This window comes from Rhinopithecus roxellana, chromosome 12, assembly GCF_007565055.1.
Source record: "Rhinopithecus roxellana isolate Shanxi Qingling chromosome 12, ASM756505v1, whole genome shotgun sequence".
NCBI lineage: Eukaryota > Metazoa > Chordata > Mammalia > Primates > Cercopithecidae > Rhinopithecus > Rhinopithecus roxellana.
In genome coordinates this window covers 3,026,351-3,142,913 of record NC_044560.1, presented here as the reverse complement: position 1 = coordinate 3,142,913, position 116,563 = coordinate 3,026,351, and the positions used below count along the sequence as shown (strand labels likewise).

The window sequence follows — 116,563 nt, the reverse complement described above, 5'->3', positions numbered from 1 at the left end:
CTAATTTTTGTATTTTTAATAGAGGCAGGGTTTCACTATGTTGGCCAGGCTGGTCGCAAACTCCTGACCTCAGGTTATCCACCTGCCTTGGCCTCCCAAAGTGCTGGGATTAGAGGCGTGAGCCACCGTGCCCGGCCCACTATGAAGCCCTTTCATACTGTCTGCCACACAACAACTACGGTTGGGGCTTAGAAAATGTCACCCCAATATCTGGCACTTTGGCATACTAAGTACTATAAACTAAAGAAGACTGGAGGCCTCAAAAGCAAGGTCTCTGTGACCGCCTCCTGACCTCCTGTCTCCAGCCCCTCCTTCTCCCCTGAGGCAGTCACAGAACAATAATTCCTCCTTTGGCAGGGGGCTCAGTGGCTCAAGCCTTTAATCCCAGCACTTTGGGAGGCTGAGGCAGGTGGATCACTTGAGCCCAGGAGTTTGAGACCAGCCTGCGCAACATGGCAAACCCCGTCTGTATAAAAAATACAAAAATTAGCCAGTCACGGTGGTACGTGCCTCTAATCCCAGCTATTCAGGAGGCTGAAGTGGGAGGATCACCTGAGCCCAGGAGGTTGAGGCTGCAGTGAGCCATGATAACACCATTGCACTCCAGCCTGGGTAACAGAGCAAGACCATGTCTCAAGAAAAAAAAAAAAATCCTTCTTCTCCAAGGTGGGTCACAGAAACTAGAACCTGTGTCTCCAAAGTAGCCATAAAACCTAGAAAGGTGGCTCTCTCTCTTCTCTCCTTGAAGACCTCATTAGAGAGAGGTTCTACCCCGTAACCAGGAGGAAGGAATGCCGCACGGAGAGGCTAGGAAGAATCTGGACAAGCCTTGTTCATTCTCTTTTTACCCAACTGCATTGCTACAGGGCTGTTCATTCTTTTTATTTTTTTCTTTTAATTTTTTAATTTTTTTTTTTTTTTTTGAGACGGAGTCTTGCTCTGCCGCCCAGGCTGGAGTGCAGTGGCCGGCCCTCAGCTCACTGCAAGCTCCGCCTCCCGGGTTCACGCCATTCTCCTGTCTCAGCCTCCCGAGTAGCTGGGACTACAGGCGCCCGCCTCGTCGCCCGGCTAGTTTTTTGTATTTTTTAGTAGAGACGGGGTTTCACCGTATTAGCCAGGATGGTCTCGATCTCCTGACCTCATGATCCGCCCGTCTCGGCCTCCCAAAGTGCTGGGATTACAGGCTTGAGCCACCGCGCCCGGCCTAATTTTTTAATTTTAATTTTATTTATTTTTATTTTATTTTTTATTTTTTGAGACAGAATCTCACTCTGCCGCCCAGGCTGGAGTGCAGTGGCGTGATCTCAGCTCACTGCAAGCTCCACCTCCTGGGTTCACACCATTCTCCTGGCTCAGCCTCCCGAGTAGCTGGGACTACAGGTGCCCACCACCACGCCCGGTTATTTTTTTGTATTTTTAGTAGAGACGGGGTTTCACCATATTAGCCAGGATGGTCTCGATCTCCTGACCTCGTGATCCACCCGCCTGGGCCTCCCAAAGTGCTGGGATTACAGGCGTGAGCCACCGCGCCTGGCCTCAGAGCTGTTCATTTTTCCTTGAAACTAAACACAAAAACAGACAGATTTCCCTGGGACTTTGAGTCTTCATCTCTGAAGCCTCCCATGTCACATAAAGCTTTGCTTAACTAAACTTGGTATGCTTTTCTCTTGTTAAGCAGTTTTTTTTTTTTTTACAGGCATGTCAGCTGTGACCTTTATGATGGGTGAGGAAAGGTATCACACCCTTCCACCCCTACAGTACTTAGTAAATGTCAGCTCTAATTCTAGGAGTTGTTTTGCTTTTTTTTTTTTTTTTTTTTTTTTTTTGACATGGAATCTCACTCTGTTGCCCAGGTGAGAGTGCAGTGGCATGATCTCGGCTCACTCCAACTTCCACCTCCCAGGTTCAAGCAATTCTCCTGCCTCAGCCTTCCAAGTAGCTGGAACTACAGGTGCACACCCCCATGCCCAGCTAATTTTTGTGTTTTTAGTAGAGACAGGGTTTCATCATGTTGGCCAGGATGATCTCGAACTCCTGACCTTAAGTGATCCACTGGCCTCAGCCTCCCAAAGTGTTAGGATTACAGGCGTGAGCCACCGCGCCCTGCCTGTTTTTCATTTTCTCCTTACAAAGTGATCACAATTTTATTATATACCTAAAGGCTTGAACTAAATCCCTCTAGAATCTGGAGTGTATGAGAAATATTTTTTAGAAGGAAATTGATCAGGTCAGGCACTGTGGCTCACACCTGAAATCCCAGCACTTTGGGAGGCCGAGGCAGGCGGATCACCTGAAGTCAGAAGTTTGAGATCAGCCTGGCCAACATGGCAAAACCCCATCTCTACTAAAAATACAAAAATCAGCTGAGCATGGTGGCACTTGCCTGTAATCCCAGCTACTCAGGAGGCTGAGGCAGGAGAAAAGCTTGAACCTGGGAGACAGAGGTTGCAGTGAGCTGAGCTCACACCACTGCACTCCAGCCTGGGTGACACAGTGAGACTCCATCTCAAAAAAAAGATAAGTAATAATAACATAATATTCTAATATCAACCACTTACTGAGAAATTACTCTCTTCTAAGTACTTTACTGATAACAATAATTAATTACCAATAATGAACTAATAATAATAGCAAGCAGTCCTAAATCAAACTGGATGTAGCCATTTGGCTGGTCTCTAATTTACCCACTCATTACAACGGCAGATGTTGGATGGCCCTTCTCCCTAGACTGGGGGCATCTGTGCCTCCTAAGAGGGCATTAAGTTAGGCCTATGGGCCCTGCAGCCCTGCAAAACTCTCCTCATCCATCCAGAGAAACCCTTTCTTTGCATCTGGAGAGACTATGGGTCTTTATATTATCTAAGGACTCACCCAGGCAGTTTTGTAGGTTCCCACCTGGTTTCCCCCATCCTAGGAACAAGACTAAGTGCTCAGGTGTACCCTGAAGGTGTCCATACCTAGGTGACACTAAACAAAAGCTGGTGTTCTCTAAAGGAAAGTAGATGTTAGGAAGGGACCTGGAGGTACTGCGGATTAATGCTCTTGTTGGGGTGGGGGAATGCTGTGGTCAACAATCTTTAAGAGAGGTGCCAGGCGAAGCAGGAGACAACCCTTTCTTTCCTCATGCACAATTGGGGGAGGAATTTCTTTCTTTTTTTTTAATTTTTTTGAGACGGAGTCTCGCTCTGTCGCCCAGGCTTGAGTGCAGTGGCGCGACCTCGGCTCACTGCAAGTCCCCCCGGGTTCACGCCATTCTCCTGCCTCAGCCTCCCGTGTAGCTGGGACTACAGGCGCCCGCCACCACGCCCGGCTATTTTTTTTTTTTTTTTGTATTTTTAGTAGAGACGGGGTTTCACCGTGTTAGCCAGGATGGTCTCGATCTCCTGACTTCGTGATCCACCCGTCTCGGCCTCCCAAAGTGCTGGGATTACAGGCGTGAGCCACCACTCCCGGCCACTTACGGTTTTTCAACTAGAGTTTTCTAAAACTTTTGGTATGCTGATTAAAGTGGGCTCCCACTAATTTGGTTCCTCAGGTGTTTTTTTTTGTTTGTTTGTTTGTTTTTCCCAGACAAGGTCTCACCCTGTCGCCCAGGCTGGAGTGCAGTGGTGTGGTGATCTCAGCTCACTGCAGCCTCCCCGGTTCAAGTGATTCTTGTGGCTGAGCCTCCTGAGTAGCTGGGACTGCAGGTATGCACCCCCACACCCTGCTAATTTTGGTATTTTTAGTAGAGATGGGGTTTCACCGTGTTGGCCAGGCTGGTCTCGAACTCCCGAGTTCAGGTGATCCACCCGCCTCGGCCTCCCAAAGTGCTGGGATAACAGGGGTAAGCCACTGCGCCCAGCCTCCTCTTGTGTTGATAATAACAATAGCTCGTGTGTCCTGCCCATTTACTAAGTGCCAGGCACTGTTCTCTCCTAGACCAAACCGTAGTTAGGCTCCTCTGAGTCCTCAGCTTGACTAGGCCTTGACTTTGGACCTCTGTGTCTTCCTGTCCTTGCTGGGCCTGAGCCTGCATAAACCAGTTTCAGCAAGAGTCCTGCTAAGTTAGCAACAACTCCCCCTTCCTTCCTTCCTTGATGTCTCCTCCTAGGAATCTTCCATCCCTGGCTCCCTCACTCTGCACTTTGGCTATAAATCCCTCCTTGGTCCTTGTTGTATTCAGTGTTGAGCCCAAACTCTCACTCCACCGCAATAACCCTACAGCGAATCTTGAACAGTCCTGGTTTAACAACTGTCCCAATAACGTTTTCTTTCTTTTTTTTTTTTTTTTTTTTTTTGAGACTGAGTCTCGCTGTGTCGCCCAGGCTGGAGTGCAGTGGCCGGATCTCAGCTCACTGCAAGCTCCGCCTCCCGGGTTCCCGCCATTCTCCCGCCTCAGCCTCCGAGTAGCTGGGACTACAGGCGCCGCCACCATGCCCGGCTAGTTTTTTGTATTTTTAGTAGAGACGGGGTTTCACCGTGTTAGCGAGGAGGGTCTCGATCTCCTGACCTCGTGATCCGCCCGCCTCGGCCTCCCAAAGTGCTGGGATTACAGGCTTGAGCCACCGCGCCCGGCCTAACGTTTTCTTTAGCAACAGCGGTTAGCTCATTTACTCCTCACAAGGATCATATGAGGTAGGTATCCTAAATAGTTACCTACTATGTAAATAGTTACATAGGGAAATGGGAAGGAGAGAGGGTGCCCCCAAGGACCAGACACAAGCTGTTGTCACATCAGCACTTTGCGCTTGGACGGTCCCCCAGTTGTCCTGGCTGCAGGCAGCCCCAACAGCCCGCTTCCTGGAGTATTAGCCAGGCAGGATACGCCCTGGGCAACAGAAACTCCGACTTTTGCCAGAGGCCCCCAGGTACTGCCTGGGCGGTGGCGGGAGCCTGGAGCTTGGCGGAAGGCGCGCCTGCTGACGCCGTCTCCTAGCAACCGAGCGACGGTCACGTGACCCGCTCCAGCCCGCTTCACGTGGTCCGGATCGGCGCTGGGGTTGGAGTCCCCGCAAAGGGCGGGGCGGGGCGGGGCCGGGCAAGTTTGTTCCCCGAGTTCGGAGCCCAGGAGCCCCCGCGGCTGCCGCGCAGGTGCCCTCGGCCTGGGTCGGGATGGAGCTTCCTGCTGTGAACCTGAAGGTGGCAACGGGCTGGGGATGGGGGTCCCCTTTGCGGGAGGTGGTGGGACATTTGCATTTTCCAGGAAGGTGGGAGGACCGGGAGTTTGGGGGAAAGAGGGATGGGAGGGAGGAAGGGAAGGTACAGACCCCACGCAAGAAGGAGGTGGGCAGGCAGGCCACAGCAGGGAGAGTGACTCAGGCACAGGCCAGCAGGGCGACGCAGAGGGGCCGTTGGAGGTGGCAGGGGAGGGCAAGGGCCGCCCCTTCCCGGACTCAGACCCTCCAGCAGGCAGCGCTGGTGCCAGGATTGCTGTTGCCTGCACGCCCAGAATTCCCCTGGAGGAGGAGGAAGGCGCGCGGGAGGGGCTTGGAGGCGGCTCACCTCCCCCGCGCGGGATCAGGGACTGGGCCTGCCCCCGGGTCCCAGCACCGTCCCAGGAGCCTCCTTATTTGCTAAGTCGGGTTCAGGAAATCAGATGTTCCCAAGCAATTGGTTTTATAAAGTTTACACGTCCAGCGCCCTTATTTCATAATTAAGAAGCACAAACTCCCACAGAAAGTACTTAAAAGCAGAAAACCCCAACTTTGTGCACTGGGGAAAACCTTGCAGGGCTTCCTGTGGTGTCTTCACACAGGAACGGTGCCAGCGGGTCTGGGTGCCAGCTGCTGTTCTTCTTTTTTTCCCCACCCAGCCCCGCCGCCCACGTGTCTGGGCTCCGTTTGCATTAGAGGGGCTAGGGGCTTTAGCTTTGGTCAGGAAGGTGTGGACCTTGGACCAAACCGGCCATTTTGGGTCTTAGTGCAGCCTCCTTTGAGGCAATATCTAGGAATGTCCTCTTACTCATAAATGACAAAGCATTTAGCTCCCTGTTGGTGTCTGGCAGTAAAGGAACCTGAGAGATAGATGGTTACAAAACAATGGCTTAATACACTTTATTATTACACAACATCTGTGCTGACTTGCCATGGGCCCCTTTCCGTTCTTAGTCATACTTGCTTCAGCAAACCTTCCTGAAGCTTCCAGTCAACGGTAGTGGGGAGACATGGCTGGAGCAGGGGGAATGGGCTTGTGTGGAACGTTCAGCTGGAAAGAAATTTACGTGACAGCAACCGAAGTGTGTTGGTATCCGCACCTACTCTATTCCAGGCAATGTGGGGTTAACACCAACTGCCTTTTCTCTGATGAGGGATTTGCTTAAAATAATTGCTGAGAGAGGATCAGGTGAGGGCTGTGGGAGGGATAGAGCTCTCATTTATGGGCTTCTGTGGTGTGCCAGGTTATATAATCAAGGCAACCTTATGAGAAAGCTGATGTGGTCATCTTTTTACAGATAGCAAACTTCAGCTTAGACCAGGTAAGTTGCCAAGGTCCCACAGGGAGTAAGGGGCAGTATCACAATTTGAACCCATAGGGCTCAGACTCCAGGGCCAGGTCTTTTCTGGGGTACCAGCTTAGTTAGGGCTGACTTTAACCTTGGCTGTTTCTGTCTTTTGGGAAGGCTTAGTCTCTTAGGGGCTTTTTTGAGCAACTTTTTAGGCCTGACAGGCTAAGAGCATCCACAGGTATGAGCTATGCTGGGCAGCTCAGCCAGGATGAAAAGGCTGGTCCTCCCCTTGACTTGGCAAACAAGATCCGCCCTCTCCAAGGGTGTTAGCCGCTACCAGTCAGAGAAAACTAAGTGCTGGGTGGCCCTGAGGGGTCAGGGTTGCCAGGTCAGGTACAGGAGATCCAGGTGAATTTGAATTTCAGACAGTAAGTCTCAGGCAGTATGTGGAACATGTTAACAAATTATTCATGATCTCATATTGGAAATTAACTGGGTGTTCTGTATTTTTGTTTGCTGAATCTGGCCATCCTGTGGAGAGCAGCCGTTGACTCCTTGCTTGCAGGCACTTAGGGGATGTTCCGAGATCAAAGCCCTTCAGGAGGTGGGGAACTGCTCCCTGCGGCCTGCACTCCCTCATTTTGTATATTCCTTGGGCAAGGGCTGAGTGTCCGCTTCTGCCCAGCTCAACCAGAGTGGGCAGTGGTGCCAGGTGAGAAGAAACAGCTGCCCTAGGCCCTTTGCACAAAGGGCAGCCCCTGACTGAGCCTTGTCCATGTAAGAATGACATTGTGGGCCAGGTGTGGTGGCTCACTCCTGTAATCCCAGCACTTTGGGAGGCCGAGGTGGGCCGATCACGAGGTCAGGAGATCAAGACCATCCTGGCTAACACGGTGAAACCCCGTCTCTACTAAAAATACAAAAACAAAATGAGCCGGGCATGGTGGTGGGCACCTGTAGTCCCAGCTACTCAGGTGGCTGAGGCAGGAGAATGGCCTGAACCCGGAAGGCATAGCTTGCAGCAAGCTGAGATCGTGCCACTGCACTCCAGCCTGGGCGACAGAGCGAGACTCCGTCTCAAAAAAAAAAAAGAAAGAAAAAGAATGACATTGTGATGAGCTTAGAAAGGACTGGACTTGGGTTCAGAGGTCTCGTGGGAAGAGGACCTTGGGAGGAGGATCCATTGGTCTAGTAGGTAGTGTAGCATTAGGGTTAAAAACTCAATAATGAACTCAGTAATGAGGGATGCAGGGCTGACTTCCTGACAGGCACTGTGTGGAGCGCTTTCCACACCTCTCCACCTCCCTGTACCACTGGATCCACACAACAACACTGAATAAGGCATTATTGCCCTGCTTTACAGAAGAGCAAACAGCTGTTCTGAGAGGTCAGGTGACTTGCCCAAGGTCATTAGGTTCTAAAGTCATGGAGCCAGGATCAGATCCACCTGTTTGCCTCCAGCACCCACGAAGTTAACCGCTGCACGACTCTGCCTCCCATCTGTGGCAGCCCTGACTGGTGTCCTGGGGCCCCGGCCACCCTGGGGGATCTCACTAGCGCATGTAACGGGCCACCAAGTGTTTGCACAGGACTGGTAGGCGTATGTTCCATATCTGGAAAGTCCTACCCCGCCATGGGTCCTCTAGTGGCAAACAAAGGGTTGAAGTCTTGGTCTTCATGCCCAGTTGGTTTCTCTTCAACCTTTCCTTCTCCAGGTTAGACTTCCTCATTTCCATCCGCCCTCTACGGCTCTTCGAGATCCTGACGGTGTAGCACAGTGGACAGAACACAGACTTTGCGGGTAGGCAGGTCTGCATTCAAGGTCTTGAGTAGGTTTCTGTGTGACCTTAAGTAGGTTTCTGAACTCTCTCAATATCAATTTCTTCCTTGTAAAAAGAAGATAAATACAGTCCCTACCTCCTAGGATGATGGATCCCATGGTCCAGGAGGTAGTCTAGAATTAGGGCTACAAATTCAGGCTGGGCCAGGTGCGGTGGCTCACGCCTGTAATCCCAGCACTTTGAGAGACCCAGGCAGGTGGATCACTTGAGGTCAGGAGTTCGAGACCAGCCTGGCCAACATGATGTAACCCCACCTCTACTAAAAATACAAAAATTAGGCCGGGTGCGGTGGCTCAAGCCTGTAATCCCAGCACTTTGGGAGGCCGAGACGGGCGGATCACGAGGTCAGGAGATCGAGACCATCCTGGCTAACATGGTGAAACCCCGTCTCTACTAAAAAATACAAAAAACTAGCCGGGCGAGGTGGCGGGCGCCTGTAGTCCCAGCTACTTGGGAGGCTGAGGCAGGAGAATGGCGTAACCCGGGAGGCGGAGCTTGCAGTGAGCTGAGATCCGGCCACTGCACTCCAGCCCAGGCGACAGAGCGAGACTCCGTCTCAAAAAAAAAAAAAAAAAAAAATACAAAAATACAAAAATTAGCCAGGTGTGGTGGTGCTTGCCTGTAGTCCCAGCTACTCAGGAGCCTGAGGCCCGAGGATCACTTGAACCTGGGAGACAGAGGTTTATGTGAGTTGAGATCGCACCACTGCACTCCCAGCCTGGGCGACAGAGCAAGACTCTGTTTCATAAAACAGACAAACCTCCGGCTAGATAGATCGATTCTGACATTTGTGTCTGGGCTTTGTTGTTTGTAAGCTTTATGAATATGGGCCAATTTACTTAATCTCTCAGAGCCTCAGTTCTACCCCATACAGTTACACGGATGACATGAGTTAGGTGCAGCGCAGGTTAGACGCATGGCAGGCAGGTGCTTGTCAGTAGCAGGAGTTGCTGCTCTTGTTGACGATACAGGATCCCTGTCCCACAGAGGTATTTAACAGTTAGTAAACGGATACTTACAGTGACCGTCCAGATAGATGCTTGTCTCTGGCAGTTGAGGCACCCCATTGGACAAATGGGTACTGCCTCCATTTCGCAGAAGGGAGCCTGAGGCCTTGGTGCGTGGACCAGCACCCAGGTCTTCTGTTCCAACATAGCATCCTGGGACCCTCTGCTGCCTTGGCCCATGGACCCCTGTCTGGGAAAGCTGGGCGGCCTCCCCTGGGCTGAGCACTGTAGTGAGAGTCCAGGGGCTCAGGTCCGTCTTTCCTGCTCAACTGGGAAAGGTCCTGGCCCTGCCACCCATTTAGCTCAGGTCCCTCCCCTGCTTCCAGCTCCTCTTTCAGGCAGTACCTGAGAAACCTGTGTCTCTTTGGCTACCAGGAAGCTCCCCCAGGGCCAGTAGACAGTGCTTTTGTCCCGACAGTTACTGGCCCCTCTTTCCCTGGGCTGCCAGGAAGGGCAGGGCCCGTTTGGCTCAGTTTCTCCCTGGAGCCTTCCTGCACATGAAGGCCTCTCTGGGTGTCCTTGTGTTACAAAGATGAGGAAACTGAGGCAGGGGAGGCTTAGGCTTCTGGACATTTCTTTCCCCAGGGACTTAAGAGAAGCACATGGTGCTAACTTTCTTCATGTTTATCAAACCAAAGTGACGTCACACAGAGGGGACTGTGTGTGTTCCAAGGATCTGCAGTATTTCCAGGTTACATTGTTTTCTTCCCTAGCAGAGATGGCAGAGGTGTGGACCCAGCTGGGTGCCCACTGTGTACTACAGGTCCTTCCAGCGCTGGAAGGTCTTTATCTCACAGGTTGTAAGCATGACCCTTGGGGTGCCCTGCAGATCAGCGGCCCCCGTAGGACTCAGCCTTTCATGCTAACTGCATTCTCTCCAGAATAATCCAGGGCTCTGCAGGGCCCATTTATTAAAGACCTTTTGTGTGCACAGTCTAGGCATAGGAGCCAGAGCATTGAAAATGAAGATCATTCCAAAACAAGCCCAGAGTGGGAAGAGTTAGGTGTCGATTTTGGGGAGGAAAGGGGCGATGGGAGCTACCTCCCCTCTGTCTCTTTCCTCGGTGTCTTCTTTAAATCCAAAAGCTGGATGTTGGGACCACTGTGGCTGACTGTGTGGTGTGGCCCTGAGTGAGTTCCTTTCTGTCTATGGTCCAGGGTTTACTATCAGATAGAGGAGACAGCAGTTAGCTCTGAAGATAAGAATCATCCTCATGCCCAGCCCTGCCTGCCCCCAACTTCCCGTCCCTCCCTCCTCCACTCCCCTCACCTTCCACTCCAGCCACACTGGATTCTGTTCAGTTTCCAGAAAGTTCCATGCCCCCCTTCTGCCACAGAGCCTGTGTGGGTGCCGTCTCTCCTGCTCAAAATGCTCTTCTTCCCCTTCTGCCTCCTCCATCCCTTCCTCAGAGAAGCCCCTGACCTCCCCACCCTCCCAGCCTCCCTGCTGTTCAATCAGGTGCCCTTTAGTTTGCTATAGCTTTCCTTCAGGATGAGGGTTCACTGCACCTCCATTGCTAGGGCAGAGTACCTGGTTAGCAATGTCAGTCCTGAGAGTGCAGCTCCAAGTCTTCTCTGCACACCTCTGACTCCCCAGGGTGGATGAAAAGCAGGTGCCAGTGATGCTGGGTGACACTAAATGTTTAAGAAACTTAACACCATTTGATCACTTCAAGCCCCTGGGAATTGAAATCCATGGAAAACTATACCTTCCCGCCTCAGTTTCCCCATCTTTGTAATGGGGAGAGGCCTGATGGCTGGACAACACAGTGTGGGTCTGAGTCCTGGCTCTGCCATTGGCCTGCTCTGTGACCTTGGGCAAGTGACTTCCTTCTGAACCTCAGTTTTCTCAGCTGTAAAATGGGGATAATAAGACCTCAGAGGATTTAGTGCTTTTATATACAGAAAGCACTTAGAATGGCACCTAGCACGTAGGGAGTGCCCAATAGTAGACGAAGGTAGGTGAGGTGATGGCAAGGGTTCCTTCTAGAGCTCGCCTCCTGTAAACACACTACTCAGCCTGGTCAGAGTCTCGAGATCTTCTTAAAGTTCTGTGCATCGGTCCTTACAGAATTATTTTCCTAGTCTTTTGGAGCTGGGAGAGGAATTTCTTTTGGGCCACAGAGCCAGGCGCCTTGTGGTTCACTCTGGCCCCGGTCCTGGAGGTGAAGGTGAAGTAGCTCAGCCTCCAGCTCTGGCTTCCATCTGCCCCCATGTGTGAACCTTTCTCACAAGCCCACACCGTTCCCAGCTGAAGGCCCGCGCCCCCAGCGGGGAGGTTGAGTGCACTGGTTTTGGAGGCGAGTTTGAAATTTCATTCCAGTTTGCCACTTGCTACCTGTGGAGTCTTGTTCAACATAATTTATCTCTGAGTCTTGTTTTCTCATCTGTGAAATGGGAATAATAGTATCTGTTCCAGAGGCTGCTGTGAGGTCCAGATAAGGTCATGTGAGACGGTTGGCATAGGGCCTGGCACATAGTTGGTGTGTGGTCAAGAGTAACTCTTCTAGAAATGTTTTTTTCTCCTCTGCCAGAGTGAGTTTGTCTTACTTTCTTTTCTTTCTTTCCCTCTTTCCTTTCTTTCCCTTCTTTCCTTCCTTTCCCTTCCCCTTCCCTTTCCCTTCCCCTTCCCATTTTCCTTCCCCTCCCTCCCTCCCTCCCTCCCTCCCTTCCTTCCTTCCTTCCTTCCTTCCTCTGTCCCCCAGGCTGTAGAGCAGTGGCACGATCTTCACTCACTACTTACTCGACTTCACTGTCTCAAGTGATTCTCCCACCTCAGCCTCCCAAGTAGCTGGGACTATAGGCATACTCCACCATGCCTGGCTGGCTAATTTTTTGATTTTTTGTAGAGATGGGGTCTTACTTTGTTGGCCAGGTTGTTCTCAAACTCCTGGGCTCTAGCAGTCTTCCCCCTCAGCCTCCTAACGTGTTGGGATTACAGGCGTGAGCCACCGGAGCCGGCCCGGAGTCCTCCTAACGTGTTGGGATTACAGGCGTGAGCCACCAGAGCCGGCCTGGAGTTCTTTTTTGCAGGTGGTGAGGGCTCATTCTGCCTTTCCACCCAGGCCGGAAACCCCGGCCTTCTTCCAAACCTTGCCCATGTCTGGGCCAGCACGCTGCCTCTGCCCCAGGCAGGTGGCGTCTCTCCCAGCCTGACCCCTCGATCCCTTGAGTAAGCTTCTTCTAGGGCCCTCATTGACCACCAGGCCTGTTGAAGCTTCCAATTTGGGGCTTCCGGCCTCCCAAAAATCTCTGTGCCACCCCACCCCCACCTCAAACATCTCCACGCTCACCGCCACCCACGCAGGGCCTGGGGCTCGGCCCCACCTTTGCTTGGCTGAGCCCCGCTCATACTTTGTGCTCAACCCGGGTCCCTTCTCTTTGGAAGCTCTTGCTGCAGCTGCCTGCCCTCCCGAGGCATCTGCTTTTCTTTTTTTTTTTTTGAGATGGAGTCTCACTCTGTTGCCCAGGCTGGAATGCAGTGGCCTGATCTGGGCTCCCTGCAACCTCTGCCTCCCAGGTTCAAGCAATTTTCATGCCTCAACTTCTGGAGTAGCTGGGATTACAGGTGCCCACCACCATGCCTAGCTAATTTCTGTATTTTTAGTAGAGATGGGGTTTCACCATGTTGGCCAGGCTGGTCTCGAACTCCTGACCTCAAGTGATCTGCCTGCCTTGGCCTCCCAAAGTGCTGGGATTACAGGCATGAGCCACTAGCCCAGGCCCATCTGCCCTTTTTTTATTTGCTTTCCAGTCAGGGCCTTGTTGATATCCTGGAGTAGAGACCAGTTCCAAGAGAGGAGGCTGTTATTTTAAGGACATAGAGGGCATTAAAAAGGGTAAAATATTGGAGTCAAGTGCAGTGGCTCCTGCCTATAATCCCAGCACTTTGGGAGACCAAGGTGGGTGGATTGCTTGAGCCCAGGAATTTGAGACTAGCCTAGTTAACATAGGGAGACCTCGTCTCTACAAAAAAAAAAAAAATTGCTGGGCGTGGTGGTGCACACTTGTAGTCCAGCTACTGGGGAGGCTGAAGCAGGAAGATCACTTAAGCCCAGGAGTTCGAGGCTGCAGTGAGCTGTGATGGTGCCACTGAACTCCAGCCTGACCCACAGAGCAAGACCTTGTCTCAAAATTAAAAAAGAAAAAAAGTAGAATATTGCAGAAATCCAGAAAAATAGCCAGAGGGATTTTTGTTGTTGTTTTTCCTTACCATAGGGCATACTGAGCTATCTCCCTGTAGAAAAGTCTCAGTGGCGTCCCTCATTGCACTTGGCATGAAGCCCACGCTCCTTCCCAAGGCCCTCAGGCCCCCCTACCTGTCCCCAGCCACCCTCCCTTTGCTGGCTTTCTCCAGCCACAACAGCTGCTTTCCCCTCTGTCCCTGCACAATGCCCCAGCTCCAGTGTCCCAAGAAATCACCCTCATGTGAGCCCCCACCCCCACCACTCTGCCTCTTCTGATTTCAGAGCAGACTCCCTGCATTCCACAAAGGAGCCTCCCGCCCTTGTGTTACAGGAAAGGGGTCCTGATCCAGACCCCAAGAGAGGGTTCTTGGATCTCGCACAAGAAAGAATTCAGGGCGAGTCCATAGAGTAGAGTGAAAGCAAGTTTATTAAGAAAGTAAAAGAATAAAAGAATGGCTGCTCCATAGGCAGAGCATCCCTGAGGGCTGCTGCTTGCCCTTTTATTTTTTAATTAATTTGTTTGTTTGTTTGTTTATCTTTGAGATGGAGTTTCGCTCTTTTCCCCCAGGCTGGAGTGCAGTGGCACAATATCGGCTCACTGCAACCTCCATCTCCCAGGTTCAAGCAATTCTTCTGTCTCAGCCTCCTGAGTAGCTGGGATTATAGGCGCACACCACCATGCCTGGCTAATTTTTGTATTTTTTAGTAGAGACAGGGTTTCACCATGTTGGCCGGGCTGGTCCTGAACTCTTGACCTCAGGTGATCCACCCGCCTCAGCCTCCCAAAGTGCTGGGATTACAGGCGTGAGCCACCACGCCCAGCCCGGTTGCCCATTTTTATAGTTATTTCTTGATAATACGCTAACCTAGGGGTGGATTCTTCATGCCTCCCCTTTTTAGACCATAAAGGGTAACTTTGTGACGTTGCCATGGCAGTTGTAAACTGTCATGACGCTGGTGGAAGTGTAGCAGTGAGGACGACCAGAGTTTACTCTTGTGGCCATCTTGATTTGGGTGGGTTTTAGCCAGCTTCTTTACTGTAACCCGTTTTGTCAGCAAGGTCTTTATGACCCGCACCTTGTGCTGACCTCCTATCTCATCCTGTGACTTAGAATGCCTTCACCATCTGGGAATGCGGCCCACTAGGTCTCAGCCTTATTTTACCCAGCTCCTATTCAAGATGGAGTTGCTCTGGTTCACACGCCTCTGACTCTTGGAAGGGGCGTGGGTGTCAGTAAAGGCATGAAGCGGCCCTTCCCTGACCTGGCCTGCTTTCTTCCTCCTCCGTCACTCCTGGGCCACCTGCAGTTGCTGGTTTGTCTTTTCAACAGACATTTCTGAGGCCCTCAGAGGTGCCAGGTGCGGGGGCCTCCTGTGTTTTCTGCACCCGATGCTTTCCTGCCCCTGTGGTGGTCATGTTCACAGACCTTTTCTCCCCCCCTTGTCGTACCACAGGTGATTCTCCTAGGTCACTGGCTGCTGACAACCTGGTAAGTGACTCTGTGGGTATCTCCGTGTCTCCTGCGGTCTCAGGGTCTGTGTCAGCCGGGTCAGGTCCTGGTTCTGCCATGTTTTAGCCAGGTCACTTTGGGCCAAACAGCTCTGCCTCTCAGGTCATCTGCACAATAGACATAAGGATTGCACACCCTGCAGGAGCTGGGAGGGAGACGAGGAAGAGTGCTCATCAGAGCTCCCCAGGGCCTGCCCCGCAGTGAGGCCTCAGCATTGCAGCTTGATTTTCACCTTTACCATCTCTTTTAATCTGTTGAGCTTCTGGAGACATTTCTCTGCCAAACCAAGACTGGAAACCCCTGAGCTCACATGTGCACTTTGTAAACTTCGAAGTGCAGTGCACAGGGCAACGGCTGTGAGTAATATGAACAGTAGCCATCATGGTTCATGACCTTGAGAAGCAGGGCCAAAAATACAGATTTCTTAGTCACACTTCCCCAAGATTCTGAGTTGGTGATTCTGGGCTGGGACCCAGGCACCTGCTTTCTTAAAAGCAAAAGATAAGATGGTTTATTCAAAGACGTATTGAACCAAATGGCACTTCACACCTGCCTTGTAAATGTCTTCTGCATGTTACCCTTCAGTGAATGTCCTATAAATCTAGGAAGCATTGGTAATAAACGAGGTAGACTTGGTCCCTGTCCCCTGAGTCGTCTTTGCAGCACAGCAGGGTGAGCAAGAGCATGGCCTCTCCAGCCAGACTCCAAATCCCAGCCCCACTGCTCAGCAGCTGTGTGACCTTGGGCAAGTTACTTAACCTCTCTGTGCCTCCGTTTCCTTATCTCTAAGGATAACAGTAATACTGCCTTCCTAGGGTTGTTAATATAAATGCACATAAATTAGTTAATTTAAAGCAGTTAGAACCATGCCAGGTACTAGCAAGTGATCTGTGTTCACTATGATTTTGATTGGATTGACAAGCAAACAAGTAAGTCAACAATGTCAGTTAGTAGCAATACCCTAAAAAAGATAATAGGGCGGGGCTTGTGTTAGGAAAATGACAAGGTTGTACTTAGCACTGATGGGTGAGGGAAGGAGTCTCAGGGTGAACATTCAAGTTGCCACTGAATGACAAAAGGAGGGCCAGGTGTCAGGGTAGAGGGCGCCCGCCACACAGGGCAGTGGCTGGGAGGTCAGCAAGGGCGGGGCTGTGTCCGGGATCCCACAGGCCCCTTAGGTCCTGGTGAAGAGTCTGCATTTTATTCTAAATGGGATAGAAAACTGTTGGAGGATTTTTAGCAGATGAGTGACAGCATCTGACTACATTATGGGTTGCTGTCTAGAGAATAGAGTGGCAGTCAGGACACTGGCACAGGGTGGCTGCGGCTGTCATCTGGCAGGAGACGGAGGTGCTTTGGATCTACAGGGACACAGCCAGATCCAGGGTCTGAGTGGGAGGCAGAGCCCATAGGATTTGCTGGCACAGCCGAGTGGCCTCAAAGACTATGGTGTGTTCTGGGAGGAGGCCCTGAGACCCCGGAGCAGGAGGGAGGTGACCTGCGGGGTGGTGGCCGCCTGACAGGACTGAGCTACCTCTTCCTACAGGGGCTGCATTGTATTCTCGGGCTCCTATCCCTGGGCCAACTTCACTATCCTGGCCTTGGGTGTGTGGGCTGTGGCTCAGCGGGACTCCATCGACGCCATAAGCATGGTGAGCCAGGGTGGGGGAGAGGCGGCAGGGTAGGGGGCCGCAGCACAGGGTGAAACACAGCCTGGTTCTGCCACTCCATCCCGTCCCAATCTTCCCCCTCTTCCTTGGGCTGCCACTTCCCATTGTCTAAAGCCTTGTTCGTCAGCCTCCTGGGCTCCGGCCCATGCCTGTCTTCAGGAGCCCAGCCTGCTGCTCTTGTCTGGCTTGGAGAACCCCAAGTCTGCCATTATCTCCCCGAGGAAAGCCATGGGGTGGGTCCCACAGGTGCCTCAGATTAGCCACTTCGCCAAAGCAGCAGAACATCCCCTGTAACCTGCCTCTGGGGCTCTCTTTTAGGGGAGGGGCTATGGCTGGGAGACCCGGCCAAGGGGGCACTCCACATTTTAGGAAGTAGATGTGACCCTGCCCTACCAAAACCTCCCACAGGGGGAGCTTGTCAGCACGTGGGGCAGTGAGCGCTCCCACACGGGCTCTTCAAGCCAAGTCCAGGGCCTCAGGATGACTGAAAAGGGATTTTCTTTGTGTTGGAGACAGACTGGGTGCACTCCAAGGACCCTTCCTCTATGGCGGTTCTAGAGCCAAATCTTGTGCCCGTCATGGCCTTGGAGGTGACGGGAAATGGGTGGGGAGGGAGGCTCTGGTGGAACCGAGACCTGGACCCCCGGCGTCCCTGCCCCCAGACTGCAGTCTCAGCCAGCAGCTTCCCAACGGGGTCCTGCCTGCTTGCTTGATCTGTTTTCCAGCAAAACTCAAGGACACAGTAGGGCACGAAACAGCTTCCCATCCGGTATATGGTGGGGGAGCCACGGGGCCGGCGGGGGTGCTGTGCTCATCAGTGTGGTGTGTCTTGCAGTTTCTGGGTGGCTTGCTGGCCACCATCTTCCTGGATATCGTGCACATCAGCATCTTCTACCCGCGGACCAGCCTCACGGACACGGGCCGCTTTGGCGCGGGCATGGCCATCCTCAGCTTGCTGCTCAAGCCGCTCTCCTGCTGCTTCGTCTACCACATGTACCGGGAGCGCGGGGGTGAGCTCCTGGTCCACACTGGTGAGGCCACTACCTCCAGCCGGCTCCCCACTCTTGTCTCTCCCTTGCCTGGCCCCCAGCCTCTCCCTCAGTGAGCCAGCCTTGCCCCATGGGGCCAGGGCTCAAGGTGCAGGGAGAGCGTGGCATGGGCGCTCTGTACCAGGCTGGACGGGTCCAAGCTCCTAGTCTCTGCTGCAGGAGCCCAGGGGTCCTCTGGTTGTCCTGGTCTGCCGTGACCTTCTCCTGCTGTGAAGCTGAGGCTGGGCCCTTCTCTCAGCCCAGAGCACAGGCACAGCTTGGGGTATCATTTAGTTCCCGGGGCAGCCCTGGGCTGTCTCCATTCTGAGGGCCACAGGCACCTACAGGTCTCCTTTCTGTTCCCACCGGGGCCCATCACTGGAACCCCATTTCCTGCCATGTGGGGTCTTCCCTCTCTTGAGGCAGAGACTGTGCTAGGTGGCCAAGGGAGAGCCCGCGCCAGTGTAGGCTATGGGAGCCTCAGCGAAGACAGCCCTGAACAGGGAGTACTTTCCCTGCCCACTGGCCCCTCCCCACTCGCCCAGCCTTACACCTGCCCTCTCCCACGCCCTCTCTGAACTCCTGTACCCCTTCTGCTGGTGGCCGAGCCATTTGCCTGCTCTCTGACACCTCTCTCTCTTCCTTTCTCTCTCTCTTTGAGAGGAGTGGAGGGAGGTGGTGGGGTGTGGCCTTCTACCTTTCACTCCTGAGAAGAGATGCCCTAGGTGGCCTGTGACTGCCACCAGCTGGTCGAGGGTAGGAATGGCCTGGGGCTGCCCACAGTGGCTGACGTCAGCACTGCCTGGACCTGCCCCAGGTGAGGGGCGCCAGAATGTTTCTCCCATTAGACAGATGAGGAAACTGAGGCCCACATCCCTTGGGACTTGTTCAGGGTCTCAGGATGAATGTACAGAGTAGGGGTGGGAGTAAGGCATTGGGGTACTCGGAGCCCTGCCTTGGACCCAGCCCCAGCCTCTGAGGCCATCTGGATATGGTAATGTGGTATCCTTGTACCTGGGAGGGGAGCTGGAGAGGACTGCGTGGGCCCGGGGCTGGCGTCCCTCTGCCCAGGTTCCTGAGCACTCGCTGCCTGGGGAAGCCCATGGCACAGGGGCCAGGAGCCTGGCTTTGGATCGGCTGCCTAGGCGTGGATCCCAGCATCATCAGCTTCGAGCTGTGTGATCTTGGGCAAGTCAGTTCATCTCTTTGACCCACGGTTTCCCCATCTGTAAAGTGGGGACAATAAAAATTTGCATGATGTCAGGATGCCCAGCCCGAGGGTGGCGGGGGTGGGTCTTGGGTTGGACTCAGCCGAACATTCCGACTTCTCACCCTTCATTTTTCTTTCCCGCCATGTCCCCTGCCACGCAGGTTTCCTTGGACCTTCTCAGGACCGTAGTGCCTACCAGACGATTGACTCAGCCGAGGCGCCCGCAGATCCCTTTGCAGTCCCAGAGGGCAGGGGTCAAGATGCCCGAGGATACTGAAGCCAGCCACACTGTGCCCGGCCCCGCCCCAGGCCTTCCTTGTGCCTGGGAGGTCGTTCTAGGGATGCTTCTGACCTCCATCTCTTGGACCTAAGATGGAATGTATCTCCAGCTCAGGGGTTACCTGAACCAAGTGCCCTGAGAGGCCAGGAGCCCCTATGGGCCACCCAGTGCCTTGCACACTCCTGTCCCAAACTCCCTGAGGCCTCCCCTCCCTTCAGGGCACCCGCTGGTTCCCAGGCTGGAACCATGGTCTCTCTTCACCTCCTACCGCACCACAGAGGCCCCCAGCTGAGTCCTGCCTGAGTGTGGCAGGCTCAGGCCTTTAAGGACCACTGATGCCCCCTGAGGCCTCCCCCGAGTTTGTCAGGCTTCGGTGGAAGCCCTGAGAGCTTCAGGTCCTGCTCAGCTCCAGGAGCGGTCTGGCATGGGAGTGAGGCCCCGTGCTTCTCACTGCCTGGTTACATGGTGGCTAGGGATGCAGGGCTGGAGGTCAGAGGCGTCAGCAACACTGTGACCCACCACAGCCTCCAGCCTCCCTTTTCGGAGCCACAGCATTAAAGTTTGGGGAATTCTATAGATGGGCTGTGTTTTGAGCCACTTTCAATCTCCTGGCTGGGCTGGGGCCTGGCCTTGTTCCTGGGAAGATTTCTCCTGCCAGTTCCCAGGTGGAGCCTGCACTAGGCTGCCCCAATCTGTCATGGCGGGAGGAAACGGGCATGCGCGTTGGCTGAGCTGGGCTTGTGCCTGACTCTGGCCTAGCAGAGGCCACAGCAGAGAGAGAAACTGGTGGGTGTGGTGTGTGGGCATCCGTTTCTCTGAACCAGATGACGCAGGCACTGTTTAGAATCTTGCTCTGCCACTTACTAGCTGCATGCCTTCAGTGTCTTCTAGAAAGGGTTGGTGCCTGCTCCAGGTGTAAGGTGCCTGGCGTGAGGAGGGCTCCCTCAGTGATGGTGAAGTTGTTAGCAGTGGACTTGCTCCTCGGGCCAGTGACAATGCTAGGTTAGGAGGCAGGGGCGACCTCTTCCTGGCAGCCCCTGTGTCTGGTCACCGCTGACTTGGGCTGACACATCCAGAAGTTCCCCAGGGCCCGGGCCCACCCCACGGACAGGTCTGGCGGTTCACAGCTTGCTCTTCTGCCCCTGGCCCCGAAGTGCCAGGACTTTCCCAGGCCATCCTGGCTTGTCTCTGGCACAGGGTCGAGGCCTAGTGCACAACCGCCACCATTCTGGTGTCCATCTGTCAATCAAAAGAGGCTTAGTACCTGCCTGGTGCCGAGCAGACGGGGCTGCAGTGATGACCTTGGGAGCCTGCTCTCTCAACCTAGGAGTCTTCACACCTGAAGGATTACAGACAGAGGCAAGAGCTCTGAAAGAAGGGGACACAGGCCTCTGGGCCAGGGAGGAAGGCTGCTGTGAGGAAGGGGCTGTGCTCTGGGCAGAGGGCTGCGGAGCAGCTGCGGTTGTAAGAAACTGGAAACAGCCTTGCTGTCAGGAGACGGACTTCATTGTAGGGAGTATGGACCAGTAAGCCACGGTCCATTCATCGTATGGAGTACGGTGCAGTGAGCCACAGTCCATTCATTATAGGGAGTATTCATTACAGGGAGTGGACCAGTAAGCCACGGTCCGTTCATCGTATGGAGTACAGTGCAGTGAGCCACAGTCCATTCATTATAGGGAGTATTCATTATAGGGAGTGGACCAGTAAGCCATGGTCCTTTCATCGTATGGAGCACAGTGCAGCAGTTACAGCTGATAAAGCAGACCTCCTACTAACGTTGGTCCCCTGCAAATGTGAACAAAGCAGACTGCAGAATGACATTGGGATGAATTTTCAAACCTCACAGCAATGCCATATGTTGTTCCTGGGTTTATGTGTGGTCAAATAGTCCAGGTAAAAAGCCTGGACTAGAAGGACCTGTCAGGTTCGTGACTGTAGCCGCCCTGGGTGGAGGAGGGGCGTGACCCAGGGGGAATGCGACTAAGACCCAAGTCTATTTCTCTTGTGTATACGGTGTCCTGGCCCCGGGAGGGCTTGTGTGCCTGCATCATGAATGTGTCAGATTCCCAAAGGGAATGAAAAGCCAGGGCAGGGGCTTGGCCCAGGCAATGGGGGCAGATGATGGAACCTGGGCCACGCACAGGGGAGTGTATCCAGAAACCTCGGTTCCTCATCGTCCCAGACCCCCAGGTCGAACCGGCTCTGCAGGAGAGGACAGAGGAAAGCTCCTGTCTCGGGGTGTGCCGCAGAAGCAGAGTCTGCGATGAAAGCAAGGGAGCTGGGCTTTCCAGTCATTGGCCAGGAGCTGCTCAGGGAGTGGGAGAGGGTGGCTTAGATTTGCAGGCACTGTGCCCCCCTGACCGTGCAGGCAGTCAGAAGCCAGATGGCCATCAGAGGCAGACAGAAACAGTGGAGGAGGCACCCGTGTGGCTGCTCCTTCCACACAGCAGGCTCCACAGGGAGAGCTTCTAACAAAAAACAAGCACCCCAGAGCCCACTGTGCGTGAGGCTGTGTTCCAGAGGCAGGGGATGCCAGGGTGCAGGAAAAGTCACCCGGGGCATTCCATTTAGCATGAGAAGTTCTAGGCAGTGTGACAGCTAACAAGGCCGGAGGCAGAGAGTGGGTGAGCAGAGGGTGGAAGGGGGAGAGAAGAAGACAGTGAGGTCAGAAGGTGGCTGGGGTCAGATGTGCAGGCTTAGCAAGTCATTCTGAGGACTCCAGCTCTCACTGAATGAGATGGGAGCCCCTGGAGGGTGTTGGGCAGAGCCAGGCAAGGTCTGCCTTACATTCTATTTCTTTCTTTTTGAGTCGAAGTCTCCCTCTGTCGCCCAGGCTGGAGTGCAATGGTGCAATCTCGGCTCACTGCAAGCTCCACCTCCTGGGTTCACACCATTCTCCTGCCTCAGCCTCCCAAGTAGCTAGGACTACAGGCGCCCGCCACCACGCCTGGCAAATTTTTTGTATATTTGGTAGAGACGGGGTTTCACCGTGTTAGCCAGGAAGGTCTCCATCTCCTGACCTCATAATCCGCCCGCCTAGGCCTCCCAAAGTGCTGGGATTACAGGCGTGAGCCGCCGCACCCAGCTTTTTGTTTCGTTTTGTTTTGAGACAGAGTTACGCTCTTGTTGCCCAGGCTGGAGTGCAATGGTGCGATCTTGGCTTACTGCAGCCGGGTTCAAGCAATTCTGCCTCAACCTTCCAAATAGCTGGAATGATAGGTGCTGCCACCATGCCCGGCTAATTTTTGTATTTTTAGTAGAGACGGGGTTCACCATGTTGGCCAGGCTGCTCTCGAACTCCTGGCCTCAGATAATCCGCCCGCCTCAGCCTCCCAAAGTGCTGGGATTACAGTCATGAGCCACTGCGTCTGGCCTGCATTCTCAAAGGACCACCTTGGTGCCTTAGATGGGGATAGAGGTGGGGGTGGTGACAAGTGGTCAACTCTTGGGCACTCTCTGAAGGCAGAGCAACAGGACCTGTGATGGGCTGGATGGAAGAGGCAGAGACGAGCCTGGGACTGCGAGGTGTGGGCCTCACTGGCAGGCTGGAGCTTCCATTAGCCAGGAGGGAGGACGTGGGAGGGCAGGTCCAGGATAAGGCCAGGACTTCAGCCATGGATGGGCTGCACTGTGCTAACGAGGCTTCCCAACCAGACATTCTCACCACCGTACAACTTTTAAAAGGCCCGTGTCTGTAGGGACTTGGAAGTAGGGCACTCTGCAGGTTTATATAGTGTCTGACTTTCTAGAGACTGTCAACCACAGGAGGCAAATTCCTCTTGCCTCTGGTCTCCTGCTGGAGAGGGCTTGTATTAATCTGTTCTCATGCTGGTAATAAAGACATATCCTAGACTGGGTAATCTATAAAGGAAAGAGGTTTAATGGACTCAAAGTTCCACATGGCTGGGAGGCCTCACCATTACTAAGGTGGAAGGCAAATGAGCAAAGTCACGTCTTCCATGGCAGCAGGCAAGAGATAGAGCCCGTGCAGGGGAACTCCCATTTATAAAACCATCAGATCAGGCTGGGCGTGGTGGCTCACGCCTGTAATCCCAGCACTTTGGGAGGCTGAGGCGGGTGGATCACGAGGTCAGGAGATCGAGATCATCCTGGCTAACACGGTGAAACTCCGTCTCTACTAAAATTACAAAAAATTAGCTGGGCGTGGTGGCGGGCACCTGTAGTCCCAGCTACTCGGGAGGCTGAGGCAGGAGAATGGCGTGAACCTGGGAGGTGGAGCTTGCAGTGAGCGGAGATCATGCCACTGCACTCCAGTCTGGGAGACACAGCAAGACTCCATCTCAAAAAATAAAAAATAAAAATAAAACCATCAGATCTCATGAGACTTATTCACCATCACCAGAACATAATGGGGAACCACCCCCCTGATTTGAGTATCTCTACCTGGCCCCGGTCTTGACACGTGGGGATTATTACAATTCAAGGTGAGATTTGGGTGGGGACACAGCCAAACCATATCAGGACTGAAGTCACACTTGTCCAGTTTGCAAATCTATTTCTTGTTTTCACAAAGCTGAGCCTTCCACATGAAGAAGCCAGAGAAACTGCCCCACGGGAGGTCACTGCCTTCTCCAGTTGACCAGAACTGGACCAGAGCGGCAGTTCTGGACCAGACAGGGCCCCACCTCAGGCCGGTTCTGAGAGTCTCCAGAATGGCCTGGAAATGCCAACTCTCACACTGTGTCTCTAAACGGGCGCTGGAGTTAGTGAGCCTTGGTTTAAATCCCCTATGCACTCTGTAACTGGCTGTGTAAGAAACACTGTCTCTTAACCTCACTGTGCCTCTGCTTCCTTATCTGCAAATGGGGACAATAATAGTGCCTGACTCAGGTATTAGTGAGGACAGAAAATGGTGCCACATAAGTGTTTAATAAATGTTAGATCTCATTATCTGTACAACTGTATAATCATTTAGAGAGGGAAGGAGTCCAGGTGGCCTGTGACTGGTACCAGCTGGTTGAGGGCAGGAGTGGCTTGGGGCCTCCCACCCTGGCTGACCTCATCGCTGCCGGACCTGCCCCCAGGTGAGGGGCACCAGAATGTTTCTCCCATTGGACAGACAAGGAAGCTGAGGCCTGCAGCCCTTGGGACTTGGTCAAGGTCCCAGGATGAATGTACAGAGGAGGGGATGGGCGTAAGGAGTATGGGGTACTTGGGGCCCTACAGCCCTACCTCGGACCCAGCCCCAGCCTCCGAGGCTGTCTGGATAAAGTAATGTGGTGTCCTCGTGCGTGGGAGGGGAGCTGGAGAAGAGTGCGTGGGCCCGAGGCTGGTGTCCCTCTGCTCAGCTTCCACGGGGAAGCCCATGACACAATGGCCTGGAGCCTGGCTTTGGGCTCGGCTGCTTAGGCGTGGATCCCAGCATCATCAGCTTTGAGCTGTGTGATCTCGGGTAAGTCAATTCATCTCTTTGACCCAACTCTACGAACATTTCTTGAGTGCTTTCTACAAGTTCTCAAAAGATTGGAAAATTTTTCAGGAAGTAAAACAGATTTTCCTCACTAGCAACAGAACTCAGAACCCAGTTCTACGGGTGGTCAGGTGCTTTTGTACACACCTCTAAGTCCAGAAACTATCTACAGAGTCAACAGGTTGTCATAAAATATTGTCATATCTAAGATGACAATTCAGTATCACAAATTTGAACTTGAAGGAAAGTTAGACCTCCCCTAGCCCAGTGGTTTTAAAAATATTTTATTTCAAGGCCAGGCACAGTGGCTTACGCCTGTAATCCCAGCACTTTGGGAGGCAGGAGTTCGAGACCAGCCTGGTCAACATGGCAAAACCACGTCTCTACTAAAATACAAAGACTAGCCGGGTGTGGGGGCTCGTGCCTGTGATCCTAGCTACTTGGGAGGCTGAGGTAGGAGAATCACTTGAACATGAGAGGCAGAGGTTGCAGTGAGCTGATATTGCATCACTGCGCTCCCACCTGGGCGACAGAGTAAGACTGTCTCAAAAAAAAAAAAAAAATTATTTCAAATCCTTTGTTTAAAAGAAATATTCAGTATATAAGAGGCAGCAGGTCTGATCAAGTACCCTCTCATCACTACCAGGGAACCCAGGGATCCCCAGAGCGCAATGTGAAATCTGATCTCCTAGATCCTGAATCTCCTAGACACAGGTCCGGAAGGGGCAGCCTTAGACAAGGGCACACGGAGACTTGATTTCAGAACTGGAATGTGGCAATGCAGAGATCAGGATTGCCAGTGGAGTTTTAAAAGAATGAAACAAGTACAAATGAAAAATACAGCAATTGAAATCAGAAACTCGGTGGCTAGGTTAATTCATAGAATAGATACATCTGAAGAGAGAATTGGTAACCTGGAAGATAGATTTGAAGAAATCACCCAGAATGCAGTAGAAAGAGACAGAAAATACAAAAAAAAGAAGTTAAGACACAGGCAGGGTGTGGTGGCTCACGCCTGTAATCCCAGCACTTTGGGAGGCTGAGGTGAGCCGATCACGAGGTCAGGAGTTTGAGACCAGCCTGGCCAACGTGGTGAAACCCCGTCTCTACTAAAAATACAGAAATTAGCTGGGTGTGGTGGTGGTTGCCTGTAATCCCAGCTAGTCGGGAGGCTGAGGCAGGAGAATTGCTTGACCCTGTGGGGTGGAGGTTGCAGTGAGCCAAGATCACGCCACTGTACTCCAGCCTGGGTGACAGAGCAAGATTCCATCTTGAAAAAACAAAAAAGAAGACACAAAGGATAGAGTGAGAAGGAACGATATAAATATAGCCAGAGTTCCTGAAGGAGATGATGGGAGAGAAGCAACATTCAAAGAGATAAGTCAGAATATTTTCCAAAATGGAAAGACAACAAAGCTCAGGTTCAAGAAGCTAAACAATTCCCAAACAGGATAAATAAAAAGAGGCCGGACGCGGTGGCTCACACCTGTAATCCCAGCACTTTGGGAGGCCAAGGTGGGTGGATCACTTGAGCCCAGGAGTTGGAGACCAGCCTGGGCAACATGCCGAAACCCCATCTCTACAAAAGACACAAAAGTTAGCCTGGAGTGGTGCCTGTAGGCCCAGCTACTCAGGAGGCTGAGGTGGGAGGATCACCTGAGCCCAGGGAGTTCGAGACTGCAGTGAGCCATGATGGCGCCACTGCACCCCAGCCAGCCTGGATGACAGACAGTCATTCTAACAGAACATGGTTCAATCATTTCTATACCTTCACCACCTAGAACAGTGTTGGCACCCATGGCACCCAGTTAATGCTTTATCAAAGTTGTAGAATGAATGAATACTGCAGAACACCAAAGACAAACATTAAGCTCCCAAAAGCAGTCAGACAGAAAAGATATTGTCTCAAAAAGATTGACAATTACTGGCAGCTGATGTCTAAACAGCAAAATAGAAGTCAGAAGACAGTGGAATGATATATTCAAAGTGGTCAGAAAAATAACTGTCAACCTAAAATTATGCACCAGTGAGTTATCTTTCAGGGGTGAGGGTAAAATAAAGATACTGAGAAAAATGACAGTTGAGTTTATCACCCATAGATCTTTGATATAGAAACATCTGAAGAATCTTTTGATGGCACATGGAATTTTTTTCAGAAGGAAGATCTGAGCTGCACAAAGGAAAAAGTAAACATGGTTTAGTCTCCCAGACAATAATGTGTAATTCAGGACAATCTGACCAGAAACAGAGTGTGCTGAAGCCCTTTATTTTGACCTAAAAGGAGATTAAATACTGGCAACTTTAGATTTTGTTAAATATACATATTAAAATATCTTGAAGCCAGACGCGGTGGCTCATGCCTGTAATCCCAGCACTTTGGGAGACTGAGGTGGGCAGATCGCCTGAGGTCAGGAGTTCAAGACCAGCCTGAGCAATTTGGTAAAGCCTGGTTTCTACTAAAAGTACAAAAATTAGCCGGGCATGGTGGCAGGCACCTGTAATCCCAGTTACTAGGGAGGTTGAGGCATGAGAATTGCTTGAACCCAGGAGGTAGAAGTTGCGGTGAGACAAGATTGCACCACTGCACTCCAGCCTGGGGGATAGAGCAAGACTCTGTCTCTAAATATATACATATGTGTGTGTGTGTGTGTGTGTGTGTGTGTGTGTGTGTGTATGTGTGTGTGTGTAGGATAACCACAGAAAGAAAAGATATGAAACGTCCAGTTTCCAAGCCAGTGAGGAGCAGGGGAGGACCTGAAGAAAAAGAAAACCTTGATCAATTCTTACAACTGCAAGAAAGGAGAGAGATGAAACATTTGGCTACTAGCAAGCACAAAAATAAGATGGTTAAAATAAATATGTCAAAATCATACATTTGTAAGTGAATTAAACTCGAGATACAGGCTTGTCAGATCAGATTTTTTTAAGTACCAGCCATATTATGCTTACAAATGACAAACCTAAAATTATGGACATGGGAAGGCTGAAGGTAGAAGGATGAAAAAGTAATATCAGGCAAGTAGGGACCAAAGTGGAACTGGTGGAGCTAATTTGACTTTAAGGCAAAAGATATTACTAGAGATAAAAGACAGTCAAAACCTAAAGAACACGCTGGGTGCAGTGGCTCACGCCTGTAATCCCAGCACTCTGGGAGGCTGAGGTGGGTGGATCACCTGGGGTCAGGAGTTCAAGACCAGCCTGGCCAACATAGTGAAACCCCGTCTCTACTAAAAATACAAAAAATGTAGCTAGGGGTGGTGGCACATGCCTGTAAATCCAGCTACTCCAGAGGCTGAGGCAGGAGACTCTCTTGAACCCAGGAGGCGGAGGTTCCAGTGAACCAAGGTTGTACCACTGCACTCCAGCCTGGGTGGCAAGAGTGAAACTTCTTTTCAAAAAATAAACAAACAAACAAACAAATAAATAAACCTAAAGAACAAAAGCTTCCATCCACCAGGTTTAGGAGGAAAGACTAGACACATAGACCTAGGAAGGGAACAGTAATCACCTCTTCCTTCTTCAAGAGTTGCTTTAGCATTTAAAAAGTCCTTTGGCATTTGTTTGTTAAACATCTGACCCTCACATCAAGCCAGAGAGGTAGGGGAGGTAAGTGTTACCAGCTCCCCACCCTTTTTTTTTTTTTTTGAGATGGAGTTTTGCTCTTGTCACCCAGGCTGGAGTGCAGGGGCGCAATCTTGGCTCACTGCAACCTCTGCCTGCCGGGTTCAAGAGATTCTCCTACCTCAGCCTCCCCAGTAGCTGGGACTACAGGCACGCGCCACCACCACCCAGCTAATTTTTATATTTTTAGTAGAGACGGGGTTTTGCCACGTTGGCCAGGCTGGTCTAGAACTCCTGATCTCAAGTGATCCACTAACCTTGGCCTCCCAAAGTGCTGGGATTACAGGCATAAGTCACCACATTCAGCCTTTTCTTTTCTTTTCTTTTTTTTTTTTTTTTGAGATGGAGTCTTGATCTGTTGCTCAGGCTGGAGTGCAATGGCAGGATCTCGGCTCACTGCAACCCTTGCCTCCTGGATTCAAGCGATTCTCCTGCCTCAACCTCCTGAGTAGCTGAGATTACAGGTGCCCACCACCACGCCCAGCTAATTTTTGTATTTTTAGTAGAGACAGGGTTTCACCATGTTGGCCAGGCTGGTCTTGAACTTCTGACCTTGTGATCCGTCCACCTCAGCCTCCCAAAGTGCTGGGATTACAGGTGTGAGCCACTGTGCCTGGCCTGCCTTTCTTTCTTTCTTTCTTTCTTTCTTTCTTTCTTTCTTTCTTTCTTTCCTTTCTTTCCTTCCTTCCTTCCTTCCTTCCTTTCTTCCTTCCTTCCTTCCTTCCTTCCTTCCTTCCTTCCTTTCTTTCTTTCTTTTTTTTTTTTTTTTTTTTTTTTTTTTTGAGACGGAGTCTTGCTCTGTCACCCAGGCTGGAGTGCAGTGGCCGGATCTCAGCTCACTGCAAGCTCCGCCTCCCGGGTTTACGCCATTCTCCTGCCTCAGCCTCCCGAGTAGCTGGGACTACAGGCGCCCACCACCTCGCCCGGCTAGTTTTTTGTATTTTTTAGTAGAGACGGGGTTTCACAGTGTTAGCCAGGATGGTCTCGATCTCCTGACCTCGTGATCCGCCCGTCTCGGCCTCCCAAAGTGCTGGGATTACAGGTGTGAGCCACTGTGCCTGGCCTGCCTTTCTTTCTTTCTTTCTTTCTTTCTTTCTTTCTTTCTTTCTTTCTTTCTTTCTTTCTTTCTTTCTTTCTTTCTTTCTTTCTTTCTTTCTTTCTTTTCTTTCTTTCTCTCTCTCTCTTTCTCTCTCTCTCTCTTTCTCTCTTTCTCTCTTTCTCTCTCTTTCTTTCTTTTTTAACAAGGAATTTGTTATAGTTTTATTTTCCTCTGCATTTGCAAAATACTTAGACCAACATGAGAAGGAAATACCTTCTATGGGGAAAAAATGACATTAAAAAGGAGGATGGGAAGGCTGAAAAGGGTTAGTGCCTTAGTTGCAAGGAGCTGCAGCATCTCTGGTCCAAGAAATCAAAAAGATATTGGGAAGATATAACAGGAGGAAGAAGAATGTGAATTTACTGAGGGAGAGGGCCCCGAAGTGGGCCTTGAGGGGGAACTGGAGGCCAGGGAGTGGGCCTGGGTGGAGGGGAGAGGCCTGTACTGGAGGCCATAGGGTGGGGGTTGGGGAGGGCCAGTGTATCCATGAGGCGGCATCAGTGGAGGAGGTCCACGCATACCATGGAGGCATAGTACCTGGGTGACCCATGGGAGATCCAGACTGAGGCCCCCTGGGGCACATGCTCATTGGAGGAGGTCCAGGATGAGGCATTCCAGGTGGTGATCAGGGTGGTGGCTGCCTTCCAGATCCTTGGGACCCATCACGGGGGTGTCCTCAGCCATGAGGGCCATGGTGTGCCAGCCGCATCTGAGACATCCCTGGACGGGACATCGCACCTATTGGGAATGGGTGAGGATGTGAGTGTCCATGACCCGGATGTCCTGCCTCTGGGGTTCCTGCCAATGGGAGCCGGGGGCATGTCCTGCAGCCGGGGGCATGTCCTGCACTGGGCATATCCAAGTAGGGCATGGCTGGGGTATCCCAGGTGTGGGGTGGAGGCTCCAGGAGGCAGCTCTAGGTGTGGGAAGGAGCCAGGAGGAGGCACGCCTGGTGGAGGAAGCCCAGACCCCAACGATGCTGCCACAGGATTCGGGGCAGAGGGTGGAGGAAGTTCCCAGGGACCTGATAAGAGAAAGTCGCTTATCTTGCACGTGCAAAAGTTGCCCTGGGACCACGTTATTTGCCTGCGGAGGACCCAGCAAAACCTGTGCCGGACGTCGGTGGCCACGCCCACGGCTCAGGGCTGGGCGGGGCCAAGCGCGGGGCAGCACGCTCTGCTCTCCGACGTCCCCGCCCGCCCACGACCTGCGGGTGTCGTTAGCGGTCCCAGCCCGAGCCCCCTCTAGATTCAAATCCGACTGGGTGAAGGAGGACCCGAGGAGGACCCACGCACGTGAGGGCAGGTCCATGAGGGCAGGAAACTGACCTCAGGCTCTTTTGGTGGGAAGAAGAGGGAGGCTGTGAGCCCCCTTAAGTGGACAGGGGTCGGGGTGGAGTGGGAGAGGGGAATCTGAGGGAGGGGGACGAGGAGTGGAGAAATGGACAGAAGAGCCCGGAGTGAAGGGTGGGGGTGCAGGAAGGTCTCCTGTGGATTGAGCGGCCTCAAGTCAACTTGGGCAAGAGGGGATGGTGGGGTGGTCCTGGTTAGAGCCTGCGCTGTGGAGCCAGCCCTGGGTTGCCCCTCTGAGGCCCTGGGCGGGGCAGGCAGCCCTTCTAAGCTCACGTCCTCATTTCTAAAACAGGGAACCTAAGTCCCAGGGCTGCGGTGCAGATTAAATGGCAGGACGCCTGCTGAAGGCTGCACGGTGCCTAGCACGGTTGTCATTTACTCAGTGCGCACTTACAAGCCCCTGCTGGGAGTCAGGCATTGTTCTGTGAGCTGCAAATCCAGCAGGGAAAAAACAAAACCAGCCTGCCCTCTTGTGGCTCCTAGGTCAATGGAGGGAGAAATTCACTAATGTCTTCACTATATTAGGTGGCTGCAAGTGCAGGGCAAAGAGAGTGAGGAGAGGCCAGGTTGCTGCAGCTGGAGGGACAGTGGGCTGGGAGGGCTCACTGTGATGTAAGAGGCAAGACTTGAAGGCAGAGGGGACAGCAGCACAAAGGCCCTGCAGTGAGGGCATGTGTGCCATTTGGAGGAGCAGCCAGGGGGCTGGTGTGTGTGGAGGACAGTGGGCAAGGGGAAGAAGACTCCAGGAGGACTGTAACTGGGAGCCGGATTTTAAAGACTTTACGGGGCTGGGTGTGGTGGCTCACGCCTGTACTCCCAACACTTTGGGAGGCCGAGGCGGGCCTATCAGCTGAGGTCAGGAGTTCGAGATCAGCCGGGCCATCATGGCGAAACTCTGTCTCTACCAAAAAATACAAAAATTAGGCATGGTGGCATGCGCCTGTGGTTTCAGCTTCTTAGAGGCTGAGGCGGGAGGATCCCTTGAACCCAGGGAGGCAGGCGGAGGTTGCAGTGAGCCGGGATCACGCCATTGTACTAGTCTGGGCGACAAAGTGAGACTCTGTCTCAAAAAAAAAAAAAAAAGTTTTGCAGCCTAAGGTGTCTTGCAGCTGGAAAGCAAACAGTCTGTAAACAAATGGGCTTTGTTCCAATATAACTTTATTCACATAACGGACCACTAGCCCAGGAAGTAATTGCTAACCCCTCGCCTACAGCCTTGAAGGCTCGCAGGGGCATTGAGTGGGCTGGAGAGCCTCTGTGGCATTAGAGTTGAGGCAGGGCATGATCTGATTTCAGTGTTCACAGGATCACCCTGCTGCTGCGTGAAGAGGAGGCTGTCGGGCGTGAAGACGAGGGCAGAATAAGGGTGACCATTTGGGAGGTGGCAGGTGGCAGGTGAGGGCTCCTCGGTCCAGTGCTCCATGGTCAGATCCTCGATGTGTGTGGGAGGCAGAGACTGTCAGAGCAGCCGCTGGTGTGAGGGAGAAGGGGAGTCGAAGTGGCTCCAGGAATTTTGTTTGAGCCACCAGAAGGCCGGAGCTGCCATCCGTGGAGAAGGGGGGCACCGAGATGGGAGAGAGCTGGTTGTGGGGATGGGAGTTCAGTTTTGGACATATTAATGCTGAGATGCCTGTTAGACATCTGGGTAGGCGTGGAGGAGGTTGCTGGACCTGCATGGTGAGATCTGTGTGCAGATTAGCCGAGAGGTCTGGGGGGCAGGATGGGGCAGCATTTGACCTGGACACTTACCATGGAAAGAGGGGTGATAAGTAGGGCAGGGAGAGGAGCCCCTGAGAGACCAGAAAAGTGAGGCGCAAGCCCCAGGCAGCTGGGACCAGGCCAAGAACAGCCAGGAGTACTGCTAAAGGGAGGGGGTAGGGATCAGAACGGGGTGGGGTTGAATGAGAGCCAGGGCAACCTGTCCTCTCCCCGCAGGGCCCATCTTATTAAACAGACCAGGCCACTCACTGTGGGGTGGACCAAGGACACCCCTGTCCCTGAGCCCATGGAGCTGATGTCTGATGCCAGCCACAGGAAGAATGTGTCCCCAAAGCCTGCAGTGCTCCTGAAGCCAGGCAAGAGGCTTAGAGGGCCTGGATGGGAGGTTACAGGAGCAGGGCCCATCTAGGTATCGGCCCAGAGACCCCCTCCCAGGCAGGCCAGCCTATAGGGAATGGCTAATTCCACAGATCAGCCACCATGGTCGGCTGCACATAGAACAGTTTTCCCAGCCTGGGGCCTAAGGAGCAGGAGTCTTGGAAGAGTGAGGTCAGGAAGAGAGGGGACCAGGAGTAGGCCTGGTTGGTGCCCCTGGCTAAGATGGGGCCCCCACAGGTCAGTCAGTACCAGGGGCGGTGGGCTGGGGACATCCCTGCTCAGACTGCTGAGGCTTTAAGAAAGCCACAGAGGGCCGGGAGTGGTGGCTCATGCTTGTAATCCCAGAACTTGGGGAGGCTGAGGCGGGTGGATCACCTGAGGTCAAGGGTTCAAGACCAGCCTGGCCAACATGGTGAAACCCCATCTCTACAAAAATACAAAAGTTAGCCAGGCATGATGGCAGGTGCCTGTAATCCCAGCTACTTGGGAGGCTGAGGTGGGAGAATCACTTGAACCCGGGAGGCAGAGGTTGTACTGGGTGACAGAGCAAGACTCCCTCTCAAAAAAAAAAAAAAAAAGAAAGAAAGCCACACAGCTGGGCCAGCCAAGAAGGGGAGCAGCCCAAGAACAAATGTGGATTCTTGAATTCACATCCCAGTTTCTTCATGTTCCAGCTGTGTGACCATGAGGCAAGTTGCTTGATCTCTCTGAGCTTTAGTTCCAGTCCACAAATGCAGCAACTTTTATGGCCCACTCTACCTGCCAGGCCCTGCGCCCAGAGCCTCCCAGGACCTCATCCATCCCCACGAGGACTCTGTGCCTATGGAGTGGGCTTAGGGGCTGGGGAGGGGCTCCAAGGCCCCCTCCGTGTTCCCAGAGCAGTTCACCTTTAGCTGTTGCTCTGTGGGGTCTTGCTTTCACCCCAGACCACTGTCCCCACCACCTCTTTGCTTAAGCCAGAAATCAAGGAGTCCCCCTTGATTCTTTTTTTTCCCCCTTTACCTGACTCCCCCAAGCCTGCTGGCTGCACCTCTGAAGCTTGTCTGAATCCTCTTTTACCCACCTGCTACCCTGATCCCAGCCACCATCATCTCTCTCCTGGGACCCCCTCAACAACCTCCTAAATATCTCTCTGCTTCCCTCTGTCCAGCTCCAAGAACCCCCTACTCCAAGAGCCCCAGGGACTGCCCATCGCTTCACCCAGGGAGACAGAGCTGGCAGCAGACCCCGGAAGTCTTAGCTCCCTCCCGCTGCTGGGGCCCCGTCCCCTCCCTGGCTCTGAGGCCTGGACAGCTCCACCTGTCCCACCTGAGTGCCGGCCACCCAAGTCCTCCCCCAAGGCATGACTGTCTCTCCTTTCTTTAGAGCAACGAAGATTCCAGAGGAGCCTGGGGATCAGCCTGAGCAGTAGACATGACCAGTGGGTGCCCGGGTGCCAGGTGGAGAGGGGAGGGCGTGCTGCCACACCCTCCCCAGGGGCAGTGCTAGACCAGGAGCCCTGCCGAGTCCAGACCAACCTGGCCAGCCCTGGTCCCCGCCTGGGCCTAGCCCTAAAGGACACGACTGGCCGACTGGTAAATTCAAGCGTCTGGCAGCAGAGCAACCTGCAGCCTCCAGCCAGGAGGTGCCAAGGGAAGGCTCGAGAGTTTGCCATTCAGCAGAGCAACCTGAGCATCAGTGAGACCAGCAGCCCCCACCTCTGCCCAGAGCCTGGGGGCAGCTTTGGGCCCCACAAGCTGCCCTGGGGTCGTCTCCTATCCCAAGAGCCACTGGCTCGCCTATCTCCCTGTCTGAGGCGGTCCAGGCTGCCGGCCCCAGGCACCCCTAGCGGGGACTTCAGGCCCACTGAAGCCTTTGCCCCTCTTGATGGGCACACAGGGCCAGGCCTCAGATTTTGGGGTGGCCTGGGAAGCTGGAGGTCCAGGCTGGTGGGGGAGCCTCTCACCCTGGAGGACCTGGCTGTCCCCAGTCAGAACCAGACTCGAGCCCCATCCCATGCTGCCATCCAGCAGCTGCTGGCCTCTGTACGTTGCCTGGCACAAGAGGCAGCCAGACTCAGGTGCCAGGCACCCCAGGAACCCCCCGGTGCTGTGCAGCAGGACCTCTGGACCAGCGGTGGCCAGCCACTCTCCGCCCACCCCCAGCCCAGCCAGCCTGTCCTTGCTTCCTGGGGTGAGAGGCAGAGATGCCTTCGAGGCCAAAGGGAAACTGCAGCTTTCTTGAAGACCCCGGCTAGTCTCTCAGACTCTTGGGCACAAAGCAAGCTAATGTCACCTGAGATCACTCTGGGGACACTGACTGGGGATTCCCTTAATCCTGAGCAGGGGCTCCCTCCCGTCCACCCCCTAGGGTCAGGGGACAGCTGCTCCCCCGCGTCTCCAGATGGCAGGGCACAGAAGGGTGACCCCAGTCTCCCTCAAGGGGTGGGAAGCAGGGGGGCTGGCCCCTGTTCCTCAGCCTTCTCCAACACAGCCTGGGGAGTCCCACCCAAGCAGAAAGGAGAGGAGGGGGCCCCGAGGGAGCAGGTCCACAGGGAGGAGGAGAGGACAGCTTTCCATCTGCCAGACACAACATCAGCGAGCAATGCCTTGAAGGTAGAGGCTGGGGGAGGCTGGAGGTGGGGTGGGGGGCGGGGGATGTTGCTCCGGGGCAGGGAGGCTTGGCAGGGGGTGCCTGGTCCTGCCTGCTGCTTGGCCTGAGAACTGTGTTATGTACTCTTGCTTTCCCAGAACAAGGCACAAAACGTTGTAGCCCCAGAGTCTGAGGCAACCTGGTGAGGCCATGGCTGGGTGGGGACAGGGGTTGGAGCAGGGGTGACACATGCTCAGGACTCTGCTTCCATTTGCCTGTGCGAACGGAGATGAGGGCCTGATGGAGATGAGGCAGGGTTTCAAGGAAGAGGAACTTATTTCCCGTCCCTGCTGGGGAACGAAGGGAGCCTCCAGGGCCCCAGGGACGAGAATGAAGGGATGCTTGTGGGTTTGGGGCACTCAGTGTCCTGAACTTCCGAGGCCACCCTGGGTTTTTGGCAAAGAGGGCAATCTCTGGCTGGATGCGTGGCTCATGCCTGTAATCTTAACACTTTGGGAGACTGAGGCAGGCAGATTGCTTGAGCTCAGGAGTTCAAGACCAGCCTGAGCAACATGGCAAAACCCTGTCTCTACAAAAAAAAAAAAAAAAAATTACAAAAATCAGCCGGGTGTGGTGGTGCACATCTGTAGTCTCAGGTACGCGGGAGGCTGAGGTGGGAGGATCGCTTGAGCCCAGGAGGTCGAGGCTGCAGTGAGCCATTATCATGCCACTGCACTCCAGCCTGTGTAACAGAGCAAGACTCTGTCTCAAAATAATATATATAAATAAAAAAGAAATAGCTGGGCGCGGTGACTCAAGCCTGTAATCCCAGCACTTTGGGAGGCCGAGACAGGCGGATCACAAGGTCAGGAGATCGAGACCATCCTGGCTAACACGGTGAAACCCCGTCTCTACCAAAAATTACAAAAAAATCTAGCCGGGCGAGGTGGCGGGCGCCTGTAGTCCCAGCTACTCCGGAGGCTGAGGCAGGAGAATGGCGGGAACCCGGGAGGTGGAGCTTGCAGTGAGCTGAGATCCGGCCACTGCACTCCAGCCCAGGCGACAGAGCGAGACTCCGTCTCAAAAAAAAAAAGAAATAAAGAGGGCATTCTCCGACCCCCAGGGCCTTGCTTGTGTGGGGTTTCCAAGTGCAGCCATCAGTAAGAGGGAAGTTCTTCCAGTCGGCAGTGTGTTACTCCTGTTGTGGTGTGGGTCACCACCCTACCGATTGCAGGAAAGGCATCTCGGAGGGTATCCAGCCACTGAGCTCTCCCTGGAGATAGGAGGGCAGTCCACCCGCTGATCAGCCCTGGTCTGTCCCCAGCTGGCAGCTGTTGTCCAGATGTTTTCGATCCTGGAGGTACTTGGTGAAGAGGCAGCCGGATCCAGTGGTGGCGGCAGTGGCACTGGGCCACTGGCAGCTGTTGCGAAAGGACCTTCAGGCCCTGTGGCTCCGGGAGGCTCAGCTGGAGGCAGCATGGGGGTGGTACACAAAGGTTCTGCTGGCCTGGAGCTTCCGAGAGGTCAGGAGTCCCCGGGGTGGGCCAGGGGGCTGTGTGAAGCACTAGTGTGTCTGGGGAGGAGAGTCAGTCTGTGGAGAGGGCACCCACTGGGCATAGGTTGCACCTCATGAATGATCAGCAGTAGATCGTGTAGTTGTGAGTCCACACACCTGAATCAGCTCTGCCTGAGTTCAAATCCTGCCCCCTCTACCACTTTCTAGCTGTGTGACCTTGGGCAAGTTACCTAACCTCTCTGTGCCTCAGTCTCTTTCTCTCTAAAATGGGATGATGATGATAATAGTACATACCTCTCTCAGGGTCATTGTGAGATTAAATTAATAAGAGACTCAGAACACTGCCTAGCATACAGCAAGCTAGTAGATAAGTGGTTGCTATTGCTATTTTTTATTAGTGGTTTGCCAGCCAGGGCTAGGAGGGAGCATCTGTGTCCTTCCCTCCTTGGGAAAGGGGTGCTCTGAGAGGGTCCAGTCCCAGCTTTCGTCTTCTTTTTTTTTTTTTTTTTTTTTTTTTTGAGACGAAGTCTCGCTCTGTCTCCCGGGCTGGAGTGCAGTGGCCGGATCTCAGCTCACTGCAAGCTCCGCCTCCTGGGTTTACGCCATTCTCCTGCCTCAGCCTCCCGCGCGGTAGCTGGGACTACAGGCGCCCGCCACCTCACCCAGCTAGTTTTTTGTATTTTTTTTAAGTAGAGATGGGGTTTCACCGTTTCACCGTGTTAGCCAGGATGGTCTCGATCTCCTGACCTCGTGATCTGCCCGTCTCGGCCTCCCAAAGTGCTGGGATTACAGGCTTGAGCCACCGCGCCCGGCTCAGCTTTCGTCTTCTAAGGAAAGTGTTGCCTCTTGGGATGCATCTCTCTGTATTTGTTCATTCATTCATTCCTTCATTCCCAAAGAAGGAAGGAATAGGCAGAGTAATGGTTAAGACCACAGGCTGTGGAATCTGATAGGCGTGTGTTACTCCTGTCCCCTCCCCTGCCTGGTGTTTCCTTGGGAGGCAGATTCAAGACCAACATCTCCTTTCCCCTTCTCTCTTGAGCCAGTGGAGAAACCTGGCTTTACAGCAGAAACAAGTACAGCCCCACATGCAGGCTGGGCCAGGGTCCCCGCCCTCCAGGAGAGCGCAGGGCCAAGTGCCTTCCTTGAGAAGAAGCACAGTGGCGGACCTCTCCCAGAGAAGCAGGCTGGAACACATCAGGTTGGTCAGCGTGGCCTGGGAAGCTGGTGGCCTTCCTTCTCCCACTTCCTGCCTTGCCCCCACTACTTCCTCATCCCCACTAAAGAATGGGAATGAAATAAGCAGATGTGGGCAAAGATTGATGCAAAAAAGATGTCCATCACGGCATCATTTATAATTGTAAAAACTTCAAAACAGCCAGGTATGGTGGCTCACGCCTGTAATCCCAACACTCTGGGAGGCCTCGGCCAGGAGTTAGACAGCAGCCTGGGCAACATAGCGAGACCCTGTCTCTAGCAAAAAAATGTAAACATTTAGCCAGGTGTGGGGCTGTGCTTGTAGTCCCAGCCACTCTAGAGACTGAGGCAGGAGGATCTCTTGAGCCCCGGAAATCAAGGCTGCAGTGAGCTATGCTCATGCCACTGCACTCCAGCCTGGGCAACAGGGCAAGATCCTGTCTCGAAAAAACAAGCTGAAAAGGAGCCTGAATGCTCAACAGTGAGTGAGGAAATGATGGTTTGACCATGTAATGAATGATTAGCAACCATCCAATATGATGTTTAGGAAGATTTTTTATTGGTTTTGTTTCCAATCATAGCAGTAATGCATGCTCAATTTGAACAATATTCCAAATAGTTGGAAGTGTATTAATTAACTTGAAAGCTTCATCCTCTCACAGCCCCCTCCCTGGAATTATTTTTATGAATATTTGCATAGCATTTTTAAAAACAAGGGAAAATGGTGTGGCAATGTTAAATTTTTCTTAAAGGAGCATAAAAATGTATCAAAAATATTTTTCCCAACCACATAGTTGCATAGAAACCACACAGTGCATAGAAAAAGGACCAGAAGGAAAAAAAAAAAAACCCCAAAATATGCAATGTGAAAATCCCTAACACTGCTGAACCGTACACTTAAGGAGGCGGAGCTTGCAGTGAGCCAAGATCTCGCCACCACACTCTAGCCTGGGCGACACAGCGAGACTCTGTCTCAAAAAAAAAAAAAAAAAAAAGAGACTCTGTCTCAAAAAAAAAAAAATTGGTTACAGTGGTAAACTTTCTGACATGTATTTTACCACAATTAAGGAGTGAAAAATAAATATTTCATTGAAAAATACTAAAATGGAAACTATGCTTATCTCTGGAGCAGTGGGATTGAAGTCGGTTTTTTTTTTCTTTTCTTTTCTTTTTTTTGCCCAGGCTGGAGTGCAGTGGAACAATCTTGCTTACTGCAACTTCCGTTTGGGTTCAAGCAATTCTTCCGCCTCAGCCTCCTATGTAGCTGGGATTACAGGCACACACCACCACGCCCAGCTGATTTTTTTTCTTTTTTTTTTTTTTTTTTTGTATTTTTAGTAGAGATGGGGTTTCGCCATATTGGTCAGACTGGTCTCAAACTCCTGGCCTCAAGTGATCTGCCTGCCTCAGCCTCCCAAAGTGCTGGGATTACAGGCGTGAGCCACTGCGCCTGGCCTCTGGTTATTTTTTTCTTTATTTCCCCAATTTTCTACTACAGTTGGGTATTTTTTTTTTTTTTTTTTTTTTTTTTTTTTTGACATGGAGTCTCACTCTGTCGCCCGGGCTGGAGTGCAGTGGCCGGACCTCAGCTCACTGCAAGCTCCGTCTCCAGGGTTCATGCCATTCTCCCGCCTCAGCCTCCCGAGTAGCTGGGACTACAGGTGCCCGCCACCTCGCCCGGCTAGTTTTTTGTATTTTTTAGTAGAGACGGGGTTTCACCGTGTTAACCAGGATGGTCTCGATCTCCTGACCTCGTGATCCGCCCGTCTCGGCCTCCCAAAGTGCTGGGATTACAGGCTTGAGCCACTGCGCCCGGCCATTTTTTTTTTTTTTAAACAGAGCATTGCTCTGTCACCCAGGCTGGAGTACAGTAGTGCGATCTCTGCTTACTACCACCTGTGCCACCCAGGCTCAAGCAATTCTCATGCCTCAGCCTCCCGAGTAGCTGGGACTACGAGTGTGTGCCACTGCACTGGCTAATTTGTGTGTGTGCGTGTGTGTGTATATATATATATATATACACATATATATATATATATATATATTTTTTTTTTGTAGTAGAGATGGGTTTCGCTATGTTAGCCAGGCTGGTCTCAAACTCCTGGCTTCAAGTGATCTGCCTGCTTCAGCCTCCTAAAGTCCTGGGATTACAGGTGTGGGCCACCACACCTGGCCATGTTCTTATTTTTAAATTGAACAAATGTATTTAAATAATTATTTAAATTATATTTATTTTAATACATGTTTGTTGTTAAAAAAAAATCCAAATAGTATTAAAGAGAATAAATCAAGAGCAGAACCTCCCCCCAGCAATAGCTTTTAAGTCTGACATAAAATGAACTGTCCAGAAGAGGATAGGGGGACTCAGCGCCCCCTGCTCCCAAGGGCAGACCGCATCTGCCTGGGGTGGGGTGGACAGGTTGGGACCGTGTGCCCTCCCTCCCGCGTCATCGGCTTCTCTCTGGGCAACTTCACTTTTAGTCCAGGAAGTCTGAGGGAAGAGGAGAGAGCTCAGTGGCTTCTGTCATATCCTGGGCAGAGAACAGACAGCAGAGATGAGAGAGTCCAGATACTGGAGGCCCTGCAACTGTCGGGTGAGATGTGGGGTGCTGGGAAAGCAGGGAGGTGGAGCCTGGATGTGCAGGGCCTGAGCTCCGCACTGGGCAGGGGCAGGGGACCCTGGGTGAGTGAACGTTTATTGTGCATCTGCTTTGGCACATTCCCAGAGACAATCTCATTTGAGCCTCACAGTGACCCCCAAGAGGAATTGTGCCCATTTTACGGATGGGGAACTGAGGCACAGAGAAGTTAAGCGACTAGTTTGAGGACACACAGCATGAGAAGAGCACAGCCTGCATTTCCGGCTGATACGCCGATGCAGGCCCACACCAGAGGCTGGAGTATTGGAGCTAGACTTAACTTACTCAGAGATAGGGGAGACAGGCACCCCACGTGTCAGGGGCCCCTCCTGGCTCGGATCCTCCCGTCTGCTTACTCTCTCTTTTCTCTCCCTCCTCCCTGTCTCCTTAGTCTTCTTCCTGTGGTGCCAACAGAAGGAACGGACCAGACAGGAGAGGGAGACTCTGCAGAAGGCCACCAGGGCCACACAGACGACAGGAAGCTTCCCCCATGCCTGGCACTTTACTGCTGCAGGTGCAGCCTGGGTGGCCCCACTGAGCCCCCGGCACCAGAGAGCTTGGCTGTGCAGGTAGGGCGCCCTTCCCTTTTTTTTTGAGATGGGGTCTCAATCTGTCACCTAGGCTGGAGTACAGTGGCACCATCTTGCTCACTGCACCCTCCACCTCCCTGGCTCAAGCGATCCTCCCACCTCAGCCTCCCAAGTAGCTGGGACCATAGGCACGCACCACCATGCCCAGCTCATTTTTTGTATTTTTAGTAGAGACGGGGGTTCCACCATGTTGCCCAGGCTGGTCTCAAACTCCTGACCTCAAGTGATCTGCCCACCTTGGCCTCCCAAAGTGCTGGGATTACAGGCGTGAGCCAGCGTGCCTGGCCCCTACTTCCCTTTAAGTCAGCTCTTAACTCCTAGTATTGAGAGGCAAGGATGCAAATAGGAAGTGAAAGCAGCCATCGACTGAGCATGCCTAGAACATGCTAGCCAGCCCCACTGGCTGGGATTTGGTTATAAGCAAAGCTTAGTCCCAGCTTCCCACCTCTTCCCATCATCACAGTGGAACCCGTGGCTGGTGGGGGAACAGACAGGAAACTGGCAGTCCCAAGGGTGTATGTGAGTACCACCTGGCTTAAGTGTTGTGAAGAGAAGGAACACAGATCTATGAGTTTCTTTTTTTGCTTCCTGGTGGTTAACTTTTTAATATGGGGCATTATTGTAATTATTATTATTTGAGACAGAGTCTCGCTCTGTCACCCAGGCTGGAGTGCAGTGGCCGGACTTCAGCTCACTGCAAGCTCCGCCTCCCGGGTTTATGCCATTCTCCTGCCTCAACCTCCCGAGTAGCTGGGACTACAGGCACCCGCCACCTCACCCGGCTAGTTTTTTGTATTTTTTAGTAGAGACGGGGTTTCACTGCGTTAGCCAAGATGGTCTCAATTTCCTGACCTGGTGATCCGCCCGTCTCAGCCTCCCAAAGTGCTGGGATTACAGGCTTGAATCACAGCGCCCGGCCCTGTGGGGCATTTTTATCTTACTCAAAAGTAGAGCAGATAGGATAATAAACCCCAGCGCACCAATCACCCAGCTTCAACAAAATCAGCCTCTCTTGAAGCTTGTTTCATGTGTACTCCAAATACATCCCCCGCTCCAAATTATTTTGAGGCAAATCCCATGCATTATACCATTTCATCCATAAATACTTTTGCATGCCTCTCTAAAAGATAAGGACTCTTTAGAAACATAACCACTGGCTGGGCGCAGTGGCTCATGCCTGTAATCCCAGCACTTCTGGAGGCCGAGGCAAGTGGATCACTTGAGGTCAGGAGTTCGAAACCAGCCTGACTAACATGGTGAAACCCTCGTCTCTACTAAAAATACAAAAATTTGTTGAGCGTAATGGTGAACACCTGTAATCCCAGCTACTCGGGAAGCTGAGGCACGAGAATTGCTTGAACCCGGGAGGCAGAGGTTGCAGTGGGCCGAGATCGTGCCACTGCACTCCAGCCTAGGCGACAGAGTGAGACTCCATCTCAGAAATAAATAAATAAATACATAACCACAATACCACTCTCACACCTAAAAAGTAATGAAACAACTATTCCTTAACACTCACGAATATCTGGCCAGTATTCACATTTCTAATTGTTTTGCAAGTATATATTGTGTTAGAGTTTGCAATAAGGTCCATGTATGGCAGTTGGTTGCTAAGTCATTCAAGTCTTTTAATTTTTAATTAAAAAAAAAATTTTAGAGACAGGGTCTTACTCTGTCACCCAGGCTGGAGTACAGTGGTGCAATCATGGCTCACTGTAGCCTCAAATTCCTAGGCTCAAGGGATCCTCTCATTTCTGCTTCCAAGTAGCTGAGACTATAGGTGTGTACCACCACACCTGGCTAATTTTTAAATTTTTTGTAGAGATTTAATTTTTTGCCATGTTGCCCAGGCTGGCCTCGAACTCCTGGACTCAAGCGATTCACCCACCTTGGCCTCCCAAAGTGCTGAGATTACAGGTGTGAGCCTGTAATGTCTTACATGTAATCTCTTACATGCCTGCCGAATTTTTTAAATTTTTGGTAGAGACAGAGTCCCACTGGTGAGCCATGATCGCACCACTGCACTCCAGCCTGGGCTCAAGCAATCCTCCCACCTCGGCTTTCCTGAGGGATTACAGGTGTGAGCCACCACGCCTGGCCTGTTAAAATCTTTATATATAGGCTCCCTTTCTTTTTTTTTTTTTTTATTGCATGTTATTTGTTGAAGAAACCAACTTGCTTGCCTGCTAGTTTCTCACTATCTGCATTTTGCTGACTACATCCCCCAGTGTAGTTTTCCGTGAGAACTTTTAGCACAGGAAGCTGACCTAGACCAAGGTTTGGTGTCAATGTGAAGGATGAAGAGTTGCCTGGTGGAGGGAGATCAGAGAAGGGTAGAGTGTTCAGAGGCCTCTGGCCAGGAGGGTAAGATCCCAAGGTGTAGCAGAGCCAAATTGGAGCCTTGTTAGTACAGGGTAGGGGGGCTGAGGGTAGTTGAAGATGAGATTGGAAAAATCTGTGGGGGCCTTGTTGGCCATGGGGAGGGGTTGAAATTTGATGGTAGAGCAAGGAGGCTACCACTGGAGGATTAGCAGGCGACTATGATGATTTGATTTGAGATTGGAAAAACACCACTGGGTTACGGAATAGGAAATGATTGGAGGAGGCTGAGGTGGATGCAGGGAGGCCAGGTCAGAGGCTGCTGAGGCCACCACGCTGCCAGAGGTGATAGTGTCATGGCCTGAGCAGGTGACGTGCGATGCATCTTCAAAGCAGCCCCATTTTACAGATGAGAAAACAGAGGCTTGGCCGGGCACAGTGGCTCAAGCCTGTAATCGTAGCACTTTGGGAGGCCAAGGCACCTGGATCACTTGAGGTCAGGAGTTCGAGACCAGCCTGGCCAACACAGAGAAACCCCCATCTCTACTAAAAATACAAAATACAAAAAAACAAAAAAAAAAATTAGCCAGGCATGGTGGTGCATGCTTGTAATCCCAGCTACTCTGGAGGCTGATGCAGGAGAATCACTTGAACCCAGGAGACAGAGGTTGCAGTGACCAAAGATCACACCATTGCACTTCAGCCTGGGCAAAAGAGCGAAACTCTGTCTACAAACAACAACAACAACAAAATATGGAGGCGCAGAGCGATGAAGTGGCTTGCCCAAGGCCTGGGTAGTGTGTCTGGCAACAGCAGGCAGCTGGAACCGCAGTCATCAGACCTTGCAATTGACATGGGTATTTTCCCTCTGTTCTCCCAGGTGCTTTGGGGCCTGGCAGCAGTTCGTGCAAAGAGGGTCCCGGTACCGAGACCACCTGGCTGACCGCCGGACGGGGACCCTGAGGAAATGTCTGGAACAGTGGGTGCGGATGAAACAGCTCTGGGACTCAGATGGGGCAAAGGTGACCCAGCTGTCCCTCTGCCGACAGAAAGCAGGTGAGCTAGTGTTGGCTTCTGCCCCAGCAAACCATGTCACTTAATCCCCTTCTTCAGTGGGCCCTAGTTGAATATGTGAATTCTTGTGGCAGGTGGTAGAACTGGGGCTTTCTAGGAGGGCAGTCTGTAGTCCTGGGAGGGGGCAGGAGGGGTCCCAAAGTGGGCAGGCCCTGGCTGAGCTACATCCCTGTGTCCCATCGAGAGCTGCTGTGGGTGAGACACTTGGTTCTGCTCCTCCCACTGCAGGCTCCCTCCGTGCTGGTTATCCCAGATCCCGTCCCGGAAGGGATGTGGGCCCTGCTCTTGGGAAGCTCCTGGTGTGATGGGGGACACACAGCCCTAACCCCTATCCCAAAACTTAACTGGGGGCCCGGTGTAGTGGCTCGTGCCTATAATCCCAGCACTTTGGGAAGCCGAGGATAGTGGATCACCCGAGGTCACAAGTTCGAGACCAGCCTGGCCAACCTGGTGAAACCCTGTGTCTACTAAAAATACAAAACTTAGCCAGGTGTGGTAGCACACCTGTAATTCCAGCTACTCGGGAGGCTGAGGCACAAGGATCACTTGAACCCAGAAGGCGGAGGTTGCAGTGAGCTGAGATCACGCCATTGCACTCCAGCCTGGACAAGAGCAAAAAAAAAAAAAAAAAAGCACTTAACTGGGGAAGATGGGATCTTTGAGGCGACCTGGAGGGGAGGGCTTGGAAGCGGTGGGAGGGGACAAGAGACGAGAGCTCCCAAGAGGGGCCCGAGGCAGCAGCTATCAATGGCTGTGGGCAGAGTGAGGTCAGTGGGGGGGCAGCTGACTGGCCTCCTGACGGTTTTTCAGGACGTGAGGCTCTCCACACTGCAGGCCCTGCAGCCTGTGGCCTGGGTACAGTGGGCCAGACCCAAGGGCTGCAGGAGCAAGGCCGGGGCTCTCTGCAGGATGCTTGCCGGACACTGGCCCTCTGCCGGGCACTGCTGCTGTGGAAGACGCGGCTTTTCCAGTGCCAGTGGGCCAAGTAGGTGTCCCCAAGCTTGTGACCTGGGGTTGGGCCTGGGGACTGTGGTGTGGGCACATGAGCAGTGCTCAGCGCCAGGAGGAATGCGGGAGGAATGTCCCATAGGGCAGTAACTGCATCCCACTCCTCCCCGTGGCCCTGCACAGGCCCTGGCACACTGTGGTGCCCAGCTGATGTCAGGCCCTGGGAGGTGGCCTAGGGACACTGGAACAATGGTTGAGCAGAGGTCCACTGGGGGCCAGGGGGCTGCCAGAGACACAGATGTAGAGCTCTACAGGGGTGGCCGGAACCCTAGTGAATGCCCGTCTCCCTGCCAAGTGCAAGTCCCCTGGTGGCAGGGACCATGTCTGTCTGGCTGTCGTTGCTGGCTCCCAGCTCCCTGCAGGTGCCTGGCATGTTGCAGGCACGGAATAAATACTGTAAAGGAACAAGGGCAGGAGCCAGGGATCAAGCTCTTATCTCCTCCCCCATCGGCCTCATTACACAACTAGAGAAAGTGAGGCTCAGAGGGCTGGAGCAGGTTGCTGTAAATCCCAGTGGGAGTCAGGAGCAAGAAGGTCCTGTGGTGAGACCTTGTTGCTGCCCCCACATAAGATGGTCACTGCTGGGATTCAGAGCCCAGACAAAGGCTGTGGGTGAGGGGAGGGTGGCGATCAGGAGCAGCCAGCTTCCCTGAGGGGATGTCAGGAGGAATGGAGGCCAGCAGTTGCAGGGTTAAGAATTCTGCCCTTGGCTGGGCGCGGTGGCTCACGCCTGTAATCCCAGCACTTTAAGAGGCCAAGGCCAGGGGATCACCTGAGGTCAGGAGTTCGAGACCAGCCTGGCCAACATGGCGAAACCCCGTCTCTACTAAAAATACAAAAGTTAGCCAGGCGTGGTGGCAAGCACCTGTAATCCCAGCTACTTGGGAGGCTGAGACAGAAGAATGACTTGAACCCAGGAGGCAGAGATTGCAGTGAGCCAAGATCATGCCACTGCACTCTAGTCAGGTGACACAGTGAGACTCCGTCTCAAAAAAAAAAAAAAAAAAGAATTCTGTCCTTGAAAACCACATACTCACATGGTCCACTTGGACCCTCAGCCTCTTTCAGTGTATCCCTGCAAGTCCAGGAGAATTCAATTCACCGTGACCTTTCAGAATGTGAGGGCACTACTCATTACTCACATGCCTGCCCCACAGCCCCCAGGCCCTCCCTCTCCAGCCCATCCTCTGGCCTTTGGACCTCAGGGCACAGTTGATATCTCCTGGCAGCTCTCCCGGGGCACCCTCCAGGGCCTAGATGAATCCCAAGTCTGCTGCTATCTGGAGTTTGGGGAAATGACTTTTCCCCAGGCTCAGCTTTCTTATTTTTATAAGTGAGTGGAGGCAGAAGTACTGGTGTGGTTGTGGGCGTGGGCCCTGGCGTCTGGGGTCCCTGGGCCTGGAGCTCAGCTCCATCTCTGATCAGCTGCATGGGCTCCCAGCCCGCCCCCGGAGCATGATGAGGCCAGCCAGTAATGCAGGTGGAGCATTAGCTCGATTAGCCAGACGTGGTGGCACGCACCTGTAATCCCAGCTACTCGGGAGGCTGAGGCGGGAGGATCGCTTGAGCCCAGGAGGCAGAGGTTGCAGTAAGCTAAGATTGTGCCACTGCACTCCAGCCTGGGCCACAGAGTCAGACCCTGTCTAAAAAAAAAAAAGCATTAGCCCAGTCAGCCCAGTCTCAGCTGCTCACTGAAGTCACTCAGAGAACTCTAGAAAAGTCTGGAAGCCCAGGCTGTACCCTGACCCTTAAGTCAGAATCTAGCAGAATCTAGGGATGGGACCCTGATGGGCACTGGTATCTCTTGAAGCCCCCAGTAATCCCAGCATGCAGCCGCTGTGGGGGGCGGCAGTGTGGAGTGCTAGCCCAGTGTCTCGCACCCTTCCAGCCCATCTCTTTCACAGCGGCCAGGGTGGGGTAGCCCTTGCTTGGCCACCCTGCCCAGCCTGGGGGTGAGGCTGGGCTGGGCACTCACCTGCCCCTTCTCTAGCTCCTTCCTCCAGGGCCTGCAGCAGCGGATGCTGCAGCGCAGCCTGAGATGGTGGCGCGTGAGGGCATTGGGCCCAGATGCCACATCAAGCTGCACCAAGACCCCCTCGGCTCTGGAGCCAATGGGCAGCAGCACATCCCAAGGCTCCCTGGAGAAGGTGAGAGGTAGGTGGGTGGGGAGGGGCTGGGCAGGTGGAGGTGGGTGGTTGGAGATTGTGGGAAGGGGACAGGGCGGGGGACCCAGGACTCCACACCTCCTTCCCCAGGTTCCCAGGGCCCCCGCCCTCCTGGAGACTTTCCAGGGGAGCCTTCTGTGGGCAGCTGAGCAGCGGCAGCAGGGGCAGTGCCTTCTGCTCTGGTGGGCAGGGGCCCAGCAGTTCCAGGGCACGGCCAGGTGGTACCAGCATACCCTCCAGAGGCGGTAGGGACCCCTCCCCATCCGCCTGCCACTCTATGGACTTACTGTTTCCCAGCCCCTTCTCCCATCCACCCTTGGCCTTCACAGAAGCAGCCCCTTGGGGTCTGCACCTCAGGGGGCTTCAGTTACTCCTGTCTTCCCGCCCTGTCCTACTGAGAGGGTGTCAGGGAGCGGTGAGGCACTCTACAGAGTCACTGTTCCTCTTGGAGACTTCACAGCCGAGGTTTATTCATTTATAGCACAATGCGTAAGAGTTGGTCTCCCTGGGTTCTAATCCCAGCTTTGCCCCTCAGTGGCTGTGTGATCTTGGGCAAGTTGCATAACTTCTCTGTGCCTCTATTTGCCTATCTGTAAAATGGGGTTAATAGTACTCGCTCCAGTGGGGCAGTGGCGAGGCAGGGCACAAACATTCCCCAGTGCCGTGTGTGGCACGTTGTGAGTGCTCAGTCCATAGCAATGTTTATGGCTAGTGGTTGAGCACAGGACTTGGCAGTGTGGGTCTAGAGTCCCACCCTATCCCCCCAACTAGTCATCATGACCCTCGGAGAGGTGCTTGACCCCTCCAGTCCCCAGCAACCCACCCTCCCATAATGGAAACAGAAGAGTCACCCAGAGCCCCCCACTGCTGGAGAGAGGAAGAGAGAGGAGGGCGGGGCACGGCTGGCCTGGGATTTGGGGGACAGTGGCCATCCTCAGGGTGGACCCTCCCTTTCCCAGCATCTTCCTCAGCTGGAGCCGCTGGGCAACAGCCCAAGGGGCCTGGAGAGAGCTGGCTTCCCACTGGGCCTGGGATCGGAGCTGCAGGGTTGTGCTGGGCCTGTGGCGTCGGCGGCTGGTGCAATCACGGCTGGTGGAGAGGTGGGCCCAGGAGCGGGGCTGGCGACTGACACGAGATGCCCTATGCCACTGGCACTCCTCTTGGCAGGGTGAGTGGAGACTGGGTTGGGGGCACTGCAGGTGAGGGCAGGGCCAGGGTCTGTCTGAGACCCAGACTGCAGCCCTGGCCAACAACTTGACTGTAACCTCATGGGAGGCTTTGAGGCAGAGGCTAAGCTACATCTGGACTCCTGACCCATAGAAACTGTGAGATAACAAACATCTGTGGTTTAAAACTAATAAGTACTTGGGTAATTTGTTACACAGCCATAGATAACAAATGCCGTTGATCAGAGAGGTCCGCTGAGCTGTGACACTGACTTAGCTGGGTTCAAAGAAAACAGGCCGACCAACCCTTACACATGGTGCGATGTATGAGTAAATGAATGGACCTCAGCTATGAAATTTCCTAGAGGAACAGTGACTCTGCAGAGTGCCTCACCATCTCCCATCCCCTCCCATCCCCTAGCGAAGTCTGGTGATGAGATCCCCACAGGGTACACCCAGGAGGTGGGTGGCTGAGCAGGACCTGGGGGCTTGGACTCTGTAGTCTTGAGTTTGAATCCCTGCTCTTCCGTACCCTGGCTGTGTGAACCGTAAACAACCTACTTAACCTCTCTGAGTCTCAGCTTACACATCTGTAAAATGGGGATAATGTAGTCCCTACCTCATCACCTTAATCTTCATCCTTATCCTCACCTGGCCTCTAGGAGTCACTGGTCTGAGCCCTGAGCTGGGGGAGAAGTGGCCAGAGTCACGGTGCCCTTAGAGGCCGGTAGAGTTAGCCAGGGAGGGTCCCAGGTGGAGGTAAGGAGGGCTCAGCAGGCAGAGCAATGGAGAGAGAAGTTGAGGTGTGGGAAGGGGTCAGCAAAATAGGGCAGTGGGAAGGACTGGATTTGCAGAGCTGGCTGAGGGTGCAGTGTGTTAGAAGCCCTGAGGAATGTGGCCAGAGAAGGGAGGAGGGATAGTCCCAAGGCAGGCTTGCTGTCTGGGTCTTCGCCTCTGGGCAAAAAGAGCTGTTGCATGGCCCAACCAGTCTTTCTTTCTTTTTTTTTTTTGAGACGGTCTCGCTCTGTTGCCCAGGCATACAGTGGTACGATCTGGGCTCACTGCAACCTCCGCCCCCTGGGTTCAAGCAATTCTCCTGCCTCAGCTCCCCTAGTAGGTGGGATTACAGGTGCCTGCCACCATGCCTGGCTAATTTTTGTATTTTTAGTAGAGACGGGGTTTCACCATGTTGCCGGGCTGGTCTCGAATTCCTGCCCTCCAGTGATCAATCCACCTCCACCTTCCAAAGTGCTGGGATTACAAGCGTGAGCCACCACACCTGGCCCCAAGCAATCTTTTTATAACCTGATATCAGAAGTGACATCCCATTGCTTCTGCCAAATTCTGTCTCTTAGAAGCAAATTAATAAACCCAGTCCGTATTCAAGGCGGGGCATTGCCCAGGACGGGAACACAGGATGCTATCTTGGAGGCTGCCCACTACACCAACACATCGCATTAATGCTGGCAGGCAGGGCTGTGGTTGTTCTGGAAAGTCATGTCCTGTCTGCTGGGGACAGCTGCTTACGCAGCCCAGTCATTCCCCAGCGGGAACACTGAGCCAGTGTTTCCAGAACTTCCAGTTTTTAGAGAAAAATTGAAAATTAGATTTTTGGGCCGGGCACGGTGGCTCATGCCTGTAATCCCAGCACTTTGGGAGGCCGAAGCTGGCGGATCACGAGGTCAGGAGATCAAGACCATCCTGGCTAACACGGTGAAACCCAGTCTCTACTAAAAATACAAAAAACTAGCCAGGCGTGGCTGGCGGGCGCCTGTAGTCCCAGCTACTCCGGAGGCTGAGGCAGGAGAATGGCGTGAACCCGGGAGGCAGAGGTTGCAGTGAGCCTGAGATCCGGCCACTGCACTCCAGCCTGGGTGTCAGAGTGAGACTCTGTCTCAAAAAAAAGAAAAAAAGAAAATTAGATTTTCACCGGAATTCTCCAGATTCGAAAACCTTGTGGCAAAATTAACAAACAAAAACCCAACAACTCTATGAGCTGGGCTGGCCTGGTCACCAGCCGGACACCCGTAATAGAGGCTTTTTAACACAGTCAGGGCGGTCTTGTCTGTTCCCACCTGGTAGGGGCGAAGGTCTGGCTAAGCAGAGACCCATGGGGAGAGGCTGGGGTGAGCACCCAGTGGCTCTTCAGCATCTCTCTGGCCCCAGGACAGCACTTCCTGCATGAAAAGTGCCAGACATGGATGCAGGTCCACCTCCAGGGCCTGCAGAGGGCTGTGTTGCGGAGCTGGCAGCAGGCAGCAGCTCGTCAGAGACGCACAGTGACCCGGCCAGAGCAACTGCTACTGCAGAGGTGGGTGGGCCTGGGGGTGGGAAGGTGTTGGTCCTCCCCACCCAAGGAATAGCAGGAAGAGCACCCAGGGGGTGGGAAGCTCAGAGGGTGGCCCAGATCAGAGGCCTATGGCCTGGGAAAAAAGGGGCATGAAGGGAAACCCTAGGCCAGAGACAGAGGGCCATGATCACTGACACCTTATTATCTATTTTGGGAGTGGTGGCAAACCCCAACCCTAACCTGTGGCCCCAACAAGCCCTGGGAGTCCAGCTCCTGGCCAGGTCAGTTCTTTGGTTTTAGAGGATATGATTAAAATGGGAGAAATCAGCTGAGAACAGTAGCTCACGCCTATTATACAGCACTTCGGGAGGCCAAGGCAGGTGGATCACTTGAGGTCAGGAGTTTAAGACCAGCCTGGCCAACATGATGAAACCCCATCTCTACTAAAAATATGAAAAATAACCAGGTGTGGTGGCAGGTGCCTGTAGTCCCAGCTACTCAGGACAGTCAGGCAGGAGAATCACTTGAATCCAGGAGGTGGAGGTTGCGGTGAGCCGAGATTGTGCCACTGCACTCCAGCCTGGGTGACTAAACAAGGCTCCGTCTCAAAAAAAAAAAAAAAAGGAGAAATCCACTCCTCGGAAATCTACCATAATGCCCATTGTGAGGAGTTACAGCAAGGAGATGTCTGCTGTACACCATCGCTAAGAGAAGAGAGTGCAATCTTCATTTAAGTAAAGATGTTCTGGTGGAACATGTATACAGTTTATGAATGCACATTGTAAAACCAAGCAGAGGGATGCAGAATGGCTCCTCCCTCCTCCCACAGTTCAGTACAAATGCGAATGTTCAGTGTCCCCATAGCGGCAGTGAACTGTTGGCTACAGAATGGCTGACGTCTGTGCTTTTGCATCTGAGGGTGTAGATGGGTTTTTTTTTTTTTTTTTTTTTTTTGAGACGGAGTCTCGCTCTGTCGCCCAGGCTGGAGTGCAGTGGCCGGATCTCAGCTCACTGCAAGCTCCGTCTCCCGGGTTTACGCCATTCTCCTGCCTCAGCCTCCCGAGTAGCTGGGACTACAGGCGCCCGTAACCTCGCCCGGCTAGTTTTTTGTATTTTTTAGTAGAGACAGGGTTTCACCATGTTAGCCAGGATGGTCTCGATCTCCTGACCTCGTAATCCGCCCATCTCGGCCTCCCAAAGTGCTGGGATTACAGGCTTGAGCCACCGCACCCGGCTGGGGTTGTTTTTTTTGAGATGGAGTCTCGCTCTTGTTGCCCAGGCTGGAGTGCAATGGCGCCATCTTGGCTCACCGTAGCCTCTGCCTCCCAGGTTCAAGCAATTCTCCTGCCTCAGCCTCCTGAGTAGCTGGGATTACAGGCATGTGGCACCACGCCCAGCTAATTTTGTATTTTTAGTAGAGACAGGGTTTCTCCATGTTCATCAAGCTGGTCTCAAACTCCCAGCTTCAGGTGATCTGCCCCTCTTCTGCCTCCCAAAGTGCTAGGATTACTGGCGTGAGCCACTGCACCCAGTTGTAAATGTTTTTTTTCTTGGCTTCTCAGTGAGTGGGAGATGGTGTTCCTCTCCCTCACCAACCACCTGGGCATGTGATGGGAGGCAGGACATGGCTGGTGTGGGACTTGAACCCATACTGCTGGTTCCCATGCCTTTGCAGGGCAGGCCCTGCCCTCTGAGGCTGAGATTCCAAGATGGAAAGCCAGTGCTTTCACCCATTCCTAGTCGTTTACTGTTTTGTGGGAGCTTTGCAGGTGTAACATTGAATAAATGTGACTTTTGACTCTGAGAACGAGACAAGCCCTCCCATGCATCTGTTTTTGTTTTGTTTTGTTTTTTTGAGATGGAGTTTCACTCTTGTCACCCAGGCTGGAGTGCAGTGACGCGATCTCGGCTTACTGCAACCTCTGCCTCCCAGGTTCAAGCAATTCTTCTGCCTCAGCTTCTCAAGTAGCTGGGATTACAGGTGCCCGTCGCCATACATGGCTAATTTTTGTATTTTTAGTAGAGATGGGGTTTCACCATGTTGGTCAGGCCGGTCTCAAACTGACCTCAGGTGATCCACTTACCTTGGCCTCCCAAAGTGCTGAGATTACAAGCATGAGCCACCATACCCGGCCCCATGCATCTGTTTTGCAGCTACTTCCAGGCCTGGTGTGAGGTTGTAAGAGACACAGGGGTGCTCCGGGCCCAGCGTCAAGCCTTTCAGGATGACCTGAGGAGAAGGGCACTGGGGGCCGGGTTTGCCACATGGCGGGAAGCCCAGGCAGCGGTAGCCGGGGCACAGGAACAGCGTGTGGCCCAGGCCTCCCTTGCCCACTGGAGAAGCTGCGGGCAGCAAGGCCAGGAAGATGGGCAGCCGAAGAAGGCCCGGGCCCCGCAGGCCTTCCCAGCATGGCCAGTGGCCCCGGACATGCACCGTGAGGCCCAGCAGCAGGAAGGAGAGAGTGCTGGGGCCCAGGCAGCCCGGTGCTGGACTCGGTGCTGGGCACTGTGGGTGCGTGAGTCCTGTCGGGGCCAGGTCAGCTGAGCCCATGCTTCCTGGAAGCCACGAGCCTGTTGAGTGCCGTGGTCTAAGCGCAGCCCCACTTTGTGCTTCCAGCTCAGGCCTCGAGCCTGTTTTTGGCAGGGGTAGAGCGTAATTCGTGGCTGGGTGGCAGGGCGAAGGCTCAAGAGGGTGATTGGGGGTGACAGGGAGAGGCCGCCCTGGCCATCTAGTCCTGGACCACATCCTGGCACCACCTCTTGCTGTGTGTCCCCTCCTTGGAAAGTCTCTAATGGTCCTGCCAGCCACTCAGCAAGCGCCATAAACGCCAGGGAAGGGGAGGCAAAGTGGCACTGGCAGGACTGTCCCCTCTCTGCCCCTAAACAGGATGTTTGTCCCTGTCTGCAATTTTCTCCTTCCAGGCCGCTCTCCATCCTGTTTACCCAGACTTTCCCTCCAGAAGAGGGTGTGGGAGGTGGCTGGGGCTTGGCCTGGAGGGGCCCCTCCTGCAGGGCACTGGGAGGGCTCCCTGCAGAGAGTCCTGGCCCTGATGGCCCTGGCTGCAGACTCCTCCCTCTCCCGCAGGGTCCTAGAGGCCTCAACGCAGTTGGGGGCTTGCGGCAGTGTCCAGCGAGCCATCGTCACCCAGCTCCAGCAGGCTGAGCTCAAACGCTTCCTGCAGATGGCGCAGCTCAGGCTGCGGCTGGGACTGCGGGCCAAGGCCCCAGGGGCCGGCAAGGTCTGCCCCAAGCCCCAGGCTGACCTCACGCTCTGGCCCCGGATGGCCAGCAGGGGGAGCCTGCTGCTGGACGCCCCAGCCCCTTGGAAGCAGGTGAGGGGAGCCTAGGCAGGGCGGGAGGTCCAAAAACGACCCTCGGACCACCGGCCTTAGAATCAGCTTGATTCAGCCCATGGTGGCAGCATGGCTGCATGCCTCCCCAGGGGCCCAGCAGCCTTGTACTGCTGACCCAGTTCTGAACTGCTTGACCCAGTTCTCAGTCAGCCTCCGACAAGCAACTCTGAATCCATCAGCAAAGATGAACCCAGCACCTCTCGAGTGCCAGCCCACTGCAGGTCTGGACACAAAGACCAGCGTGTTGGGTCACAGCCTGTTAGGGAGACACTGAAATGCATGCTTTCTCACGGTGCAGTTGAAGATCAGGATAGGTACATGGAACAGTAGCATTTTTTTGTTTTTTGTTTTTTTTTATTTTTGAGACAGAATCTGGCTCAATTGCCCAGGCTGAAGCAGAGGTGTGATCTCAACTCACTGCAACCTCCACCTCCCAGGTTCAAGCGATCCTCCCACCTCAGCCTCCTGAGTAGCTGGGACTACAGGGTGCGTGCCACCACACCTGACTAATTTTTGTATTTTTAGTAGAGACGGGGTTTCACCATATTGCTTGGGCAATATGGTGAAACTCCTGAATTCAAGTGATCCTCCCACCTCGACTTCCCAAAGTGCTGGGATTACAGGTGTGAGCCACTGCACCAGGTCAAGGTTTTTTTTTTTTTTTTTTTTTTTTTTTTCTTTTCCTTATTGGAAAAGTGAAATATGCTCATTACAGAAAATATAAAGTAGAAAAATACCAGAATTTCTTTCATAATTCTCTCTACCCAATAGCATTGGTCAGTCCCTCTCCAGACCAGAAGCAGTTAGTTCTGACACCAACAAATGGTGATAAGAGGTTGATGGCCTAGCAAGAGGGAAGAAGCCACCACAAAACCAAACAGAAAATGACACTGCACAGCAGTCTGGGGACATGTCCTTGAAGGACACAGCCCCAAAGATACTGGCAGGTGAGGTAGTGTCCCTAAGATCAACAGGCATCATCATGAATCTTATTTCAGAATGCCACAAATAATACATTTTAGAGAAGATTCTAAGAGAAAAAGCTAAGGTGACTTTTTTCGGTCGTTGTTTTTTGTTTTCAGACAGTGTCTCACTCTGTTGCCCAGGCCGGAATGCAGTGGTGCGATCACAGCTCACTGCAGCCTCAACCTCCAGGGCTCAAACGATCCTTCCACCTCAGCCGCGTGAGTAGCTGAGACTACAGGCGTGTGCCACCACACCCGGCTAATTTTATTTTTTTTTGTAGAAATGGGGTCTCACTATGTTGCCAGGGCTTGTCTCGAACTCCTGGGCTTCAGCGATCTGCCTGCCTTGGCCTCCCCAACCGTTGGGCAGGCCCGTTACGCCATGAGCCACCGTGCCTCCCGGTTTTTGTTTTTTAAGTGGAATTGAAAGGAACTAGCCTTGGCTAGTTGCAGAATTCACACATATGGGGCTATGGCAGCAGCAGGTTCTAGGGGCTCAGGGTCTCTTCTTTCTAAATAAGCTACAGGGCAGTTGCTTCTCAGAGTACTTTTACATTTCTATTCAAGACAAGGATCCCATAAAGTGATGGAGAAACTGAGGCCTCTAGAAACTAAACGCTGGGAATGGCACCTAGGGTGCTTAGTTCCAGGGCCCCCTCTTTTCTGCCACAGGCACACATACCCCAGCAGCCCCTTTGGAGAGCCCCCTGTCTGTAGAGTACTAGCCGGGGGCTCGGACTCCGGAGTCAGACCACTTCTGAGGTATGAGGCCTCAGACAAGTAACTCAGCTTTGAAAAGTTTTAAGTGGCGAGAGAAACACCCACCTCCCAGGGCTGTGCTCCCAGGCACTGAGGGGTAACCACTAGGGGCCCACCCCACTGTTGGAATGTCTTCGGCCACATGGGGGAATGGGTGGAAGAAGCAGGGATGTGTCCTGCCAGCCAAGACATCCCAGTGGGGCCCCAGGAGGTCCAAGCCCATGGGGTTCAGGTGCTCCTTTCTGGTTGTTCCTTCAGACCCGCAGCTGCTGGACACAGGCCACAGGCCTGGTGCCGCCCGCGCCATCACTGCAGTGCAGCCTGGGTGGACAGAGAAAGCCAAGGGGAACGGCCTGGGCTCAGAGTAAGACCTTGCCCCGGAGGACAAACAGTGTCTGAAGTGCAGGGGTGAAGTAGTCTCCAGTCCTCAGGGGCCTGGAAATCAGCTCCTTGGGACACCGTGTTATGTGTACTGACCATTCTCCCCATCTATTCCCTTTTAGGAATGTTTCAGGTGTTCTGAGAAAACACTTTGCGTTCCCGTCCCGCCCCTGTGATTTCTCTTTGGGCAGCAGCCCAGAGCGGCTGGAGGCCTGGGGAGATGGGGGGCAGGGCACAAGGCTGAGCTCAGCACCTTCCTCCACGCTCCTCACTGTACTCAACTCCTAGGCGGGCACTAAGCGCAGCTGCCTTCTTGGACCCACATTAAGCTCTTCTGACTCAACTCCCCTTTCCAGGGTGCGGAGAACAATCCCTCTGCCCTGCCTTCCAGCTCTGGCCGCAGTGGCCCGGACAGAGTAGCTGGGTCCCAGGCCTGCCCCTGTGGATGAGGGACCAGGGACCAAGAGGACACTCCAGCCCTGAGTCCAGAGCCCTCAGAGCCCAAAGCGAGGCCCATAAAAGGAGGCTGGGGTGAGAGGAGCTGGGTGTGCAGTTTGGGGGGTCTGAGGAATGGGGGCAGGGGCCGAGGGGCTTGCCTGAGCCATGGCTAGAGCTGGGCCCTCTCTGGCCAGTGCTCTTTCCTGTAGGATCCTGGAAAAGCAGGCCCAGGCCCATGGCTCTGCCCTCCTTCTGGCCCTGAAGGGTCACGATGCTCTTGGCCATCAGGAGGAAGTACCTGCAGCGCCCGTGCCTTAAGGCACTGCTTCATGGGCTGCGGGGTTCCCAGCAGGCCAGGTGCCTGGCAGCAGCATGGCAGCACTGGGTGGATGCCCAAGGGGCAGAGCAGCTGGCACGGACCCTGGTGAGTGGGCGCAGCCCCTCTCCATACTGACCATCTCCCATTTCACCTCATACTCAATCGTAACCCCTCTCAAAAGTATGGCCCTTGGACCTACTGACTCCAAAACCTTGGGGGACAGGCCCAGGAATCTGCATTGTTAATCCTCAGATGACACCCCCTTGCCATAGCCCTTTCACTCTGGTGCCGCAGAGCTGTGGGGGGAGAAAGGCACAAGGGCTGGCGACTGCGGGGGCGCGTCAGCGCAAGAGGCCTCCTCTGCCAACTGTCCCCAAAGCTCAGGGAGTGGCACCTGAGATCCGCCTGGCGGACGTGGTGGCAGCGGATCCTGCGACTGCGAGTGGCTCAGCAGTTACAGCAGCAGGAAGATGGCTGGGTCCTTTCCCAGGTACTACCCTCTTCCCTGCACTCCACCCAGCCAGCCTTCCAGAAGCCTGTGCCACAGCTGCGCACCGCGGATCTGTTTCCCTGCTTGCCAGCCCCAGGGCTCCTTTGTTTTCAGGGGAGGGGGTCAGTTCCATTACAGAACACACAGGCTGAATGCTGAAGCCCTTGATTTGATTTGTGGCCCCAGCTCAGGCCAGGCCCACCCAGTCCCTCAGTTTGGGAAGGCGTGGCATGAGGTATGGCTGCCACTCACACTAGCCCATGGAGGGCCTAGGTCCTGAGCACCCCCTCCCTCATTTGCTCTGCTCTGAGTACAGCTTCCCAGATCACCATCACATCTATTCTGAGCTTGTGCATTTGGTCTGGGCAAGACTGGCTGGCTGCTGGGGCAGAGGGAGGGGCCCTGGGGACAAAAGGAGCTGGGCACAGGGGTTGCTCTAGCAGGCACAGCACAGACCCTGGAGAGAGCCCACAACAATAGCATTTCCTCCCCTCCCTGGTTCCAGGCCTTTAAGAAGTGGCACCAACGCCTGGCAGCCAGGAGCCCAAGGAGAGGAGCTGCCAGTAGCCCAAGACCCTGGAGCAAGCCAGGCCCTAAGGGCCCTGAGAGTGGACAGGAAGCCACCGGAACCCCGCGGGGTTGGGGGCTTGGGGCAGAGCACGGGGCACAGCTGCAGCTGTGATGTGTTCCCAGAGAGTAAAAACAGAACTGAACTTAGCCTTCCCAGGCAAGGAACCATGCCCCACACATCCGGGGAGTGATGACATAGGGGACAGCTTGAAGAGCTCTGAAGGACAATAAAACCCACTCCTCAGTCCTAGCTGCTTCTCTCAGTCTCTCCTAGCGGCCGCCCTTCTGCCCCAGCCAGTGAGGCCAGGAAGGGAGTAAAGAGGACGTCCCACAATTGCGTCCACCCCCTTGGCCATCAGGCTGCTCTGGGCCACCCCCCCCAACACCCAGCCTGCTGGGATCCAGGACAGGAAACAGCCCATCTGCACCTGCCAGTCACTGCCCCCGGGCCATGGGGCTTGCAGGTGACTCCTGGGGAGCCATGCCAGGCAGATAACCTCTGGGACAGGACGAGGGAATGAGGAGGGCAGCTGGCAGGACGAGGGTCTACCTGAAAAATAAGCCAGGAAGCTGGGCTGCTGCACAGCCCTAGGCAGGTCTGGGGCCCCTGTGCTGGTGAATCTCATCTTGGCTTCTGACAGGGAACGGGGTAGCCTTAGGCCTCCACAGCCAGGGAAAAGGGGAAGGCCACGACCCCCACCAAGCACAAGGGTTCAGACTGCTGCCTTCAACCCTTAAGGGGTACTTTTTCTCTCAAAGCTCAGAACAGACAACTGTGCCAGAAAGCAGCATGGTCGGTGTCAGCCCAATGCCCATCCAGGGGGCTGGCGCCACGGACGGCTAAGCGGCCAGGCCGGGCAGCGGTGTGTCCCTCCACTCACAAGTAGGTGGGGCCCAGCTGCCCACCTCTAGGAGGTGGAAGGGTACAGCACTTTGCCACAGCTCTTCTATGATGCCACCAGTGCCTGGCGCCCATGCGTGTTTTGCCTGTACTGCACAGGCTCCAAGTGTTAAGTTCACTGGGGGTCCCAGGCTGGCTCTGGAGGCTGCCTTGGTTCGAGGGCTTAGCTGGCAACAACCACTCTCCTCGCCTTCTCAGGAGGTGCCACCCAGTGTGGTCCTCTGCAAGACAGAAGTGCTCCCCACCAAAAGAGCACAGACTCCTGGCTAGAGCAGCGAGTACTAGGTTCCCATGTGGGGCCAACTCAGGTCCAGCCAGAGCCTGGAAGCCTCACTCCAGTCTAGCTGCCATCGTCAGGTGGAGTGGAGGCCAGGGGTGGGGGAGACATGAAGGAGAGTGGGGTTCCCAAGTTCCCAAGAGAAGTAGCACTGTGGAGAAGGAAGGTGGGACAGGAGTGGCTCCAGCGCAGGGCGTCAGGACACAGGGTCACGGAGTCTCCGTCTCTCTCTCATTCTGGGTGGGCCTGTTGAGAAGCTCAAGTGTGTCTTCCACCACCTGCCACAGGCAGTTGTCCAGTGGGAAGTCATTGTCCACCAGGTTGACCAGGAAGTAGTTGTCGTGGATGTACTGGATGATCGTGCGGGATGGAGACTCCTCCTCATACAGCTTGCCCCACCGCTCAATCCACAGGGCGAAGGCCTCATCCTACACACACACCACACACCCCCCACAACGCACACAGGCACACACGCACACACACAGACGCAAGATTAACAGGGCTCTCCAAGGGCTCTGCTCAACAGGACATTTCCCGGAATAGAACAAGGCCCACTGCCAGTGTCACTTCCCACCCCTGGCCAGAAGCAAACGCCCTGCGTCAGCAGTGACACGGGTGAGTCAGAGCCCGGTATGCCTGAAGGCTGGGTCCAGCGGGCCCAGGGTGTGGCCTTCAGCACACGCTTGGGACTTGGTCCTAATCCCTCCCCAGGGTTTTCCAGGTAGGCGGGGCAAGCTTGCTCCCGGCTCCTTTACCTTCCAGAACATGAAGCTGATGGGATCCACTACGGTGGGCTGGATGATCTCTCGCCCAGGGAAGATACCCCAAGTGACAGCATTCGGCTGCAGTTCGGGGGCATTGGTGATGTTTTCACCCTGGGGGGTGTGGGGCGGGGGTAAGACCTGGGCCAAGGACAACTGGAGTCCCAGTGCCCGGACAGCCTTGACTCACTGGGGCCATGCAGGCTTAATACCCTCTGCCTGCGCCTCCACTCCCGGCCTCCACTCTCCCTGCACCTCCACTCCCCTCTCCCTGTGCATCCACTCCTGGCCTCCTCCGCCTGCATCTATGAATGACATATCTCTCCACACAAGCCCAAACCTAGAAGCGTCCTGGCCACTTCCCCTCTTCTCCCTGAGCACCCCCTGCTCATTCTCTGATCCGTTCCCTCTTGTCTAGCCCACCTCCAGGACTGTGTTTGCCTTGGGTCACTCCAGGGGTCTCTTTGCTGGCCTCACCGGCTCTAGCCTTCCCCAGTCCCTATCATCTGTATGACTATCCACCGTTACTTGACTAAAATAAAGCAGGAACCAAGCTACTCCACTGCTGGAGAAGGGCTCCCCTTGCATTTAGGGAAAACTCAAATTCCAGCAGGACAACCATGCCCTCTGCGGGCCTGGCCCCTGCTTAACACTCCTGCCTCCTCCTGCTTGTGTTCCCGGTTTCCCCAGATGGTGCGGCTCACTGCCTCTGCCTGTCCTCTGTCCTGTCCCAGGAATACCCTTCTCTCCTGTTGGCCAACTCCTCTTTGTCCTTGGTGATTCCCACACGGCCCCTCTGAGAAGCCTTCCCTGGCCTTCTAGGTGAGACATCCCTCCTCTGGATCTGACAGCATCGTCTCCTGAACTTGATTTTCCCACTTACACTGGCTGGTGGTCACACACTGATCTGCCTCCCTCACTAGGCTGGGAGCTCCTTAAGAGCAGGGGCCCAGTTCTGCCTGTATCTCTCTGTCTTGCACAATGCCTAGCCCAGGCTAGGTGCTGGGTGTTTGCCGAACGAAGGGCCTGGTACTCTGTGGGAACCCCAGGGCCTGGCCTACCTTCACATTGACAAGGTGGTAATTAACCCGGAGCTCGTACTTCTTCAGCACTTGCAGAAGCGCTTCCGCTGTCTCACGGGAAGTGAAGAACTCTAAGTAGGCCTGTGGGAGAGACGGGTGCCTGTCACCAACCCCAGCCCTGCCAGACGCCCTTTCACCGGCACCTACGGTATCAGAACTAGTGGCGGCCATGTTGGCAGAATAATGAACTGTGGCGTTGGCACATCCATAAGCAAAGGGTGAAGGGAGTGGGGAGGTGAGTTTCTCAGTCTGGACAGGTTCGAGGGCTATCGGCCACCCCTCTCCCAATCGGTCAGGGAAGATCCCATGAAGAAGTCATTTCTGAACAGTAGCAACTGGTTTGACAAGCTGAGCCAGGAGAGAGAGGCCCCACACATTCCATCCTCCCTAGTCACTGCAAGGTGACAATGACATGACATCTCCTCTAGGACCAGTGCCTATCAGGGATTAAGCTGGGTTTACTCAAACTCATTTGCTAGAATGCTCATAATACTGGAGGCTGGGCACAGTGATCCCCACATGAGGAAAGTGGGTTCAGCGAAGTTGAACACATTGGCTACTCTGAAGGTAAACAGAACTGGTCCTTAAACTCAGGTCTTTCTGCTCCAGGGCCTGTGGGCCTGGTTCAGAACATAATGTTAACTCCAGCAGCCCTGGGAGAAAGGTGTCAGCTCAGGATAGTAACAGCAGCTGTCTTTCAGGGAGTACTTCCTGCTCTTCCCATGCGCCAAGCACGTTACATGCTTTGTTAGGTTTCATGCCCAGAACACAAGCTACATCCCATTTTACAGACGAGAAAACCAGGCTCAGAGAGGTCGAGTGACCTGCCTCCATAGGTCTGATTCTACTTTTTTTTTTTTTGAGATGGAGTCTCGCTTGGTTGCCCAGGTTGGAGTGCAGTGGCATGATCATCAGCTCACTGCAACCTCTGCCTCCCGGGTTCAAGCGATTCTCCTGCCTCAGCCTCCCGAGTACCTGCAACTACAGGCACCCGCCACCACACCCAGCTAATTTTTGTATTTTTAGTAGAGACGGGGGTTCACCATGTTTGTCAGGCTGGTCTCAAACTCCTGACCTTGTGATCTGCCCACCTGGGCCTCCCAAAGTGCTGGGATCACAGGCGTGAGCCGCCAAGCCCAGCTGATCTTTTTTTTTTTGAGACAGGGTCTCACTTTGTGGGCCAGGCTGGAGTTCAGTGGCACAAATATGGCTTACTGGAGCCTCGATCTCTCGGGTTCAAGCGATCCTCTCACCTCAGCCCCCCAAGTACCTGGGACTACAGGTGTGTACCACCATGCCTGGGTCATTTTTGTATTTTTTGTAGAGAAGGGGTTTCACCATGTTGCCCAGGATGGTCTCGAACTCCTGGGCTCAAGTGATCCTCCCGCCTCAGCCTCCCAAAGTGCTGGCTGGGCTCGGTGCCCAGCCAGGTCTATCTGACTTAAAGCATGAGCTCCCATCCGCTCTGCTCCATGCTCATTCAAAATTAAGAGCCCAGGAGAGGCAGGTTGCTCTGCCCTAAGCTCTGGGGAACCCATGGGTGCCTGTCAAGAGAGGGGGCACCCCATGCCTCCCTACCACACCTTCTGGAAGACATAGCCCCCGCTGGGGCCCCAGCCCACGATGGGGTCGGAGGACGGCTTCCCATTGATGTTGGGCTGTGAGTTGATGGTGAGGATGCCCTGGCGGTTCACCCGCAGCAGCTCCTCCTTCAGCAGGCTGGTCTCGGCTGCCAGGGGTTCATCGTTCCAGGGCAGGCAAGTCACCTGGGAGAGACGGTGAGCCGCCTGGGGTGACCATCAGGTTTGGCACCCCAAGTCCCTCTCACGGCCCCCAACAAAGACCCAGCCTGTCTTTGCCTCCCTAAGCCCTTCCAGGCGGAGGTCTCTCAACTCACCCTTCTCCCTTTGCCAAGGTGCCATGTCCACAGCATGGAGAGGAGGGCACAGGGTGGGGAAGTCACAGCCCCACAGCCTGGCCTGCAGCTGGGGTCAGGCCAGGGGCAGGGGATGAACCAGGGACCCCAGCCCAGCATGACTCACTTTGTGACCATTCCGGTTTGGCTCTCCCGAGAGGTAGAGAACAAAGACTTCAAAGACACTTTCTTCACTGGTCAGCTCCTCCCCCCACATCTTCAGCAGCAACTCCCTGGGGGACTTGCTCTTCAGGTAGAAGAGGTAGTAGTCCTTCAGCTCCCCAAAGGCAGGGGAAGAGGAATTGCCCCTGGCAGAGGGGTGCCCAGAGGTCAGGGTACACTCCTGACAGAGGGCAGTGCCACCACAGGCCCAGGAGGCCATTCCTGGAAATCCTGTCCTGACTCCTCCCAGGTCAACCACAAGCATGCAAACAACTTCTGCCCTCCTCCCAAGAACAAAGATGTATTTGCAAGGAAGGTCTGCAGGCCCTCACCAGCGGCCGTTGGGGAACTCGTCCCACTCCTGGGTACGGTAGATGTAACTCTTTGGTCTGGAGGCCCAGAAGATGGGACGTACATCTTCTTCTCGGCGCTTGGGGTGGGCGCTGAGAGCCCAGGGCAGGGGACGCCTGGGTGAGGATGGGGACAGAGAACTGAGACGAGGGACTGGTTAGAGGGAGCCGGAAGCAGGGGAGCACCACTGAGGCTGGGTTCTTCCATCTGATGCCCTCTGAGACTGGAGCCCTCGGTGTGCCCAGCTAGTCAGACATATGTCTGTACCACCATGAGGAGCCAGCACTGCAGCCGGGACTGCTCTTGGACCCCCCTCTGGGGTTCTCTGGGCCACTGCCCTCACCTGGGGTCCTCAGTCCACATCCCCAGGCGCTTCAGCACCTCTGTGGTAGCCATCTCGCGGTTGAGGGTGTAGAAGTGGAGGCCTGGCACCAAGCCACTGGCCAGAAGCTCGTGGCACAGGCTCACAGCCAGCTCGATGCCATAGTTGCGGATGGCAGCATCATTGTCTTTGATTGGCTCAATCACGTCCTTGATCTCCTGTGGCACCTCTAGTTTGGACAGCTTCACAAGCTGCCGAAGGGAGTGGTAGCCCTGTCCAAAACACGAGGGGCTGTGGCAGCCATTGGCCAGCCCGTCTCCCACCCCCTTCCGTCCTCTGCACCAACTGCAGTGTCAGGCAGAGGGAGCCAGGAAAATCTGGTCATATGCCAGGAGCACACCTGAGCTTGACCTGCTGTTTTCTGCCCTTTTTTTCTGTTTTTAGAGATGTGTCTTGCTGTTCTCAAACGCCAGGGTTCAAGCCATCCTCCTGCCTCAGCTTCTCAAGTGGCTGGGACTACAGGCACGTGCCACTATGCCCAGGCTTTCCACCTTTTACAGAGTAGAGCAGCTTCCCTAAGCATTCCAGCCCTGGGTTGAGCCAGCCTTTTAGCCCTAGATGCGTCTATTGATAACATGGTGTCATCTCACCCAGTTGTCCCCATGCTGCACTGATCATCAGAACCACCTGCCAAGCTCAAGAGGCAAAACACAAACTCCCAGGGCCTCCCTCAGATTTACTGAATCAGAACTTCCAGGGGTGGAGCCTGGAGATCCATTTTTTGGAAAAGCTTATCAAGTGGTTCTGATGACCACCACATTTGGGAAACACTGGCTTAACCAGGATTTGTAAAGAGAATGAGAATCCCTTTTGGTGATGCCTGTCGGCCAAAGTACAACAAACCCCTCAATAGACACTGTTGTTGGGATTTGGGGGGAAAATTAGAGGTAACCAAAATGGGGTGGTCAAGCAACGCTGTGCAAGTTCTGGACCTGAGAGGGGATCTGGGAAGAACTCAGTGAACTCAGCACTCCACCCAGAGCCCCCAGCCTATGCGAGGACGATGCAGTGGGAGTAGGGTGGAGGGAGCTTATAGGCCCTGCTGGGCCCCTTACCTGGATGGGAAAGATCCCGGGGATGATGGGGCAAGTGATACCCATGTTGGTGCATGCCTTCACAAAGCGGAAGAATGTGTCAGCCTCAAAGAAAAGCTGCGTGATGATGAAATCGGCTCCTGCGGACACCTTCTCCTTCAAGTGCTTCAGGTCAGCCTCAAAGCTCCCTGCTTCGGGGTGGCCTTTGGGGTAACCTGCCAATAGGGATGACAGTCGGGAAAGGCTGGCCTCCACCTGTTCAAGGTGAGGGATGAAGAGACCACAGGGACTGGGCACAGAGAGCCCTCTGCTTCAGAGGCTCCGATCTTGCACCTTCCAACAGCACAGCATGGCCTGAACTAAAACGGTAAATGGCTGGGCTCATGACTGATATGCTTCCGACCTTGGAGATGACTCTCAGGGGAGGTGGTTCAGAGCCCCCTTCTAAGAATCGGGTGGATTGCTCCAAACTCCCACATTGTCCTGCCTTGAGCAGCCAAGCAAATCTGGCCTGCACTTGGTGGCCATGGATGAGAGAAAATGCTACAGTTAGCAGAGCATCTGGGGTTGACTTTTCTTTAGGCACTAGATTAAACATTGTTAAAAAGAAAAGCTTGACTTTTCTTTAGGCACTGGATTAAACATTGTTTTTTCTTTTTTCTTTTTTTGAGACGGAGTCTCCCTCTGTCGCCCAGGCTGGAGTGCAGTGGCCGGATCTCAGCTCACTGCAAGCTCTGCCTCCCAGGTTCACGCCATTCTCCTGCCTCAGCCTCCCAAGTAGCTGGGATTACAGGCGCCTGCCACCTCGCCCGGCTAGTTTTTTGTATTTTTTTAGTAGAGACGGGGTTTCACCGTGTTCGCCAGGATGGTCTCGATCTCCTGACCTCGTGATCCGCCCGTCTCGGCCTCCCAAAGTGCTGAGATTACAGGCTTGAGCCACTGCGCCCGGCCTAAACATTGTTTTTAATGTAACATTGAAATTACTCAGGGGTCCGAGACTGTGAAAAGCTAGAAATCAAGTTACCCAAGGAAGAACTGAAGAAAGTGATGTTTTGTTCAAAGAAAAGAACGGATGGCAGGGTGTGGTGGCTCATGCCTGTAATCCCAGCACTTTGGGAGGCCAAGGCAGGAGGATGACCTGAGGTCAGGAGTTCAAGACCAGCCTGGCCAACGCGGTGAAACCCTGTCTCTACTAAAAACACAAAAATTAGCCATGTGCGGTGGTACATGCCCATAATCTCAGCTACTCAGGAGGCTGAGACAGGAAAATTGGAAAATTGCTTGAATCCGCGAGGCAGAGGTTGCAGTGAGCCGAGATCATACCATTGCATTCCAGCCTGGGCAACGAGAGCAAAACTCTGTCTCAAAAAAAAAAAAAAAAGAGGAAAGAAAAGAGTGAAGAGAATACAGAAACTCCTTTCAAATGTCCAAAGGTCTGTCCTGGGGAAAAAGGATCCACCGTAGGTGAGTTTTTCTGTTTTGTTTTGTTTCAGAGACAGGGTCTCGCTCTGTCACCCAGGCTACAGTGCAGTCGTGCAATCATGGCTCACTGCAGCCTCGACCTCCTGGGCACAAGTGATCTTCCCACTTCAGTCGCCTGAGGAGCTGGGACTACAGATGCATGCCACCACATCTGGCTAATTAAAAATTTTTTTTTTAATTAATTCTTTATTTTTTAGAGATGGGGTCTTGCTATCTTGCCCAGGTTTGTCTGGAACTTCGGGACTCAAGCAATCTTCCCACTTTAGCCTCCCAAAGTGCTGAGATTACAGGCATGAGCCACTGTACCCAGCTCCCTAGTCAAGTTCTTTATTAGTCATATTCTGTGCTGTTTCTTTTTTTTTTTTTTTTTGAGACGGAGTCTCGCTCTGTCACCCAGACTGGAGTGCAGTGGCCAGATCTCAGCTCACTGCAAGCTCCGCCTCCCAGGGTTCACGCCATTCTCCTGCCTCAGCCTCCTGAGTAGCTGGGACTACAGGCGCCGCCACCTCGCCCGGCTAGTTTTTTGTATTTTTAGTAGAGACGGGGTTTCACCGTGTTAGCCAGGATGGTCTCGATCTCCTGACCTTGTGATCCGCCCGTCTCGGCCTCCCAAAGTGCTGGGATTACAGGCTTGAGCCACCGCGCCCGGCCTATTCTGTGCTATTTCTAATGGCAAAACCGGCATCCGGTTCAGAGAGCTGCCTAGAGCACAACAAGCCACCCACAAAACAATGAGCTCCCGGAGCCTGAAAACACAGGGGCAGTGGATGCCCAAGACAGGATTCTGGAATTGCTTGGGAAGGTGAGACCAGGTGTCCCATAGGCTCCTTACTGGCTCTGTGAACTCTCTGACCCCTTTCCTAAATGACTAAACTTACTAGCAGCCTTGCTTGGTCAGGCAAGTAGCACGACCACAGGCCCTCATGTAACGACACGGAGTGCTGGTTTCGTCAGCCCAAGCCCAGGGCAGAACCCTGAGAAAGGCGGAAAGCCAAGCTGCTCTGCTCTGATAAGGCAGTTCTGTTCTTAAGAAACCCAGAGTCACAAAAATGAATACAAAAACTACGGTTTCCAGGGGTAAGGGAGTGGGGGATAAAGCACTGGGGCTTCGGCCGGGCGCGGTGGCTCAAGCCTGTAATCCCGGCACTTTGGGAGGCCGAGACGGGCAGATCACGAGGTCAGGAGATCGAGACCATCCTGGCTAACACGGTGAAACCCCGTCTCTACTAAAAGATACAAAAAACTAGCCGGGCGAGGTGGCGGGCGCCTGTAGTCCCAGCTACTGGGGAGGCTGAGGCAGGAGAATGGCGTAAACCCGGGAGGCGGAGCTTGCAGTGAGCTGAGATCCGGCCACTGCACTCCAGCCCGGGCGACAGAGCGAGACTCCGTCTCAAAAAAAAAAAAAAAAAAAAAAAAAAAAAAAGCACTGGGGCTTCACACTTTCAATAACAAAGCTGTTTTCCCAGTAGGAATTTCAGAAACAACAAGGCTTTTTAACAGCTGAAACTATAGGTATAATACCTAAATACTACCGAACAAATCTAGCATTTGATTACATATAGATTTTGCTATTTACTCTATTTTTCTTTTTTTTTTTTTGAGACGGAGTCTCGCTCTATCGCCCGGGCTGGAGTGCAGTGGCCGGATCTCAGCTCACTGCAAGCTCCGCCTCCCGGGTTTATGCCATTCTCCTGCCTCAGCCTCCCGAGTAGCTGGGACTACAGGCGCCCGCCACCTCGCCCGGCTAGTTTTTTGTATTTTTTAGTAGAGATGGGGTTTCACCATGTTAGCCAGGATGGTCTCGATCTCCTGACCTCGTGATCCGCCCGTCTCGGCCTCCCAAAGTGCTGGGATTACAGGCTTGAGCCACCGCGCCTGGCCTATTTACTCTATTTTTCTATCATGAAGAGCTGAGTGCTTTCTTTTTAAATTTTTTGTGTATTTTCTGTAGAGACGGACTCTCACTAGGTTGCCCCAGGCTGGTCTTGATCTCCTGCCTCAGTCTCCCAAAGCTCTGGGATTACAGGCATGAGCTACCATGCCCAACAGGTTGGTGTTTTCTAATTCACTGATCTTCATTACCCACTTGATAAGCAAAGTAAGAAACCATTCAGCAACTGTGAGCTCATAGCTTCGCTAGTTTCCAATCATGATCACATAACGCCCATCACTGGTGCACACTCCCCCATTAACTGACTATATTGTGGCTGATACAAGCGATGACAATTTAACAGTTGGAAGTGCCTGTTCTCTGACTCCTAATCAGTGCTTCCCAGACTTAACACCTAAACACCCCTGTTGACAGAATAGACATATCCATGGGGGGTTAGGGACAAGGCCAAAGTCACCCACAACAAGTAATTTTCTTGAAGTCACATGGTTTTTGTTTGTTTGTTTTGAGACGGAGTCTTGCTCTGTTGCCCAGGCTACAGTGCATTGGCATGATCTCGGCTCACTGCAAGCTCCGCCTCCCAGGTTCAAGCGATTCTCCTGCCTCAGCCTACTGAGTAGCTGGGACTACAAGCACGCGCCACCATGCCTGGCTAATTTTTGTATTTTTAGTAGAGACGGGGTTTCACTATGTTGGACAGGATGGTCTCGAACTCCTGACCTCATGATCTGCCCACTTTGGCTTCCCAGAGTGCTAGGATTATAGGCTTGAGTCACTGCACCCGGCCTTTTTTTTTTTTTTTTTTAGTTCCTATCACTTTAGATGCCACTCCATAACGTAGCCATGTTTAATATAAAAATGGTAGGATTTCTCCCAAAATATTGGCAAAAAACTGTCATCCCAGAAAATGTGCCAATCCCAGGAATTCCTGTCCCTGGCACACACTGCCTCGCCATACCTGAGCCCTGTCTGAGATGCCGAGGGCTCAATCCCAGCCTTTAGCTTCAAGGGTGGGAGGGAAGTCCAACCCACCCATTTCTGTTGGGTAAACCTGGTCTTGTGGCGGTGGCCAATCGTGAATGTCTCTCCAGGGAATTTGGAACAGAGGCCCATCCATTAGCCTGGGGAACTGGCTGGAGCTGACACTCTGCACACTCAGGAGCAGGCCAGGTGTGTGGAAAAGCATGGGCATCAGGTCTCCCAGACGAAGCACAGATGTGCAGTGGGAAGTGGAGACGGGGGACCCTGTGGCGCCAGAGGGAATGAGGGAGGTCCTTGCATTTTGACCTCTTCCAGTGCCTCGTGAGATCTGAAGCCATCGCCTGACCTTGGGTTCCCTGCCCTCTGGAATCCTGTTAGTAAATTTCCCTCTTTTGTGGGGTGTTTTGTTCTGTTTTCTTTGAGATGTAGTCTCGCTCTCTCACTGAGGCTGGAGTGCAGTGGCACACTCTCGGCTTATTGCAACCTCCGCCTTCTGGGTCCAAGGGATTCTCCTGGCTCAGCCTCCCGAGTAGCTGGGACTACAGGCGTGCACCACCATACCCGGCTAATTTTTGTATTTTTAGTAGATGGGGTTTCGCCATGTTGGCCAGGCTGGTCTCCAACTCCTGACCTCAGGTGATCTGCCTGCCTCGGCCTCCCAAAGTGCTGGGATTACAGGCGTGAGCCACCGTGCCCAGCCCCCTCTTTTGTTTTAAAGAAAAGAATAGGGCCTAGAAGCAGGCTAAGGGCACAGCCAGGCAGAGGAACAAAAAGCTAAGGGTCGATGGTGGCAGGCCCAGGAAGGGAGTAGGTGATACAAAAGGAGCAAGGACATGGTACAGTTCACCTCTGCATGTCCCTCATCCAGCATGGACCCATAGGTGCATCTGATCACTGTGTCCTGCACCGAACACCGACAGGCTATCTGAGCCTCCCTAGCTCCATCCCCACCACCAGGATGATCCAGTCACTCACCTGCCACACAGAGGTCAAAGTAGTCACCAAACTCACTTCGGATGTGCTTCACCAGGTCCACTGCGTAGTTGAAGCCTCCCTCCTCCTCTTCCCACTGGTCACCTATGGGGTCTGCAGGGTTGGTGGAGGTCATGGTCACTGGGTCTCACCCAACCTCCAGAGAGCCTTTCTGTTCCCTCTACCTAGCCCTGACACCTAGGACTGCGAGTCCCTGAAAGGCAGAAACTTCGTATTATTTAGGTTTGGTTCTTCTCTTTCTAGCCCTTGGTAAGACAGCGAGAGGGAAGAAAGCAGCCCACCCGTTCAGTATTCACTGCGTGCTGACCCTGTGCTGGCGGTGGAGAATAGGAGACCACTGCCGCTCCTCACTGTGCCTGGAGGATTGGAGAGCCCTTCCCTACTTCTACCTGGGCATGCCTGCCACCCTCTCCCATCCCACGGCCTTAGGGCTCCTGCCTCCTGGGAGAATTTTCTACTCAAGTGAAGGGGTCTTGTGGTGGGGAGCAGGAGGCCACAGGACCCCACCCCTCAGGCTCCCTCTTCCCACTCTTGGGTGGCCTGACGACAGCAGGCACAAGAGGCCTAACCGGCTATTCTCACTCCTGGATACTCTGTGATTGGGCCAAGTACTGGGTCCAGCCAGCAATCGATGCAGTGGTATAGGCAGGGCAGAGGGTTATCAGGCTGCGACTCATTCCCGACGGAACTCCTACGTCGAGGTCAAGAGTTGGAAGAGGTGGCTGCCTGTGTGTGGTGCCCAGGGTGACTCACTGCCCACAACGCCTGCTGACACTACTGGCGGGGATGGGATCCTGCGGATCCTCAGCGTGGGGCCCAGGGAGCAGTAAAGGACCATTTCAGGAACCAAGTTCAGGCTACAAGTGGCCTCTGGGAAAGCTAGAACCCAGAGTGTAGGGGAGTGCTGGCTCCACACCTCCCCGCAGCGCCATGATGTTCTTCAGGCCCAGCTGCTTGGCTTTGTGCAGATGGCCCGTGATCTCCTCCAGGCGCTGACAGCAGCAGGTCATGTGCAGGATGGTCTCCAGGCCACAATAGTTCACAGCGGTGCTGGCAATCATGATGGAGGAGGTCTCCTTGTCTGAGCCAGGGTCACCTGCTGGATGCCAGGTCACATCTATGAAGAGGGGGCCGCCTGCCGCCATCCGGTCAAACCTGTAGGGGGTTTGTTTCTGAAGAGAGGTTCCAGGGGAAATACCATCCCTCACTGCCTTCCCATGGGGCCCAGGAGTTAGAGAAGCATAAATGAAGGTTGGAGACAGACCAATCAGTGTTCATATCCTGGCTTTGCTACTTATAGATGTATGATCTTGGGTACATTACTTAACTTCTGTGAGTTCTGTTTCCTTATTTGTAAGACGCGACAGATAATAGTACCCACTTCATAATAACACTAGGAGGCTGAGCGCAGTGGCTCACGCCTGTAATCCCAGCACTTTGGGAGGCTGAGGCAGGCAGATTATTTGAGGTCAGGAGTTCAAGACCAGCCTGGCCAACATGGTGAAACCCCATCTCTACTAAAAATACAAAAATTAGCTGGGTGTGGTGGTGGGTGCCTGTAATCCCAGCTACTTGGGAGGCAGAGGCAGGAGAATCGCTTGAGCCAGGAGGCGGAGCTTGCAGTGAGCTGAGATCACACCACTGCACTCGGGCCTGGGCCACAGAGTAAGACTCCGTCTCAAAAAAAATAAATAAATAAAGCAACAACAACAAAAAAACCATAACAACACTAGGAGAATATGATGGCAGCTGGTTCCACAGCACTTAGAACAGTGCCTGGTGTACAAACCGAATACTCAGTATATATGAGGTGCCGTTGTGATCACTATTACAGAGGTAAGACACAATAACGGCGCCACCATTTTGTGAGAGCAGCACTTAAGACTTTTCACAGCGTTTGCCCATTTATTATCTCAGGTGAGTTAAGACATCATGGTTGAGAGTTAGTGGAATCCTAACCGTGGCAAGCACAGCCTCGCCGTAGGAACGGTTAGAAAGAGGGTTGGCAGACTCACGTTTCTTTCATGCCACCCCCAAGTCCTGTGCAGCAGCTTACAGTTGTGCAGACCAAGGCCAAGTTCCGAAACGAGACTCAAAAGCCTGGATGTACACAAGTACTTGTGTTACAAGCTATCAGCGGTGTATTTAAACATCCTTGTGCGTTTAAACTTCAAAAACTTGGGAGTGACACGTGAGAAGTGCAAACAGTAAAAGCCATAAACTTAAAAAAAAAAACAAGACTGCAATTCATGAAGTGCTAATGTAATTCAGTTGGCATTTCTAGATTTCAGGAAGCATAATCCAAATTTCTAACTTGCTGAAAACATTCTCACTGCTTTGTGACTTCCTAAACTGCACTCGTGATCCAGCCCCCAAGTTCCACCAAAGAATATACTGTGAGAATCAACATTTTTAACCCATTGAAGAGTGTATCTAAAATACTCTTGACACGGTGGAGGGACTTTTACAGGCAAGAGAAGCTGCAGATCAGATGACCCACTCTGCCTTCTTCTTCCTGCCTGCTCTGGCTGCTTTTTTCTGCCGGGTTAAAGGGCAGCCCAGCCTCAAGGCTGATAGTTGGCTCCCCAGGAACCAGCACTCCCCACCCCCACCTTAACCTTGCATCAATTTACCTTGAGATGAGATTGACAGCTCCCTCAGCAGTTCGAGGAGGGAAGAATTCCAAGGAGAACCACTTGTCACCAGATTCCATTCGCCGCCTCATCTTGTCCCGGAGTCTCTCATGCCGCTCGGGGTCCAGGCCCGGGGTGGAACATCTCGAACTGTCTTTGGAGCTCTCGCTGCTACTGCTGGCACTGCCCTCCAAACAGGGGTTGGGGCTGCCATTTCCTCTGGCTTCGTTCACCATGGCCAGGTTCCTGCTGCACGGGGTGGGGCAGGGAGCATCAGGGGGCAGGCAGCCACACCCCCGGCACATCGAGACACCTGAGTGGCAGGTTCACGCCGGAGGTGCTGTATTTCCACACAGGAAGAAGGCCAAAAAAGGTGACACTGCCCCCTCCCAGTAGCTCCATGCTACTCAGCTATGGCTGTCGGGCCGCCTCACTCAAAGCCTAGCCCTCCGCTGCTGCCAGGTTCCTTGCATGCAAGGCAGCCCCCACCCGGCACTACAACGTGCTCCTCGGTGACAGCTACCTGATGGAAGGTGGCACAGAGAACCTCATGCTGCCGGCCTGCGAGGCCCATACTCCTAGTGAGGGGCAGTAGTGCCCAGCTGGGAGGACCCTGGCTTTTCGATGGTCCATCTCTGTCAGCTAGGCCCAGAGTGCGTGGGGAGGGAACAGAGGCACCTTCCCCAGCGGGTGTGTTCAACTGGGCGGAGCTGCGACAAAGGAAGAGGCCTGAGCTAGAGCCAGCACAAGGGGGCGGGGGCAAGACTTCCAGGCGAGGAGGAAGGGCTGAGACTCTAGCAAGGGGAGGCGGATGGAAGGAGGGGGACTCGGGCAGAGATTGCAGGGGTTGGTGGAGATGAGGAACAGCTCACTCTGGCTGGCTCTGCCTGGAACATCTGTTACTTGAAACAGTGTGTGTGCAGGATGGAAGGAGTGAGGGTTTGACTATGCAGCCAGATGTGTCCTGAGTTCATGCTACTCCAAAAAGACCGTGTCGTGGGTTAGAACTGGACGCTGGCCATATTCCAAAAATAGCCAGACCCAAGTTCAGTAAGGGCACGAATTTCTCAGAACAAAAGCTGCTCCATGTGCTTGCCTTGCGGGCTGGTCTTCTTACACACCACAGAATTCAATTAAAATCATCACAGTGACCCAGCTACTGGGAAGGCTGAGGCAGAAGGATCACCTGAGTCCAGGAGTTCAAGGCCAGCCTGGGCAACATAGTGAGACTCCATCTCTTAAAAAAACAAAAAACACACCTGTAATCCCAGCACTTTGGGAGGCCAAGGCGGGTGGATCACCTGAGGCCAGGAGTTTGAGACCAGCCTGATCAACATGGTGAAACCCCGACTCTACTAAAAATATAAAAATTAGCCTGGCTTGGTGGTGGGCGCCTGTAATCCCAGCTACTCGGGAGGATGAGGCAGGAGAATCGCTTGAACCCGAAAGGCAGAGATTGCGGTGAACTGAGATTGTACCATTGCACTCCAGCCTGGGCCACAAGAGCGAAACTCCGTCTCAAAAAAAAAAAAAAAACAGAAACAAGTAATCAGAGCCACCAGGGCACAGCCAGGCCAACAGAGGGCATAGTGCCATCTGGCAGTCTGGTGAAGAAAATAAGACAAACACTTAAAAAAACAAAACACGGCCAGGCGCGGTGGCTCAAGCCTGTAATCCCAGCACTTTGGGAGGCCGAGATGGGTGGATCACAAGGTCAGGAGATGGAGACCATCCTGGCCTACATGGCGAAACCCCGTCTCTATTAAAAAATACAAAAACCTAGCCGGGCGAGATGGTGGGTGCCTGTAGTCCCAGCTACTCGGAGGCTGAGGCAGGAGAATGGCGTAAACCCGGGAGGTGGAGCTTGCAGTGAGCCGAGATCGCGCCACTGCATTTCAGCCTGGGTGACAGAGCGAGACTCCGTCTCAAAAAAAAAAAAAAAAAAAAAAAAACACAAAACACTTGCACAGCAATGGACAAACACACAGTAGTGAATCAGTGTGTGGTAACATGGCACAACAGAGGAAAGACCAGGTCAGGTTCATTTCTTTCAGACTGTCCACCATTAACCCCGTGTACCTAACCATTTGGGGTCTTAGACTCTTCTGACAATCTGATTAAATGCACTGCTTCTCTCCCCTGAAATACATGCACAGGAGCAGACTATGCGTGGATGCATCCAAAGACAAGGAGTTGATTCCAGACTAAGAACCCTGGGCCAAAGCTTTCTCCCCCTAGGGCTACTCTCTTTCATTCAGACCTCAAACTCCAGATTCTCAGTGGTGATGGTGGTGGGGAGTGAGGAACATGGGGTGGGGAGAGGGGTAACAGCAAGAGCAGCCAGTTGGCCTTTCTCCAGCGTTTAAGGGAACACCTTGTTAATTGCCTGCTGGAACAGAACCTAGAGTGGGAGGAGGCTGAACCACCTGCAAACTCTCTGATTTTCAAAGACTTACTGCATTCCTAGTATATGCCAGGCACGTGCCATATTTGTAAGCCAACACCCACGATTTATCCGTTACCAGCTGGATTCCCATAGCACCCTGGGTTGTAACTGGGTTAAAGGCCTGTCTCCTTTCTCTTTTCCCAGTTTCCTGAGACCAGGACCGGTGTCCTGCCTGGAGTATCCCCAGAGTTTGGCACACGGTGATAGCCAACATTCACTGAGCGCCAAAGGACCAGGCGCTGCCACTCTCTTAAAATAAGCCTCTGTCATTTACTGAGCACCTAGTCTGCGCCAAGCACTGGGATACTAAGCCCACGACACCCAGAAAGGTCTCAGTGGACCCCCGTGCGCAGCGGGACGCAGAGGGCGCCAGGGACCGCAGTGCCCCGGGCCCAGCGCTCTTCTGCAGGTGCTTGCCGGGGAGGCAGGTCTAAAAGGTAGGAGCCGGAAGCCGTCTCGGCGCCCCGATGGGCGAGAATCGAGTCACCAGGTCACTGGGTCACCGATGGGGGCGAGGACATGGGCCTGGGCCGGTCAGGGGGGCGGGATCGTCACCTCTGGCTCAGGGGCCCCTCATTCCCGGGGCCCCTCCGTCCAGGCATGGGGCGAAAGTGAGTCTTCGCCTGCGGGTTGACGGTCGCTGGAGGTGGTAGCCATTGGGAGTTACAGTAATCCCGCGAAGGGTGCGCGGAGGGGGGCGGCAGCCCCCCCCCCACGAAGAGAGGCAGGCCGGCCTCCAGCGCTCCCCGCCCATGAACACGTCCTTGCCCCCGGGATGTTGTTCGCCGGCTCCAGGATCTCCCTCCCGGCGACCCCGGCCTCGCCGACACTCACCCTTCAGTCCCGGGTGACTCAGAACGCTCGCCCGCCGGCCGCACCAGTGTGGCCTCTGTAGGGGCGGGGAACGCAATAAGGGGCGCGGCGCCAAGTGTCAGGTTGCTGGAGAGGCGAGCCCGACAGGGCGGAAACCACCGGTGCGGGTGACCGGAAGCCCCGCCTCCAACATGGCTGCGCCCACAGGTCTCTTTGGAGGCCGTGTCTTTACCGTCATGTGACGCGAGCCGTCGCCCCACCCGTCTGCAGCCACTCCCGTTCTCAGTCCCAGAGCTCGAGAGGGCCACGTGACCGTCCCGGGACCAGTCACGTGAGGCGCAGATCCTTGGTGGGAGGGGGTGGTAGAGGGGTCCAGAGTGGCAGTAAAGGAGGAAGATGGCGGGGTGCAGGGGGTCTCTGTGCTGCTGTTGTAGGTGGTGCTGCTGCTGCGGTGAGCGTGAGACCCGCACCCCTGAAGAGCTGGTAAGGAGCGGGCGGAGCCTGGCTGGGGAGGGGGCGGTTGCTAAGGGACTGCGAGAGGCGTTGCCGGGGGTGGGGCCGGGCCAATCTGGGCCCGCAGGTGGCAGCGGGTGGGGTCTGGGGACCGCAGTCTGGGCTCTCGAAGCGTCTACTCTGCTTCACGTGCCTAAGTCTGGGGTCTTTTCTCATAACCCCTCCTGGAATCTGAAGGACAATCCAGGCCAGCTCCTGTAAATCCCACCCATGTTTCCTTTTATTTCCATTTGAAAAGAGTTTGGAATGAAACAAGCGTTTTCAGAATGAGCTTCCTCACAGGAGTTTGTGCTTATCATGCGGCTGTTTTAGCTTCTCCAGTTCTTTCTTACTCTATCCCTCACCCTTTCTGGGTCACTGACAGTCCAGCTTCCCCTTGCAAGCGTCCTGGGAAAACCCGAGTTGTGTTCCCAGAGTTGACAAGTCCTTTCTGATTTCAGATACGTCACATTGTCAAACGGAACCTGAATTTTTACTCCCCTCTTCAGCTGGCATTGGACATCTTTGAGGTGTCCTGAGGAGGAGGGTGGTTATTTGGAGACTCTATGAGTGGAAATGAAGAGCTCAGCTGATGGCTGTAGATCTCACCCACATGGTCCCTCACCTCCGAAAGGTTTTTTTTAAGGGCTGATTCCTATTTGATAATGGCTCCAGGTGATGTAGAAGCTAGCCACTGATTTCAGTAAATACTTCTGCCTCCTTCCACTCTTAACCACTAAAAAGGGCTCCCTCTGCGGATCTGTTTTTCTAGACTATCCTTGGAGAAACACAGGAGGAGGAGGATGAGATTCTTCCAAGGAAAGACTATGAGGTGAGCTCCTTTGATACTGCTTGGGTAACTAAAGTAGTGAGTGGCCTGGTCACTTCAGGCCGAAACATTATGATTCCAACCAGAGATGCTGTTTGACCTTCTGTCCCAGGGAGTGAGTGAGTAAGAAAACTTGCATCTGGGAAAGAGGCTGTTTAGCAAGCCCTTTTCTCACCTTAACCCCAAAACAAAGTCTAGTGTTTTTACACGTTTATAAATCTGTGGCACCTTAATCTGGATAGAGTATGTATTTGCCATTAAACTGTTTGCTTTTACAGCTTACAGAGAGTCCTAGAGTGAAAGGCACTGGCAGTATGTGCTCCTAACGGGTGTGTGCTCATAAACTGTTAAGGAGGCCTTGCTTCTCTTCTAGGAGAGCTTGCTTTTCAGATGTTTTCTTGCTCAAGCAGCTTGTCTCTGACATGTTCTTGATTGAAGTTCCATCTTACATGTATGGGATTCTTAGAGGGTGTGTTTTTAGTAAAACCAACACTTCCAGGGGGAAACAACATGCGTGACTTTTTATCATTAAATTCTTAAACTGTATAAAGAAGGTAGAGAAAAGTCAATAACCCCATTCATTAAAAGATAACTGTTAACACCTTACTACGTATCTTTCTACATCCTTACCCATGCTTTTATATATATGATACGTGCTTTTTTTAAGTAACAAAAATGAGATTCCTATTTTAACCTGTCCCACTCACCACCTTTATTATACTTTTTGTATCACTAGGCAATTTTCCACAACCTATTTTTTTTTTTCTCTTGAGACAGAGTCTCACTCTTTCAGGCTGTAGTGCAGTGGCGCCATCTCCGCTCACTGCAACCTCCGCCTCCTGGGTTCAAGTGATTCTCCTGCCTCAGCCTCCTGAGTAGCTGGGATTACAGGCGCATGCCACCACACCCAGCTATTTTTTGTGTTTTTAGTAGAGTTGGGGTTTCACCATGTTGGTCAGGCTGGTCTCAAACTCCTAATCTGCCCGCCTCGACCTCCCAAAGTGCTGGGATTACAGTTGTGAGCCACCTGTGCCTGGCCCACAATCTCTTTTTAAACAGGAATAGTATTTTATTGTGCCACAATGTATTTACTCTGTCTTGGGTTTCTTCCAACTTTTTTGTATCACGAACTGCATAGTGGTGAACATCCATCTATCGTTTCCTGTCCATCTTTAATTTCTTTCACTTCTTGGAATTAATCATGTATATATCTAGTGTGTTTTAAAAATGTCATATGGGGCCGGGCGTGGTGGCTCACGCCTGTAATCCCAGCACTTTGGGAGACTGAGGTGGTGGATCACCTGAGGTCAGGAACAGCCTGGCAAACATGGCAAAACCCCATCTCTACTAAAAATACAAAAATTAGCTGGGCGCGGTGACATGAGCTGGTAATCCCAGCTACTCGGGAGGCTGAGGTGAGAGAATCCCTTGAACCCGGGAGGCGGAGATTGCAGTGAGCCGAGATTGCACCACTGCACTCCAGCCTGAGTGACAGAGCAAAACTCTGTCTCAAAAAAAAAAAAAAAAGTCATATGGACTTAAAAAATTAATATGCTAGACAATAACATTCCCAGGCTAACTTTCTTTTCAATATTTCATCTTACTTTTGCCTTAGAATTTAGTGTCAACATTAGGATTTGTGGTGTAGCACTTTTTTAAAAATTTTTATTATGAAGGATTTCAACTATATGCAAAAACAGATAGAATAATCTGTTGAAACCCCTTGTCCTCAGGCCGGGCATGGTGGCTCAAGCCTGTAATCCCAGCACTTTGGGAGGCCGAGACGGGCGGATCACGAGGTCAGGAGATCGAGACCATCCTGGCTAACACGGTGAAACCCCGTCTCTACTAAAAAATACAAAAAACTAGCCGGGCGAGGTGGCAGGCGCCTGTAGTCCCAGCTACTCGGGAGGCTGAGGCAGGAGAATGGCGTAAACCCGGGAGGCGGAGCTTGCAGTGAGCTGAGATCCGGCCACTGCACTCCAGCCTGGGTGACAGAGCAAGACTCCGTCTCAAAAAAGAAAAAAAAAGGAAAAAAAAAGAAACCCCTTGTCCTCATCACACAGCTTCCACAGTGATTTAACTCAAGCCCAGTCTTCTTTTGTCTGTGCTTTCATTATCCACTTCTCCTTTCTCATTTTATTATTTTTTAATTGTGTGTGTGTGTGTGTGTGTGTATTTTAAAGTAGAGACAGTCTCCCTGTGTTGCCCAGGCTGGTCTCAAACGCCTTGACACCAGCGATCCTCCCATGTCAGCCTCCCAAAGTTCTGGGATTACGGTCATGATCTACCATACCTGGCCGCCCTTCCCATGTTATTTTGAAAGAAATTCTGTACATCATATTATTTCACCCATAATTCAATGTGCATCTCTTAACGGATAAGGACTTTTCAAAAGCATAACTCAGTACTATTACCACATCTAAAAAATTAGCAATTTCTTGATATCAAATATCTACTGTGCAGATTTTCCAGTTTTCTTGTAAATGTCATATGTATTTTAACTTTCTTTGTATCAGGTTCCAAAAAGGTCCTTTTTTATTTGTTTGATAGATCTGTTAAATCTCTTTTAATCTGTAGGTTCTTCCTTCATCTTTTTTTTTTGTAAGTTATTTCACAACATAATTAGGACCGTGGGATTTTCTACTGTCTGGATTTTGCCATTTGGACCCTTTTGTATAGTTTAATATGCTACTCTGATGGGACTGCTTTCAATGAACCAAAAGCACTGTATCCACTGCTGTGTTTTCTTCTATTTCTTTTTTTTTTTCTTTTTTTAAAATTTGAGATGGAGTCTCACTCTTGGTGCCCAGGTTGGAGTGCAATGGCTCGACTTCAGCTCACTACAACCTCCGCCCCGCCCTAGGTTCAAGGGGTTCTTTTGCCCCAGCCTTCTGAGTAGCTGGGATTACAGGCACCCACCACCACACCCGGCTAATTTTTGTATTTTTAGTAGAGATAGGGTTTCACCATGTTTACCAGGTTGGTCTCGAACTCCTGACCTCAGGTGATCCCACTTCGGGCTCCCAAAGTGCTGGGATTACAAGCATGAGCCACCATGCCTGGCCATTTTCTTCTGTTTCGTAAGTATTTGTTTCCTTGCACATAGTAGAGAAGTTTGCAGGAATTAGTATAAGATACTCTGTATTGTTCGGTCACCTTGCACTCTCTTACTGAACCCTGTCACATCATCCTGACTGTATCACCAGGACTGAGACTGTCTCACAGCCTTCATCCTACTTCTAGGAGCTCACCAAGGCTTCCCCATAGACACCCAGGTTCCCTCACCCCTCCTACTAAATTGCACTTACATTTGTAATGCACTTGCCTTCAGCTGATATGCATATTCATGTAAAGTTTTGTTGTTTTTGCTGTCCTTTGAGACAGAACGCCCAGGCTGGAATGCGGTGGTGCAGTCTTGGCTCACTGCAGCCTCTACCCCCGCCCCCGAGTTCAAGCTATTCTCCTACCTCCGCCTCCCGAGTAGCTGGGACTACATGCATACGCCACCATGCCTAGTTAATTTTTGTATTTTTTTTTTTTTTTTTTAATTTTTGTATTTTTAGTAGAGACGGGGTTTCACCATGTTGACCAGGCTGGTCTTGAACTCCTGACCTCAGGTGATCCACCCACCTCAGCCTCCAAGTGCTGGGATTACAAGCGTGAGCCACTGCACCTGGCCATATTCATGTACATTTCATGGATTAATGTTCTTTTCATATTAGTCATTCATATTTCTCAACCATCTTCAAGAATGAGCTTCTTGAGAGCATTTGCTTTGGTGTAAGAGCAAATTCATTCAGGCACTTAATCAGAAAAGTCTGGATTTTATGTAATCCATAAATAAATCGACTTGACACACAAAGTATAATAAAGAGGGGAGTGAGTGGGACAGGTTAAAATAGTTGATTTAGTGGAATCTCATTTTTGTTACTTAAAACATGTATTAAAAGCATGTGTATAAAAATATGGGTAAGGATGTAGAAGGATATTTAGTAAGGTGTTAATAGTCATATTTTAATGAATGGGGTTATAGGCTTTTTCTGTACCTTGTTTGATAGTCAATCAACTAGAAAACCCTTCTGTTGGCCGGGCGCGGTGGCTCAAGCCTGTAATCCCAGCACTTTGGGAGGCCGAGACGGGCGGATCACGAGGTCAGGAGATCGAGACCATCCTGGCTAACACGGTGAAACCCCGTCTCTACTAAAAACTACAAAAAACTAGCCGGGCGACGTGGCGGCGCCTGTAGTCCCAGCTACCCGGGAGGCTGAGACAGGAGAATGGCGTGAACCCGGGAGGCGGAGCTTGCAGTGAGCTGAGATCCGGCCACAGCACTCCAGCCTGGGCGACAGAGCGAGACTCCGTCTCAAAAAAAAAAAAAAAAAAAAAAAAAACCCTTCTGTTGAATAACTTTCTAAAAAGTGCCCCTTCTCCTTCCTGTCTCAGGAAGAGTTCATTGCATGTATTTGACTCTTTATTTGATAAATTCGGGGTCTTACAAAATGTTAGAATCCCATTTTGACATCCATTCTCATTATAGGTGATTTGAATAATAGTGACTTTCTGTGAGATGTGCCATTACAAACAGGAATGTTTTCATGCAGGTCACACAGTCTATTTATATTATACCTTTGAATTAGAAAGAGGCGCCTTCAGAACGTAAGACCTAGAATTAAAGGCCTCCCCCACTGGCCATAGCAGCACCCCTAGCTCACAGCCAGTTGAAGGTGGTTTTGGTGTGAACACTAAGATGCCCTTTCCTGGTTGAATTGGGGCTGGTTCAGCCCCCACCTCCCTCCCAGCCAGGTGCCATTTTGCTCATAACCCCCTGTAACAGCCCTGCAAGACACATAAAATTTTATTTTCTAAAAAAGTTGTTAGTCCCCTAAACCAAAGAGCAATATATACTGCAGAAATAAAAAGAAGTTAGTTATAGCAAAGGAGAAGTAACAGTATCTGGTTTTAAAAATAGGTCATGGCCAGGCGCAGTGGCTCAAGCCTGTAATCCCAGCACTTTGGGAGGCCGAGACGGGCGGATCACGAGGTCAGGAGATCGAGACCATCCTGGCTAACACGGTGAAACCCCGTCTCTACTAAAAAATACAAAAAACTGGCCGGGCGCGGTGGCTCAAGCCTGTAATCCCAGCACTTTGGGAGGCCGAGGCGGGCGGATCACAAGGTCAGGAGGTCGAGACCATCCTGGCTAACACAGTGAAACCCCGTCTCCACTTAAAAAATACAAAAAATTAGCCGGGCGAGATGGCGGCGCCTGTAGTCCCAGCTACTCGGGAGGCTGAGGCAGGAGAATGGCGTGGACCCGGGAGGCGGAGCTTGCAGTGAGCTGAGATCCGGCCACTGCACTCCAGCCTGGGCGACAGAGCGAGACTCCGTCTCAAAAAAAAAAAAAAAAAAAAAAAAAAATACAAAAAACTAGCTGGGCGAGGTGGCGGGCGCTTGTAGTCCCAGCTACTTGGGAGGCTGAGGCAGGAGAATGGCGTAAACCCGGGAGGCGGAGCTTGCAGTGAGCTGAGATCCGGCCACTGCACTCCAGCCTGGGCGACAGAGCCAGACTCCGTCTCAAAAAAAAAAAAAAAAAAAGAAAACACAGAAACGCTACTTACGTTTGCTAGTTTATTAATAAAGGATATTACAAAGGATACAGAAGAACAGCCAGATGGAGAGATTCAAGGAACGTAGGAGGGGGCACGGAGCTTCCATCCCCTCTCCAGGCACAGTACCCTCCAGGAACGTCCAAATGGTCAGCTATCTGGAAGCTCTCTGAACCGTGTCCTTTTGGAGTTTTATGGAAGCTTTTTTATGCAGTCATGATTGATTACATCACCATCCGTTGGTGATCAGCTTAACCTTCAGCTTCAGTCTCCTCCCTGGAGGGATGGGTTTCCCACCCCGCTAATCCTGCCTTGGTCTTTCTGGTGACCAGCCTCTTTTCTGAAGCTATCTAAGGGCCCCCAGCCACCACTCATCTCATTAGCAAACGAAAGATACCCGGCTCAACAAAAAAAAAAAAAAAAAAGGAAAAAAGACAAAGTCTGTTTATGTGTATGTGTATTGTTGGGGCTTAGAAAATGATACCTGGAAATACGGTGTTTTGATATGCTGAAACAGCCTGGAGGTCTCTCTCTGACCTTCTCCACCCTCACGCTTTGTCTCTCCCAAAGCACAGGATGAGGCTCTTCTCTGCCGTTCCCTTATCTACCTAGAAACTGGACCTACCAAAGAGGAACACAGTTGTCTTTGATCCCTTTCCTGAAATGTCATTAACCAGGGAATGTTAAAACTCATCTCACAGAGGAGACTGAAGACCAAACAACATACCTAGAGCCCAGACAAACTGTCCCAAACCACTGTTTGTTCACTGTCCCGTTCAGTTTCCAAAGAGAATCATTCACAAGATAATGTCTGCCTCCCAGATCCATTCATTCCCCACTAAGAATTATTTCCTCCCACATCCCCATTTCCCCTTCCCCTCTGAAGAAGGGTATAGAAGCATCTGTATCTCATTGGGGTTATTGGGTAATCATTCTGCAGTTCCCCTGTGCAATGCATGTTAAATAAGTCTGGATGCCTTTACTCCCATTAATCTGCCTTTTGTCAGTTCACTTTCAGCAGACCTTCAGAGGGTGAAAAGGAAAGCTTTTCCCGTTGGCCGCTATAATAGATATGTATGTGCATATATGTTTAATCACTTATAGATGAGTCTAGTTTCTAAAAGTACTTTTTTCCTCACTGTGTTTTTTTGTTTTCTGATCAGTAAAAAAGATTTTTTTTTTCTGAGACAGAGTCTCACTGTGTCACCTAGACTGGAGTGCAGTGGCAAGATCTCAGCTCACTGCAGCCTCCACCTCCTGGGTCCAAGCGATTCTCCTGCCTCAGCCACCCTAGTAGCTGGGATCACAGGTGTGTGCCATCACGCCCAGCTAATTTGTGTATTTTTGGTCGAGGCGGGGTTTTGCCATGTTGGCCAGGCTGGTCTCAAACTCTTGGCCTCAAGTGATCCACCCATCTCGGCCTCCCAAAGTGCTGGAATTATAGACGTGAGTCATCGTGCCCAGCTGATCATTTTCTTAAATATAAAAAAGCACACCATTTGTGCCATGAGAATTTCAGACAACTCCCAGAAGCAAATATCCTCTTAAGCACTACCTCACGGATGTTTTCCCATTATGAATGCTGATGTGCAAATAATCCTAATTTTGTTTAATCAAAAAAGGATATTATACTTTTAATTCTCCATCCTGCTTTATTTTTATTTTTTAATTGCATCTTACTCTTTTGCCAAATAATTTTTGGACATTTTCCATATCTTTCTGTATAGACTTAACTGTAATCATTTTATTGGTGTATAGTCTTCTATATTTGGATGTATAATTGATTTACTCAGTCACCTGTTGGTACTCTAGGACTCATAAAAAAGGAATTTGGACTATAGGTAGACATATAGATAGAATAAATTGTCATTCATCACATGTGTTTGGCTGACGTGAAATGAAACTGTTGTCCAGGAGTGTGGCTGCGACTTGGCTAGCGTCCAGCTGATGTGGGTAGGAACAGGTTGTAGGAAGGAAAGCTCATGGCTGACCATTTTTCTTTGTTGCCAAACTGCTGCGTCTTTTTTTTTTTTTTTTTAAGATAAGAGTCTCGCTGTGTTGCCCAGGCTGGAGTGCAGTGGCAAGATCTCGGCTCACTGCATCCTCCGCCTCCCAGGTTCAAGCAGCTCTCCTGCCCTAGCTTCCTGAGTAGCTGGGTTTACAGGCGTGCTCCACCACTCCCAGCTAACTTTAGTATTTTTAGTAGAGATGGGGTTTCACCATCTTGCCCAGGCTAGTCTCGAACTTCTGGCCTCAAGCGATCTTCCTGCCTCGGCCTCTCAAAGTGCTGGGATTACAGGCGTGAGGCACTGCGCCTGGCCCAGACTGCTGCCTCTCTAACAAGACAACTAAAATGATTTCCTTTGAATTGTTTCTCTAAATGTCTGTGGCATACCTGCAAGTTGCTTGCAGTATTTCTGTGTTCTGTGATGCATGTTGTAAAGGATGCTGCTTTAGATGTAGAAGTTTTAGGAGCCGAGAGCCAAGCTGAGTCTGTGCCTCTTCCTAACATAAAGTTGAAGTTGCTTTTAAAAATACTTTCCTTATTAGTTTATCTTGTGACTAACCTCATTTCCATAGACACTAACTACAAAAGATAATTATAACTAATTGACATTCTAAATTAATTTGGTTCTGACTAACTGAAACTTTTGCTCACATCTAATGGAGTAAGTTTCATAAAGCTCATGATAGCTAAAGGTCTTTACATATTTTGCCAAAACAGGAAGTTTAAAAATAGGTAATTTAAAACTTATCCTAAAGCATGAAGTGTGAACCTAAAGCAACACCGCTCAAATTGTAATGTGCATCTGAGTCACCTAGGGCTGCAGGGCTGCAGAAAGTCTGAGATTCTGCATTTGGTTTTGGTGTTTGTTTTTGAGACAGAGTCTTGCTCTGTCACCCAGGCTGGAATGCAGTGGTGCGATCTCAGCTCACTGCAACCTCCGCCTCCCAGGTTCCAGAGATTCTCCTGCCTCAGCCTCCCAAGTAGCTGGGACTACAGGTGCGCGCCACCACGCCCAGCTAATTTTGTATTTTTAGTAGAGATGGAGTTCCGCCATGTTGGCTAGACTTGTCTTAAACTCCTGACCTCAGGTGATCCACCTGCCTTGACCTCCCAAAGTGCTGGGATTATAGGCGTGAGCCACCGCGCCTGGCCAGATTCCGCATTTTGAACCAGCTCCTCCTGGATGCTGCAGGTGCCACTGCTCTGCCCATCCACATGTTGAGTAGCAGGAACCCAGAGGTTTGTCCCTTTGCAGGTCTTCTCACCTGATGGGACTTTTTGACTCACCTTTGCCTCTTTTTCAGAGTTTGGATTATGATCGCTGTATCAATGACCCTTACCTGGAAGTTTTGGAGACCATGGATAATAAGGTGAGTCTCACAATCCTTCATCTCTGGGGATCAAATCAGTCTTAACATGGCATTTTTTTTCTCTTCTAAAGATCCCAGTAAATATCTTTACCCTTTGTTTTTTGAACATTTTCCTGCGATACAGGCAGACCTCACTTTATGCACTTTGCTTTATTTCACCTTGCAGATACTGCAGTTTTTGCAAACTGGAGGTTGGTGGCAACCCTGTGTTGAGCCAGGTGCCATTTTTCCAATAGCATGCAGTTTGTTTGCATTTTTTAGCCATAAAGTATTTTTTAATTAAGGTATGTACATTTTTGTAGGCATAATGCTATTGCACACTTAATAGACCACAGTATAGTGTAAACATCACTTTTATATGCATTGGGAAACCAAAACACTCATGTGACTCTCTTTATTGTGATATTTGCTTTATTGTGGTGGTCTGGAACCAAACCCATGCTATCTGCAAGGTAGGCCTATGTTGGCATTTATTCCCTAGGCCTTTATCCTGCCAACCAGAGTTCCCCCTGTCAGTGCAGCTTGCCCAGCCTCTTAAAGAGTCCATAATTTTTGCATTGTAAAGCACCTGAAATCTCAACATCATCTTCACTGTGCCTGCTCTCCACGTGGAATTTAGCTTAAAACTGGTAGGCCAAGATGTGTTTCTTCCCCTCTGCCACCATAACCCTGTAAACTGAATCATTCTTTTCCTGTGTTAACAGAAAGGTCGAAGGTATGAGGTGGTGAAGTGGATGGTGGTGTTTGCCATTGGAGTCTGCACTGGCCTGGTGAGGAGGCAGGGCCTGGAGGGATGGTGGGCCAGAGGGCTGGAGGGGCTTACAGGGAAAGCCCTGGCCTGGTGAATGACATTGTTATTTATCATTATAGCATTTATAACATTATAACACTATAACGCTTGTCATTATAATCAAGAGTACCTTTTCTTTCTCCCTTTTTTTTTTTAAATGAATAATCCTGGCACAGTTTTTCATACTTCCCTGGTTTTTGCTTTGTGAAATGAAAGCGAGACACATGACGATGGTGCTCTTGAAGTGCTCAAAGGTTTGGGCAGGAGTTATTTTTTATGATATGATTATGGATCATAATCTATAATATACCTGATCAACTAGATAACGTGTCTCCCTAGTGGGTAGAGAACGCATTGGGTAGAGTAAATAATGGATGTTACAGTCACTTTTTTTTTTTTGTTTTTTTAATTTAAATAGAGACAGAGTCTCGCTTTGTCACCCTGGCTGGAGCACAGTGGCGTGATCATAGTTCACTGCAGCCTCGACCTCCTGGGCTCAGGTGATCCTCCTACCTCAGCCTCCCGAGTGGTTAGGACTCTAGGCAGGCATGAGATCACTCTTTAGGGAAAAAGCAAAGTCGTGGGTATGGAACTGTGAATATCATGCCCTTCATTTAGCACAGCATGCCAGTGAACAGGATGGCACAACGCAGATCTTGATCTCATGCAGGGAGTTCATGGTGCTATCCTGGGCTCCTCCCTGCATGTCGTTAATGTTATCTGGAAGATAGAGCCAGCAGCTGTTCATGAAGGGATATGATATGCCCATATGAAAAGAGTTGCTGGAGGCGGCAGCTTCACAGGTGAATCACAGACAGGGCAAGATTGGAAACATGGCCAAACATGAGGATAGCAAAAAGTCTGGAACCAGAACTGCTGACTTCACATTGTTAAATATGAAGAAGAGAAGCTGGAAAAATCAGCATCAGTCAAAATGATCCATGTCAAATCTGATTCCGGTCAGTATAGTGTTGGGATGGGGTGTCTGTTCTCAGTAGCAGCCTGTTTACCACTTTTCTCTTGAACTGGCCACAAGCCTCCTACTTAATTTGACATGATATGCCTGGAAAATGTACACATGTGTTTGGTATAATGTAGCCACAGGGGCCAATCACGATTTTTATTTTCATGGCGTGCATCAAATTTTTACTATAGTAAATCCACAAGTAAACGAACATCTTACTAGGTAAGACTGATGGCACTCAGAAGCCCTCTTCAGTGACATTCTGATGGATACCATTTTGGGGGAACTTGGGTTGATTTATTGTTTTATTTAAATCTCAGGGTGTTGGGCCAGGCACGGTGGCTCATACCTATAATCCCAGCATTTTGAGAGGCCAAGACAGGAGGACTGCTTGAGCCCAGGAGTTTGAGACCAGCCTGGGCAACACAGGGAGACCCTGTCTCCTTAAAAAAAAAAAAAAAAAAAAAAAAGAAATCTCAAGGTATTTATTTTGCTATATATGTTTCTGGTTGCAGATTTCTCTATAATAAGCTAGTCATTAGACCTCCAGTTGTTAGTGTTTGTGCTACTTTTTTATCAAACTCTTTGGAGCTGTCACTCATCAGTACTACAGGTTAAGTGTCCCTTATCAGAAAATCCAAAATGCTGGAAAATCCAAAACTTTTTGAATGCCAACACGATGCTAAGAGGAAATACTCATTGGCGCATTCAGATTTTGTATTTCAGATTTTTGGATTTGGGATGTTTAACCAGTATAATGCAAATATTAAAAAAAAAAAATCTGAAATCCAAAACACTTCTGGTCCCAAGCATTTCAGATAAGGGTTACTCCAGCTGAAACAACTTTACCTCCTACCTTTGTATTTTAGGAAGGCAGACCTGCCTTTATGATATAGGACTCCCAACTCTTGTCCACTGATGTGTGGCCACTTATGGCTTCAGTATTAAAAAGCCTCTAGGCATTGGCTTGAGGGAAGGCCAGAGGTAAAGGCAAGAAGCCTTCGATCCTGAATCCATAAAATTAAAAGTCTTTCTAGTTCTCCTTTCAGCCCTGAGCACTTTGGAGAGCGGAATATTGGAATTTGGTTGTTTTCTCTACCCAGAGTAACTATGGACTATAAGATGGTTTTAAGTCTATCCTGGCACAGTGGGGTGTGCCTGTAGTCCCAGCTACTTGGGAGGCTGAGGCAGGAGGATTTCTTGAGCCCTGGAGTCCAAGGCCCAAGGCCAGCCTGGGCAATATAGCAGGACTCCATCTCAAAAAAAGATGATTTTAAGTCAAAATAATGACTTATAAAATAGAACCTGCTAATAACGAACATGCAAAAATCACATACACCTAAATGAATGTTGTGTTTTAAAGCAAGCTTGTCCAACCCATGGCCCAACACAGATTCATACACCTTTTTAAAACATGAGATTTTTTTGAGATTTTCTTTTTTTTAGCTCATCAGCTATTGTTAGTGTATTTTGTGTGTGGCCCAAGATAATTCTTCTTCCAATGTGGTCCAGGGAAGCCAAAAGATTGGACACCCCTGTGTCAGTAGTCTTTCTTGGTCTCACATCTTTTTCTGCACCTGCTTCCCTCTTTGTTTTCCATTGCTTCACTCAACTTAGCTGTACCCTCTGCGTTTGTTCTTTGGAGGGGCAGTGGGACCGGGCTGGGGAAGGGATCTCGTCCTTCTGAGCTTTTCTGCTGTGCATTCACGTGCTGCTGGCTGGTGAGCAGCCTCCATACATGCAGTTGGGGAGGAGATGCCTTCAAGAGAAGCACACCTGTACTACACTTGGAAATAAGGCTGTGTGATAGATCTCTTGCTCTTCACAGGTGGGTCTCTTTGTGGACTTTTTTGTGCGACTCTTCACCCAACTCAAGTTCGGAGTAGTACAGACGTGTATCCTTTTCACGGTTCCTGGTTTTCATGGACTTCAGTGGTCACCAAGATTCTTTCTTACGTAGAAATGGGTTTATCAGGCCGGGCGCGGTGGCTCAAGCCTGTAATTCCAGCACTTTGGGAGGCTGAGGCGGGCGGATCATGAGGTCAGGAGATCGAGACCATCCTGGCTAACATGGTGAAACCCCGTCTCTACTAAAAAAAGTACAAAAAAGCTAGCCAGGCGAGGTAGCGGGTGCCTGTAGTCCCAGCTACTCAGGAGGCTGAGGCAGGAGAATGGCGTAAACCCAGGAGGTGGAGCTTGCAGTGAGCCAAGATCCGGCCACTGCACTCCAGCCTGGGCGACCGAGTGAGACTCCGTCTTAAAAAGAAAAAAAAAAAAATTGGCCGGGCGCGGTGGCTCAAGCCTGTAATCCCAGCACTTTGGGAGGCCGAGACGGATGGATCACGAGGTCAGGAGATCAAGACCATCCTGGCTAACACGGTGAAACCCCGTCTCTACTAAAAAAAAAAATACAGAAAACTAGCCGGGCGAGGTGGCGGGCGCCTGTAGTCCCAGCTACTCGGGAGGCTGAGGCAGGAGAATGGCGTAAACCCGGGAGGTGGAGCTTGCAGTGAGCTGAGATCCGGCCACTGCACTCCCGCCTGGGCGACAGAGCGAGACTCCGTCTCAAAAAAAAAAAAAAAAAAAAAAGGAAATGGGTTTAACAGTAAACATGATACTAGAAGGGCCACTATTAGCTATTCAGCTTTAATATTTTTAATGATCACTGAAAGACACAAAAGCAGGACTTTAATAAACAAAGATGTGTACCCATGTTTGTGGTTGGTGAGATTACAGATGCCACAAAGATGCCTGTACTCCCCAGTCTGTAAATTTAATGTAGTTCCAATCAAAATTCCAATAGAATTTGTTGTGGAACTCAGAAGTTCTTTCTAAATTTGTGTAGAAGAGTAAAGGGCCAAAAGTAGTCAGTACAGTTCTGAACAAGAAGGTGGACTTGACCCTGCCAGATACCAAGTCTTATAAAATTTACAAGTTTGGGGAGTTAGGAAAAATAAAAAAAAAGTCATACAATTTAAGATGTAGTCATTGAAATTGGTCGTATTGGTGTAGGAATACCTAGACAGTGGAAAATGATAGAGAAGCAGAAACTAGTCCTCACATACGTGGAACTTTGGTGAATGACAGTTAATACTACAAATCAGCGAGGGAGTGATGAATAATTTAATAAAAGATGCTGTGTTATTTAATAAATAAAAATACACATCTGTGTAGTCCCAGCTACTTAGGAGGTGAGCCCAGGGAGTTTGAGGCTGTAGTGCACCATGATTGTGTCTGGGCAACATAGCAAGACCCTGTCTTTAAAAAAAAAAAAAAAAAAAAAGATGCTGGGACGTGGGTGATCCGTATGGAAAAATAGTTTTATTCCTATTTTATACTATAAATAAAGATAAATTCCAGATGAAAATGTAAATATACAAAACAAAACTTTAGGAGACTATATGTTGTCAAGAGTAGGGAATAATTTCTTAAAACTCCAAAAGGCACAGATTATAAGAAAAAACATCAGTGGCTGGGTGCAGTGGCTCATGCTTGTAATCCCAGCACTTTGGGAGGGTGAGGCAGGCAGATCACCTGAGGTCAGGTGTTCAAGACCAGCCTGGCTAACATGGTGAAACCCCATCTCTACTAAAAATACAAAAATATAGCTGGGCGTGGTGGCAGGTGCCTGTAATCCCAGCTACTTGGGAGGCTGAGGCGGGAGAATCGCTTGAACCCGGGAGATGGAGGTTGCAGTGAGCCAAGGTCATGCCATTGCACTCCAGCCTGGGCAACAAGAGCAAAACTCTGTCTCAAAAAAAAAAAAAATCAATAAACTTGACCACATCAAAGTACATATTTTATTTATAAAGACAAAAACTCCAAAATAACAATAATAAAACACCATAAAGTGAAAAACAAGGCCACAGCCTGAGAGAGGTTATTTACTATGCAGTTAAGAGGCAGATAGTTAGTATCCAGAATACAGGAAGTGGCTGGGCATGGTGGCTCACGCCTATAATCCCAGCATTTTGGGAGGCCGAGGCGGGCGGATCACAAGGTCAGGAGTTCGAGACCAGCTTGGCCAACATGGTGAAACCCTGTCTCTACTAAAAATACAAAATTAGCCTAGTGTGGTGGTGTGCGTCTTTAGTCCCAGACACTTGGGAGGCAGAGGCAGGAGAATCACTTGAACCCAGGAGGCAGAGGTTGCAGTGAGTCGAGATTGCAACACTGTACTCCAGCCTGGGCGACAGAGTGAGACTCCGATTCAAAAAAAGAATAGAGGAAGAGCTCCTGCAATGCAATCAGAAAAAAAAAAAAAACCAGATGGTCCAATAGAAGGAAAACAAGCAAAGGATGTGAACTGGAATTATCAAAAGAGAATGAGTGGCCAGTAAACCTCTGGAAAAAGGAAAGTACACATTCCTGTGACTCATAAATTCCTCTTACAGATGTGAACCATAGACATGTGCAAAGATGATAATTATAGCTTTGTGATAGCAAAAAGCTGGAATCACCAAATGGGGGAATGGAAAAATTGTGGCACATTCATATGGTATCATTTTAGACATCATGTCATTTCTGTAGATTGTAAAAAATAATTTTAGACAGAAGTGAAAGTGAGGCCGGGTGCGGTGGCTCACGCCTGTAATCCCAGCACTTTGGGAGGCCGAGGCGGGCAGATCACGAGGTCAGGAGATGGAGACCATCCTGGCTAACACGGCGAAACCCCATCTCTGCTAAAAAATACAAAAAATTAGCCGGGCGTGGTGGCGGGTGCCTGTAGTCCCAGCTACTCGGGAGGCTGAGACAGGAGAATGGCGTGAACCTGAGAGGTGGAGCTTGCAGTGAGCCGAGATCGTGCCACTGCACTCCAGCCTGGGCGATGAGCAAGACTCCATCTCAAAAAAAAAAAGAAAAAGAAGTGAAACTGAATGAACCGCAGAGCTGTGTGTATCAACATGGCTAATTCTCAAAAACTTAATGTTCAGAAAAAAAAGAGGAACTTACAGAATATAGAAGTGCCGTGTACAACAGTATGGACACTTGAAATATGCACAATAATTTCAGGTTAATGGTTTCTCCCAGGGGAGAGAGGAAGGAAAACTGTTTTTTTGTTTTGTTTTGTTTCTTAAAATGGTATTGAATGTTTTATTTTTAAAAAATACCTGGAGCACATATGGCATGTTGTTGAGATTTGTTAAAGCTGAGGTTGTGAGGGTATGGGTATTTGTTACTTTTTGTAATGTTTGAAGTATTTCCTAATGTTAAAGGCATCTCAAACAATTTTTTTTTTTTTTTTTTTTTTTTCTGAGACAGTGTCTCGCTCTGTCTCCCAGGTTGGAGTGCAGTGGTGCGATCTCGGCTCACTGCAAGATCCGCCTCCTGGGTTTATGCCATTCTCTTGACTCAGCCTCCCGAGTAGCTGGGACTACAGGCGCCCACCACCATGCCCGGCTATTTTTTTTTATTTTTAGTAGAGACGAGGTTTCACCTTGTTAGCCAGGATGGTCTCAATCTCTTGACCTCGTGATCCGCCCGCCTCGGCCTCCCAAAGTGCTGGGATTACAGGCATGAGCCACCGCGCCCGGCATTTTGTTTCTTTTTTTTTTTTTTTTTTTTTTGAGGCGGAGTCTTGCTCTGTCGCCCGGACTGGAGCGCAGTGGCCGGATCTCAGCTCACTGCAAGCTCCGCCTCCCGGATTCACGCCATTCTCCTGCCTCAGCCTCCCGAGTAGCTGGGACTACAGGCGCCCGCCACCTCGCCCGGCTAGTTTTTGTATTTTTAGTAGAGACGGGGTTTCACCGTGTTAGCCAGGATGGTCTCGATCTCCTGACCTCGTGATCCGCCCGTCTCGGCCTCCCAAAGTGCTGGGATTTTTTTCTTTTTTTAAGAGATGAGGTCTCACGCTGTCGCCTGGGCTGGAGTGCAGTGGTGCAGTGACAGCTCACTGCAGCCTCAGCCTCCCAGGCTCAAGCGATCCTCCCACCTTAGCTTCTTAGGGACCATAGGCATGTACCACCATGCCCAACTAATGTTTGTATTTTTTGTAGCAACGTGGTCTCACTACGTTGCCCAGGCTGGCCTCCAACTCTTAGGCTCAAGCGTTCCTCCTGCCTCAGCCTCCCAAAGTGTTGGGATTACAGGCACGAGCCATCGCACCCAGTCATCTCAGGCATTTTCAAAAAAATTTTATATATGGAGAAAAAGTGCACTCAGCAGACAGCATGATCCAAAGGAGAAGCAGCTGCACCCTCTCAGGTGATGACAGGGACACCCCTCGGCTGATCAACAGTTTCCTTAACCCAATTTCTGCAGCGGTGGAGGAGTGTAGCCAGAAAGGCTGCCTTGCTCTGTCTCTCCTTGAACTCCTGGGTTTTAACCTCACCTTTGTCTTCCTGGCAAGCCTCCTTGTTCTCATTGAGGTGAGGTGGTTTGATTCACCTGCTCGCTTAGGAGGTTTTAGAGTCCTGCACTCCTTTTCCCCACCTCCTTCCAGAATGTCAGGAAACTGAGAATGCAGATTCCTGCAGAAAGTGGCCTCTTGTTCACTAAAGATAAAGGTTTCACCCTCTGGTGAGATTAAAGAAAAATCCAGATTAGGATGGTGGGTCTCAGCCTTGGCAGTACATTAGAATTCCCTGGAGAACTTTTAAAAAAACATACCTGAGCCCCAGCTCTGACACATGAGAACCTGTGGAATTGAAGTGCCTGAATTGATTGTTGAGAGGTTCCCCAGGTGATGCTGATTCACAGGGAACTTGTGCAGATTCTGCGGGGAGGAAAAAAGGGGGAAAGGGCTGAAAACAAAATTGTTGGGTGCCATGCTCACTACCTGGGTGACAGGATCATTTGTATCCCAAACCTCAGCATCATGCAATATACCCTTGTAACAGACCTGCACATGCAATCCCTGAATCTAAAATAAAAGTTGAAATTATTTTTCTTTAAAAAGTGCAAGTCTGGCCACTTTGAGAGGCCAAGGCGGGCGGATCACCTAAGGTCGGGAGTTCGGGACCAGCCTGACCAACGTGGAGAAACCCCGTCTCTACTAAAAATACAGAATTAGCTGGGCATGGTGGCGCATGCCTGTAATCCCAGCTACTCGGGCGGCTGAGGCAGGAGATCGCTGGAACCCGGGAGGCGGAGGTTGCAGTGAGCCGAGATCACGCCATCGCACTCCAGCCTGGGCAATAAGAGTGAAACTCTGTCTCAAAAAAAAAAAAAAAAAGTGCAAGTCCTCCCATTGCCCCTCAGACCTCCTGAGTCAGATCCTCTGGCGTGGGGCCCAGCAGCTGTGGTTTAGCAAGCCCTCCAGGTGATGCTGATGCTGCTAATGAAGGTGGCCAGCTCTCCCTCTTCCGCTGCCCAGGTTGTTGAGGGTAAACCAGAGAACCAATGGATTTTGAGTTATGGGTGTGCCTGCTCTACTCCATCAGCCCGTGGCAGCAGGTTCTGGGATACCCGAGGTCAAATGCTATCTGAATGGTGTGAAGGTGCCAGGAATCGTCCGTCTCCGGACCCTGCTCTGCAAGGTTCTTGGAGTGCTGTTCAGTGTGGCTGGAGGTAAGAAGGGTCCAACTTATATCCTTCAAATACTCAAGGGGCAGAGATGACAAGAAGCATGACGTATTTCAGTTATTAGATTTGAACTGCAGGGCCCAGCCTCAAACAACTGATGTTTGCACTTTTTGTTGATGGACTCTTTTTAAAATGCAGACACTGTTCGTATGTTACCATTCAGATACCTGACAAACACACTCTTCAGTTTTGGAATTTGGAATTTAGTTTGTGGAATGCGCTTCTGTCAAAATTAGCAAGCTTTTTGTGTCAGCAGCCAGATAGTAAATATTTAAGGCTTTGTGGTCCAAGAATCAGAATGGAAGCTCTTATGTTAATGCTTATGTAACCATTTACATGTGTCCACTTACGAACGTAAAAGCCGGACTTAGTTCTCGGGCCGTGCAAAACCAGGCGGGGAGCTGGTGGTCTGGCCTCACAGGCTGTCATTTGCTGACACACAATTTAGAATGTGGAGTGTTTTTTCTTCTAGCAAGACTTGAAATGGAGCTTATTTGGTGAGAATTTGGTTCTTTCTCTTATAAAGTCTTAGGATCATCTCTGTTTAGTTGTCACGATGAAAGTTTTTGTAGTCAAGGTCTCCTGACCCAGGAGCATTTCTGCGCTGACCAGTGGTCTTCCCTTTTTCACCCTGCCCAGGGCTCTTTGTGGGGAAGGAAGGCCCCATGATCCACAGTGGTTCAGTGGTGGGAGCTGGCCTCCCTCAGGTAAGATGGACTGAGAGGGTGTGGGCCTCCCGGGCAGGTCTGGTGGGAGGTCTGTGGTTACACTGGGCCAAATCCATTCGGACACCCCTGACATCACACTGGAACCTGGTGCCATTCTGGCTTGATATGAAAACCATGTGTCTGTCTCTCAGGAAAGGGCATAACTTATGCTCGGAAGTTTTAATAATGCCCTGCTGAACCCTAGGAGCAGAAATGTGACATAGAGAAAAACTATGACACAGGCAGATAAAAGTCACTGGGTGCTTCCGCAGCCATCGCCAGGTGCCTCCGTATAGGGTGGGGTGGATCATCTCAGTGCTGCCAGATCCAAGAGGCCTGAAGCATCGACTGACATGGTTTTAGGCACAGTTCCATGCTGATTCTAGCTGACGTGGTAGTCATAATAACAGCTGCTAGTTGAGTGGTCTGTGTGCCAGACGCTGCGTATACTAACTGCTTTCTCTTCATAGCCACCTTCAATGATTTGTTATTATTACCCCCATCCTCAGATGGGGAAACTGAGGTTTAGAGATGTTGAGGCACTAGCTCGAGACCTCAAAACTCCCGTTCTTAGGGGCTGCTCCAGATCCCTGGGCTGCTGTTGGAGGCCTCAGTTCCCTATGAACTGTCACTCACAGTCATTTCCCTCTCCAGTCCTGAGAAGAGGGAGTTACTGTGGTTGGGAGTCTCTGAGGTGAAGGAGGGAAGATTCTTTCTTCCAGAGCTCGTCTTTTGGTCTCTCTCCTGCTACTGCCTCAAGCACCAGATCTGGCAGAAGTGAGCCAAGGGGTGGAAGGAGTAAGCATCAGTGTGTGCTGTTGTGGAGCTGACCGTGGACAGGCTCTGGCCCTTCTCTTCCTGGCGCTGCTGAGCAGAGCGGACTCAGTCTTCTGCAACAGCTTCTGCGTCCCCTTCCCTCAGCTCAGCCATTTCCCTTTTTCCTTTCTGACTTGTTGACCCTGCACAAAATGGGATTTCAGAAGGTCCTAGAAATTTGGGGGCAGGAAAAGTAAGCTCCTCCCGAGGGTGGGGGTGGTAATCTCCTTTTTCCCAAGTTTTTTAATTTTTATCTTTCGAGACAGAGTCTTACTCTGTCGCCCAGGCTGGAGTGCGATGGCGCCATCTCTGCTCACTACAACCTCCGCCTCCCGGGTTCAAGCGATTCTCCTGGCTCAGCCTCCTGAGTAGCTGGGATTACAGGCACGTGCCACTACGCCTGGCTGAATTTTGTATTTTTAGTAGAGACAGGGTTTTGCCATGTTGGCCAGGCTGGTCTCTGACTCCTGACCTTAGATGATCAGCCGCCCGGCTCGGCCTCCCAAAGTGCTGGGATTATAGGCGTGAGCCATGAGCCACCACACCCGGCCTCCTTTTTTCCCCAAGTCGCTGTTCTGGACTTTCCTTCCTGCAGCACACTTACCCAGGTGTGCTCAAGCAGCGGGGCCTCCCCTAGTGCTGTGGATTCCCGCAGTTTCAGTCCTTCTAGACTGCCCCGACCTGTTTTCTCTCTCTTTTTTTCTTTTTCCATAATTACTGGGGTACAGGTGGTATTTGGTTACACGAGTAGGCTGTTTATTGGCTCTCTTTTTCTCTCGCTTCAGTTTCAGAGCATCTCCTTACGGAAGATCCAGTTTAACTTCCCCTATTTCCGAAGCGACAGGTATGGAAAGGTTAGAAATTGGTTTGGTTTTTTTTGGAAGCAACACGTTCATGCACTGCGGGTCAGACTCAGTACTTGCTCTAGTCTGGCACAGTGTCCCCTGCTGGGAAACCCAACTGTGGGAGAAGGGGGCGGGCTTTGAACTTTTCTTCTGGAAATAAGCCAAAGCACCAGGCTAACATCGTGACTTTTATTTTGTCATGCCATAAGGCCTAGACGCATCTCAGGCAAGTGAAAATGGTCCCAGATTAAAAACTCAACCAAGAAAGGCCTCAGACAGGCATTTTGTATTCCCCAGTGATTCACTTGCTCAGCCACCCTCCTGGGTCAGAAGGTAGTAGACTTTTTAGCCCTGTATCAGATGTGTGTGTTACTGACCTGCACACCTTGTAAGGCTCTTTCAATCAGAGGCCCGGTTTAGAGTCATGGACCACCTTCTCTTTGTATTCCTGCAAGTCTGGCACATACCCAGAAGGCACCTTGATGTTTTTACGGATGCCGGGGTTTTCTGGAAGGAAGATCTGGTGGGAACGTGGTGCAGCAGTGATGGCGCCGATCTTTGATCTGCCCCTGAGCTCTGGGGGCTGAGATTCTGAGATCACAGAAAACAGAGAGGTCAGGGGCTCCTTTTCCCAGGCGGAGTAGCCACCGTGCTGAAAGGGACTCTGGTGCTGAGGTGTGTGGCTCTCGGGTGGGCATGCTCGCAGCAGAGGCAGCCTCCCCAGGGACCTGCCCTTCAGGATCCCTGCCTGTTCAATTCATAGGTGTGAGAGAAAATGTTCATGATAAGGAAATCAGAAACCGCATTTTGTGGGCTGAGGGCTCTTTTTTGGATAACCCGTCTCTCTCCTCTCCTCAGAGACAAGAGAGACTTTGTATCAGCAGGAGCGGCTGCTGGAGTTGCTGCAGCTTTTGGGGCCCCAATCGGGGGTACCTTGTTCAGTCTAGAGGAGGGTTCGTCCTTCTGGAACCAAGGGCTCACATGGAAAGTGGTGAGGAGGACCTTCAGTGAAAGCCACCTCCCAGACTTAACCACACGCCCCGAATTACACTCGGTGTCCCTTACTTGGTACATGGAATGGTAGTTTTGATGAGACTTGGGGGGGTCAACTGGATCAGAAGCAGCTTTGCTCTTGTGCCCATAACCTCCACACTGGACTGTCTATACTTCTCATATCAATACCCTCCCCAACCCCAAATCAAACTGCTGTTACCTACTTTTTTTTTTTTTTTTTTTTTGAGACGGAGTCTCGCTCTGTCGCCCAGGCTGGAGTGCAGTGGCCGGATCTCAGCTCACTGCAAGCTCCGTCTCCTGGGTTCCCGCCATTCTCCTGCCTCAGCCTCCCGAGTAGCTGGGACTGCAGGCGCCCGCCACCTCGCCCGGCTAGTTTTTTGTATTATTAGTAGAGACGGGGTTTCACTGTGTTAGCCAGGATGGTCTCGATCTCCTGACCTCGGCCTCCCAAAGTGCTGGGATTACAGGCTTGAGCCACCGCGCCTGGCCTTTTTTTTTTTTTTTTTTTTTGAGATGGAGTCTCACTCTGTTGCCCAGGCTGGAAGGCAGTGACGTGATCTCGGCTCAGTGCAGCCTCTGCCTCCCAAGTTCAAGCAATTCTCCTGCCTTAGCCTCCTGAGTAGCTGGGATTGTAAGCAACTGCCATCACGCCCAGCTAATTTTTGTATTTTTAGTAGGGACAGGATTTCACCATGTTGGCCAGGCTGGTCTTGAACTCCTGACATCAAGTGATCCACCTGCCTCGGCTTCCCAAAGTGTTGGGATTACAGGCGTGAGCCACCGTGCCCGGCCTTGTTATCCTCTCTTGATGAATCACCTGCCATGAAAATGTGAAACTGGCTGTTGTCATAAAGCAGGAAGTGATGAGGCTTGGACTGGAGCTGGTCTCCTCCCTCGGAGCAGGCCGTCCTTCCCTTTGCATTGATCCTTCCTTTTGGTGCAAGGTCTTGTCCATAAAGACTCTAAATAGACTGTCATAGTAGAGTAGGCTGCTGGAATGGAAACTTGTTAAAACCCGATCTAGAGTAGGTCACACCTGGGGTGTATCTACTGCAAGGGTGACCAGATCCCCCTACCCTGATGTGGATTCTGCAGGTCTCTGCATAGAGCAGTGGGTACCAGGAGGAAGGGTCAGTAGAGAGTAGGACATGCCACTCCTGAACCTTCTTGTCTTTTGTCACCTCTCCCTTAGCTCTTTTGTTCCATGTCTGCCACCTTCACCCTCAACTTCTTCCGTTCTGGGATTCAGTTTGGAAGCTGGGGCTCCTTCCAGCTCCCTGGGTTGCTGAACTTTGGCGAGTTTAAGGTATGTTTTATCCTTTCCCGCAGGATTTCTGATTTGACCCATGAACATTTCCTGTGAAGTGAAGGACCAGAGAGAAATGAGCAGAGGGCTAGGTACAGCTTCCAGGGGCACGTCTCGCCCATGAGCCTCTGCCGTGCGGGGAAGCAGCCCCACTCTTGCTTCTGTCTTCTCTTCTGTCTCTTCCGGTTCTCATGGCTGCTATGGTTTTTCTCTCCCTCTCCCTTTCCCCTTCTCTCAGTGCTCTGACTCTGATAAAAAATGTCATCTCTGGACAGCTATGGATTTGGGTTTCTTCGTCGTGATGGGGGTCATTGGGGGCCTCCTGGGAGCCACATTCAACTGTCTGAACAAGAGGCTTGCAAAGTACCGTATGCGAAACGTGCACCCGAAACCTAAGCTCGTCAGGTATCTGCGCAGTCGCCTCCCCCCAGCCTCCTGTGGCTCCATGAGCTTGGTGTGGGCCGCGCCATCTCTCCCGCGGAGCAGACCCTGCCTCCACGGCTTTGATTTCTCATCTAAGACTGAGAATCTGAACACGGCCATGCATCTGCCCTACTTGACAGGCCGAAGGGCTGACCAGCTTGATTTATGTCAGAGTTGCTGGTTGACTCCCTGCCTGTCCTGACTTGCCACTCGGACACATGACAAGGTCAGAAGGGTCACCATGACCCTGCCGAGCAGCTTGCTCTCAGGAAACTCCTCACCCCAGGACTTACAATGGAAAGCCATTCATTCCTTGGAGAGAGATGATGTGGACGTAGCAGCCCACTTGAACTGCCCACTTTTCACAAACAAATTGCTGGAATACAGCAAATCACTGATGAATTCTGCACACGTGTTGACTGGCCAGGGGCTGCTGTGAATGCTCTTTGGAGAAATCGGGGTTGGGGGTGGGCAGGGTTATGTTTTGAGTTCCTGAGACCGGAGCTGCTTTCTGTGGCGTTAATAACAGCTGTGCTTTGCCTCCTAGAGTCTTAGAGAGCCTCCTGGTGTCTCTGGTAACCACCGTGGTGGTGTTTGTGGCCTCGATGGTGTTAGGAGAATGCCGACAGATGTCCTCTTCGAGTCAAATCGGTAATGACTCATTCCAGCTCCAGGTAACCCCAGTGCACCTGCTGTCTTTATCCCATACCCACGAGGAAGAATCCAGAAATGGATGACCTTGCTCTCTTGAGAACTAATAGATGTGTTGGGTTCATCCTTCCGCACCCATACCCGAGTGCCGAGAGATACGGGAATTTGTAGTCGTCTTTTTACCTAAGAGAAGGTGCACACCAAATGCCCTATGTCTTTGCCACTTCTGTGAACAACCCTGGCATCACAGAGGGGAACTCCTCTCTGTTGAACAACCTTCATGGGAAACAGACACTTGGGAAGCTGACAGCAAGGTGCTTTCCAAGCCCCAGTTACTCTTCCACCTCCCTTTGCCTGAAGGGGCCACAGCCCAGAGGCTCAGCACCCACCTCATCACCTCTGTTACTATGACAGTCACTCTTGAGATGAGAGGAAGAAATGTCTGTGTCAGGGCAAGGAGGCTCCTCTCTTCCCAGCATCCTCTGCCTCTTCCCGGCGTTGGGTCCTTTGCGGGTGTGCCGCCCTCCTGCACTTCTCCTTTTCTCTTCTTTGGGGGCGCAATATTTTCCAGAGGCTTTCCCCGAGAAGTGGGTCCCGTGAGGTAGTCCATGGAGCCTACTCCACACTGTTTTTTTGGTCCAACCCAGTGGCTCTCAGAGCTACATGTGTCGTTCAGTGAGTCAGCCAGATGTGTGATTCCAGCCCTTGGCTGCAGACAGGTGAGCATTCTCTAAGAGAAGTTGGCCCTCCACATTTGTGTATCCTGCATGCATGGAATTACATAGGGGAAACCAACTGTGGAGCACATATATTCAGGATGCCAAACATGAAAAAAACAAACAACAGTAAAAAATAATGCAAAGAAAAAAAGTACAGTATAATAATTATTTACATAGCATTTACATTGTATTAGGGTATGACAATCTAGAGATGATTTGAAAGTATATAGGAGGAACTACATAGGTTATATGCAAATATACACCATTTTATATCTGGGACTTGAGCATCCCTGAATTTTGGTATCCGTGGGGATCCTGGACTCTATCCCTGGTGAATACTGATGCGAGGGACAACTGTACTCTCTTCTTGTTACTTCTCAGTAAACACTCGAAACTCTCAGATCCCCACTGGGGCCCTTGTCTTGGAGGACAGCCTCTTCAGTGTCCCCAGTTATATGTATATATTATATATATACACACACACAATATAGATATATGTGTGTGTAAATATACATTTTTGTTTGTTTGTTTTGTTTTTTTGAGACAGAGTCTTACTCTCTTACCCAGGCTGGAGTGCAGTGGTGCGATCTTGGCTCACTGCAACTTCTGCTCCCAGGTTCAAGCGATTCTCCTGCCTTAGCCTCCCAAGTAGGTAGGATTACAGGCATCCACCACCATGCCCAGCTAATTTTGTATTTTTAGTAGAGACGGGGTTTCACCGTGTTGGCCAGGCTGGTCTCGAACTCCTGACCTCAAGTGATCCACCTGCCTCGGCCTCCCAAAGTGCTAGGATTACAGGTGTGAGTCACCACGCCTAGGCTGGTATATATATGTATACCAGCATTATTATTATTATTATTTTTATTTTTTTTTTTTTGAGACGGAGTCTCGCTCTGTCACCCAGGCTGGAGTGCTGTGGCCGGATCTCAGCTCACTGCAAGCTCCGCCTCCCGGGTTCACGCCATTCTCCTGCCTCAGCCTCCCGGGTAGCTGGGACTACAGGCGCCGCCACCTCGCCCAGCTAGTTTTTTGTAGTTTTTAGTAGAGACGGGGTTTCACCGTGTTAGCCAGGATGGTCTCGATCTCCTGACCTCGTGATCCACCCGTCTCGGCCTCCCAGAGTGCTGGGATTACAGGCTTGAGCCACCGCGTCCGGCCTATTATTATTTTTTTTAACAAAGTCTCACTCCATTGCCCAAGCTGGAGTGGAGTGGCACGATCTCGGCTCACTGCAAACTCCACCTCCTGGGTTCAAGCGATTCTCCTGCCTCAGCCTCCCAAGTAGCTGGGACTTCAGGCACGCAGCACTATGCCCAGCTAATTTTTGTATTTTTAGTAGAGACGGAGTTTCACTATTTTGGCCAGGCTGGTCTTGAACTCCTGACCTCATGATCCGCCCGCCTTGGCCTCCCAAAGTGCTGGAATTATAGGCGTGAGCCACCGTGCCCAGCCTTTATATATTTTTAAAGGATTGAGGGGAAAAAAAATATGCCGCAGAGACTGTATGTCACTGACAGCCTCTAAAATATTTACTGTCTGGCTCTTTACGGAAAAGTTTGCTGACCCCTGTTACTAGTTATTCCCAAGCCCAGCTTGTTACCAGACGGATACCTTGATGCATGTGATTTAAAGCATACAAAACACGATTCTGTGGTCAAATGTGCTAAGAATTAAATATGCTGCTTCATCTTTTTAGAGACAGGATCTCACTCTGTCACCCAGGCCGGAGTACAGTGGTGTGATCATAGCTTACTGTAACCTCAAACTCCTGGGCTCAAGTAATCCTCCCATCTCAGCCTCCCAGGTAGCTGGGACTGCAGGTGCATGCCACCACATCCAGCTTATTTTTATAGAGACAGGATCTTACTGTGTTGCCCAGGCTGGTCTTGAACTTCTGGCCTAAAACGATCTCCTGTTTTGGCCTCCCAAAGTGCTAGAATTACAGGCGCAAGCCACAGCACCCAACCTAAATATGTTCCTTTATTACGGAACTTCTGGGGCCTTATTCCCATAAGTGTTATAAATGTTTGGTGTCTTTAATGTGTACCAGATGTTTCACTGAGCACTTTATATGATTTCATTTAATCCTTACTAGCACTATGCTGGCCAGTAGTTGTGCCCCCATTTTACAGCTAAGGAAGCTGAGGCACAGTGTGGTCTTGACCAGAAACCTTCAGCTAGTCATATATAGTGAGAGGGTAGGTGCTGTTACCATTTTATAGGTGAGGAAACTGTCACAAAATGAAGTATCCTTCTCAAGGTCATTAGAGAGTGGCAGAGTTAGAGACAAAGCCATCTGATTTTGGAGCCTGTGCTCAGCTTTTAGCAGACACACTGATTTCTAAGAATTGCTAGGATGTTTCTCCTAGCAATCCTTGCTAGGATGTTGACCACAGGACTCTTTCCGGAAAGCCTTCAGGACTGAACTTCCTCCAGACAGTTTGGGAAGCACTGCATGTGTCTATTATGAAGCCGTCAACTGAGCTCATCCCCCATGCACTCCACAACGCTGACGCTCTGCACACACCTCACCTGTGGCAGGTGCTGCCAGTCAGCAGTGCTGTACTGTTTCTGCAGCAGCCTGCATCTCTCGGTATTGCCTGACCCATTTCACCTGGCGGGGTCATACAAACCACCCCCTGGTTTGTTATCACGTCCACATAAGGGCATCTCCACAGCGTCATCAATAAATGTCATCCAGAAGAAACCCATAGCCTTGATTAACCTTTGTAATAACACTCCCTATTTACATGCACAGTGATAGGTGTGAAGTGCAACCTTGTATTGTTGTACACTGTCAACTAGAAAATAAAGCAGCATACTTGAAACACCCTTGCCCTCCGGCAAGGATCCCATCTTCCCACACAGAATGATGGCAAGCAAATGAGGTCTAAAATGTGTACAAGTAGAAATCATCTCTTTTTCTGCTTGAGTTCTGCTCCCCAGATGGGGTTTAGGAGGAGAGGCAGCCTGGAGGACTGGGTCTGCTCTCTAGGCATTGTGGAGGTGGGTTTTCTTTTGCAGCAAATTCGGACACTTTTTTTTTTTGTAGCAAATTGCCCCAAAATCGAACTTTTTCTATTTGGAACCAGAGTTGCGCCTTTCGGTCAAGCAGTGCCCTGGATTTTCCTCCCCAGATACCTGTCAATTCCCAGTCACTTGCTGTCACCTGCCTCATCTTCCCCAGTCCTAGGGCTCTCAGGCCAGGCTTCTAGCAGCATCACCTAGAAAGTTAGCACTGGGAGAGGAAGCAGAGCCAAATTCACGGTGAATCACAGCCATAGTGACATTTTCATCATGCGTGTGGATGAACAAAGGCCCTCATCCCGATTCTTTCATCTGTGCATTCAGAATGTAAAGAATACACTTGCCCGTGTGGCTGCCATTGGTAGAGGTCAGTTTTTGGCCTGTTTGATTGGCTGCGCAGCCACCCGTTTTGGACCCGGATGGAGACATCCCACTGGAAGACTCAAAGTCAGGTGTCCTTGTACTGATTTTCTGATTCCTTCTTCTTAGGTCACAGAAGATGTGAATTCAAGTATCAAGACATTTTTTTGTCCCAATGATACCTACAATGACATGGCCACACTCTTCTTCAACCCTCAGGAGTCTGCCATCCTCCAGCTCTTCCACCAGGACGGTGGGTGTCTGCACTGCAGCCCGTTCCTAGGCGATTGGTGTCATCTGAGACACAGCCAGGCTTGCCCTCCATTCTGAGCAAGACCAGGACTTCTTTGTAATGCCCACCCAGACAAAGATTAGTTTCCGCCTGCAGTGTTGGAAGGGGAACTGGCATGGGGTGTGGTCGGGCCCGGTAGGTCTGCTGGGCCCTGGCAGGCATCCGGTGGCGGGACTCAGGTCGGCTCTTCCCTTGCAGGCACTTTCAGCCCCGTCACCCTGGCCTCGTTCTTCATTCTCTATTTCTTGCTTGCATGTTGGACTTACGGCGTTTCTGTTCCAAGTGGCCTTTTTGTGCCTTCTCTACTGTGTGGAGCTGCTTTTGGACGTCTAGTTGCCAATGTCCTAAAAAGGTACTCTCTGTGTGTGTCTGCGTGCATGTGCGTGTGTGTACACGTGCGTGTGTGCGTGTGTGCGCATGTGTGTGCGTGCATTCATGTCTGCCCATGCATGCACGTATGTGCACAGGCACAAGAGCGTGAGCTGCAGGTCCCCCAACAGCCTGTCAGTGTGGTTCAAAGCATGTTCTCGGTGTTCTCCTTCACTAGCTACATTGGATTGGGCCACATCTATTCGGGGACCTTTGCCCTGATTGGTGCAGCGGCTTTCTTGGGCGGGGTGGTCCGCATGACCATCAGCCTCACGGTCATCCTGATTGAGTCCACGAACGAGATCACCTACGGGCTTCCCATCATGGTCACACTGATGGTGAGCACACGCCCTCCAGGCCTGTCAGACTCAGGGCCACGTTCACCCGACAGGACCTATTTTTAGGCCTTTGCTTTGTGTTTCAGGTGGCCAAATGGACAGGGGACTTTTTCAATAAGGGCATTTATGATATCCACGTGGGCCTGCGAGGCGTGCCGCTTTTGGAGTGGGAGACAGAGGTGGAAATGGACAAGTAAGGCCATGATTTTGCTCATGTCCTAGTTTCAAAATGTATTAGCTCTAAGGCCATAGGAATGTTGATATTAGGGTAGGAAACAGTAACTCACTTTTCTTGGGCTGAGAGAAGCAGCACACGCATTCCTAAGCATGTGTGAGAATGTGGAGCAGCCCATGGGCTGGGCGCTGCGAGGACAGGGCAGGGGACATGGGGACTGCACTGGGCAGGGCCTCTTCGTGGTGGTTTGGCTTCCATGGCATTCTGGTTGGATATGAGGTGAGGTCTCTGGATCAAGTTCGTGATGTGATTGAATGTTTAAGGGTATGCCAAGCCCCAGGAGTGAGAATAGCCTGTTTCACATGTGCCCACCAGAGTGCCCTGCTGCTAGCCGTGATTGTTCTGGGCATAATCACCTCATAACCCACCTGCTAATCCACAAGTACCTGGGCTTCCTATGTCTAGACAGCAGGCAAGGCCCTTACGGGATAACACGGGGGCCAGCAAGCTGCTTCTGTGGAAGGCCAGACAGGAGGTTATTTTCAGCTTTCCGGGCCGTATGGTCTCTGTCACGACTACTCGACTCTGCCATTGCAGCAGGAAAGCAATGAGCACGATGGACTTGATTGGTGGGCAACAGTTTGCTGTGCCCTGATCTAAAGGGGGACCCAAGTGCTGTTTTTATTATTATTATTGTTATTTTTTGAGACAGGATCTCACTCTGTCACCTAGGCTGGAGTACGGTGGCATGATTATAGCTCACTGCAACCTACGCCTCCCAGACTCAAGCGATCCTCCCACCTCAGCCTCCTGAGTAGCTGGGATCACAGGCGCGTGCCACCACACCTGACTACTTTGTAACGTTTTTTATAGAAATGGGGTTTTGCTGTGTCGCCTAGGCTGGTCTTGAACTTCTGGGCTCAAGCATTCCACTGGCCTCGGCCTCCCGAGTGTAGAGTGCTGGGATTACAGGCGTGAGCCACTGCGCCCGGCCCAGACGTTGTGGTAAATGCTGTAGCACAATTAGCAGTTCAGGGGCAGTATATGGAGTGTGCTGCAGGGCACCAAGGAGGGCCTGGCCAGCCCGTGGATCAGCAGCAGGACTTCCTGGTGAGGGGATGCTGCTGTTGAGCTGAGGGATGAGCCAGGGCCTATCAGCCTGGCACAGCAGGGAAGGACATTCCAGGTGCGGGGAACAGCATGTGTCAGGGGATAGAAGTACAAAGGAATGCACTGGGTTTGAGGGAGGGCTGGAGCAGTTCAGAAGGGAGCTCCCCGCGTGGTCTGAGCAGGGCTGGAGAGCCAGCACAGCTTACTCCCAGGGCCCTGCGGGCGCTGTCACGAGGCTGGATGACTTGCCCTCCTCCCCCAGGCTGAGAGCCAGCGACATCATGGAGCCCAACCTGACCTACGTCTACCCGCACACCCGCATCCAGTCTCTGGTGAGCATCCTGCGCACCACGGTCCACCACGCCTTCCCGGTGGTCACAGAGAACCGCGGCAACGAGAAGGAGTTCATGAAGGGCAACCAGCTCATCAGCAACAATATCAAGTTCAAGGTAAAGAAAACGGCATGAGAGGAAAGGCGGGTGAGAGACAAGTGGTCCTGTCTCACGCGGCTTAGTGCTTTGCCCAGCCAGCTCTCGGGAAGTTGGCGCGTTATCACATGCAACAGGGAGAGTAGATTTGACAGCAGGGGCAGCGTTATCAGGCCATGAAGACGTGTGTGCGTTCCTGCCGCAGTGAGCATATGGATAAATCTGTTTTTCAAGTCAGCAGCTTTCATGGTTTATTATTTACGTGTGAGAGTATCAGGATAAGTTCTAGAGATGCCAGCAACAGAAATGGACTTGGACCTACTTAAGAAAGAGAAGGATATCCACAGGAAAGCTCAGGACAGCCGAGAAAGCTGAAGGACCAGAACCCCTGTGCTGTGGGGACCAGGTGAAGGGTCTAGCAGACACCCCTCGGGTACCAGGAGGTAGGAGCACTGGCCCTGGGTTCCTCTTGATTCCGATTCAGAATCCAAGGAGAGGGGGCATCCCGTTGCCTCACTTGGGTCGTGTGCCACTCCTTGGCTTTGGGGGTAGGCATGTTGATTGGCAGTTCTATCAAGACAGGATATTGTTCCTCTCTGGAGAATCAGGCTGCTCTTCCCAGATGAAAGGAAACCACAGAGGCTACAGCCAGGTCCTAGGGTTCAGGCTCCTTTGAACCACCAGCCCAAGCCACTTCTTTGAACCTCAGCCCCTTTAAGTTCCTGCATCCGGATGTGCCTCTGACCCTCCCTGTCACCCAAATCCTCAAGCTCCATCAGTGCTGCTGTGTTCGTTTGCCCACACACAGTAGCCTATGTTCTCCCCACCCACAGAAATCCAGCATCCTTACCCGGGCCGGCGAGCAGCGCAAACGGAGCCAGTCCATGAAGTCCTACCCCTCCAGCGAGCTGCGGAACATGTGTGATGAGCACATCGCCTCTGAGGAGCCGGCTGAGAAGGAGGACCTGCTGCAGCAGATGTTGGAGAGGAGGTGAGAGCCGGGCACGGCCCCTGCTGCCCACAGGGCTACATGGCGGCGGGGTCAGCCCTTGGCTCAGATGTTGTGAGGTGGCTCCTGAGTTTCCTGGGAAAGTTGGATGTGGAGCAGGCTGGGGACATGGCTCAGAAGTGCTCCCGCTGAGGGTATCCCAGGCAGCATCTGGTTTTTGTGTAACAGATACACTCCCTACCCCAACCTATACCCTGACCAGTCCCCGAGTGAAGACTGGACCATGGAGGAGCGCTTCCGCCCTCTGACCTTCCACGGCCTGATCCTTCGGTCGCAGCTTGTCACCCTGCTTGTCCGAGGAGTTTGTTACTCTGAAAGCCAGTCGGTAAGTCTCTCCAAGGCAGAAATCAGCCAGGCCAGGCCTGATGAAGCTTGAGGGGTTGGGCGCTGCCCAGCAGGCCGTAAACAGTGCCATAGGGGAAGCTGAATGCAAGGCAAGAAGTGCAGAGTGGACTTAGGGGAGGAGTTGCCACAGCTGGGTGGCGAGAAATAACAGCGGTTTATTCCTTCCTAGTTCAAGGCCAGAAGTACAAAATCCAGGTGTCACCAGGGTAGCGCTCCCTGGCTCTGGGAGAGGTGCTGTCCTTGCCCCTTCCTAGCTCATGGGAGTTGCCTGCAGTCCTTGTTGCTCCTGACTCGGAATGCAGCCCCCATCCTCGCCACTGTCGTCACAAGGCGTTCTCCTGTGTATCTTCTCTCCTTTCCTTAAGGACACTTGTCACCGGATTTGGGGCCCACCCTAATCCAACATGGGCTTATCTGAACTTGGTCACATCTGCAGAGACCCTGTGTCCAGAAAGGTCGCATTCATAGGTACTAGGGCTTAGGACTTGGCCATATCTTTCGGTGGGGGGACACATTTACCCCCCAGCCACTTTACTTAGCACTTTCTCACTTAAACTTCCAAATAAGCCATTTGCGTCTCATGAATCAGGAAGAAAGGGAGTGCAGAGAGATCAGGGGAGGGCCCAGGGTGCCACAGCTAGGACTTGGCCAAGGACTGGGTTTGACTGGAGAGCTCTCACTCTGGAGCGCCTGCTGCTGTTGTGCCACCTGCCTCAGCAGCCCAGAGCCGGGCATATTCAGGCATCAAGGGAAGGGGCTCTCAGGTGACCCCGTTAGCCACTGCTGCCCGAGCACGGACGGTGTCTGGGTTGGAATTGCAGAGCGCCAGCCAGCCGCGCCTCTCCTACGCCGAGATGGCCGAGGACTACCCACGGTACCCCGACATCCACGACCTGGACCTGACGCTGCTGAACCCGCGCATGATCGTGGTAAGAAGGGCCACCCTGGCCTGTCCCATGTGGAGCTTCCTCTTCACGTCATTGGCGTCTCAGGCAGCCAGTGACACACGGTCTCTTTGCAGGATGTCACCCCATACATGAACCCTTCGCCTTTCACCGTCTCGCCCAACACCCACGTCTCCCAAGTCTTCAACCTGTTCAGAACGATGGGCCTGCGCCACCTGCCCGTGGTGAATGCCGTGGGAGAGGTGAGTGAGGCCCTGGCCCTGCCCCCACCTTTGAGAAAGGATCCCCCAGCCAGGTGCTGTTTGTGCACCCAGGCTTCTCACCAGAAATGTAGGCATCCCACCAGGAGGGGAGACGGTGGCCCAACACTGTGGCTTTGAACCCTGCTCGGCTTCCGCACACTCAGGACCCTTTCCCCTGCCTGCCAGCAGATGGCACCACCGTCCAACTGGCCGTCCTTTCCGGCCAGAGCCCTGCCTCCCCCACGCTGTGTCTTCCTCCGGAAACGCTGCTCTTCCCTCCGGACCACTTGTGTTCCTTGGTTCTGCACCTGTGTGGGGATTCGCACATTAGATGAGAGAATTTCAAGCAAAGTACTTTGAGTTTTACAAAGATATAAAACACCTAGTAATGATTGCTGCAGACTTTCCTTTTTTTCTTTTTAGAACTTCATTATTTTCTTGTTACACAAATATTTCATTGTAGGAAAATATAAAAACACATATGAGCAAAAAACAAGCAAAAACCAAACCCTCGTCCCTACCCTGTAGCGGTAGCCGTGGTAACTTTTCAAGGCCACCCTCTCAGTCTTTTGTTGTTGTTGCTGTTGTTTTGAGACAGGGTCTCGCTCTGTCACCCAGGCTGGAGTGCAGTGGCAAGATCTCGGCTCACTGCAGCCTCATCCTTCTAGGCTCAAGTAGTCCTCCCACCTCAGCCTCCTGAGTAGCTGGGACCACAGGCATGTGCCACCATGCCTCAGCTAATTTTTGTATTTATGGTAGAGACCGGATTTCACCATGTTGCCCAGGCTGGTCTTGAACTCCTGAGCTCAAGTGATTCGCCTGCCTCGGCCTCCCAACGTGCTGGGATTACAGGTGTGAGCCACCGCACCTGACCTCAGTCTTCTGCGTGGCATGACCCTGGCATGCATAGTGCATACTTACGCAGGTTTTGTCACAGTAGGTTAACTTATGTCCCTTGAAATGTAGTTGCCAGCTACGCTGACAGAGTCCTAACATAGTTTATGACGTGACTTTGGAGTTCTCAACAACAGCGACATGTGGGAACCACTGTCATGACCTGTAACAAATGACTCCCGTAGGTCACTTTGCAGGGTGGTGAGTATGGTGTGTGGCAGGGGTCATAGTCTCAGGAGACTTCAGGGGCCCCACCACTTGCACATCTGTGAAGCAGGCTGGTCATGATGGGAGCTGAGCGCCGAGAATGTGCCCTGCGGAAGGACATTTTAGTTCAGATGCCAGCTGGCCCAAGCCCTTTTTGGAGCTAACCTTGTTCCCTCAGCCTCCAGTGTGCGAGCCTTCGTTACCTGTTTATCCCAGTCAAGCTGTGTCTGGCTCTGCACTATCCAGGCCTCCGCATTCTGTGACAAACGAACGGCGCCGGCTCCTCTCACTCCTCTTCTTACCAGTGGGTTTTACCCTGAAGGTGACTCGGGCCTTCTTCTCTTTGCCCTAGATCGTCGGGATCGTCACACGGCACAACCTGACCTCGGAATTTCTGCAGGCCCGGCTGAGGCAGCACTACCAGACCATCTGACGGCCCAGCCCGCCCTCTCCCGGGGCTGCCTGGGGAGGCAGCTTATGCTCGCTCCGGCTGGCACAGTTGGCTGGGGCTGTTCCGGGGCATGGAAGATTCCCAGTCACCCACTCAGAAAGCCTGGAGTCATTGGACACCTTGCTGGTCAGAGGTCCTGGGGGTGGTTTTGAACCATCAGAGCTTGGACTTAGATTCTGACTTCCCCAGCAAGGATCTTCCCACTTTCTGCTCCCCGTGTTCCCACCCTCCAGTGTTGGCACAGGCCAACCCCTGGCCCCACCAGAGCCAGAAGCAGAGGTGGAATCAGGCGGGCCCCGGGCTGCACGCCGAGCCGTGTTCCTGGCCGTCTTCGCTACTTTCCTAGAGAACCTGGCTGTTGCCTTAAATGTGTGAGAGGGACTTGGCCAAGGCAAAAGCTGGGGAGATGCCAGTGACAACATTCAGTTCATGACTAGATTTAGGAATTGGGCACTGAGAAAATTCTCCATGTTTCAGAGAGGCCTTCCCTGGCTTGGGACTCCGAACACGGACTTCTCGCTGGTTTGTTGTAAGGGAAACACTGCGCTCCTGGGTGTGAGCCGAGGCTCTGGTCCTGCCCCTGTGGTTTGGCTCTCCTTACAACCACCACCCACCAGAAACACAAAGCATTAAAATCACACTAATAACCCCCATGGTCAATCTGATAATAGGATCGGATTTACATCTACCCTAGTTCTTAACATTTCAGCTTTCTCTCCATCTGCAGGTTATTCCCAGCCTCCCAGGAACACATTGCTACCCAGACCCTTTTCGTTTCCTTACGTTTTGATCTCTGTCTTCCTGATGAAGCAGGCAGAGCTCAGAGGATCTTGGCATCACCCACCAAAGTTAGCTGAAAGCAGGGCACTCCTAGGTAAAGCAGCTTCACTGAACTCTGGGGAATGGTACCATTTTTTTCCCAAGGTAGAAAGGAAGCACTTCTGAGCCAGGGACCACTGAAAGGTGCGTGCTGTGATAAAGCAGATGGCCTATTCGAGGAAGAGGGTGTCTGCCTTTCACAAACACCTCTCTCTCCCCGGCACTCGCCGTCCCAAGCTTACATACAGAGGCCCTTCAGGAGGGCCTCCCACGCCGCAGGGAGGGTTCGTGGGGAGGATGCTTCCTGCCAGCACATGCCTGAGGGTTTCGCGTGAAGCATGGGAACCACCCCGTCGTTCAGTGACATCATTCTTCTCCAGGCCGGCTGGCGCCCTCTGACTAGGCACCCAAAGTGAGCATCTGGGCATCTGGTATTTGCACTTATCTTCCCCCACCTTCTCCATGGCATCTCAGTTCCAGCAGACATCCCTGGGGCAGGCGTGCTTTGGCTCAAGATGGCCTTCATTTACGTTTAGCTTTTTTCAAAACTGTGGAGGTTGCCCACGGGCCTCGGCACCCGGCCCTGGCAGCACAGCTCTCTCAGGCCCAGCCCTGGGCGACCTCCTTGGCCAAGGCTGCCTTTCACCCTGGGGTGGGCATCAGTCCTGGCTCTGCCGGTCCACATCTTGCACTCAGCACACTCTGGGGAGTAATTCCACTCCAGAGACAGGGCTGCTTCGAGGTCTTTTCCAGCTGACTGTGGCCCGTCCATTTCCCCCATTTTCTTACCACTCTGACCAAAATTGCTTTGACTTCTAAATGTTTCTGCTTCCCAGAATGCACCCGGTTTGTGAAACAGGGATGATACTCCCAGGAAATAGTGCAGGACATCACAAGGACCCAAAAGGCAATTCTTACTTAAATGTGACTGTTTGGCCAGCTGCCGCTATGTTTTATGGCAGTGTTCAGAGCTTGATTACGTTATTTCTTCCTTTTATTAAGAAGGAAGCCAATTGTCAAAGTCAGGAGAATGGTGTGATCACCTGTCACAGACGCTTCATCCCTTCTCCCCGCCCCTTCCCGGAGCTGGCAGAGCTAACGCCCTGCAGGAGGACCCCGGCCTCTCGAGGGCTGGATCAGCAGCCGCCTGCCTCGAGGCTGCCCTGGTGAATGTTGCTGGAATTCATCCCTCGTGCACATCCTGTTGTGTTTAAGTCACCAGATATTTTGTTCCCATCAGTTTAGCCCAGAGATAGACAGTAGAATGCGAGTACCTCCCTCCCGTAAACTGACTGGACGGCTGCCAAGGAGGCCCCAAACTCAGCCCCATGCAGAGGCACGTGGTTTCCTGTTCTCCTCTCTCTGCATCTGCCCTTTCCAGATAAGCCCAAAGACAACAACTTCTCCACTCGTGACAAATCAACTGTGAGCCTCGCTCCTTCCATTTCTGTCCATTAGAAACCAGCCTTTTCAGCACCTCACCCATTAGCCGCCCCACCACCCAGCGATCAGGCACCTCAGTAAGGCAGATCCGCGGATGGGGAGCCTGCGGGTGGCCAGAGGCGGTGTTTGTGTTTCGTCTCCAGCTCGGTGTTCCATGGCTCCTAGGTGAGGTGATCAGGGAGTGGGGCCAGTGGGTCCCCAGCCCTGGCTGTGGGACCTTGTGCTGAGGGATGATTTGCTCCTGACCTTGATTAACTTAACAGTTCCTAGCTGGAAGGGACACTTTCTGGACCCAGTCCACTGTATGGCATTTGTGATGCAGAACTATGCACTGACATGACCCTGGGTGACAGGAAAGCCTTTCGAGAGGCCCAAGGTGGCCTCGCCAGCCCTGCAGTATTGATGTGCTGTATTGCCCCACGGCTCTGCAGACCTTGGCCATTGCCGCAGTCAGCTTCCTTTTTTCTGTTTGCACTGTTCGTATGATGTTAGCTAATTCCACTGTGTATATAAATTGTATTTTTTTTAATTTGTAAAATGCTATTTTTATTTGAACCTTTGGAACTTGGGAGTTCTCATTGTAACCCTAACATGTCAGAATAAAATGTCTTCTGTCTCCTTTAGCCTTTTGTCTCCATGCTGCTCTTTCTTTCAAGGGAGAGTTGGGTTGTATTTTACTCCCCCTCTTTGTGATGTGTGAAAATTACACTAGGACATAGTTTTCGAGTCTCAGAGCTCTCCCTGTGCAGCTGGGCAGTGGGGCTCTTCATTCATGGGGGTCCACTTCTCTGTACTAGGCAGCGACCTTAATAGGAACGGATTTCATCCTGTGGCTCTTAGCAGAAGTCACCGATGTCTGTTTCTCCCTTCAGATGAACACTCTTCCTGATCCTCTCTGGAAATCATCTCCTCCTGCTAGCAGCCGCGTCCCAGAGCAGCAGATGGGGAATCCATTCTGTTTCTTCATGGTGTTTAGGAATTTGCCCCCCAAACAGTTTGCCGTGATATCCAACCCGAAGAAGTGAAACTGCTGTGGGTCTGGAGAGGTGAAGCCCCGTGGCCAGCTTCTGTCGCTGCCATCTGCCATTGCTTTTTGTTCCCTTGCTTTTGGTTTTGCAAGCATGGCCTCTGTCTCTGTCTGATCTGCTTCAAGTCATCATTCCATCAGTGACAGAAGTGGCCTTTCCATCAGTGGTCGCAGCCAGTTCAGCTCCTGCACCCATCCCCACGTGTTCTGTAAGTCCCAGGGGCGTTTTCTGCCTTGTGTTTTTGTCATTTTTCAGTCAGTTCCATTCGATGAGAACTTCCTGTGTTACGGTGACACCTTGGGAATGGGCTACTTCCCCTCCTAGCAACCCATATCACCATCCCAGACCTCAGGAGCCAGATTTGGGCCAGTGCTGT

General features: G+C 51.9%; 4 protein-coding genes, 1 long non-coding RNA gene and 1 pseudogene across 13 annotated transcripts; 3 read left to right on the top strand and 3 right to left on the bottom strand.

Moving 5' to 3' along the window:
* The first annotated feature begins 4,979 nt into the window (after positions 1-4,979).
* Positions 4,980-19,739, top strand: AGTRAP (angiotensin II receptor associated protein). 2 transcript variants are annotated; one of them, XM_030942954.1, is made up of 5 exons: positions 4,980-5,121; positions 14,918-14,952; positions 16,520-16,625; positions 17,479-17,653; positions 19,043-19,739. In XM_030942954.1, exons 1-5 carry the CDS (start codon positions 5,095-5,097, stop codon positions 19,156-19,158), a joined length of 459 nt encoding a protein of 152 aa, XP_030798814.1. In that variant the 5' UTR covers positions 4,980-5,094; the 3' UTR covers positions 19,159-19,739. The 2 variants fall into 2 exon arrangements, with proteins under 2 accessions (XP_030798814.1, XP_010355676.1); XM_010357374.2 differs by having other exon boundaries at positions 4,998-5,121; positions 17,479-17,674.
* A 9,935-nt stretch (positions 19,740-29,674) lies between these two features.
* Positions 29,675-30,626, bottom strand: LOC104657556 (annotated as a pseudogene).
* A 1,390-nt stretch (positions 30,627-32,016) lies between these two features.
* C12H1orf167 (chromosome 12 C1orf167 homolog) lies at positions 32,017-58,824 on the top strand. The gene is given in 21 exon segments (XM_010357368.2): positions 32,017-32,062; positions 32,603-32,742; positions 34,130-35,358; positions 35,494-35,537; positions 36,660-36,858; positions 37,898-38,052; positions 40,530-40,642; positions 41,079-41,256; positions 44,477-44,652; positions 45,481-45,655; positions 47,669-47,825; positions 47,934-48,088; positions 48,803-49,011; positions 51,176-51,320; positions 53,454-53,885; positions 54,385-54,538; positions 56,635-56,740; positions 57,114-57,288; positions 57,390-57,619; positions 57,894-57,987; positions 58,509-58,824. Coding segments are annotated over 20 exon segments (4,374 nt in total). The 5' UTR covers positions 32,017-32,062; positions 32,603-32,672; the 3' UTR covers positions 58,687-58,824.
* On the bottom strand, positions 46,095-48,619 carry LOC104657547. The gene is made up of 3 exons (XR_747304.2): positions 48,131-48,619; positions 47,654-47,816; positions 46,095-47,317 (listed from the first exon to the last, which is right to left on the bottom strand). It is a non-coding gene; the product is annotated as an uncharacterized LOC104657547 (long non-coding RNA).
* MTHFR (methylenetetrahydrofolate reductase) lies at positions 55,336-76,910 on the bottom strand. 5 transcript variants are annotated; one of them, XM_010357370.2, is made up of 12 exons: positions 76,700-76,910; positions 73,420-73,668; positions 71,703-71,941; positions 70,769-70,879; positions 65,461-65,654; positions 64,367-64,617; positions 64,005-64,139; positions 63,638-63,818; positions 63,179-63,361; positions 61,575-61,676; positions 60,508-60,627; positions 55,336-60,180 (listed from the first exon to the last, which is right to left on the bottom strand). In XM_010357370.2, the coding sequence occupies exons 2-12, from the start codon at positions 73,653-73,655 to the stop codon at positions 59,962-59,964; spliced, it is 1,971 nt and encodes a 656-aa protein (XP_010355672.1). In that variant the 5' UTR covers positions 73,656-73,668; positions 76,700-76,910; the 3' UTR covers positions 55,336-59,961. The 5 variants fall into 5 exon arrangements, with proteins under 5 accessions (XP_010355672.1, XP_030798082.1, XP_030798080.1 ...); XM_030942222.1 differs by having other exon boundaries at positions 73,420-73,665; positions 76,700-76,865; XM_030942220.1 differs by lacking the exon at positions 76,700-76,910 and adding an exon at positions 76,421-76,686.
* Positions 76,881-115,777, top strand: CLCN6 (chloride voltage-gated channel 6). 4 transcript variants are annotated; one of them, XM_030942219.1, is made up of 24 exons: positions 76,889-77,009; positions 77,113-77,161; positions 77,943-78,002; positions 86,921-86,986; positions 87,691-87,756; positions 90,569-90,635; positions 95,002-95,108; positions 96,123-96,249; positions 96,904-96,971; positions 98,573-98,631; positions 99,491-99,623; positions 100,839-100,952; positions 101,191-101,357; positions 101,923-102,049; positions 106,262-106,385; positions 106,623-106,776; positions 106,972-107,131; positions 107,218-107,324; positions 108,679-108,865; positions 109,678-109,835; positions 110,022-110,178; positions 111,020-111,127; positions 111,220-111,345; positions 112,799-115,777. In XM_030942219.1, exons 4-24 carry the CDS (start codon positions 86,975-86,977, stop codon positions 112,877-112,879), a joined length of 2,409 nt encoding a protein of 802 aa, XP_030798079.1. In that variant the 5' UTR covers positions 76,889-77,009; positions 77,113-77,161; positions 77,943-78,002; positions 86,921-86,974; the 3' UTR covers positions 112,880-115,777. The 4 variants fall into 4 exon arrangements, 3 of the variants coding, with proteins under 3 accessions (XP_010355674.1, XP_030798079.1, XP_030798078.1); XR_747305.2 differs by having other exon boundaries at positions 76,881-77,161; positions 110,056-110,178; XM_010357372.2 differs by having other exon boundaries at positions 76,881-77,161.
* Positions 115,778-116,563: the final 786 nt, after the last annotated feature.

What these genes read in the sequence shown, in the direction of transcription:
- AGTRAP (XM_010357374.2), top strand. Translation starts at nt 5,095, where the DNA reads ATGGAGCTTCCTGCTGTGAACCTGAAG. An exon ending in CACTGGCTGCTGACAACCTG is followed by an intron (nt 14,953 to 16,519) that starts GTAAGTGACTCT and finishes CTCTTCCTACAG; the next exon opens with GGGCTGCATTGTATTCTCGG. An exon ending in TGAGCTCCTGGTCCACACTG is followed by an intron (nt 17,675 to 19,042) that starts GTGAGGCCACTA and finishes CCTGCCACGCAG; the next exon opens with GTTTCCTTGGACCTTCTCAG.
- CLCN6 (XM_010357372.2), top strand. Translation starts at nt 77,075, where the DNA reads ATGGCGGGGTGCAGGGGGTCTCTGTGCTGCTGTTGTAGGTGGTGCTGC. An exon ending in TGGGAGCTGGCCTCCCTCAG is followed by an intron (nt 96,972 to 98,572) that starts GTAAGATGGACT and finishes CTCTCGCTTCAG; the next exon opens with TTTCAGAGCATCTCCTTACG. An exon ending in GTTACTCTGAAAGCCAGTCG is followed by an intron (nt 110,179 to 111,019) that starts GTAAGTCTCTCC and finishes TTGGAATTGCAG; the next exon opens with AGCGCCAGCCAGCCGCGCCT.
- MTHFR (XM_010357369.2), bottom strand. Translation starts at nt 74,052, where the DNA reads ATGGACCATCGAAAAGCCAGGGTCCTCCCAGCTGGGCACTACTGCCCC. An exon ending in CATCATGGCGCTGCGGGGAG is followed by an intron (nt 70,880 to 71,702) that starts GTGTGGAGCCAG and finishes CCAACCCTGCAG; the next exon opens with ACCCCATAGGTGACCAGTGG. An exon ending in ACCACCTTGTCAATGTGAAG is followed by an intron (nt 60,628 to 61,574) that starts GTAGGCCAGGCC and finishes CACACCCCCCAG; the next exon opens with GGTGAAAACATCACCAATGC.